The sequence below is a fragment of the Myotis yumanensis genome, unplaced genomic scaffold, assembly GCF_028538775.1.
Source record: "Myotis yumanensis isolate MYYU_CA2020_CCGP unplaced genomic scaffold, mMyoYum1.0.hap1 SCAF_3, whole genome shotgun sequence".
Classification (NCBI taxonomy): domain Eukaryota; kingdom Metazoa; phylum Chordata; class Mammalia; order Chiroptera; family Vespertilionidae; genus Myotis; species Myotis yumanensis.
This window is the reverse complement of record NW_027223754.1, coordinates 136064744-136189466: the sequence shown is the minus strand read 5'-3', so window position 1 is coordinate 136189466 and position 124723 is coordinate 136064744. Positions and strand designations below refer to the sequence as shown.

The window sequence follows — 124723 nt, the reverse complement described above, 5'->3', positions numbered from 1 at the left end:
TGAATGTTAGGAAATTGAGTTTCTGTTTCTAGCAAAGAAACCAAATGGTTGTGTGACCTTAAATAAATAATTAAGCAGTATTTAATTTCATATGTTCCCATTTCTAAATTACATTTACAATTCTGTTTTCATGAAATCTGTATGAAGTAAATGTTCGTGAGCACAGGAAGGCCTAAAAGTATATTACTACTATTTCAATGTCTAATCTGGAAGCATTTTGTCCCATTTTCACAGTATCAGAAGCCAAACTCAAAAATGCCAGCTGCACTGTGTCCCAAGATAGGACCTTTAAGCTAGTTTTCAAATTCTTTAATAACATCTTTCAAAATGACAAAACAATAATAATTTTGTAATCATTACTCTAAACATAGATTCCATCCTTAGTCAAATTGTGAATGTGTAAGTTAATAATCCAAGCATATTTTTTCCTATTACACTCTACATAAATTATTAATGTTTCTCAATTTCAGTAATTATTTGGACAGCAGAATACTACAAACTGGATGAAAGAAGGTGAAGAGATCAGCCAAAAAAACATACTTGCATAACCCATAGACACAGACAACAATGTGGTGATGGCTGGAGGGCAGTAGGGTGGAGGCAGGCAAAGCTGGGATGGGGACCATCTATAATAGAGTCAATAATAAAAATGAAGACAATAAACAAGCTCTTAAACTAGTTTAATTAAGAGCAAAGAAAAATTCTCTCCTTTCCCACTGGACCAGTGGCTTCTGATTTCTAGAACAGTACATATTCCACAATTGGTAAAACCTCTAGGAACACCAAAGAGTTGTTGTCCTGACTTACGGGACGGCTTACTTATTAGGCCACTAATGTGGAAACATTTCTATCAAATCAAAGAATGTGGATAAGGCTTTAGAGTTGATGATAGAGTATATACCCTGTAAAGAATATATAATTTTCTGATATATAAATTCTGATAATTCATATTGCAGATTTCATCTCAAAAAAATGTTAAAGGGCTAGAATGGGCATGTTGTAAGCCCTCATCTCTAATTTTTTATTAACTTTTTAATTAAAGTATTCCAAAAATAAAGTTGCTTGGAAATGGAGGTAAGAATTTAATAAACAATTTTAGCTGCAGTTTGTCACTTTTTACTAAAGGATACAGTTTTTGTGAATGTTTACAATCAAAGATGAGACATTGATACTACACCAAATTGTATATTGATTGGAACAAAAGAAATCTGGACCACTCTTCTCATTATGCAAGCATAAAATGCAAGTCATATAAATACTATGCTAATGTTTTAAATGAATTCAGATGTTAATCTACATCAAAATCTACTGCCATGGTAATCAACTCAAGCAGAATTTTTGGAAGATTTTCTCCTAAGGATGGCAGGAGTGGGTGGATGATATTGCAGATCCACGTTACTTTCTTCACTGATGTGAACAGATCATTTGAGGGCTACTTAGGTGTAAATTCAAGAAACAACATTTTTCAACCCAAGTCATCTCCTTCTACTAGTTGCCCTATTTCTGTTATATTAATATTATATACTAGAGTCCCTATGCATGAAATTCGTGCAAGAGTAGGCCTTCGCAGCCCCAGCTGCCTCAGCCCTCCCAGCCCTGACTTTGTCCAGGTCATCCGGAAGGTCGTCCGGAATGTTGTCTGGACGGTCGTTCCACTGTTCGGACGTTGGGCTTAGGACGGACTGGTTAAAGTGTCCTTTAGTGCTCATTTTATGATTATACCATCTAAGCACCTCTGCTTTTTGTGTGATTTCATCAGTTTAGGATTAGTCATTTGGCTGCCTCTGCTTTGTAGGTGATGTGCCTGAGAGCTCAGTTAGTCCCTTCCTGTGGTTGTGCCTCTATCCCAGAGGAGGTTGAACATAAGGAATTTGGTCTATTCTGCCACAGAATCATCATTTGAGTGTCATTGTATATCAGAGGTTCAGTGACAGAGCTAGCTCTCTGAGATAATAGTTTTCTTAAACCTATATTACTATACTGCATTACTACATTGAGGACCAGAGCAATCACAGATGCCTGTGCACAATAACAGGAGTTACAAAGAATTGGCAGCATGGAGATATATACTGTATCAAAAGAGTAGTTTCCATATACTCAATCATTTTTGCATTTAATGCTATTGGAAATGCACAGGCTGTCACAAGGTTTTTTTGATTATACCATGAACTGAGTATGGTTAAATTAAACTATGCTGCCAGGAAACAATAATCTCATGATAGCTGGGTTAAATCACCAAAGAATATTAGAACAATAATTACAAAAAGTGCTTTTTAAAGAAATTCTTCTCTATCTTATTTTACCAATCTTAGGCAAGGGTTGTATATCTACTGTAATCTCCTTGGTTCAGAGTTTTGGGGCAAAGTGAGTGCTTCTTGAAATTGTCTGCTTCTGAAGACCTTTCTGACTAAGCCTCAGTTTAAGGTCTTGAGAGGAAAATCTCCGATTTGGGTTGGTAGTTTGCTTTCACTGTGACACATAGCCCATAAAAGAAATATAAATGGTGTCCCAGTAATATTGTAAAGTAATTCCATGTTGATATATGTATATATGCTAATAGCATGATACATAAACTAGAGACCCGGTGCACAAAAATTTGTCCCTCAGCCCGGCCTGTGCCCTCTCACAGTCTGAGACCCCTCAGGGGATGACCACCTGCTGGCTTAGGCCCACTCCCTGGGGGATTGGTCCTAAGATGGCAATCAGACATCCCTCTGGCAGCCCGGCAGCCCTCGGGGGATGTCCACTTGCCAGTGGGGAGCAGGCCTAAACTGCAGTCAGACATCCTTAGCGCTGCTGAGGAGGCAGGAGAGGCTCCCACCGCCACCGCTGTACTGGCAGCCATCAGCATGGCTTGTGGCTGAGCAGAGCTCCTCCCATGTGAGAACGCCCTGACCACCAGAGGGCAGCTCCCGCATTGAGCGTCTGCCCCCTGGTGGTCAGTGTGTGTCATAGTGACCAGTCATTCCCAGTGGTTCTGCTGTTAGGGTCAGTTTGCACATTACCCTTTTACTATATAGGATAGAGGCCTGGTGCATGGGTGGGGGCCGGCTGGTTTGCCCTGAAGGGTGTCCCGGATCAGGGTGGGGGTCCCGCTTGGATGCCTGGCCAGCCAGCCTGGATGAGGGGATGATGGCTGTTTGCAGCTGGTCACACCCCCTTCAGGGTGGGGGTCCCCACTAAGGTGCCTGGCCAGCCTGGGTGAGGGGCTGAGGGCCATTTTCAGGCTGGCAGGTGACTGAAGCTCCCAGCCTCTCCTTTTTTTTCTTTTTATTCTAGGATTTATTTACCTTCTATGGTTGTCACTGGAACTGAGAGCTGGCTTTAGCTCTGAGGCTTGGCTCCAGCTCTGAGACCTCAGCTGCTGAAAGCAGGTATCTGGGTTTGTTTGGCTTCTATAATTGAAACACTGTTGCAGCTCCAGCTCTGTGGTCAGGCTGGCTGATAGCAGGTTTCTGGGGTTTTTTTAGCTTCTATAATTGCAACATTGTTTCTTAGAGTGCAGCTCAGAGGCTGGTAGCGGCAGGCGGGGAACCTTGGCTTCCTTCATCACTGGAGCAAGCAAGCCTCCTGTTCGCTTCAGCTAACTGGCTGCCGGCTGCCACTTGGTTGGCAGTTAATTTGCATATCTCCCTGATTAGCTAATGGGAAGCGTGTCAGAGGTACGGTTAATTACCATATTTGTCTATTATTAGATAGGCTATATATATGCTAATCCCCAGGACCTCAGAATATGACTTTATTTGGAGATAGGGTCTTTACAGCAGTGATCAAGTTAAAATGAGATAATTAGGGTGATTACTAATCCTATCTAATAATAGATAAACATGGTAATTGACCGTACCTTCGCTACGCCCCCATTGGCTAATCAGCGCAATATGCAAATTAACTGCCAACAAAGATGGCAGCTAATTTGCATACTGCAGGCAGGGTGGGACAGCCTGCAATTCAAGAGTTCTGGGGGTCCCCTGCCCAGGCCTGAAGCCTCTGGTGGAGGCGTCAGGCCTGGGCAAGGGGGCTATCTTGCGATCGGAGGGTGATAGGGGTCAATGCCTCTGGCCGAGGTATTAGACCTGGGCGAGGGCAGAGCCGGTGATCGGGGGGATATGGGGGTCCCTTGCCCAGACCTGATGCCTGGGCCAGAGGTGTCAGGCTTGGGTTGGGGGTGGAGCTGGTGATCGGGGGGATATGGGGGTCCTCTTCCCAGGACGGAAGCCTGTGCCAGAGGCGTCAGGCCTGGGTGGGGGGTGGAGACAGCAATCAGAGGGGTCTGGGGGTCCCCTGCCCAGGTCTGATGCCTCTGGCCGAGGCATCAGGCCTGGGCGAGGGGCCGATCTGGTGATCGGAGGGAGATGGGGGTCCCCTGCCCAGGCCTGACGCCTGGGCCAGAGGCGTCAGGCCTGGGGGGGTGCAGGGGGGCAAGCCGGTGATTGGTGTGAACTACAGAGGAAACACCTTTTCTGACCACTCATTGGCTAAGCTCCCTGTATGCCACTGGTAATATTCTTAGTAACTTGGGTAATAAGAATCCAAAAAGGTGATCTAGGGTTTTTCACCACACTCCTGGTGAAAAAAAACAAAGGTCTGCTGCTGGAGGGGCTAAGAAATATCATATCCTGTCCTAGCCGGTTTGGCTCAGTGGATAATGCCTTGGCCTGCCCACCGTAGGGTCTGGGTTCAATTCTGACCAAGGGCATGTGCCTAGGTTGCAGCCTCCTCCCTGGCTGGGGCCCAGGTCAGGGCTCATGCAGAAGGCAACCACTTAAAGTGTTCCTCTCACTTTGATGTTTCTCTCTGTCTTTCCCTTTCTCTTCCACAGTCTCTAAAAATCAATGGAAACATATCCTCAGGTGAGGATAAAAAAATAATAAAGAAATTATTATTATATGAAAGACAGATCTTGAAAATGCCTAAAGAAAGTTGTCATTTTTTCATGGTGAAGGGACTGGAGTCCGTGTTGATGAAAAAACCTTGCTGGCTGCGGTGACTGGCAGTGGCTGCAGCAGCGCGGTGATGGGGCTGGCGCCTTCCCCTGATCAGCCCGGTCACCTCCCACAAAGGGAGGCCAGACTTCGGCTTAGGCCCTATTCCCAAGGGGAGCAGGGAGCGGGCCTAAGCTGTCACTAGGACATCCGCTGAGGGCTCCCAGTATATAAGAGGGGGCAGGCTCGGCTGAGGGACACCCCCCCCCCCAGTGCACAAATTTCGTGCACTGGGCCCCTAGTATAATATAACTGTAGTATTATAAAAAGGGAAATTTGGACACAGAGACACTCACCCAGGGAGACCACCATATAAAGATAAGAGGTATGCTACCACAAGCCAAGAACTACCAGATCTAGAAGGTCGACATGGAACAGATCTTTCCCTCGTGCCTTCAGAGGAAGCATTGCCCTTCCTTGATTATAGACTTCCAGCCTCTACCCCTGTGATAGCCAATTCTGTCTTTCAGAAGGTTGATCAGATTGCTGGTTCAACCATAGCCAGTTTACATTGGGACAATTATCCATCTGAAGGTTTGGTGGGGAGAGATGTCAACTTAGAAGCATCACCTATAACTGGGATGGTAAAAGCTGCTCATTTAGCATGTAGCATGCAAGGCATGGCTGTTGGCTTTTGGTCTGCCTATGTGCTCCTACCTTAATAACCATGGTTCCCTTGCAAGTTTGAAATAGCTTTCACTAAGTCCCTGGTGCCTTTCCCACTATTAGTCAAAATATCTGAAGTTACAAATTCTTTAGCTTCCATAACACTTTAGTCACGAACAATTCTGAAAGCATATCTACCATCTTTTTATCTCTTGTCTTTTGCCACAGTACAGGTTTCATTCCATCAGTACTATTAATTCTGCTACCTGGTGAAGCATCATGACCTCCATCTTGTATAAAAACTGCTGTTTGAAATTCTCTGCTATTGTTAGATAGTCCCTTGTTCTGTAAACTCTGTCATTTTTAGACAGTTTCTTATTCTGTAGAATAACTGTTTTAGTTTGAATAATAGAAAAAGATAAAACTTAACTGTCTGACCTTGCAAGCTTTCTATCTAACGTAATGGACTAATACTGATAATAATTCCCATATTCTTATGCCAAATGTTCATACTTTCTGTATCCAAGATTACAAACTGTAACAATAGCTCACAGAGAGCCCTTTGTAAAATGTGCAGAAAAAGAAGCTCAAAAGGTATAAATACAGAAAACTTCCTGTGTGACTTCACTCAGAGATTTGGAAAAAATACCTCCCTCTGGGCCACACACAATAAACGACTCCTAATTAATTGGCTCATTAAGGCGTCTTGTATCTCACTCCCTGATTTATGATTCAACACCGGGAAGAACAAATATTGTATAATGGGTCTGCTTTAATGGCTAAATTTTCAGTATTACAACAAAAGAGAATGCCTTTGTAATTTTCAAAATAAAATCCATCTATAAACCATAGTAAATCAAAATTAACTAAAAAGATGCCTATCAGACCTGGGCACACTTTCCTGAGTTACTGCTATAGTGACATGTTTCCAATTCATCCGGAAGAGGGAATCAAGTTGCAAGAGTAAGGTTTGACCTATGTTAAATAATGATAAGTAAAAGAGATAATAAAAGTATTTCATAAATGTAAAAGTTGCTGATAGAGAAATCTTGAGCATTGCCTAAAAGTACACAAGGATTGCACAGTAGGTACAAATCATAGCGAGAAGCAAACACAGTATTGACAGAAGCTTCAACCAGTTTGGCAACCACTGCCACATCTTGCAAACATATAAAATATTCCTGTTACCAAACTGGGAGTTATGCAAACAGAGGCAATCAACAGGTTCCAGTGAGTTAATACTCCTAGTGTATCATTTGTCTTTCCTGAACAAAAGAGAGAAGGGTTGACAAAGTGGGAGATTGTTGAAGAGATGCATTCAAAGAGGAGAAAGCTTCTTTCATGTTGCATCTCATGGAAGAGGCTCCCTAAATACCCTACTTTTAAAAAATATATATACTGCCCTGGTCAGTGTGGTTCTATGGTTAGAGTGTTGGCCCATGCATGGAAGGTCTCAGGTTTGATTCCCAGCCCTGTGAGAGAGGCAACCAATCTCTCTCTCTCTCTCTCTTCCTCCCACTTCCCTTCTTTCCACTCTAAAAAAAAATCAATGGAAAAAATATTCTTGGGGTGACAATTAACATATACATTTTTTCCTATACATACATACCTATGATAAAGTTTCATTTATAAAACGTGTGGTTGCCTTAATAAATTCATGAGAATATTTAGATTTTTAAAAATTAGGTATTTATCGCTTACAATAAGCAGTCAATCCTATAAATATTTTCATTGTCTTTTAGTTTAGGGCCTTGGCAAAATGGAATCATCTCTGCTCTGGTGTGCTGACAGATTGTGACGCAAGTTATTTGTAGTTTCTTAACAAAATAATAGCTTTTCTCTAGATAGCTTGTAACCCTTTCAGCTCATCTTGAAAAAAGATACAATAGCCTCTCCCCCCCCTCCTCCCATGCCCTGGCTTTATCTGGGTGGATATGTGCCAAGACCCCCGCAGTGGATGCCTGGAAAGGTAGATAGTACTGAACCCTATATATGTTTTTTCTATACATACATACCAATTGCAAAGTTTTATTTATAAATTAGGCACAGTGAGAAATTAATAATAATAAAATAGAACAGTAGTCCAGGGGTCCCAGGTTGCGAGAGGGCGCAGGCCAGGCCGAGGGACCCCACTGGTGCAGGAATTCATGCACCGAGCCTCTAGTATGTTAATAAAAGTGAAATGTGGTCTCTCTCTCTCTCAAAATATCTTATTGTACCATACTCACCCTTCTTTATGTGATGTGAAATGATCAAATGCCAAACCTATTCCTGAATCTCTGCCGCCATACCTACTTGCAATAAATAGCTTGGTGTCACTCGTTTGAGGAGGTCCCTTGCTGAAGTCTTTCGCATAGGCTCAATGCTTACAGGGGTGGGGTGGGGGGGGGGGGGGGGACATGTTGCAGTGAATTGAAAAACATTTTCTGTTCATGTCTTCCACCCATAAATTTAATGCCTTTTCCATCTTAACTAAGCACTTCTCATGCACCGTGGCCATAACTTTTACAGTTTGAGGTGCAACAGCAAAACTAGCACAAACTTATTTTTTCATCTTCACACATTCACGGGTAGAAGATTCAATCTTAACGTGGATTTTAGCAACATCGGCATACTGTTTTTTCCCCTTTACTTACTAAGTTGAAAACTTTTACCTCTCACTTAAAGGATATACTTTACAGCTTCTGGACATATGGGAATAGCCATCATCACTACTCTTGCACTTTGGGGCCATTATTAAGTAAAGGTTACTTGAACACCAGCACTGCCATATCAGGAGAGTCGATTTGATAACGTAGGTGGCTACTATGGGACAAATGGGCTGGAGGATACTCAGTGTGGAGACACTGGACAATGGGATGATCAGGCCCTCACGGGGGGACTGAGCAGGACTCACCAGATTTCATCATGCAACTCAGAAGAGCATGCACTTTAAAATGTATTATTTCTGCAATTTTCCTTTTAATGTTATTTTGGACTGCGGTTGGCCACAGGTAACTAAAGCTGTGGAAAGCAAAATTGCAGATAAGGGGGGACTACTGTACATGAAGTCTCCCTGTGAACTATTTATGCAATGTAGTATCATTGGGGGCACAGCAACAAATCATCTACATATTGTATGAGGATGTACTCCAAGGAAAAATCAAGTCCTTTTGTTCAGATTGACTTGTTGAGGTTGAAATATGAGGGGGATTCTGTAAATCCCTGAAGTATAACTATCCATATATGCTGTTAGTTCCACAAAATAGCAAATATTAACTACCTTTATCTATATGTCTACTAAGAAATACTACATATGAATTGCTCACTGTGAAATTCACTTTTTTTTTAGGGGATAAAGGACAGGGCAAATCTGTGTTCAAAACTACCAGGAATCTAGGGATCACAATTCTATTGCTCAGCTTGAGATCTGGAACGAATAGGGGTACCCTTTCTGATAAGCTTCTTATGTGGAAGTATCACAAGGAATATAGAGTTTATTCTAATAAAGACTCAATAATGGTTTTATTCCTGAGATTTCTTCAGGTTTGAGTACATATTGGGATAACCTCGGTGGGGGGTGGGGGGTGAGGTAATAAGGATTCATTTGAACCTTAGTAGATCAGTTCCAAATATTCTACTCAGGTCAGTAGAATCTGCAGCCCAGTGAATAGAAGGAATCTGACTGATCTCACATTGCATCAGGAGAGGACAGTACTTTCAAAAGAACTGCTATAATTTGGGTTGCTCTGATGTGGTGCCTTCTGGAAAATATTAAACTTCGCAATGCTGTTACAGAGCAAGTCTCAACTAACTTAGCTGGAACAAAGATACACAATTGAAATTGATAAAAGTTACAAGACCAGTGAGATCATATGTCTTTTGGACGTATATTCCCCAAGTATTTTATTAGTACGCTAGGGAACAGGTGGAGATAAAGTGGTGAGATTTCAGGTGAAAAATGTAGCATCTGCACACACTAGAAATTGGAAAGCCTGCCCTACAAATAGATATAAAGTAGCATCTGCATCCATTAGAAATTGGAAGACATGCCCTATAAATAGATATAATTTGATTTCATAGGTTCCTTTCTCAGTTTCAGCAGCTAACCATTTTTTCAGTACCCAATCTCTTTACAGATGTCACATTTCCTAAACCGTTAAATATATACCTACCATATGATGGAACGATTCCATTCCTAAGTATTTACCCAAGACAATTAAGACCTATATACAGATGTTTATAGTAGCTTTATTTGTAAGAGCCCTCAACTGGAAACAACCCCAATCAATAGGTGAATAGATAAACAACTGCTGGTATATCCACATAATGGAATACTCAGCAACAAACAGGAACAAACTATTCACAAATGCAACAACATGGATGGATCTCAAAATAATTACGCTGACTGAAAGAAGCCAGGTCAAAAAATAAAAAATGAGTACATGGTATATTATTCCAATTTTATAAAATTTTTGGAAACATAAACTATCTATAGTAACAGAAAGCAGATCGGGGGTTCCTGGGACCAGTTTGAGAGCCAACTAAGAGGTTTAATTACTAAGGGCCTAGAGGAAACTTTTGGAGATGATGGTAATGAATTTGTGATTATAGAGGTGGTTTCATCATTGTGTACATGTACCCAAACTCACCAAATTATACACTTTAAATATGGTCAATCTATTATACCTCAAGAAATCCATCTGTAAAAACCTGGGTCACTAGGCCCACGAGATGTGCATGTCTGATGCAGGACTCTCTATCGGTTCCATGGGTGATTCAATCAGGTGTCCTCCACAGGAATTGTCCAAATACAGAAAGATACCAAAATATTGATGCTCCATATTTTAATATAAGTACTTCCCCTTATCAAAGTCCTAGGGGGAAAATTAACTCCATATATTAAATACCTTTCAAGTTAGTATTCAAAGGCCAAAAAAACAAAACCCAGAATCAAATTCTCTTGCCCTCATAAGGTAAAAGTCCAATGCAATTAAAGTCCTTCCCAGTTTATTTTGTTCATTCACAACCAGAAATGTTCTTAATGGCCTAGATGGATTTTTATAGCAGCTGCAGCCTGTGTGTCTTTCTTGGGAATAGATGTGAATCATTCAGCTCCTTAAAAGTTAAATTAACTCCACATTAAGTCTATGGTGTGTCTCAATTTTTCAAAGGTCCAGAGAATTAATAGAACACCCAAATTCACCATAACACTTGCCTAACCTCCACAAAATTTAACAAGCAGTAATCCTGAACAAAATTATGTTCCCAGAAAATTGCCAAAGGCAATACATAGCAGAAACCCTATCGTAGAAACTCATGAATCTGTAGGAAGGATAGCTGTCAAGGCTTTCTCCTCCTCCGAATGCCAATCAGTATATGCCAGAATCCATGACCTGCACACTAAAACTTAACTGGAAAAAAAATTCTCATCAAGAAGTTAAATTTGCCCTAGCCGGTTTGGCTCAGTGGATAGAGCATTGGCCTGCAGACTGAAGGGTCCCAGGTTCGATTCCGGTCAAGGGCACATACCCGGGTTTCAGGCTCGATCCCCAGTAGGAGCATGCAGGAGGCAGCCGAACAATGATTCTCTCTCATCATTGATGTTTCTCTCTCTCTCTCTGAAATAAATAAAAATATGTTAAAAAAAAAAAGTTAAATTTATCACCATGCATTTAGCCTGGCAAACTATCTTCTCAGTGTCATTTGAGACACTAATGCTATCTTGCAAAGGATAGATATGCAGCGATGCAGTACCAATCACAATCTCTCTAGTATATTCAAAATCTCTTTATAGTCAAATTTCCTGTTTTACATTGCATTTTAATGACTGGCATGAGCAATTTAAACCTGAACTTCTCTAGAAGTCCGTTTGGCATACAAGTCTTCGGCCTTGAAATTTAAAGCAGCAAATATTGATAGTCATTAATGTTTAGCATATCTACAGTATATTTTCTTCTGACATTAAATCCTTTCCTCAAATGAGTTGCTTTCCCATGTCTCTGCAGCCTCTAATGAATTAAAATGTGGGTCAAGGTCAAGCCTGCGCCCTGGAAGCTGCCTATTCATGCCAATAGCTGTTAATGCCAGTAAAGCCAGGGTAGCTCACCAAGTGTCATCTTAGTGGGCACTGGCTGCAGCCATCCAGGAAGCCAGCATATGTGTGAGCCACAGTGACACGCTCTGAGTTTGCTGAAGCTTGTGTCTCTACACTCCCACGCCCCAACCCTGCTTCTTTGTTGAGGTCTGTGTACTTCTCTGTTTAAGGCCCAGTATTTCACCGTCTCCAGAAATAACCAATTTTCTGTGGACAAAGCTACCTTACATTTCGTGTTAAAATCCCATGTGCCCTAAGGCTGAAAGCCTCTTGCCAAAACCACAGCCACTAAAAGCCTACTGCAGTAATAAAAATAAAATTAATGGCCCAGTATAAGCCTCTACAAACTGCCAAGATCAAAACTCCCTGAATACACATTAAAGTCTGAAACAAGCTCTTGGCCACCCAATGTTTCTCCACTTGTATATTGTGTTTCCTCAAATGTCATTCCTGCTTTACTTCTCGCTGTACTCGAGTATACAGCACAAATTGGGAGGTTTAGATGTTTCCTTCTACAAAACACGAGGTCTCTGCCCTGCTCTGCCTCCATCTCCATACCCTCCTACCATCAATACAGCCTGTTCTTTACAATTTTCTGTAGAAAAATAGTAATCAAGAGCACATGCACTGTACAGACAGGCCAGGTTCTCCTCCCAAACTCAAGTCACTACCTCCCTGGGCAGAAAAGTAAGGAGAGTAGACACCATGTTAGGCTGAGGGTGCCCCACCATAAGAAAGGAAACAGAAATGGGAAGTTGAGTGTGATTCCCCAATCCGTAATAATATACATGTAACCTAACTACTCTATAGACTTTTAAATTCACTGTAAGTTTTATTCCCTTTGTAAGTTCCTTCATGCTGTCACCTCTAATTCTCTTCTCATTCTGGAAGACTTTTCTCACATGCCATCTCACCCATGAAACTTTCCCTGATGTCTTTGAAGAGAGGTTTCAATGAGATGAAACCTCTCTTCTGAGGCCTGGGTCCAATGCTTTGCAAAGTATGGTCTAAAGACTAACCACAACAGAATGTGTTAATAGCTGTTAAAATACGCATTACTGAGCGCATCAGTGCTATCCAAATCTTGGGGTAGGGCCCTCGAATGTGCATTGTGAGCTCTCTAGGTGAGTCTCTGGTGCACTCAAGTCTGTGTCTTCGTTTTTCACCTGATCATTTCTGATTACTTTTTGTCCTATAACCTTACTTGGCATTTGCTCTATACAGCGGTTCTCAACCTGTGGGTCGCGACTCCTTTGGGGGTTGAACGACCCTTTCACAGGGGTTACCTAAATACATCCTGCCTATCAGATATTTACATTACGATTCATAACAGTAGCAAAATTACAGTTATGAAGTAACAATGAACATAATTTTATGGTTGGGGGTCACCACAATATGAGGAACTGTATTAAAGGGTCGTGGCATTAGGAAGGTTGAGAACCACTGCAGATCCTTGGAGGAAGGAATCTTTTTTTAAGAGTAACTCCTTAACCTGGACCTTGCATATATAACAACTGCTCAACAAAAAAATTGTTAAAATGAACTTAATATTTACTCTCAAAAGGACTAGATCTCTTATGTTTTGTCCTACCCTGATAAAGTGTCTAGAAGTAAAACACAAGCAAATCATTATAAAGGAATTAAAATATTTTACTCTGCTTCACAATGTACTGTCTTCACCAATGTAGCCAAATGTAGGTTTTCTGAGTTATTTTCCAAGCAATATTATGCACTGAAAATTTCTAAGCATTGTTTCTCACTGCAATAAAGACTGCCTTTCTTTAGTAAGTTGCTTCCTCAGGATCTATTACACTTTTAAATGCAGTGATCAGTAGAATGCAAGGACTCCTCAAACCTTATTGCAATTTCAGGCTGTCTCTCTTATTATTTTATAGGCTTTATTATGCAATGTTTTACAAATATCATTTACAATGATGACAGTGAAGGCTTTCTCATTTTGCAGATTGCAAGGAGGCAGGCAGAGCAGTACTTCAGCAGTGTCTCGGTTCACAAGTATACACAGAGATAACACAGTCATGTTCCAGTGACAATGTCTTACACAATAACATGATCTGGAAAGCTTAATTACTGGTGTGACACTGCCGAGTTCCCAAGATCTTACACTAATAAGCTATGTACTCCCACTTTGAAAATATTTATAAATATCAGGCTTTCTGCACTTTTACACCAAACCCTGCTTTATGAAGACCCCATAGTTGAATGGTGGGGACAGAAGATATCGTGCAGCGTGTTCTCAGGTTTCTAGAAAGCCCACTCCCCTATAACATGTGCTTAGTTTAAAAGTAAGTAAGTAAGTAAGTAAATAAATAAATAAAAACGTTCAAGGAGAATCACTGCCTCCATTATTAAAATGAATTTTAAAACCGTAACAGTTTACTAAATTGAAAATTTTCATTGAAATGCTCCATTGAAAGCTCTGCTCCATTTTAAAAACATTTTTATTTCATCTGAATTTATGTGGTACAAAAGTCCTGTCACCCAAATAGCAGGTTCTTTCAGTCATTCAAGCCACCCTTTCTTCAGGGGCAAATAAATAGGAAGCAAATGACATTATGCAGAGTATATGTAGAAAATTTTCCTTCATATAAATGAACAAAAGTTTTTGGACATTCTGTATCGCTTAGCAATCCTGTTTATATTGACAAACCTAGTGAATTGTTAGGAGGTGCATTACATATACAAAAGAACTCAAGAGGCAGCAGATATTTTAAACCTTGATTTAATATAAAGTGTCCGATTTAATTGTTTTCTTGTATTTTTTTTAGAAGATACTCCATCTGTAAATTTAAGTTTGGTTGGCCCTTTTTAGTCTTTTTGCTCAATATTTTAAACATTTCCATTTTCTTCTTTTTGTAGAGTCTTTGAGCTTCTTCTCTCTCTTGCTTTCTCCTCTCAAATTCCTGAAATTAACATATGTAATTTTCATCAGTTAAAATCAGTAAATATAGTTCCGAAATTGTGTTGAAACAGGTATCACCATGCTAAAACTTTAGGTCTGTCTATTTTATTTTCAAAATATTAAGTGTCTCTTTTATTTTCAAATGTTAAATGTTAAGGCAAAGAGTATGCACTATAATACATGCTATTACATAAAGTTATTAAACAATTTTAATTATCAGTATGCAAATAAAGTCGGAGCACAGAAGGCATATTTATGAAATGATTTCATCATTTAACTAGACCCATTGAAGAATTAAAAGTGACTTTAGTCATGTAACACTAAAACCTTCATTTCCAGAATATCTCATATTCTTTTTAATTTGCCACCTGACAGATTTAATTCCAGGAAAATTTTTGGCTACATACCATATATGTGTAAAACACTGTGCTAGGCATTATGATTTTTAACCATTTAAGAATGATCATGCTCATTTCATCTGCTAAGAGAAAGACTCAAGTTCATTTGAGTTTAAGGAAAATAATTCCGTTATATAGTGTATAGATCCAAAAGTACTACTTGAAATGTACTATAACATTTACTAAATCAAATATAAAAGTTAAACAAAAGTTCTTCAATAATGCAATATATCAGTGATGGCAAACCTATGACACGCGTGTCAGAGGTGACACGTGAACTCATTTTTTTGGTTGATTTTTCTTTGTTAAATGGCATTTAAATATATAAAATAAATATCAAAAATATAAATCTTTGTTTTACTATGGTTTCAAATATCAAAAAATTTCTATATGTGACACGGCACCAGAGTTAAGTTAGGGTTTTTCAAAACGCTGACACGTTTGCCATCACTGCAATATATGGATTGTTTTTCAATTTCCCCTGTAACACATATAGCCCCCAAATGACACAGCCTTATATTTGTATGGTCACTTATATTTAACCAAGTACTTTCACATACATCATAGTACATTTCATTCTTTAAAAATGTTATCTAGGTTTTTTATCTTCATCTTACAGACAAGGAGCTGATGCTCAGTGATATGGAAAGTGATTTGCCCCAAATCCCAAATAACTGATACAGTCAAGTCTCATATCCAGATCTTGTGAATTCAAAGTCTAAGCAATTCTCCATTATGCTACACCATTGTCACTTAAACTTGTTCTTATATGGTATGGTACCTCATTTATTTTAAAAAGCACATAAAGATCTAGAACGTATTTGTGGGAATTTAGGTATGTGGAGTTTCACTAAACAAAGTAAAAAGAAAGTAGTCTTACTATCAATTATAGGTTCTTATTTAATCTTCTTAATTTTGATTTCTCCTAAGTAATGATGCTGGGTATTAACATTCGAAATCGAAGAGACTGTCAATTTTCATAACTATAAAGTCCTAGCATTTATCTATGTAAAGAAAATTTTAGGACATTAAATGTTTTACAGTACAATGGTCCTTATTGGTATACTATTTCCAAAGGTGGCAGATATCAGATGCTTGGTTAGGAAAAAGCAGAAAGTAACAAGCTATGAAACAAAGGTCCACTATTTCCATGGCAAAATATTTCTGCTTCATCCTAGTCTGCCGCCAGTTTACAAATAATCATACAATTTTAGATGTGAAACTTCCAGAAATTCCCAAATTCTAAAGCTAAAACACAGAAAAAATTCTAAATCAGTGCAATCACTGATATGCTATCCTTTTTAAAGTGCTAAATTAATAAAGCTTCAATACAAAAACTCTGAGTTAATCACAGATTAAACAAAATGAAGATTTTGTTAAAGTTGTAGATAATTTTGTTTTCCTCATTAGAAAGTCTATTCTAATTTTGGGTTTCTGAATGATTACAGAGAGTGGTACCATTTTGCTAAGTTAATGTAATAGACTTTTTTATTTTATTTCTGAGAGAGGGTGGGAGAGAAGGTGGGAAGGAGGGACACTGATATGTTGTTCCACTTATTTATGCATTCAGTGGTTGTTTGTTGTATGCGCTGACTGGGGATCGAAGCTGCAACCTTCGTGTATCGGGAAGATGCTCCAACCAACTGAACTACCTGGCCAGGGCTCTAGTAGGCTTTTTAATTAGTAAGACTAACTCTTTATAGTAAAGAAATATTGTATTCACCTCCCCTCTGGCTTTTACTTGCTTCAATGTAAAATTATGCAAGTAATCTATAATTTCCTTAGGTCAGTGGTTCTCAAATGTTATTATTCATAAGAACCTCTTGAAGTACTTGTTAAAAGTGCCAGTTCCTAGACCAAACTCTTAGTAAACATTATCCCAGAAGTTCATTCATTAACCTGTAAGCAATATCTTTAAAATTCTATTTCTGACCACCTCTCAAGGATAATATAAATAATCAAGGAATCTGAATATGTTAAAATTCTCCAACTCTGATCATACCATTCATTTATTCAACAAATGTTTACAGAGGGCATAGTATGTACCCCACACTAAGAAACACAGATTATATATACATTTAGCATAAATAGGAATCTGAATATTTTTGAAGATCTTACTTGTTTCTTAGCAGCACGCTTAGCTTGTACCCGTTCATATTCTTCTTGTGCTTTTTGATTTGATGTTTTCTTCTTATTTTTCTTTGGAATAGTAATGAAGCTTTATAAGGTAAAGAAAAATAAGTTGTAAAGATTAAAAACAATATAACTGAAATTATGACAAGTATGTCTAATACAGTACTTGTATATTAAAATCTCACTAATGCAAATTAATAGAAGGGGAAGAGATAAGAGGAAAGAGGACATTAATCTTATTAATAAAATATACAAATAACATTATTAAAAATATAGTTATAACTTTCAAGATAGATTACAAGGGGTAACTGGAGAATCTTGGAGAAATATTTCAACCAGGGAAAATACAGAAAGATTTGAAAGATCCTAGAATGTAAAAAAACAAACAAATAAAAAACCCCCCCCCACACACATTAAAAAACAAAACCAAAAACAAAACAGGAAACCAACATATGAATGGCAGGAATGACAGACTGAAGAAGGCATTAAATTGAAGGACATAATGGAAATTGTAGGTGGATATGAACTTGAATCCCAAAGTTCTTTGACCACTTCATCTCCATTCCACTTCACCTACTTGTTCATAAATGACCCCAACTCCACTTAGAACTATTCTATCTTTTGTTTTTTTCCTCACTTGAGGACATTTTTTCCACTGTTTTTCAGAGATAGACGGAGGGAAGGAGGGAGGAAGAAGGGAGGGAGAGAGAGGGAGGGAGGGAGGGCGGGAGAGAGAGAGAGAAAGAGATCGGCTATCTCCCGTAGGCACCCCTGGGTCGGGCAGTGAACCACAAAGTGCCCTCGACTGGGAATGGAACTTATAACCCTTATGTGCGTGGGCTGACACTCCAAACACTGGGACACACAGGCCAGGGTGAACTATTCTATCTTGAAGTACTTCTCATGTCTCTGAAGGTGTCCCACACTGTCACAGATAATTCAACCACTTAGATCCAGACTCCATCCATTTCCTCAGGCTATCAGATTCATTAATAATCTTCCTTTTTCCTGTTTCTCAACTTGTCACTATACCAACTTCATAAACACAGTATAAAAATTTCAGTAGCTACCTTCTTAAAGTAAACAAATGCACTAATTATCCATCACCAAACTCTAGATCCTCTTCTAACTACCAATCTCTTATTCCTCATCCTTTCATGGTTACGTATCTAGAAAGAATAGTGAATAGACTAAAATAGGCACTTCATATTCACTTAACTCTGTAATCTGATTTCTGCTCTCACATTGTAATCACACTACCCATGCCAAAACAGTCATGACCTTCTAGCCAAATATGATGATCAAGTCAATGGGCACTTTTCAGTTTCATTTAACTGACCATTCACTACTTTTGAAAACTCCATTCCATTAGTTTTGGTGACATCTTTTCACCCTTACCCTTTCTAACTGCTCCTTCTCAGTGTGCTGTGCTAGAGCCTCTTTCTCTTTCTAATCCCAGGTTTCCCACTAAGTGTTTCCCTCTTTGGTCTCCATTTTCTTCTTTGATAAGTCATATCCATGACCATGGCTTTGGATGCTACACGTAAAGGTAAAAATTTCACCAGGGTTATCTATTGAAAATCTTCTTTACAAGGTCACTAATAATTGCCTAGAGCACAAACTCAAAAGACCTGCTCTCAGTCTTGTTTTCTTGGATGTTACAGTATTTGAGTTGATCAATCCCTACTCTGCACAAGTTTCCTATATTGACATAGCTGTCACTGTATTCCCCCTTTCTCCAATTAAGGCAGTTCTATTGAACTTCTTCAGTGACAACTTTTCCCTGTTTCCACTTGAAAATAAGAAACCTCTAAAAATATTATTTTAACCAAGGAATTTTGTGTCATGATTAAACCCCCCTCACTTCAATTATCACTGGAAATGATTCATTCCTCCATTTCTAGAGCTATTTTTTGCCAAGCTTTACACCCATAGATGAACAAACCTACTGAAAATCTGAATTTTTAGTGTCTCTGTCTTCATCCCCAACTACACTCTTTCCTGGGGTCCAAGTTCCTATTATGTTTAGCACAAATAGCTCCAATTTTAAAAGACAGAATTTTAGTGAAGTTAAAGGTTATGGTCCCAAGTAACACCTAGCTTCACTGCAAGTTTAGATTTTGGCATGTTTTTTTAACTTGAGATATGTGCAGAGAAAGCTTTATAAGTTAGCATTTATAAGACCAAAGTGTATGGTGCTATGCTGTTTCTTTTCTTTTTTATTCTACTTTATTTTTTTTGTTGTCTGAAGTTTTACATGTCTCCTTTTCCCCCATCTGACCCCCCCCCCTCCCCCCCGCAGCCATTCCCACCCCAGGCAAGCCTCCACCTCCCCAGTGTCTGTGTCCATTGGTTATGCTAATATGCATGCATACAAGTCCTTTGGTTGCTCTCTAACCCCTCACTTGTCTCTGGATCTATTCTTGTTCTCTGTTTCTTTTTTAATTGATTCTAAATCCACATCCTCTGGGGGGAAGAATCTAGATTAATAATAGTAGTAGCAGCAGTAGTAGCTAACACTCTTAGGTGGTACTTCTCACGTACCGTACACTTTTTAAAGTACTTTGTAACAAATCAACTCATTTAATATTTATAATGTCACGATAGGTCAGGAGACCCCAGAGTCTGAGAATAATTCATTCTGGAGAGGTACAACATGGCAACTCTGAATTAAATACTTATTATCATAATCTCCATTTTAGAAAAGTCCAGCTCAAGTCCATTCATGCTGTTAAGCACCAAGCTATACCTCTCAAAAAATTAGTTTAAAAAAACAACAACACACATCCTATCTAATAATAGACAAACATGGTAATTGACCATACCTTCGCTACACCTCCCATTGGCTAATCAGCAAGATATGCAAATTAACCCAACCAAGATGGCGACTGGCAGCCATGCAGCTGAAGCGAGCCGGAGGCTTGCTTGCTCCAGTGATGAAGGAAGCCAAGGTTCCCCGCCTACCGAGGTGCCTCTGAGCTCCGAAAGCAACAAAGTTTCAATTATAGAAGCTAAACAAACCCCAGATACCTGCTTTCAGCCGGTGGTGGCCACGGAGCTGGAGCCGGCTCTCAGCTCCAGTAACAGCAACAAAGTTTCAATTATAGAAGGATAAATAAATACCAGAATAAAAAAAAAATAAAGAAAAAAAGAAGAGGCTGGGAGCTTCAGTTGCCAGCCAGCCTGAAAATGGCCCTCAGTCCCTCACCCAGGCTGGCCAGGCACCCCAGTGGGGACCCCCACCCTGAAGGGGGTGTGACCAGCTGCAAACAGCCATCAGCCCCTCACTCAGGCTGGCCAGGCACCCAAGCGGGACCCCCACCCTGATCCAGGACACCCTTCAGGGCAAACCAGCCGGCCCCTACCCATGCACCAGGCCTCTATCCTATATAGTAAAAGGGGAATATGCAAACTGACCCTAACAGCAGAAAGACTGGGAATGACTGGTCACTATGACACACACTGACCACCAGGGGGCAGACGCTCAATGCAGGAGCTGCCCTCTGGTGGTCAGGGCACTCCCACATGGGGGAGCTCTGCTCAGCCACAAGCCAGGCTGATGGCAGCCTCTACTGCCTCCTCAGCAGCACTAAGGATGTCTGACTGCAGCTTAGGTCTGCTCCCTGTTGACAAGTGGACATCCTCTGAGGGCTGCCGGGCTGCCAGAGGGATGTCTGATTGCCAACTTAGGCTCAATCCCCCAGGGAGCAGGCCTAAGCCAGCACGTGGTCATCCCCTGAGGGGTCCCAGACTGCGAGAGGGCACAGGCCGGGCTGAGGGACCTCCCCGCCTCCCGCCCAGTGCACAAATTTTTATACACCGGGCCTCTAGTATATTAATAACAGGCATTAACCACAGTCCAAGTAAGTTAAATGTACTTCAAAGGCTGAAATCGAAAACCCAGATATTTTAATACCCATTCCATTACTTCTCCAATTAAGCTAACCTAATCTAATTCAGTCATTTAAAAAAAAAAAAAAAAGCCTCCATGAAAAATTATTGCCTAATTACACTGTGACTTCTAAAATGCCTCAAATAACAATTCCAATTTCTATATAAATTGTCTAATTTCATAAAACACTACTTAAACTTAAAACAAAGGATTTCAAAATAAGAAAATACATACTTTACCCTTTCTTCTTTACATGGCTCTTCTGGCTGAGGCTGGTCAATGCTACAATGTTCTTCAGACAAAGCCTGGTCATCGTTACATTGTTCTGTTGGCAAAGCCTCATTAACTTGTTCTTCTGACTTGTTCTTCTGAACTTTTCTAGTCTGCTTCCTGAGTCTTTCCTCTTCAGCTAAGTAAAGATGTTTCAGATGATCGGGATATCGATCTCTGAACTGGGATTCCTGTGAGGATTGAGCCTTGTTTTTCCGCCATAGCAATTTCTTGTAATTTTGCTGAATCTTCAATTTTCTTCGAAATGCAAAGCCTTGTCCTACATTGAAGAACATAAATCGTTAATTACTTTCTCAGAAAATAAGTGGCATGAAAAAATGTAGCTGTGACATTCAGATGCGAGAATTACTTTGTTTTGCTTTGAAAGGTCATTTCAAGAAAACAAGTTTTAAACCAATGGCGTGAACAGCATGTTGATTCTTTGCCAAAGACCAGGCAAACTTAGTAATGCAAACACTTCAAGTAAGACCCTCAAATATGGTAAAATGGCTAGAGCGTTGCAGGACTCCAGTTTATTGTGCTCACAAATCAAAACAAATTCCTTAATCCATCCAAAAGACTTCATCTAGGTCTTTAATACTTAAACATACAGCTCACAGCTATTATTTTGCCTTAGAGAAACTACTGTACGACTTATTTTTTAAAAAATATATTTTATTGATTTTTTTTTTACAGAGGGGAAGGGAGAGGGATAGAGAGTTAGAAACATCGATGAGAGAGAAACACAGATCAGCTGCCTCCTGCACACCCCCCACTGGGGATGTGCCCGAAACCAAAGTACATGCCCTTGACTGGAATCGAACCTGAGACCTTTCAGTCCGCAGGCCGACGCTCTATCCACTGAGCCAAACCGGTTAGGGCTGTACGACTTACTTTTAAAAGTAACTCAACACAAGAGAGAGAAGATGGTGCATGACTTTCTGAACAGCTACCCGAACTTAAGATGTATGCATTCCAAACGAGATCTGCGGGAACTTACAGACAACAAGACACAATGACAAACACAAACCAAAGCCAAGCAAAGGAAAGGAAGATCGGTAAAAGAAGACTGGAGGGCTCTGGGTTACTTGCAATCAGCAAGGGCGCGGGGCAGATTTCTGGCCCCATCCTTCTGTCTGTCCTTCCCCGTAATACATGCACCAAGGTATACACATGATACATCCACAAGTGGAACCGTGGATGCTCTCTGCTTACGCTTTCGTGGGTAAATACAGAGGGAGAGTTCGGAACAAGAATGGAAACAAGTGGGGGAAGATGATTACGGACGGCCACCAACACCGCCCCGTCTTCCCACCCGAAGCTGAGACGCCCACGGCCTCGGCCGGCTCCGGAATGACTCCCTCCGCCCCGGGAGGGCCCGACCCAGCGCCCTAAACCTTGCTTCCCCGCGTCGGCGGGTCGCGCACTCTAGGAGTTCAAAGGCCTGGGACCAGGAAGGCTGCCTTCTTACCCTCGCGAACGCTCCCCACGAAGGCCTGCAGGTGGTTAGGTCGCCACGTCCTCTGTTTCACATTCTTATTCTTGAATCCGACCGGAGAAAACCCTTCGCCAGGCGCCCCAAAACCCCCCGTCCGCCGCCCGGGTGCCGGCCTCGAGGGCGCCATGGCATACCCAGCGCGTCGCCGGGAAACTCACAACGGACGCAGTCAAAGTACGTCACCAGGCGGAAGCAATCCATCGCCCACCTGCAGTGTGATCGGAGCTCTACTGATCCGGCCTGGGCGGCTTTCCGCGGAGCCCCCGCCTCGCGCCGCGGTGGGCGCCACCTACAGCCCGGGCGGGGGAGCGCCATGGCGGCTTCCAGCCCGCTCCCGGCGGCCCAGGACTTGCCCACGTTGCGTGCCAAGTTGCAGGGGCTGCTGCGGTTCCTGAGGCAAGCCCTGTCCATTGCCAACGCGCACACAGTGGACTTCTACACGGAGTCCGTGTGGGCGCAACTGGTCGACGTGCCTCCGGAGACTGTGCTGGAGGTGCTGAGGGCCACGGCCACGGCGGAGGACCGGCCCTCGGAGGCGCGCCCCCCGGCGGAGGCCGAGGGAGGAGCAGGTGAACGGCGGCGGGAGGGGCGGGCTGGGAGTTGGCGGAGAGGAGGTTCCGCCCCGCGAAGCGTGCCCTCCGGCGGCAGCGGGGCGGAATCGCGGGGACCGGGGGCCTTCCTGGGGGGCCGCCGAGGTGGGTGGGGGTAGGTTAGTGCAGGGGTCGGGCGGGGACGCGGTCCCGGGGTCTCACTTTCGTCCCCGGGTGCCTGTGTAGTTCCACAATTTAAAGGGACTAGAGCCCGGCAGGGGGTCCATTCATTCAGTCACTCAGCAATGGTTGCTGAGCGGGAGGAAACCGGGAACAGGGTGCTCACCGTGCCTGTCGGTTCCCTGTGGAAACGCGGCAGCAGGACATCAACACTTAATAGTAATACATCAAGATAAGTTCACATGATGATGATGGGCGAGAAGACAATGAAAACAGTTGGAGGGGGGGAGTAAGAGATCAATCGAAGGACTTGTATGCATGCATATAAGCATAACCAATGGACACAGACACTGCGGGGGGGGGGGGGGTGAGGACACGTGCCGGGGGGTAGGGGAGGCCAGGGGGAGGTCAATGGGGGGAATAAGGAGACATATGTACTACTATTTGTAATACTTTAAACGAGAAAATAAAATAAAATTTAAAAAAAGAAAATGGAAAGGCACCTTGACAACAGTGGTGGCGGAGGCTGCTCTAGGCGGCCGGGAGCGGCAGGGGGCGCCGGCGCGCCGGGAGCCGGGGAGGGGGTTCCCAGGTTCGGGCGGAGGCTGGCAGGGGAGGGGTTCCCTGGTTTGGTGTTCGAGGCAGGCAGGAGCCAGACTGCCTGGGGAGCTTATTGGGTCTGAAGCTGATAGGAAACGTTGGAGCCGTCTAGTCAATATAGTGGCCTGAGTTCCCTTTCAAAAGATAACTCTTGATGGTTATTTGCAGAACAGACTAGAGGGGCAGAAGCCGGGAGGCCCGTTAGAAGCCCATTTCAACAGTACAAGAAAGAGATGATTATGTCGGGGCCTAGGGTGGTAGCAGCGAAGATCTGGAATATTTACTAGTTCATTTGAAAATTGTTTATAAAGTATCTAGGACGTGCCATGAACTTTGGTAGGCTGTGGGGTTGGGTGTTTTTTTTACCCTCAAGAAACTTAGATCCAACCAAGGCTAGTATATTTTGGAAGTAGCATGACGAGAGGGCCCGAACAGGCTCCTGGGTTCTCTCCTACTTTGCTTCCAGCTGTTCCCAACCTTGCCCTTGCGAGTGAACCTTATGCGCTGGGCATTCTCTGAATGCAAAGCTCCACTAGAGGAGCCTCCTATAATGGGACGTGGTAAATATAGGTTTCTTTCTAAGTCACTGTTTATTGTTGAGAAAGTTAGGCATGTCCTCAGTTTGCTCTCCTAATATCCACTATTTATGATAATGTGGCAACTTACACTTCAAAAGGGCAGAGACCATGTCTTCCCTATAAACATGTATTCCCAGTAACTAGACAAATACCTGGTATGCATTGCTCAATGAATATTTGTTACTTGAATGAATTAATGAATGACTCATGGTAGCTTAGCTTCCCCCCAAGAGAAAAGAAACTACCTTTAAATGTAAAGCCCAAGACTTTTCTATGGCTTTAACTTTGTCTTCATGCAATGAAAGAATTAGGTTGTCTTACATATTCCAATCATGACAGTAGGATTAATTAATATTTATTATTTAGTCTGCAGTGTACTAAGTGTTTTCTTGCACGTTTTCTCTTTTAATCTTCACATCAGCCTTGCGGGATGGGTTCTGTTTCTCCCAAGTTATGAAACTGCGACTTGAGGAGTTACTTTGTCAAGGGCACAGCTCTTCATGAGGTTTCAAACTTCTGACTCCAGAGTCTGAGCTCTTTGCCACCATGATAAAATTATACTCAATTATTTAGGGATGAATTCCAAAGGCCATTATTATTAAAACTAATACTTTTTGTGACATTAATACTTTTCTTAATTTTAGCTATGTTTTTATTGTTTCCCCTTTCAAACATGGAAGAATTTTTTTGTTCACTGCTGTATACTTATTGCCTGGAACAATGCCTGGTCAGATTAGGTGGTTAGTAAATATTTGGCAAGTAAGTAAATGAATGAATAAATGACACCACTTATTTAGGCTAGGGATAAAATTCTAACATCTTTTGGAAAAACCTTACAATCAATTTTGTATCTATCCAACAAAAGATGGAATCTGGACTCAGTTGTTCACCTTTGAAACGTCTTTGGCCCTGGAAACAAAATATTTAATTTTTACAGATGGCCAGTTGCCTATAGTGTTAAAAAGAATGAATTTTTACAATTTATGCTTGTAAGGAATATTAATTTCTGTTTCTGTGGAGATTATTTGAAGATGGGCATTTTCTCCATTCCTATTTGCAGTTTGTTGTTTGTTTGTGTCAGAGAAGAGCAGTGGAATCCTTTGACCAGATTTGTACTTAAGAATTGTTAGCTCCTATGTATAACTTAACAGTTAAAATTTTAGGCTTTTGTGTCTGATAGGGTTCAAACTCCAGTTCTACCACTTACCTGCTGTGTGACCTTGGAGAAGTTCATTCATTCAGCAATGAGTGTCTACTGTGGGCCAGCACTATCTGGGAGCTGGGGAAATAGCAGTAAAGAAAACAAACAAAAATCCTCACCTTCATCTTGCCTGCATTCTAGAGGGAAGAGTTAGACCCCTCCCCCGGAATCCCCAAAAAAAGTGCCACAGAGAAAAATTAAGTAGAGAGAGTAGGTAAGGGTAAGTGCAGGAGGAAAGTATGTTTGCAATTTTAAATAGATTGTTTCAGCAAGACCTTACGGAGATGACACTGGGAAAAAATCTAAATAAGGGAAACAATGAGTCATGAAGCTACCTGGAGGGAAAGCACTCCAGATAATGAGATCGGGGAGCGCGAAGGCCCTGGGGTGGGAGCCTGAGTGGTGTGTTTGAGGAGCAGCAAGGAGGCTGGAACAGATTTCCATCAGGGACTCACAAGAAGTATGGTTTTCTGCTGGTTTTGTATGAGGAGTTACAAATAAACACAATTCCCGGAGCTGCAACGCGTTAATGCACGGTGTATGGAAGTACACTAACAGATGTTTGGCACAATCATTTGGTGTTTTATGAGAACAAGTTGTTTCTGAAAATCCTCAGTGTAGCCATTTCAGTAGATCTTGCCAGGTGATCTTTGGGCCCAGGCAGAGTCCTGAAAGTTTCTTCTCCTTTGTTCAACTAAAAAGACCTAGCAAAAAAAAAAAACCAACTTGATTCTTCAAAATAAAAAAGGAAGATGTTTAAAATAGCTATATTTCAAAGACATAAATTATGGGTGTTATAGATTGAATTGTGTCCTTTCAAAATTTGTATGTTGAAGCTCTAATCACCAGTGTGACTGTACTTGGAGATGGGCCCTTAAGGAGGTAAATAATGTTTAATGAGGTCCTGTGGGTGAATCCAATAGGAAGAGGACGAGACACCAGGAGGGCATACACTGGCAAAAACTATGTGAGGATATAGGGAGAAGGCAGCCATCTAAAAGCCAAGAAGAGAGGCTTCACCAGAAATCTACTCTGGCAGCGTTTTGATCTTGGACTTTCAGGTTCCAGAACTGTGAGGAAGAAAATATATTGGTTGTTTAAGCCACCTAGTCTGTGACAGCCTGAGCAACAGTTCAGTAGGCTTTGCAGACACTACCTGGATTCAAGTCCTGGATCCCAAACTTATTAGCTTTGTTAACTTGGGCTTTAATTCTCTGTGCCTCAGTTCCTCATCTGTAAAATGGGGATAATAGGTACTTGATGGAGTACTATGAGAGTTAAATGAATTAATACATAGAAAGGGTTGAGAATATGCCTAACAAAGAGCAGCACTTACTCCATTCATGTATTTGACTAATGTTTATTGAGCACCATCTACCTGCCAGGTCCTGTTCTAGGCCCTACAATTATGGTGTTGAACACAACAAAGTCCCTGTCCACTTGGAGCTGATGTTTAGTGAGGGTAGATACGTAGTGAACTCTGTACATAATATCAGGTAGCAGTAAATATAGTGAAGAAAAGCATGACAGGCATGGGGAAGTGAAAGATGATGGTGAGGTGGAGAGAAATGCTACTTTAGGTACAGTGATCATGATCAGGAAGTCTCATCTATCAAGACAGAATTTGAACAGAGACTTGAAGAAAGTGAGAGAGCCAGTCATGCAGTTGTCTGAAGGAAGAGTTTCGGCCCTAGTGAAGAGCAGGTGCCCAAGCTGGGGCAGGCTGGGTATGCTGGAAACACAGCAGAGCTGTCAGGTTAGACTGGTAAGAGATGAGGTTTGAGAGGTGAGCTGGGGCAACTTCATGCAGGACGTGTGGGCCATACTGAGGGCTTGGCTTTTACTCTGAGTAGCATGGAAAGCTCTTCAAGGATTTTGTGTGGTGGTGTGATATGTGATTTATCTTTCAAAGGGATGACTTTGACTTCCGTGTGGAGCAAAGGCTATTGAAGGTAAGGCAGGAAGCAAGAAAACAAGATAGATAGAGGCGATTAAAATAGTCCAAGGAGACTTCGGGTAATGGCAGCTCCAAGAGGTCAGGCGATTTCTCTACTAGATAACAATGATAAACTGTGGCCAGGTTCCTTTTGGTGAGCATCTGTATAATTAATTTACTATATTTTAACTGAACAATACAGAAAGTATATGCCCATGATAGATTTTTACTTTGTGGAGCTTTCTCTTACATTGTTTTTCTTTCATTTAATAGATTAAATTTCTTTTTGGCCATCCTTGGTTGTGGTGATGGTGGTGACTGTGGGGTATTGAAATGGCACTCACCTGTAATTTGGAACACATGGAGCCAGAAAGCATGTTGGAAATAGAAAGGGAGAATAGAGAAAGAATTAGTGACATCTGTTTTGTTCTGTTGTATTTAACCTTTATACATTCACTTTCCTCGTGTAATTTATCCTGAACTCTGTTTTTTCCTTTTTTAGTTTTTTTGGGTCTTTTCAGGAAATAAGATCATACCACAACAAGAATCATTAAAAAGTTCAGTAAAACAAAATTCATGGAGAGTACTCTAATCTATGGCATTTTCCCCCCTCATTCTAGTTAAATGATACTTTTGTTTAGCCAATCAGAATAAATTTGAATACCTACTATTTGTTTAGCTATCCATTTATATTGTTTGTTTAAATTATGTCACATCATTAACATTTCACTGGAAGCTTGCAGTTATAGTAATCTAGCTTCATGGTTTATCATAATTTAGATTTCTTCCCTGATTTATAAAGAAAGAAAAAAAAAACTTGCCTACATTGCTTCATGACTACTAGTGTTTATGTTTCTTTTATTTTTCTCATCTCATCACCTCAATGACTCCTCTATAAATGGTATTAACATCCTTCCTATTACTCATGCTTATTTCTTTCTCCATTTCTCTTGGATCTGCTGCTTCTTATTTCCACAACAAATAGTTTGGCCCCTCCTTTCTTAATTTTGCAACAGAATTTTAGCAATAACTCAGAGCTCTTATTCTTGCCTCCAGACACTATTTTTCAATTGCTTTTTCATTCAAACTGATCTACAGTTGTCTTTCAAAATCATAGCTCTGAAATTGTCATTCCTCTGCTCAAAAACCATCATATAGGGCTCCATTTTGTACAAATTAAAGTTCTTTACCTTCTGCCCTTATTTACTATCGCCTCTCTACCTGGAACCTCCCACTGTTAATGAAAACAAATAGGAGGCAACATATAAGGGATATGCATCTTGTGGTTATCATGTATAGATTTGAATCCTTGTTCAGATGCTTTAGTGCTATGTAATCTTGTGTAAATTAGTTAAGCTTTTGAGCCTCAGTTTTTTTATTTAAAAAATAGGAATCAATTCTGGCCTGAATAGGTTGTATAAAAGTAAATGAGATAGATGTTAAAACCTACTCATATAAATGAGTCAGCATAATAAATATTACTCACCTTCTTTATATTCTGCTCCCCTCGGGTAGAGGCAGAAGCCCAGAGTCAGAGACCTGCTTCTTCCCATCTCTAACTCTGATCAGCTGCATATCTTGCACAGGACATTTAGCTGTAGGCCTCAGTTTTCTCATTTAAGAAGTAACTGCCTAGGGCAGTGGTTCTCAACCCCTTTGGCAGTCGAACGACCCTAAGACCATCCTGCATATCAGATATTTACATTACAATTCATAACAGTAGCAACATTACAGTTATGAAGTAGCAATGAAAATAGTTTTATGGTTGGGTCACAACATGAGGAACTGTATTTAAAGGGCCAGAAGGTTGAGAACCACTGGCCTAGGGTGTTCATCAATAGCTGACGTGGAAAAATAGCCAACCTCAGTCTCGCATGGTTTATAAACATATCTTGCATGACCAATAAGTGTTTACATTTTTTAATATTTTAGGAAGCATTTCAAAATTCACATACACAAATCTGGTTTTACAGCTTCTCTTGGAAAAAAATTAAAAATCTGACTACTTGTTGTATAGCTCCCTTTACTGGGTGTATCCTCTTCCCCTCCCTAACTTCACAAACTGAAATAATCTTCCTGCCCCACAAAGACTGTGGCTCTTGGTGTGTGGGCTTTAGTCAGTTTCCTTGTACCCCTTGAAAATGAATTTGGGGGGTTGCTTCACATTTTCAATAAGAATGAAAATAGTTATGGATCATTTGACGAAAAGATATCTAGGGTTGCTTCTGGTGCTCAAATCCTATGGAAATATAATGATTTAAAGTTTTCAATCTCCATACCTTAATAATCCCTACTGTTAAAGTTGTAATCATGTTGAGGGCCTGGATCAACTGGTATCTTGGGATGAAAAGCCTATGACAAGTTGTTATTGGGTCCACCAAGTTAATAAAGGATTGAACTTCTTACATGATAGAACTCTAGATAAACTTTAATCAGGGAGGGAGGTGGCTGAAATAATTTAATGTCAGTTCTCAATTTTTAAAATGTGTCTCCAACTAGAGTTGAAGAGAGGGAATATGAGGGAGTAGTATAGCATTATCAATGTTGTTTTTTTTTTAACCATTCTCTTTCTATCCATATACCTTATACTTCAGCTGCCTTGTTTCCTGATATACCATGTATTTTTTCCCTCTGTGATTGGGTATATGCTGTACTCTTTGCCTGAACTCTCGCACCCCATCTATTTAATACACATTCGTTTATTTCTCATCTTCTTTCAAAGCCCAGGTCAAATTACACTAAATTAATAACCAAACTAGTCATCTATATATTCTTTTATTCCTTCCTTTATTAGAGCACTTAGCACATTTTGTTATAATGACTTGTTAGCTTTGACTCTCCTAGTCTGAGTTCTGGTACCTAGTATATAATAAGTGCCATATAGTGGGCGCTCATTAAATGTTTGTTGAATTTAATATGGCTAAGTAGAGAGTATATGGGCCTTCCAGGAAAGTAGAACAGTGTAAGCAAAAGAGTGAAGAGATTTGGGGATAGTAAGGATCGCAGAGCAAAGTATTCATCTATAACAATAAAAGCATAATATGCTAATTAGACTGGATGACCTCCCGGTCGAAGCTGGGGCTGCGAGGGAAGCCCTAGCGGCCAGAGGGAAGGAAGGTCTACTCTTGCATGAATTTCGTGCATCGGGCCTCTAGTACATTTATAAATAGCTAAAAATAAGGTTAGAAAAAATATTATAGTCAATTTCTGGAGACGGGTCTGGTAAATTGTTTGGAATCATCCTTTCTTGGGGACATGGGTTAAGATCCTTTTGTGCTAGTCTAGAGATGAACACTGTTTCTGGGGCAAGATGGAAATGGAAAGGAAGTGATGGTGATTACCAGATGGAAAGGAGTGTGGGAGGAGGTAGAAAAGGGTGAAGGGGGAATAAATGGTGATGGAAGTGATGCTGTTATAATAACCTGGTTATTATTTAACAGGAAAGGAGGAAAGAGGAGTCCAAATAATAAAGGCATGCCATTTTATACAGATTTGCCAAAAAAATTGCATTTAACACTCTCTATTCAAGTCTGTTCCCACTGATTGATGGGGGAAGGGACTGGACAAATGCCATTTAGACACATGCTCAGTAAGGTCTGAGTGATGTGGAGAGGTACCTACCTGTCTGCCAGTCATATCTGGGAACAAATAAGTGGCCACAATGGCATGGCCCCTGCAAACATGCAAAATCTAAATATACTAGAGGCCTGGTGCATGGATTTGTGCACCAGTGGGATCCCTCCAAGGGGTCCCAGATTGTGAGAGGGCGCAGGCCAGGCCAAGGGACCCCACCGATGCACGATCGGGGCCAGGAAGGGACCGCGGGAGGGCTCCAGGGTGTGTCTGGACCATCTAGCCCAGTCCCGATTTGCTGGACCCCAGCAGCAAGCTAACCTACCGGTCAGAGTGTCCACCCCCTGGTGGTCAGTGCACGTCATAATTACCGGTCAAATGGTCACTTAGGCTTTTATATATATAGATAAACTTCTAGACAAAGAAGCCTCTCTCCCTTCTTCTCTAGCCCTTGGCTTCAGGGCACCAGGCTCCTGTGACTCCTGTTGCAGGGACATGCTCCCCTGAACCTACATGGCACTTGGGACTTTACATGGACTAATGGGCTTTAATTAGCTTAGATACTAAGCCACATCTGGCTACAACATAAAATGAAAACTCTGGACACTGGCCTTCCTTCTGGCTCTGCTAGAACCCCAACTGCACCTTTCCCAGACGGACTTAAAGGGCAGGGGACTCTGGAACCTGAGAAATATAACTTCACACAAATAAAATCTTTTTCCACATACCATCCTCCTGTGCGAATCTTAGAAAATTCATTTTCTGAAGTTATTGCAAGAACCTCGCTCACAGAAGCAACAGAGAAATTCTCCTTCCGGTAATAGAAGGAGACTTAATTTGGGGTGGTGAACACACAATACAATATAAAGATGATGTATTATAGAATTGTATACCTGAAACCTATATCATTTTAATAACCAATGTCACCCAATCAATTCAATTAAAAATAAGTAAATAAAAGGAAGTGATAGTTTAAAAAGATACTGTACAAAGAAAATTGGTAAGTCTTGGTGAATGATATTTATATAGAGTTCATAGAAATGGAGGAATCAGAGATAATTCCAAGATTTTCACTCTGGGAAGGTCTTAAAGAATAATAATGAATAATACTATTAGCAAAATTAGGAAAACCAGTAGAGGAGCTGTTTGGGGAAATAATGCATTCTGTTTTAGATATATTGAATTTGAGATAACCCAAGTAGTGCATCTATGCTCACAAGTGGACATGAAACTATATACAGCTATAGGTAATTCATAGGCCTCTAGCTTTTACACCTCAGGACAAGAGATTGAAAGCATTATTGGTCACAGAGCTCTTTGAATTTATCTTGATTTTAGACCAGCACCTTTGCTCATTCTGCATTTTCTTCTTGTAACTTTTTGTTCCTTATTATGGTATATTTACATATTTCTAAACATTTATTTAACTCATCTTAATCAAGTGCTGAAATCAGTCCTCTGTGAGGGGAATCAGCACCAATTGTCAATTACTGAAGCTTAATTCTTCCCTCTTATTTGATTATTTAAATAAAATGGCAAAACTTAAACTTTAGGCTAACATTTTATGTTTATTCTCTGTACAGCAGCCACCAAAGAATAAAATTGATTTGCTTTTTATGAATTATGTACATTACTAATATTAAGCAAGTAAAGAACAAGATCTGCTGGAGATACAGTAGGAACTAGATAGAGAAAAATATATATTTAACGCAAATTCCTTTTGCATGTTTCTTTACTTGGCAAATGTTATAACTGAATTTATGAGACAGTAGACTAGACATGTATGTATTTTATATTAATGTTGAAATGTAAACAATGGAGTTTAGAATAAGAATAACAGAAGAAATTAAATTCAAGTTAATAAAATGCACAAAAAGTACAATTTTAAGGGAAAGTTGTGACAATTTCACTCTCTCAAAATCCTTCTTTAGTAATTTAATTACAATTACAGTTTACTTGGGACAAAAAGTCTTTTATGTGTCTTGCCTCAATAATAAAAATCTGAAAAATCTCTTTTATTCTTGAAAGCCTGGAAGTGTAGGCCCATGTCAATGTATAGAAAAGAAATACTGGTCTTCTCAGTAAGAGATCAATGGCAGAGTTAGTTCCTAAAATACTGGCATTTGTTGAGGCACCGTGGGGAGTAGAGCCTACAGTGCGGTTGACAGTTGAAGTAAGAAAGGAAATGTCTGTGGTAGGAACAAGAGAAGAACAAGAGATTGATTTTAGAGCACTTAATGCACTGAAGTGCATTCATTTTTAAAAATAGCCTTTACAATTATAACATAAATTTTTTGAAGTTTTGCAATCTGGAATTTATTTATTTGCTAACAATCACATTGATTTATTAAATTTAAATTAACTTTTTATTTCATTTATTAAATACTTCTATTTTAAATTGAGTTTTGAAGTTATTGAATTTCTAGAAATCTATTGCTTGGTTTTGGTTATCTTCTGAAAATAGAAACTTTTGATTATCCTATATCTTATATAATAAAAGCCTAATATGTTAAGTGTCCGGTTATCCAGTCATCTGTTCAACCAATCGAAGCATAATATGCTAATGATATGCTAAGGCTGCTCAACCACTCCCTATGACGTGCACTGAACACCAGGGGGCAGACGCTCTGACTGGTAGGTTAGCTTGCTGCTTGGGTTCGGCCAATTAGGACTGAGCAAGACGGGCCGGACATGTCCAGGAGCCCTCCCGTGGTCCCTCCCTGGCTGGCCAACCTCCCACATCCCTCCCTGGCCCCGATCGTGCACCAGTGGGGTCCCTCGGCCTGGCCTGCACCCTCTCACAATCTGGGACCCCTTGGGGGATATCAGAGCTGGTTTCGGCCTGATCCTGAAGGCCAGGCTGAGGGACCCCACTGGTGCATGAATTCGTGCACTGGGCCTCTAGTTTTATAGATAAATCAAGTCTTAGAACAAATAAATAGTTCATGGCCACACAGAGATAGACAGTCTGAGAACCAGAATTCAGACCTAGTTCTTTTTTTTAAACATGTTTGTTTCTTGTTTTTGTTTTTGTATTGATTTCAGAGAGAGGAAGGAAGAGAGGGATAGAAATATCAATGATGAGAGAGAATCATTGATTGGCTGCCTCCTGCAATGTTTCCTATTTGGGATCTAGCCAGCAACCCAGGCATGTGCCCTGACTGGGAATCTAACTGTGACCTCCTGGTTCATAGTTGGACATTCAGCCACTGAGCCACACTGGCCAGGCTCAAAACTAGTTTTTGCTCATTCCTTTGTTCATTCATTGAGAACTTAACCAAGCGCCAGGCATTATTCTAGGTTCTAGAAATATGGCAGTAAATAAAAATCTGTGTTCTCTTGGATTTTACTTGCAATGTCAAATGATGTAAGTGCTATAAAAATTAATAAAGAATCAGAGTAATAAGAGTTGAGTGAGGTGCAGTTTTAAAAATAGGATTGTCAGAGAAGTTTTCACTGAAATGGTAACATTTGAGCAAAGACCTGAAGGAAGTGAGAAAGTCAGCCATAAAAATATCTGATAGAAGATGGTCTCAGACACCAGTTAAAAACAAGTGCAAAGACCTGAGTAAGCACATCCCATGTGGCATCTCAATAAAATTACAACTGGGTAATACTGATCCCCTTGGAATTGGGATCCACACTTTGAACACTTGTTGTCGAAATACTTTGTAAATGATAAGACACAATGTCCCATAGATGAATCACAAATTGTAACAAATTTAACTTTATTCAGGTTCAGTTATTATGTTGTACATAGTGGGCGCCTCTGAATTGTTTCCTTTTTAAAAATTGATTTTTAGAGAGAGAGAGACAGAGACATCAAATTGTTGTTCCACTTATTTATACATTCATTGGTTGATTCTTGTATGTGCCCTGACTGGGGATCAAGCCTTGATGTATCAGGATGAGGCTCTAACCAACCGAGCTACCCGACCAGGGCTCACTTGTTTATTTTAATGAAGTTTATTTTTCGTTTACCAAATCAACTTATAAATTGCTGGGAGTTTTGTATGTTTTTTTCTTTTCCTTCAAATTAAACTATAGAAAGGATCTGTTAGAGTTAAAATACTGTGGTTAGGTTTTTCCTATTTTTATATTTAATTTTATTTTTGTAAGTAACAGCTAAATGTGAATAATGCTTCTGAAATGCTTACATGTGCTTTATACATCCAATCTCATGTTAATATTGGCACAATAAGGACATGCATGTCAATTCTTTGTTAGTAATATCTTATTCTTTCTAAGAGGTTTTCATGTGGAAATAACATATTTTTTCATTTTGTATGCAACCATAAATTACACTCAACTAGCATTGGCAAAGTTTTTTAGCACATAATTGGATGATATAAATTGATTTATTTTAAAAAGCAACAGTATATATTCTGTTTTCTTTCTTACATAAATGATAGAATTATAGGTATATTAAAGCACTCATAAAATTTAATACATCCCATCTATATTTTCATAGTTTAACAAGTCAGACTTTAACTTTGCATTGAAGTCTCCTAAGCAAGTATAAAGGACTGAAGCCTCAAGTCAACAGAAGCCAAAGCCTTAAACTATGTTATTAAATTTGCATTGAATATACTAGTAAGTTTCCATTCTAGAAAACATAATTCAACCCAGCCAACACTTACTGAGCATTATTCTATCGTAGTTTTATCGGTAAGGAAAAATATCACCTATGAAGCTATTGCTGTGGCACTGGTGAGAGTTAATGGAGTTTAAATAACAGCATGATAGTGGTGGCGGGGGGTCCCCAGATTTTCAGCGTCAGCACTGGGTGAGGGATAACACTGTTAATTAGATAGGAAACAGGAGAAAGGAAAGGTTTGGTGAACATGAGAACGTTTGTTCAGTTTTGAACTTTTGGAATTGCAGATATCTGTAGGACATTTATGTAGAAACTAGAGGCCCGGTGCATGAGTTCATGCGCTCGGGGGTGGGGGAGTGGGAGGTGGGGTCCGTCAGCCCAGCCTGCACCTTCTCGCAGTCCGGGAGCCCTCGGGGATGTCTGACTGACGGCTTAGAGGGAGTGGGCCTAAGCCGTCAGTTGGACATCCTTAGCACTGCCGTGGAGGCAGGAAAGGCTCCCGCCACTACTGCTGCACTCACCAGCATTGACGTCTGCCTTCTGGTGGTCAGTACGAGTCATAGTGACCGTTCATTCGCCGTTCGGTCTGTTTGCATATTAGGCTTTTATTATATAGGATGAATACAGAACATTTTCATGTCCTTGTGAAGATTGTTAAGAGGGCACTACTGATTTCTTCTTGAAATTCTGGGCATGGGACTGTTCTAGTCTGTGTTATAATAGCAGTAGTAACCTTTGCCCTAATCCCTTGTAACACAGTTAAAGCCCAGAATTAATACATGGTTGCATTTTATATTTCATCACATTCTAAATTTCCTAAATCACTCTTTTCTTCACTTTGCAATTATAAACATTAGGGCTGAGGTGAGGTTTCATGCTGCTCTCACAGGCTCTGCTAGTGAAGTCCTAGTGGCCTCAGTAATCACTGCCACCACAGAATCTGAGAACTCATTCTGCCCAGGGTACCTGGTGATGCTACAGTAATAAATGTACTGAGGAATTGTTTTCATTCATTCATCCATTTATTTCCTATTAACTGAGTACCTGCTACATGCAAGGTATGTTGCTTTTCAACTGGACACAAAGCAGTACCATTGTCTTGTTTCTACAAATAGATACCACAACAAAACCTTATCATAAAAACTTTTATTTCCTTTTCAGAGACTTGTCAGTTGTTTTAAATGTAGAAATTACTTTTTTAATTTCTTGAAACCTTAAGACCACTTCTGGTAAAGAGGGAGGTGTTGAGGGGAGTAAAGAAAGTGAAAGAATTAAGAAGATAAACAAAGTGAGTATGAACTAGTTTAAGATATTACATGTATTGATCTATGCCAGAGGCAATTCTTGCTAGACCTGATTCTGACATTCCAATCTGTCTAGCACTTTTCTTAACTGCTCTTTTGCCTGATTTCATTTGTTGTCCAGTGGACTTACTGTTATGGCATGCTGATTAAATGTGGGAATTAAAAGCAAGGTCGAACACTGCCTTGGTTCACACCTTGCCACTTCGTGTTTCTGTGAACCTGGATACATTGCAGCCTCTCTAAGTCTCAATTTCTTCCTCTATAAATGGGAATAATAGCACTATGTAGCTAGCTTATCAGACTATTCCATTTAATGTAAGCTGTTTAGCATGGTACCTGGCATATAGTATATGTGTAATAAATGTTAGCAATAAAGCAATAATAGTGATGAGTTTTTGTGTATCCTAAGAGCACTCTGACTTCCTTAAAGTGCTAGGTAGTATTCAAGTAAAAGAATACATTTAGTTTTGACATTTTTTATTTATTAAATATAAATATTATATATTCATTGATTGTTTCTATTTTATTTTTAATTTTGAAACATTATTATTCATTTCTTTACCTTAACTTTTTTAAAAATATATTTTTATTGATTTCAAAGAGGAAGGGAAAGAGAGAGAGAGAGAGAGAGAGAGATACATCATTGATGAGAAAGAATCATTGATCGGCTGCCTCCTGCACACCCCCCACTGGGGATTGAGTCTGCAACCTGGGCATATGCCCTTGACCAGAATCGAACCCAGGACCCTTCAGTCTGCAGGCCGATGCTCTGTCCACTGAGCTAAATCAGCTAGGGCTTTACCTTTACATTTTTATAATCCAACGTGTATATATAACTTCTCTGTCTTTCCTTATACATTGATCTCTGCTGTTAAAAAAACAATACTTAGAGATTTCCTGATCTCATATTGTAGACAGTAACTTCCCTGCCTGTTTGCTCCCCTTGCTTCCTCATGCCCTATTAACTTATCTTATAAGAAACCTCTGTAGAACAGTGAGATAGGGTGTATAAAAACTAATAAAGCCAGTGCATGTAATAAAGCAAAACACGTATGTCCAGTAGAGGGAGATGTTGGCAAAATAATCAAGCCACATAATATGCAGGTGCAGTGGGCACCAAATTTGAAAACAAAGCTTTCCCTGTGTAAAAACTTTAACTAATTAAGAATTAACTAAATATAAATTCAGAAGCGCTGTGGATTCTGTTTTGCTAGCTGTCAAACCCAAACTCATTATACAATTACCTAGAGAAGCACTATGAGGAATATGTACACTGTTACCACTCCATATAGTTTTGCTCACGTACTGTTTCGGAGATGGAAGTAATGACAAGAATATTGACACACCTCTCTCTCTCTCTTTCTCTCTCTCTCTCTCTCTCTCTCTCTCTCTCTCTCTCTGTAGAAGTTACAGGCTGATTACTTGAAAACAAAGAAAGTACAGAATCTATATATATTTCTCTAATTCAAAAATATTTTTTCATTGAGTTCTAGATTTTTCTGAATAAACGGGTGTCACTCTTAGTAACCTAAACTGATGGATTGAATAAAAACACTATTCTTTTTATAAAAGTAAACATTATTGAAAAGATAATATCTTTGTAATTTAGATCTCCAAAATTCTGAATCACTGGGAGGCCTATAATTAAAAGCAAATTAACAACATTTAATTAAGCTTGAATTGGAATTTTTTCAAGTATTTTGAGTAGGATAGTTAAGTTGATTTGAACCTTTACTCTTCCAACAGAAACATCACATTTCTTACTGTTGGCAACATTGTCCAATAACTGACTACTATAATAGTCCCTCTGCACTTTGAGATTTAATACTCTTATTCTATCACACTCTAAGAAATTGCTGCCCTGGAACTTGGGGATGTTGAGACGGCCCTTAAACCTGAGAGTCTCACTTAATAGTTGACTGAGTTTTCCCCTCTGTATCATGCCTAAATATTTTGATGTAGATTTTATTACTTTTGGCTGCATTAGTAATTTCAGTTTGTAAAATGTCCAAAGAACTTTATATCATATACAAAATATATGTTAAATAAATCACTATAGTAATTTTACAGTTTAAATTCCCACTTAATTGATTCAGAAATGGAAGTTATATATCTCTGCCAATTTTATTTTTATTAATTAAATTGGTAAATGTTACCACCAACAACTTAGTAGATAATAACTTTAAAAAGATACTATCTTACCCTGCCGGCATGACTCAGGGGTTGAGCATTGATCTATGAACCAGGAGGTCACAGTTCGATTCCCAGTCAGGGCGCATGCCTGGATTGCGGGCTTGATCCCCAATCGGGGGTGTGCAGGAGGCAGCTGATCAGTGATTCTCTCTCATCATTGATGTTTCTATCTCTCCCTCTCCCTTCCTCTCTGAAATCAATCAAAATATATTTTTTTAAAAAACTCTTTAAAAAAATAAGTAACAAAAATAAAAAAGATACTATCTTAAGCATACAGTTTTTGTTTTGAATTCTGCAAACTTTCATCAATTTTCTTGCTCTTAATTTTTGCTAAGAAGCATCATTCTTTGTAAGTGGATTTATATAATTTTATAAGGAACTATGGAGGATCAGCTATCATAGAATAGACTTCATAATATGTAGTATGGTTTTTCTGGTAGGACCAAAGTTGTTCCCTGGATTGCACATGCTTTTATAACCAGAAGTTTTTAAATACTTCATTTAACCACTGGATGTGTGGCTTTTTTGAATTATTAAAAATAATTTTCAGTAAATGGACTTCATTGGACTTCTTCATTCAAAGAGTTTCTTTGAACCACTATAGACACATTTGAATGCCTTTTTTAACCTTTCGTTAATAAATAAATTAACATGTATTAAAAATGACCATAGGAAAGTGGGATTGAGTAAATACAAAGTAGATCTATCAGTGTGTTTATGCATATTCATTAGAATAGGTAATATTATGCTGCAGTAATAAGCCTCGAATCTCAGTGACTAAAAACAACCAAGTTTACTTTTCTCATTCTGCATGTCCGTTGTAGTTTGACAGCAGTGACGTCTTTGTTGTAGTTACGTGGGGACTCAGGCTGAGGCAGGTTCCACCTTGACACTTCCTTCAGCTACTACAGTTCTGGGGAAAGGATGTGCAGTGAATCTTCTAATACTCTCAAAACTTCTGTCTATAAATGACACAGTTCCCCTGGGCGAGGTGTGGCCACACCTGAGTTCAATAAGCTGCGTGATCCTCACACAGAATGGGCCACTGGATGTTGCAGGCAGTACAGCAGTTCACCAGACTCTTCTAAATGAGTGAGCATTTGCAAACTGTCGATAACCTCAGAGTGTCTGGTTTCAACTGCGCATGGGAAGAAAATGGAATGTTTTCACCTGATCATCATCTCATTAGTTTTAGAACTCATTCTGGGTTCAGGGCACTGAACACATACCCCCTCCCCACACCCCCCCCCCCCCACACACACACACACACATACAATTCTACATGATTTAAATTATTTAGGAACTGTTTTACAGAAATATTTATACCACAGGGGATATTGGCATTATTCCACATGCAGTGTGGACAGGGAATGACAGTGTTGTGGGGACTAACCTTTAAATTCACATTTGTAGGTCGGCCAGGACCATTAATAAATTTCATGACTACATTATAGTTTAGCAGGATTTAAACTTCTTTTTCTTTTTTTCTGTCTCATGGAACAAAAAAAAAGGCCACATTTTAATTTGGAATTTAAATATATTAATTGTGTACTGTGTTAGGAGAAAACTGAGTGCTATAATAGCTAACAGTTTAAATAACAAATAAAATTGAACCATTAAAGTTATTGCAAAATTCACACTAAAATGAAAGTATTGTAATTTGTTGTAAAGATCCACTGTTTTCTTCATTTATTTTTTTTAATCTCACACAATTAGCTTTTATTTAATTATTGCTAACATTTCCTGGCTTTTTAATTTTTTTTTTTAGGTATTACTGGTTTTTCCAAAATATTTTGTGAAACTTCCCAGAAGCTAGTTAGTGTGGAAGCCTTTGCTCTGGCTGCGAAATATTATTCTATACAAAACTTGGGAATATGTACTCCTTTTGAGCAATTGCTTGTAGCCCTTCGAGGAAATAAAGAAGAGAAAACTGGTAGGTGTGTGTGTGTGTGTGTACACGTGTGTGTATGTATGATTTTAGGCACTTAGAAGCAGTATATTGTTCATATATGTATGTCTTTCCAATATGGTCTTAATTTAGTGTTCAACCTTGTATCATGAACCCACATAGGCTTATGCCAACTGGGTCTTCTCATGCAACATATTAAACAGAACTTAATTACGGATCTCCACATTTTTTCTATATGATAGTTCAGTTATCAGTCTTTTTCTTTATAGTTAATTGTTTTATGTATCAAGGAGCATTTTAATAATGTTCTATCAGTCTTATTTATTTTATTAATTCAAATTTGAATCATAGACCTATAGAGACCTATTATATACTAGTAGATACCACAATAGGATCTATATTATTTTCATAGTTACTTACAGAAAACATGAATGTCAACTGATGGTCCTTATTAACTTTTGTTTCTTTAATAGCAGTGTTTTAATTTTGTTGTATTTTTACTCAGGTGACAATGTGAAGCCAGATGAGTTTATGAATTTGAAAAAATCTCACGAAGTTCAGGCAATGTCAGAGCTGATCAGCAGTATTGCTGATTACTGTGGGATAAAACAGGTAAGAGTATTTCCCTTTATTTTCAGGTGTTAAGATTATTGCCTCTCTCTCTTTTTTTTGTATCACTCAAATTCTTTTTTCTACTATTACTATCTAGTCTTTAAAATGCCATTAAATAATTGCTGACATGAGATATGTCAGAGCCTTTAAAAATGTGCTCTCATTTCCCAAATGCACTCTAATTATAACAAATCTCTACTAAATATAAGGTATCACTATGCATGTTTTGCCACAAATTTCACTCTTTTCAGAGTGGATAGAAGTTAAAGATGATTCCCTTTGACATGTTATAACTCCAACTTGAGGCAACAATATGATGATGACATTTTGCAAAATTATTCTCAGGACCTGGCCAAGCTGTGATATGGGGCACCTACCTCATTATAGTAACACAAAGAAACTGTATTTTAGAACTTGGATTCTTTTACACTGTCAGAATTACAATGCATTCCTGTTGTGAGAAATCTCTTTTGTGTAACAGATCTTTGAAAACAGATGTTAAAATAAAATCAAAGATTGCCTGGACCTATAAAAATAGTAAGTTATTTTTCCCCCTGGCTTATAAAAATAGTAAGTTATTTTTCTTATCCCTATGAGAACATCTATGGGGGTAATGGACAATTTTCCGTCCTTCAATTTTTATTAGGTGTTAGGATCTTTTCCATGGATTCTTCCAGACTTGAGGAGAGCCTGAGGATGGTTAGAAAATGTTCACAGTGTGGGCTAGATGTGCACAGCCACTTGTGACAGTGTAGCTCTGTAGGGTGGAGGCTAGAAGCAAGAGCTAAGCAATAGTTTTTAATCTTTTCTTAAGTGTATCATACCTAAGCAACACCTTTCAGGATTAGTAACAGGCTCACCATGGCGGTGATACTCATCTGGACCAGAAGGTGCAAGTACACAGTGAAACTTAAAATATTGCCATACAGATCAAATGGGTGAATATTAGAAACATAAAATTGAATGGGAAAAAATAAGCAATTTACAGAAGGCCACATATTTTATGGTACCATTTTTAGAAGCTCTAAAGAAAAATAATGGTATATTCCTAAGGCAAAAAATTATAAGAAAAAAAGCAATGGAATCATAATAATTTGAGAATAGTTAATTACCTCTGGTAGGGAAGCAGGGAAATGGGTTATAGATGGAAAACCATACACAATTAAGGCAGCAGAAATACTAATGTTCTAGTTTTTAGGATGGCTGATAGGTTCGTGGGTATAGCCGGTGCTGTTGGACACCTAACCTAATACTCTTGGGCCTTCCCATTGCATGGTGTGCCAGCCTTCTTCCTACCTGGCAATGTCTGCATTTCTTTCCCTGTGGGTTTTCTCTGGCTGCTGAAACAAGGCGCTGCTTGCATACAGGTTTTGGGAATTAATTCCTCTCTGTGGCAAGCCTTGAACCACTGATCGGTACAAGTTGATATCAAATACATCAACTCCCTGACATTTCAGGTGGATGATTCTGAGTGTGCCTTCTACACTAGCTCTCAGAATTTCCCAGTGCAATTAAACCCAAGTTGCCCTAAAAGTATCTTGATTAATAATACACCTTTTATTGGGCTGCCTTCCTTTCTCTTTTTCTCTTCTCTACTTCCCTACCCTTCTTTCACCTCCAAAATAAATCTCTGGTATAGAATCTGCTCTGTTGTAACACAAAAGCTAAGATGAAGGGTATTTATTGTGCTTCATAACTTTACATTTTGACTATTTATTCTTTTATTTATGTGAAATATTGCATAATAATAAATAACTTTAATAAAGCAGATTTATTTTATTTCTAAATAGCAGGAAAAAATTTGAAATAGCTTAATATATATGTTAGACCTGCTTTAACAGAATTTTTTCAAAGCAAAGGAGATTGTTCCTAGTGGATGAAATCTCCTAAAGTAAAGACTTTTACAAGGTCTTTGTCTTAAATCATTTAATAGCAATATTTGATTCTCATAATAGTTCAGTTTAAAACATTTTATATATGTACTACTTTACTTTTAAAATGCAGATTTCATGATGGTCGATGGAAATCCAGAATCAGAAACACTTTCCTTTACTAGTGGCCCTAGAGAGCTCTCATTAACTGTGATGGAGAAGATGTGGGGAGAGGCAGATTTTACAGAAAATATCAAGCACTTAGTTTGGAACATGTTAAGTTTGAGATGCTTATTAGACACTCAAGTGGAAAAATTAGGTAAACTGATGGATATATGATTATGAAATTCATCAGAGAATTCCATATTGGTCTTATAAATTTATTTAAAATTTGAAATTTGAAAGTCTTTAGCTTAGAATGGTAATTAGATCTTCAGGTTAGTCAACAAAATATAACTCGTCTATCTGAAGTATAATGACCACTGTGTGTAACAATGTTTTTGTGAGAAAGGATCCTAAACAGAATTAGAAGACTCGGAAGGTCAGTCACAGCAGGCATTGGACTAGAGTCTCGTCTGTCTTCTAACCTGTAAGGTGATCCAGGATGGAAAATACTATTGTGAGTAAAGAGTAAGAAATCAGGATGGTGGAAATTTTGCAATTGAGACCAGATAGTGTGAAGGCAAAATGTTTTATGGCTTATACAACTTGTAATTGCACAGAGTTTTCCATTCTATTGCTAACACTGCATATGTTACTAAGTCAGTTTGGAAAGGGATAGAAGTCAGCTTGGGTCAATAAGATGTAAATGTAGGCTGACAAATTTTCTAGGAAAAGTTACTCATTACTGAAAAGGTTTTTAGGTATTATATTGTGAAGACATGATTCTAAGAATTTCTACAGCCATCAAGGGGAATTAAAAATAAGCTAGCAAAAGTTTATTTTGCTCTTTAAATTCTACATGCAAGTGAAATAATGGTATTTGTCTCTCTCTGATTTATTCCTCTTAGTATAATACACTTTAGTTCCATTCATGCTGTCACAAATAATAAGATTTCATTCTTTTTTATGACTGACTTAACATTCCATTGTATATATGTATCATAGCTTTTTTTATCCACTTGTTTGTTGATAGGCACTTGGGTTACTTCCATATCTTGGCTATTGTAAACAACACTACCATGAACGTAGGGGTACATATTTTCTAAAGTTGAATGTCGTTGAATTTCTGAATGGTTCAACTCTTCTACTGAAAGATTTCCTAAAATGAAGTGAATTTTCTTCATTGTTCAAAACTTGATGTTCTGTTACTTGCAGCCAGAATTTTCCTCATTTACAAGTGGAATTATTATAAACATACTAGAGGCACGGTGCATCCGTGCACCAGTGGGGTCCCGTGGCCTGGCCTGTGGGGATCCGGCCGAAACCAGCTCTCCGACATCCCCCAAGGGGTCCTGGATTGCAAGAGGGCAATTCTCGGGTGACTCACCCTGGAATTGGGCTCCCTCCTCTCTGGTTCCTGGTGCGTCACCCGAGAACTGCAGCTGCCAAGTCACCACAGCTCAGCAGCTCCTGTGTTGAGTGTTTGCCCCCTGGTGGTCAGTGCACGTCATAGCTACTGGTCAGAGTGTCTGCCCCCTGTTGGTCATTGCGCATCATAGCTACCGGTCGGATGGTTGCTTAGGCTTTTATATATATACATTTGAAAACAAACTCAATTACCTGTTGGTAAGAAAATATCTAAATTGATGGGAACAAGTATGCTGATGTTTACATCAACTACTGGTTGCTAGCATTAAATTTGTCATTGATATCAGTGAGTGTGTTTTATAGAATCAAAGGAAAGTTTTGCTTTCTCTGAAGATTCAGATATAAGGGAATTGATTAATAGAGTTTCTACTGTACAGCTCTTATATTCATGAGTATAGGTATGGTAACTTCAATTAGATTATACTTCCTTAAGTCAAGATATATTATGCTTCTGTGTTTCCCAGAGATTAACATTAAAAACTGGTATAGGGAAGTATTTGTAAGCTAGTTACTTATTTAGGGGACATTATTTATTGGAGTCTTACCTATGAAATACTTGAATTACAAGACCCCTGAAATTTTTGAGGATTTAATTAATGATATGCATTACTACAAATATAGGCATGTTTCCTTGAGTGGCTCATACTTACGACAGAGTTTAATTGATTTTAGTTAGGAATTAAAGATAGTTGTAATAATATTAGATAATTTCTTATGATAGTATTTCTGTAATTGTCCATTTATTTCTTATGAAGAGGCATGGCAATATAATAGTAATCTTGGTAACTTTTTACTTATTTTATCATTTTTAGTTTAAGTAATATATTCTCCAATTCTAGGTGTTCAGTTTGATACATTTGGTAATTGTATGCAGTTGTGTAACCATCACCATAATAAAAAATATTTCTGTCGTGATAAAAAGTTTCCTCCATGCCCTTTTGCAAGTTATTTTCTCCTCTATTCTCAGGGAATTACTGATTTGCTTATAGTTTTGACTGTTCTAGAACATTGTACAAATGACATTTTGTGTTTGACATCTTTATGACATAGCTTTTGAACATCCTCAGTGTTGTTATATTTACTCTTTGTTTCTCTTTTTTGCTGGGTAGTAGACCACAGTATGTTTATAAATGTTTTTTCATTTACCAGTTCATGACCATTTGAGTTGTTACCTTTATATGGCTGCTATTACTATCCACTTACAAGACTTTGTGTGGACATGTTTTTATTTCTCTTGAATAATTAGTCCAGAATGGGATTTGTAGATTATATAATAAGTGTATGTTTTAACTTTATGTTAAACTACCCCTGTCTTCCAAAGTGCCTGTACAATTTTACGTTTGTGCATTTCTCATTATGATTTTAGTTTGCATTTCCCTGATGACAAGTGATATTATGCATCTTTTAATATTGGCTGTTTATATGACACTAGAGGCCCGGTGCATGAAAATTCATGCACTGGAGGGGGGTCCTTCAGCCTGTCCTGCCTCCTCTCATAGTCCGGGTGCCCTCAGGGGCAGGAGGTGACCCAGCAATCAGAGGAAAGTGACGCCCCCATCACACCTCTGCTGCTGCCACTGCCAGCAGCGCAAGCCTCGGCCGGCCCTGGTTACCTGAGCCTCGGGCAGCCTGGGCAGCCGCCATCCAAGGCTTGCCTGCGCCTCAGGCTGGACCTGGGTGGCTGGGCAGCCGAAATATGAGGCTTGCCTGCACCTCGGGCGTCAGCTGGGTAGCTGCCATCTGAGGTTTGCCTGTGCGTCGGGCCAGCCCTGAGTGGCTCGGGGGCTGAGGGGACTGGGGGACTCCAGAGGCAGGCACACCGTGATGGGGCTGAGGGTACTGGGTGCCGCCATCTTTGAGGGCGTGGCAGTCAATTAGCATATTTCCTCCTTATTGGCTGTGGGTTCCACCATCTTTGTGATGGTGTGAGGGTCAATTAGCATATTCCCTCTTTATTAGATAGGATATTGTGAAGTGTGTTCAAATTATTTGCCCATTTTTAATTGGTTGCTTGTCTTATTACTGAGTTATAAGAGTTCTTTATATATTCTGGACATGAACCATATGTCAAATAAATGATTTGCAAATACACTATTCAATAGTTCTTTTCCTTTTTAACTATTTTAAATAGCAAAAGTTTTCATTTTTAATGAGGTTTATTTTTTCAATTATTTGTAGTTCATGCTTTTAATGTTCTACATAAGTAATCTTTGCCTCTCCTAATGTCACAAAGAGTTTTTTATGTTTTCTTTAAGAAGCTGTTAGTTTTTACTATTACATTTAGATATGTGATCCACTTTTAATTAATTTTGTTTTTGGAATGACATAAGCAAAGTTCATTTTTTCATACAGACATCCAGTTATAACAGCACCATTTGTTGAAAAGACTCCTGTCTTCATCAAATTACCTTAGCAGTTTTTTTGAAAAATCAGTTGTCTATATTAGTATTAGTATGTTTCTGAACTCTATTTTTTTCATTGGTTTATATGTCTATTTTTATACTAGCATTATACTGTTTTGATTACTCTAGTTTTATATTGATTCCAAAATTGTGTAAATCCTCCAACCTTATTCTTTTTCAAAAGTGTTGTGATTATTCTAGGACCTGTGCCTTTTCATATAAATTGTAATATCTGTTTGTCAATTTCTTTTTAAAAATCTGCTGCAATTTTATTAGGATTGCATTGAATCTATGTCAGTTTGGGAAATTGCCATCTTAAAATTGAGTCTCATGTTTTGTCAATATGGTATATCATTATTTAATCTTTTAAATTTTTTTCTATGCAGTGTTTTGTAGTTTTCAATATATAGGGATCTTACACAACCTTTGTTACATTTATTACTAGGTATTATATTATGCTATTTTAATTCAAATATTTTATAATTTATTACTGTATTGTATATATTCTAGTGGTTTAGTATTAATTTCTAATGATCCTGTATTCTGACACATTGCTAAATTCACTTTTTGTGTTAGCTTTTTTGGTATATTATTCAGTATTTTCTGAGACACAGTCATATTATCTATGAAGAAGAGTTTTATTTCCAATATTTATGACTTTTGCATCTTTTTCTTGATATTACACTGTCTAGAATTTCTTTTAAAAACTTAAATAAAAGTGATGTGTGGTTGATTTTTAGTAGGAATCAAAATTAAAATAAAAAACGTAACAGGTTGTATAAAGTATACAACCATTTGTTTACTTTAATTCACTCTGTTTTTCTTTAGGTAATTGACCTGGGTTCTGGAAAAGGCTACCTAAGTTCCTATTTGTCCCTGAAGTATGGCTTAAAAGTTTACGGAATCGATTCCTCAAATACCAATACTCATGGAGCTCAGGAGAGAAACAGGAAGCTGAAGAAACATTGGAAAGTCTATCATACTCGGTCAAACTTAGATGTCAATGACCTGGCATTAAAAATGACAAAAGAAAAGAAAATGCAAGATCAAGTTAAAAATAAAGCAGATATTGAGGGAGTATGTAAGAACAGTCCTGCAAATCAAGAAATGATGTCTACATCAGATTTTTTGCCAGGCTTTTCGAGCTCTGTTATTTCTAACATCAGAAAACAAATGGAAAACCTACATGTTCATTCACATCGAGAAGATAATTTGTGTTTTGAGAATGCCTTTTCTCTTATAGACTTTTTGCCTGTTAATGCCATTGAACCTACTTCTTCCTCCCAAATACTCAAGAGAAAAGTGTCTGAAGCAAATAGAGAGAGAAGAAAAACAACATCCAAGTCAAATGAATCAAATATATACTCACCTTTAACATCTTTTATTACTGCTGATTCAGAACTACATGATATTATTAAAGATCTGGAGGTAATTTCACATTTGAATTCCTTAATTTGATTTACAAAACTGCTCTAGGACATAGAATTAAATTTTAATAGTAGCTTACTTAACCTACATATCTTATTTGGTTACATTAATCTAAAGAACTAAAATTATGTATAGACTTTTATGATTCTCACAGCTATCAAAATCTGATAAGAGTACAAAATATGACATTTACAGTTTGCCAAAATAGAGTGCCTTTCACTCATTTTAAGCCACCTAAATCAAACAGAAGTACTAGCACAAAAGCTAGTAAGCTAAGTTCTCGTTATGTAATTTAGGGATTAAAATTCCAATTCAAGAAAATTTGTACATTTTAATTAATATTTGAAGTAAAGAGATATCTTCAGCAATGTTATCTATCTATATATATAAAGAGCCAGGGGCCATTGCAACCGAACGGACAACTGAACAGGCTGCGTGGGGCAACCAGGCCGGCAGGGGGGTTATTGAGAGATGACCAAGCGACTGAACAAGCAGGCTGCATGGGGTGACCAGGCCAGCAGGGGGTTATTGAGGGATGACCAAATGACTGAACACCAGGCTGTGTGGGGCAACCAGGCCAGGAGGGGGGTTAGTGAGGGGCGACCAAATGACTGAACAAGCAGGGTGTGTGAGGCAACCAGGCCGTTGGCGGGCAGGGAGGGGGCTACCAGATGACCGAACAGCAAGGTGTGTGGGGTGACCAGGCCAGCAGGGGGGGCAGTGAGGGGCGACCAAATGACTGAAGAGCAGGCTGTGTGAGGCGACCAGGCTGGCAGAGGGGGGCTGTAGGGGCAACAAGGCCAGCAGTAGGGGCAGTTAGGAGTGCCCAGGCTGGCAGGGGGTTCCATGAGGGGCGACCAAGCCAGCAGTGGGGGGGCAGTAAGGGGCAACCATGCTGGCGGGGGGGGGGGGGGGGGAGTTAGGAGCAGCCAGGCCGGTGGGGGGAAGCAGTTGGGAGTGACCAGGTTGGCAGGGGGCGCAGTTGGGGATGAGCAGGCTGGCAGGTATAGGCAGTTAGGGGTGATCAGGCTGGCAGGCGGGCGGGTGAGTAGTTAGGAGCCAGTGGTCCCAGATTGTGAGAGGGATGCCCCAGATTGGAGAGGGTGCAGACTGGGCTCAGGGCCCCCCCGCCCCCCCGATGCACAAATTTCATGCGCTGGGCCTCTAGTATATATATAAAACCCTAATATACAAATACACCGAACAACAGAACAACCAATTGCTATGACGTGCTGCTGACCACCAGGGGGCACAGGTAGACAATGGTGGGCGTTGGCAGCAGGTGGAAGAGTGCAGAACATGGTGGGCATTGGCTGTGGCAGGATGGTGGAGCAGGTGAGCGGGGGCACCAGACCAAGGTGGGGTGCTGGTTGCTGTCATCAGGGAGAGCCGCTGGTGGTTACTAAAAATTCTTTGCTCCTTCTTGCATGCTGTGGTCCTGCTGGGCACTTGCACCTGCTGCCGGCGCCAGCCCTGCTCACACCCGCTGCCATTGCTGGAGCTGCTGCTCGCACCCGCTGCTAGCACATGGCACCAACCCCAGTCACTCGGAGCTGTCAGTGGGTGTGAGTGGCGGCTACCAGCCCTGATCACCCCTCAGGGCTTCTCCACCTCCCCCTGCTCTTGAGCGGCAATTGAGGCTGGCAGCCGCTGCTCGCACCCACTGCCGATGCCAGTCCTGCTTGCACCCACAGCTGGCGCTGGCATCGATTACTCTGTGCCATCAGCAGGTACAAGCAGGGCTGCGCCGTCAGTGCGTGGGAACGGCAGCAGTGGGCAGGAGCAGGGCTGCCCACAGACAGGAGACTGGGGGCCATGGCGGGAGGGGCCGGTTGGGGGCACGAAGGATGGGCTGAGACCTGCCCCTGTGCCCACTGCAGCCTCGTGGCCCACAATTCCTTTCAAGGTGCACAAATTCGTGCACTGGGCCCCTAGTACTTACTGTTAGCCTTGGTAACCAAATATGCAGTTTTTTGAGCAAATGTTAGCTTCTGAGTATTCTTAAAGAATTTCAACTTATTTCTAAACTATAAGTTTGTCAAATGTAATTCAAAGAGAATACTTCTTAAACAAAGGCACCATTGTATGTTAAGACAATTTTGTAGAGGAGCTTCTAGAAATCATTCAGCCTAACTCATTGTTTAAAAAAAAAACAAGGTAGCCTTTGAAGCTATAATATTCTACTTATTAAATTTTTCAGTTTTTAAAATTAATTTTATTGGGGTGATTAATAAGATTATATAGGTTTCACGTGTGCATTCTATGATACATTATCTATATATTGTATTATATGTCCACCACACAAAGTCAAATCTTCTTTTGTCACCATATATTTGACCCCCTTATACTTTACTAACCTCCCACCCCCCTTCCCTCTGGTAACTACCATACTGTTGTCTAGGTCTCTGAGTTTTTGTTTGTTTTTTCTGTTTATTCATTTGTTGCTTTCAGTCTTACATCCCACATATGAGTAAAATCATGAGTGACTTTTTCTGACTTACTTCGCTTCGCCTGATATTCTCAAGATCCACCCATGATACAAATGACAGCATTTCATCTGAGTAGTGTTCCATTGTTTATATGTACCACATTTTTATCCAATCATCTACCAAAGGACACTTCAGTTGTTTTCCATGTCTTGGGCGCCGTGAATAATACTGCAGTTAACATATATCTTCTGCATATATCTTTTTTTTTCTTTTAAATTTCTATGCGCCCAGGAGGCTGGCCCCTCAACTTAAATATCCTGCTCAGAGTCTTGGCCCTCCCGGCTGTGGGCGGGTGCGAGACTGGGTCCTGGAGCCCTTGTCGAGAGCAGTGGAACCCAGGGACCAGAGGTGGGATGCCCCTGAGCCGGCAGCTGCCAACAGCAGCAAAAGGTGAAAAGGAGATGGGAGTCAGATTCACATCCCAGTCCCAGAGATACCAAGGGAGAGAAGGTGCTTTGGGCCCATTGACAGACTGAAGGTTGGCTAAGCTGAGGTGCATACATGTGGAAGAAGTGGAGGTCCAGTGTCAGGGGCAGAGGCTGTAGCCCAGGTGCCTGCCCCAGTGCCAGCTAACCCGAGATAGGAGAGGAGGTTGGCAGTTGTGCCTCTGAGGGACCCAGGCCTGGCCCTCCTGTGGAGTGAGGTGGTATGGGGGGAAGCAGGCACTATAGTCTGAGTACTTGCTGAGGGGTAAGTTTCTGAGCCTTTTGCATGGGTACATGCCCTCCCCACCCCCCCACCCCCACCCCCCAGCTCTTCAAAGGTTGATATGGAAGGCATCTTGCAGCCACTGGTCTCGGGCATTGTGTGTCTGGGGCACAGTGAGGGGAGGTGTGTCTGGAGGCAGGCTGGCATCAGGAGGTTCGTCGTCATCAGATAGGCCAGCATCAGGTGGGTAGGAGCTGTCTGAATGCAGGGAAGATGACAGGTCCTGGCACAGGCACTTGTAGTCCTGGATTGACTCATACAGGCCCCACAGCTGGCACAGCTGCCGCAGCCCCACCATCTCTTTGCGCAGCGCAGCTAATGTCGAGTCGAGGTTGACAGGGCGCCGCGGGCCAGGGGGACCGGCCGCAGGTCCAGCGTGGGCAGCGCCCGTGGCGCCGCGGGGCTCTTCAGGGACGCGGGACGCACGGCTCACGCATGGCTCAGCTCGTCGTGGATGCGGCTGCGCTGGCTGTGCTCCAGGTCCCGCCACGAGCCCCCGCTCGCGTTCAGGAGCCCGCTGAGGCCGCGCGGCAGCGGCGGGAGTTCGGCCAAGGCGCAGCCCGTGCCGCCCGGTGCCTGGGCCGAAGGCAGCCCATTCATGGCCTGGCCTACGCGGACTCGGATGCGGACTCCTTCCCTCCAATGCTCCGCTCGGGCTGCCGCCCTCGGGGCCCGCACCCGGGGCCTCACCGGCCGAACCTCTTCTGCATATATCTTTATGAATAAATGTTTTCAAGTTTTTTGGGTAGATACCCAAAAGAGGGGCCACACGATCATATGGTAACTCTATTTTCTTTTAATTTTTAAGGGAGCTTCTGTGCTGTTTTTCATAGTGGCTGTACCTTTCCAGCAGCAGTGAACGGGGGCTCCTTTTTCTCCACAACTTCTCTGACACTTGTTGTTACTTGTCTTATTGATAATAGCAATTCTAACAGGTGTCAAGTGGTATCTCAATGTAGTTTTGATTTGCATTTGTATGCCTGCTTAGGAGATGTGTCTGTTCAAGTCCCCTGTCCATTTTTTTTTACCTGTGAACATGTTTTTATTTCTCTTGGATAATTAGCCCAGAGTTGGATTTGTAGGTCATATTGTTAGTAAGTGTATGTTTTCACTTTATGGTAAGCTGCCAATGTTTTCCAAAGTGCTTGTACCATTATTATCCTCATTTTACAGATGAGGAAATTAAGGCACTGAAGAATTAAAAGAAAATTGGTATTTGATCAAGATTCCGTGAGTACATGCAGCTGTAACCATTCAGTATGTGTATGCATTAAAATTAGGCTTTGAAACAGTTCATAGGAGAATATTCACGTAAAACTGATGTTATAAAATTTAGAACAAAAATTGTTATATTGAATTTAAAATTATTATATTTGATACAAGGAATGAACTAAATAAACTTTTTTGGTGTTGAAGTAGAAATGTTAATTTGGCACCTTTTATTTGTTTTTTATTACAGTTTTTTTAATAAGTTTTAATGGTTAATTTGTGAAGAAGTGAATTTAAAAAAAATATTAGTAAGGTATAAATGTGTCTCAAATCACAAGTTTGTCATAGTCATGCATGCTCCATTTGATTAGTCCAATCTTTACTTTGGCTAGTTGTGAAACAGAAAAGAGAAAATTCAAATGGGTAAGTAACCAAAAACAGTAGAAAAATCAACTCAAAAGTATTTAGTTGTGATAAATGATCACAGTCATTTTGTCCACAAAGGGAATCATTATTTGTTATAAAAATAAATTAAAACCACTGTATATTCTAGGTAGAATTTGGTCATTTTTAAAAGCTCCATATATTCTAATGAACATTTAAAATCTTCACCTGAGATGTCTTTTTAGCCTTCCTTTTAATTGCCAAAATTTGTTTTTCTTCTCATTTTTAAAGGATTGCTTGATGGTAGGCCTACATACTTGTGGTGATCTTGCTCCAAATACTCTACGAATATTTACTTCCAATTCTGAAATCAAGGGAGTTTGCAGTGTGGGTTGTTGCTACCACCTCTTATCTGAAGAATTTGAAAACCCACATAAAGGTACGAAGTTCTCCATATCTTATAATTTCATTCATTTCAGCATAATTGCTGCTTTCTAGCTCTCTATCTTTTTTGTTGACATTGTTGTCATTTTGAATTAACACTTAAAATAATATCTGATATTCTTGCAATTTTAATATTATTATATCAATTGAAACTTGATGCACTATCACCTTATGCATTTTGTTATACTTCCTTTGCTCATTAAATGGTCTTAAGTGTATGCTGAAAACTGCAAATATTTGAAATTTTAATGTGGTATATATTTTACAGAACTTCTATTTAAAACTACTTGTAAGATATACATTTACTAAAATAGTAAAACTAAATTATTTTTTCATGAATATAGAGTTGCAAGGTTTTCTTTCATTTTCAAAACTTTTTCAGTTTTGTGAGGAATATTGATATTTCTCAAAAAATTTTTCTTGCTATATTTTTAAGAATTAACATATTACGATTTTAAAAGCTGCAAAACTGTGCAATGGCATTACAATAATGGTATTCAAACTGTGCTCCCTGGGCTGAGATGCTGCCTGATGAGCAAAGTACATAGCAGGATTTAAAACACCACATATAGCCCTGACAGGTTTGGCTCAGTGGATAGAGCGTGGGCCTGCGGACTGAAGGGTCCCAGGTTTGATTCCAGTAAAGGGCATGTGCCTTGGTTGCTGGCACATCCCCAGTAGTGGGTGTGCAGGAGGCAGCTGATCGATGTTTCTCTCTCATCGATGCTTCTAACTCTCTATCCTTTCCCTTCCTCTCTGTAAAAAAAATCAATAAAATATATTTAAAAAATAAAAATAAATAAAGCACCACATATACCTTCATCCATAGCAGCTCTTTTTATATGTTATATCTCTTAATAAGATATGGTTTCAAAACTTCTGGTTCAGATCAGATGTTTATTTAGTTTATTAACATTAACAGTTTTCTTTTCTATTAGTTTAATGAAGTCTTTATCAACATCCAGTGTCCCTTGCTAAGAATTCTTAAGCTAGGAAGTTGTGTGCATATGGATGGTATTATTTGTTCTTTTCTCAGTTTTAAAATCTAGATGAATAGGAAATTTCTAATTTTTATTTAGTTGTGTATAAGAGGTAAAAATTATCATTATATAATTCTACTGAAATTTGACTGGGTGAGACAGAGGTCATCCATTAGACCTGGCAAAGGTTTTTATAAAAAAGAGTTCATCGAATTTGATTTTTTTATGTCAGAGTTTTTAAAAGTATCTTTTATAAAAGGTGTATAGAAGAAAAATTTTGAATATATAGAGATATATCAATTGAGAGATAAAAAATTGGCAAAAAGTTAATAGTTTAATTTAGATGGAGCATATATGTTTTTCTTGCCATTCTTCTAATTTTATTCAGAGTACAAAAATCTTCAAGATAAAAATTTGGAGAAAATAGTGAACCTAAAAAAAGAAAAAAATATAGTTATAATAAAATATTTACCCAAATATCTATACTATATTACAATCTTTTTGTGCATCTTTTCTAAAAGAAAGAAAAAAACTCTTTAATACAATCAGAATTTTACAGCTTTTAAAATATTAAGTGTATAGTGTTTTCCTGGATCAACAATAGCATAAGATTCTATGAAAGGGAGGTATGGTTCTTAGTTCAAAAATTTCCTCTTCTGTAGATGCAATGAAATGAGTTTTTAAAAATTTATTTTTGTTGAAAGTATTACAGATGTACCATTTCCCCGCCCCCTCACCCCCCCTCACCCCATTGACCCTCTCCACTCCCCCACCCCCTCCCCAGGTCTTCACTGCACCATTGTCTGTGTCCATGGGTTATGCATATATGCATATAAATTCTCTGGTTAATCTCTTCGCACCCCTGCCTTCCCTCTGAAATATGTCAGTCTGTTCCATGCTTCAATGTTTCTGGTTCTATTTTGTTCATCAGTTTGTTTTGTTTATTAGATTCCACATATAAGGGGGATCATGTGATACTTGTCTTTCTCTGTCTGGCTTATTTCACTTAGCATAATCGTCTCCAGGTCACACCGTGCTGTCTCAAAGGGTAAGAGGTTCTTCTTTTTTACAGCTGCATAGTATTCCATTGCGTATATGTACCACAGTTTTGTTTTTTTATCCATTCATCTACTGATGGACATGCGGCCTGTTTCTACATCTTAGCTATAGTAAATGACACTGCTAGGGTTTCTTTAATAATAAGCTCTATTGGGAGTGGGTGTAGACAGTTGGTGTGTCTTTCAATTCAGAGGTATTGTCCTTCAGTATATTAACTTCAGCTGCCTGCTTCCTTCTTTCCTCTTTATCATCATGCTCCCAAAGATGCCTTCCCCTTCCAAAGGCCTCCTCTCTTCTTTAGGCAGTACCTTCTTAAGACTATCATCTCTGATCCTGTTGGACCCTTGAGGCCATTGCACTTTATCTTCAGGTCACAGACCCACTTTCAGTATTTCCCACCATTTTGAACAAGTGACTAGGAATAGGGAAAAAAATCACTGTTGCTACACTGGCAGCTGCATTTTATACAGTAGAAGATAATAAGCACTGTGCTTAGCACTTTATATATATATAAAAGGCTAATATGCTAAGTGTCTGACCAGCTGCTATGATGTGCACTGACCACCTGGCCTGTGCCCTCTAGCAATCCGGGACTCCTTAGGGGATGTCGGAAAGCTGCAGGCCAGGCCGAGGGACCCCATCAGTACACGAATCCGTGCACCAAGCCTCTAATATAATAACAAATAATAATACAAGAATAAACTGTGTTTTACCTACTCACAACTGTAAACCTATTTTTGCCCACCCCTCTATACTATATAGTACTAGTATTCCTTACTAAAATAGAAATCCACCACTATACAGTTTGATCATTATATTTTAACTAACTTACAAGGCCAGATGTTTGTATGCACACGTTAGCATATTTCCTGTCATATATCCAGCGCTAGGTGCCATGGAGTTATATCTCTGAGTGATCAAGTATGTCATGTGTCTCTCCCTTCACATCTTACACACCTAGCCCTCACCCTCACTTTGTTTGCACAGCTGTTTTTGAGTTTGAATTGGGGCAGTGTTGCCCTTTGGGATGTAAATTTGAGTTATTAATAGTCCAACATAGTATACTAGAAAAGTCTGGTATGTATACTGCAACTTTTTATGATGATATGTACTATGTAAACATTATGCGTTTTACATGAATATGTTTACCCAATACACTGTGGTAGACCATAGAGGTGGTCTTTCATGAATGTCAATTTTCAAAAGTACCTCAAAGCTCTCTGAGCCACTATGAATACCAAAGTTAGACCATATGTTTTAAAAACTGCCTTTAAATATTTATATATTATGGGCCAGTAGTTCCTAGGAGAACAAGAAATACCAGAAACAGTTTTATTGCAGTGCTTTATAGAATATATATATTTGTTTAAGCTTGACATGTTTCATTGTTTTGTCTTAATATTGATTATTATCATAATTAATTCTTCAATACTTATTTCTTCCCCTAGAAGTCGGAGAGAGAATTTCTTTTGGTGGTTTTTCCCAGAAAGGTGGAAACATGCTGTAGGAAACACTACTGGTTACCTGTCCAGATCCACATACCTCTTCCTCCTCACTAACTGATTTTGTTCAGGCGTAGGTTATTAGGAAAATTGAGCCCTTCTGTAGCCTCACAAGCTGGTGAATATGAATCTAAATTATTACTGTAATTCCATGTGTATAGTAATGGATAAGAGACACAGTTCTCAACAGTGAGGTGTGAGGAGCATGTCTTCTAGGAGGTTTCCTGGAATGTTTGTTTGTTGTTCTTAAAATTGAACAGAAGACAAGAACATCACTTTCTTTCTCTGCCTCTGGACTTGGTCATCCATATGTGTTTGTTCAGCCTACTATGTATTCTGTCAGAAATTGGTATTAGTGCTCTGAGTCCTGCAAGCCCAGTCTGAGGGATGAAAGATAATTTTACTTTTCCTGGATCATTTCAGAGGCTTAGGAGTGCAGGAGAGGAAAGAAAGAGCTTGGACCCCATAAAGTCACACCAGCGGGTATCACTGAGCTTCTTCCTTGGCCTTAATAGGAGCCCCTTCTAGGAGCAAACGTTGTCATGGAATAGATTTGTGCTTTGTCTTTCCCCAGGAAGCCTTCTAGTATTATTAGTGCCCTCCAGAAAACTGCAGAACATTAGAGTCAAATATAAATGGTGTAACCTCTGAAAGCCTTTAGTCTACTTTCATGTTTGTTCCCAGCTTTGATGTGTTACAGGACATGAATATGATTCTCCCAGAGATCCCTCCATTTACTTTTTTTTTTTTTTTTTTAAATCAGGGGAGGGCTGCAGATCATCTTTTAATGGCACCTTTCAATCTGGTCCTGCCGTTTTTATATCAAACACATTTGTCAAGGATATATGATATCTATTCTATTGTAGATTGTACCTCAATTTATGTTACCAGTAGGAATTTACTGGAGGAGACTAGATATGTATATAGTCGCTGTCTTTGTGGATTAACAGTTGGTTTCATCACTGTAAATGTAGAGGCACTTCATCTGGAAATGTGTCTGGAGGTTGAATAAAAATATGTTGAGCACTAGAGACCTGATGCACGAAATTCATGCAAGGGTCTTGGCCCCAGCCCCTGCCCACCGCCGCTGCTGCCACGGCCAGCGGGCCTCTACTGCCTCTGCCTTGGCCCTTACCCACTGCGGCTTTGTCCAGAAGGAAGGACGTTCAGTCTAATTAGCATATTATGCTTTTATCATTATAGATATTATTTGAAAATTTAAAATATCCTATATAATAAAAGCCCAATATGCAAATTGACCAAATGGTGGAACGACCGGTGGAACAACCAGTTGCTATGATGCACACTGACCACCATGGGGCAGACGCTCAATGCAGGAGCTTCTCCCAGCCCACAGGCCCCAGGCCAGCCAAGGCGGTGCCAGCGGGCACCCCCCCCCCTCGATTGCCCCACAGAGGGAGGCAACCAGCAGTGGCGTCAGGGGGCGGGGCTGGCTGGTGAGCAGGCTGGCGCTGCCCCCTGATCACTCCGTCAGTTGCCTCCTGCAGAGGGAGACAACCAGCAGCAGAGGCAAGGCGATCGGGGGGTGGGGCCGGCAAGTGGGCATTGCCAGGCCAGCCAAGGCGGGTGACAGCGGGGGGCCTCCCAATCGCCCCACCAGTTGCCCCACAGATTGGTCATGATTGCTGGCCAGGCCTAGGGACCCTATCTGTGCATGAATTTCGTGCATCAGGCCTCTAGTTATTTAAAAATAAGCTTCTTTTAATTTTGAGATCCTTCAGTATGTAGTATTAACAAGTCATAAGACAGTACTAGCTAGTTAATATCATCATTTAAGCAGGTATTGTATCATCCAGAAAGGTGTGACTCATTTCTTAATCAAGTTAGTAGGAGTGAATTAATCCCATTGCAAAAATTCAGTTGCTATCTTTTCAGTAAAGATTTGACAGTACTTTCTATATCATATAATATGTATTTTATTAAATCTTTCTGTTTGCTATAGCTGTTTAATGCTAGAAGTTTAGAGGATGTAGAGCAGTGGTTCTCAACCTTCCTAATGCTGCGAACCTTTAATACAGTTCCTCATGTTGTGGTGACCCCCAATTTCATTGTTACAGATTGAACATAATTAAAGCATAGTGATTAATCACAAAAACAATATGTAATTATATGTGTGTTTTCTGATGGTCTTAAGTGAGCCCTGTGAAAGGGTCGTTCGACCCCCAAAGGGGTCGCGACCCACAGGTTGAGAACCGCTGATGTAGAGGAATAAAGCATGATTTCTCTTTTCAAAAAAGCATGTATTTCACTTCCATTTTTAGTGTGGTGGGAGATGTGACTTTTTTCTGAGGAACCCTCTTATTACAATTCAGCTAGATCTCAGCTAAATTAAAACATGTATTTTTTAAGCATTGCTGAATGTACACAAAAATGGGGGGGAGGATTCTTTGTGGATCAAGAAAAGTCACAATAAGAGTTAAAAGGAGAGAAGGAAGGAGAGGAGTTGAAACCAGATCAGGGAGCTGTGAGCCATAAAGGTGCAGACAGGTGTCCTGAGGCAAACGCTTATCACACTGGAATCTAGACACTAATATTGGGGTTCTGCATGGTGGGGAAGCTGAGCCTGAAAAGTCTATACTAAGCTATGGCATTGAATGAGATAAAGCAGTCTTCATTCAGCTCCCTGTAGAAGCAAATTCAAATCCTTGTGGGGGAATACTCCCAAATTCAGGCCCTTGGAATTTCTACAGATTAAAATCTACCAAGTATAAGTTCAAAACTAAATATAAAAAGTGTGGCAAAAGTAGGTTTACAGTTGTTGTAAAGGAAAATCCTATCTAATAAAAGAGAAACATGGTAATTAGCCATACGGCCGCTACCCTTCCCATTGGCTAATCACTGAGATATGCAAATTAACTGCCAGCCAAGATGGCGGCCGGCAGCCAGGCAGCTGACTCGAACAGGGAGGCTTGGTTGCTCTAGTGACGGAGGAAGCCAGGTTCCCCGCCGGCCTTGCCGGCCTCTCAGCTGCTCTCTAAGAAACATTGTAACAAATATAGAAGCTAAACAAAACCCCAGAAACCAGCTTTCAGTCAGCCAGGCTTCAGCCAGCAGGACCACAACATTGTTTCAAATACAGAAGGTAAACAAAGGCCAGAAACCTGCTTTCAGCAGCGGAGGTCTCATAGCTGGAGCTGAGCCTCAGAGCTAAAGCTGGCCCAAAATTTAAAAAAAAAAAGGAAAAAAGAACAGGTTGGGAGCTAAGTCACCCGCCAGCCTGAAAACGGCCCTCAGCCCTTCACCCAGACTGGCCAGGCACCCCAGTAGGGACCCCCACCCTGAAGGGGGTGTCACCCGCAGCAAACAGCCATCATTCCCTCACCCAGGCTGGCCAGGCACCCCAGTGGGGACCCCCACCCTGAAGGGGGTGTGACCAGCTGCAAATAGCCATCATCCCCTCACCCAGGCTGTCCAGGCACCCCAGCGGGACCCCCACCCTGATCCAGGACACCCTTCAGGGCAAACCAGCCAGTCCCCATCCATGCACCAGGCCTCTATCCTATATAGTAAAAGGGTAATATGCCTCCCATCACTGGGATCAGCGGAGCCGCGAGGCCTCCTGAACCCGGGATCCGCGGAGCCACGAGGCCTCACGCCCTGGGATCAGCGGAGCTGTGAGGCCTCCTGGCACCTGGATCAGCGGAGCAACGAGGCCTCCCAGCACCGGGATCAGCGTGACAGGGGGCAGCAACCAAACCCCCTGATCACCCTGCGGCTCTGTGTGTGACAGGGTGCGGCGCCCCAACCCCCTCCCCCCCCACGGGCCCTGCTCTGTGTGTGACGGGTAGAGCCATAATCTCCCCATCGGCCCTGCCCTGAGTGTGACAGGGGGGAGTGCCCAACCCCCTGATCGGCCCTGCTCTGTGAGTGACAGGGGGGAGCTCCCCAACCCCCTGATCGGTCCTGCTCTGTGTGTGACAGGATACGGAGCCCCAACCCCCCTGATGGGCCCTGCTCTGTGTATGACAGGGAGCAGCACCCCAACCCCCTGATCGGCCCTGCTCTGTGCGTGACAGGAGGTGGTGCCCCAACCTCCCAATCGGCCCTACCCTGAGCATCACTAGGGGTGGCATCGCAACCTCCCGATCCGCCCTGCTCTGTGCATGACAGGGGGCGACACCCCAACTCCCCAATCGGCCCTGCTCTGAGCCCGACCAGGGGCTGCACCTAGGGATTGGACCTGCCCTCTGCCACCTGGGAGCAGGCCTAAGCCAGCAGGTCGTTATATCCCGAGGGGTCCCAGACTGCGAGGGGGCACAGGCCGGGCTGAGGGACCCCCTCTCCCTCCCCGAGTGCACAAATTTTTGTGCACCAGGCCTCTAGTAATACAATAATTAATAAATACTATAAGAATAAACTCTGTTTCACATACAATTGTAAACCTATTTTTGCCCCACCTTGTATACATTACATATAATGTATACTGTATATGTATCCTATATTTTATCCCTCCTCCCCATTCAACTAAAAATACTGATTATTGTTAAATTTTCTTTCCTGAAAGCACTGACATACTGGAAAGATCCATAGTATTTATCAAAACAGTATATAGGAGAATGCAAGAGCCCACAAGGAAGATGGAAACACTGAAGCTACAAAGGTTATCTGTGTATCATGGCAAACTTGAACTTTGTTTTTATAGCCCTACAAAGGGTAGGTAGGGTACAGATGATAAAGCCTATACTTACACATGCAGAAGGGGGTCTCATATAACAAATATATATAACAAATGCTCAACAAAGAAATAACACAAAAGTATAGATTATGAAAAAAACGGATTCAGCACTGGTTAAAACTAAAGAAATAAGGCACTTGATAAGACATCTTGAGATGAAATAATTATGTTGACAAAGGAATTTGGGAATTCTCGGGGTACTGGGCTGGCTTTGCCCTTCTTAGCAAAGAGAAGCAGCAGAAGGTTAGAGAAGAAGGTTTACATTCCAGAGACTACGGTAGCAAGATGATGAGAGCACACTATCCTGGCGAGACAGAGGTCTTATTTAATTTTAAATCGACACAAACTCACATTTCTTTGTGATCATAAATTATAATTCCTCTTTGGTATTCCTTGAAAGAAACAAAAAGCTTCCAAATATTTACCTGTTAACTATGAAGTTCTTATTTCTCTCCCAAGCAGGTAATGTTTAACCACAACACATATAATTGCCAGAAGATTGTAAAATGTTTGTGGAAGAAATTATATTCTCTTGAATATAGTAGTAGTTTCACATTTTTTAAAACTCAGATCTATAATAAGAAATACATTTTACACATTGTCTAGTATGTAAATTATATTAATAAATAAATAATAAATAAATAGATAAAACTGGTACTGAAATTTTACAAAAAATACTCTTTTTTTGTTGTTGTTAATATTTGTTCTTTGAAAAGTACTGGCTCTTACAACACAATGCATGCCAATATTTTTATTCCATTTCTTTCTATTAAATTTTATAAAATGTTGGTCAAAATCCACTAAATTGACTTCATGTCCCATTAATGGTTATAGCCAGTGGTGTTATGGTAAATGTTTAATGGTTGGCTCTGCCCCAGAATAAAAGCCCGAAAATCAATGTTTCCTGATTTTCATGGTGTAAATACACCCAGCGTGACCAATTTCAAGCTACCAGCCTGATGTCACTGAAGGCTGCACTGGGAAAGGATGACACAGTCAGCTCTCCCCAGAGCCACCTCAGCCAGCTTTATCACACCACTGGCTGTAACCCACAGTTTAAAACAAATATAAGTTTACGTTTGTTTTAAGTTAAGTGAATATGCTCATTTAAGCTGTAAGTCACCTTATCTGTTAACTGTCCCAAAGAGTGTCTGGTATGTAGCAGATGCTGAATATATATTTGTTAAAAGAATGAATTGCTTTGTTTTGACAAATATAAAAGAATATTTATGTCTCCCTAAGTTTGTTTCTTTTCAGTTCAATTTTTACATAAGAACTTCAATTTCTCAACTGATTATCACAGGGAATTTTTCAGATTCATAAACTTCAGAGTTGGGAGAGAAAATATTTTTCTTCATTTGTATGTATTATGATGCCTACTACATCATTTGGTATTACTTGAAATTTTTTCTAAGAATTATAGCACAAATTTTGAGAAAATGGAAAAATCAACAATAAATTACAATTACATTTTAAAATCTTTAAATAAAAGAAAACTTTAAAACCAAATGGATGATAAATGATTGATTGTATCTGAAATTAATTCTTGTCAGAGAACTTTCTTTTAGCCTTTCTATAAGTCATTCATATTTGATCCAGGATCTGGATATTGGGGCCTAGAAACTCCTTAGCAGCTCCTATTAACTTAAAACTAATCTTAAATTAAAATGAAGACTAAAATTATGAGAACAGAATAGCTGATTTAGGAACAACAACATTGGGCATTGAGACTATCAACAAACATTTATTCAATATAAAATGTGCTGAAATTTGGGAAACACTCAAGAAACTGCATACCCACCAACTGCCCTGCCCACTTTGCTAGATACCAGGGGTTTCTAGATAAAATGATTTGAAGCAATTTACAACAATGTTTACATTGTTTACAACAGTGTCTTCTCATTGAAGACATATAACAGGTCAGTTGTAATGCTGTGTGATAGGTGCTATCTATAATAATAAAAGGGTAATATATTAATTAGACCAGATGTCTTCTGGACTTCATTCCAGATATCCTTCCTGACGAAGCGGGGGCTGGAGGGAGGTCAGCTGGGGTCCCAGGTGCTTGCAGGCGGCCTGGGGGAAGCCATCTGGGGTCCTGGGTGCCTGTGGTTGGCCTGGGAGAAGCCAGCCCAGGTCCCAGGTGCCTGTCGGCAGCCGGAGGAGGGAAACCCAGGTGCCGGGTCCCGGGTGCAAGAGGGAATCCATTGCCCTCAGCCAGGGGAAGGAAGGCCTACTCTTGCATGAATTTTCATGCATTGGGCCTCTAGTATTAAATAAGTTATTTGGAAGCATAGAGATAGTGATACCTAAATGCTCAAGGGAATGGAGTCTAAGAACACCACATAGAAGAAGAAACTCTTTGACTAAAATTTTACTTCTGTCTCTGTAGTGCTGTAGCCTTGGATGAATTAGTTAATCTTTGTGGATCACCTGTAAATTAGTGAAAAGAAAGGGGTTAAATTAGATGGTCTTGGAGGTCTCTGATGACTAATCATATGATCCTGTGACTTGAATGTAACTTTTTGAAACATGCCTTTTATTTCAGCTGAACCTCACCTCTATTTATCATGATGTCTAGTTTCAGTTTTAATCTTTTTAAAAAATTATATTGGGTTTGCATAAACAAATACTCTGGTTTTCTGCTATGGTTCTGTACTTGAATGATAATGTGAAGTTTTTGAAAATCATTTTTTTAAATCTATGCCAGTGTTATAATGGCCATAAATTTTATTTTTCTCAAAGTTTTATAAGTTTACTTTTTAAGAAGTAAAATTATGTAATAATGATTCACAGTAAATGCATATTTAAGTTTTCATTTACTTAACTATTAACAGTTTATTAGTTTGTTCAGTAATTCAGCCACAGGCTATCGGGAGCTATCTCAGCTTGACTAAGGTATTGGTCTTGTAATATTAGAGCAGATAAGTAGACAATACTGTTAGCCTTATATGTTTAACTGTTTATAAACTTTTGTTACATATCACTTTACTTCTCACCATTTAACTTGGATTATGTCTTAGAAAAATTCTTGCCAATTAATATGGGATGAACACAGAGATTTCTAGATGTACTTGGCAGTCTGCACAATTACCTCACACAAACAGCTGTATCTGATCTTCAGTCAGTTGTGTGTTTTCTAGAGTGTTGGCACTGATTTTACTTATATCATAGGGCATCTTTTGCTTCCTAGAAGTAGAAGGACATAGAGTTTTAATACATTTTCCCATTTCTTTTGAACCTCATTATTTTTTGTGACTAATATAAAGTGGTTCTTGAAGCTCATGCAGATTGCATATATATATTCAGCATTATAAAAAGTTCTCTGTGTTTATGATAAATGAAAGAAGTCAAGAATGTAATTAAATCTAAAATAGAAAATTAATATATCCACTTAAAAGAAGTAGTAAAGAGAAATAGTGTATGCTTCAGAGATAAAATCAAAGCTGATAGAAATTCTTACTGGAAAGTTGACTATCAAATATAAAACAGACTTTTCAAAAACTTAATAAATTTACTTATTTTTTTAAGTATAGTTGGTATGCAATATTATATTAGTTTGGGGTGTATAATACTTGATTTGACATTTATGTACCTGGAAATGCAGTCACCACACTAAGTACAGTAATAATCTGTCACCATGCTAACTTATCACAATACTAGAGGCCCGGTGCACAAAAATTTGTGCACTCGGGCGGGGGGGGGGGGGGGGAGGGGAGTCCCCCAGCCCGGCCTGTGCCCTCTCGCAGTCTGGGACCCCTCAGGAGATAACGACCTGCTGGCTTAGGCCTGCTTCCGGGTGGCAGAGGGCAGGCCCAATCCCTAAGTGCAGCCCCTGGTCAGGCTCAGAGCAGGGCCCATTAGGGAGTTGGGGTGCCACCCCGTCATGCACAGAGCAGGGTGGATCGGAAGGTTGCAATGCCACCCCCAGTCACGCTCGGGATAGGGCCGATTGGGGGGTTGCGGCGCCACCCCATGTCACGCAGAGAGCAGGGCCGATCAGGGGTTGGGGCGCTGCCCCCTGTCACTCACAGAGCAGGGCCCATCAGGGGGGTTGGGGCTCCGTACCCTGTCACACACAGAGCAGGGTTGATCAGGGGGTGGGGAGCTCCCCCCTGTCACACACAGAGCAGGGTGGATCAGGGGGTTGGGGCGCTGCACCCTGTCACACTCAGGGCAGGGCCAATGGGGAAGTTATGGCTCTACCCTGTCACACACAGAGCAAGGCCCGTGGAGGGAGGTTGGGGTGCCACCCTCTATCACCCACAGAGCAGGGCCGATCAGGGGGTTGGGGTGCTGCCACTGTCACACTTGGGGCAGGGCCGATGGAGAGGTTATGGCTCTACCCTGTCACACACAGAGCAGGACCCGTGGGGGGAGAGGGGGCGGTTGGGGTGCCGCACCCTGTCACACACAGAGCAGGGCAGATCAGGGGGTTGGTGCGCCACACACTGTCACACACAGAGCTGCAGGGCGATCAGGGGGTTTGGGCTCTGCCCCCTGTCATGCTGATCCCAGTGCCGGGAGGCATATTACCCATTTACTATATAGAATAGAGGCCTGGTGCACGGGTGGGGGCTGGCTGGTTTGCCCTGAAGGGTGTCCTGGATCAGGGTGGGGGTCCCCACTGGGGTGCCTGGCTAGTCTGGGTGAGGGGCTGAGGGCTGTTTTCCGGAAGCGAGTGACTGAAGCTTCCAACCGCTCCTTGTTTTCTTTTTTTTTTTTTTATTCTGGGCCAGCTTTAACTCTGAGGCCTGGGTGCCTGGCCAGTCTGGGTTAGGGGCTGAGGGCTGTTTTCCGGAAGCGCGTGACTGAAGCTCCCAACCGCTCCTTTTTTTCTTTTTTCTTTTTTTATTCTGGGCCAGCTTTAGCTCTGAGGCCTCGCTGCTGAAAACATCGATACAATGTTGCAGTCCGGGGTTGACTGACAGCCGGTTTCTGGGGTTTTGTTTAGCTTCTTATTTGCAACAGAGTACATAGTTGCTTAGAGTTGCAGCTGAGAGGCCGGCAAGTTAGGCGGGGAACGTTGGAGTCCGCAGTCACTGGAGCAAGCAAGCCTCCCTGCTCGCTTCAGTGCCTGGCTGCCGGCCGCCATCTTGGCTGACAGTTAATTTGCATATACTCACTGATTAGCCAATGAAAAGGGTAGCGGTCTTACGCTAATTACCATGTTTCTCTTTTATTAGTGTAGATTATTGACTATACTATTCACCATTTTCACTCCATTCTCCTCCCCTCTGGCAACCATTGTTTGATTTCTGTTTATATGAGTCTGGTTTTGTTTTGTTCATTTGTTTTGCTTCTTTAGACTCCACATGCGAGTGAAACCATACAGTGTTTGTCTTTCTCTGACTTATTTAATTTAGCCTAATACCTTAAGGTCCATCCATGTTGTCACAAATGTCAAGATTTCATTATTTTTTATTGCTGAGGAATATTTCATTGTATATGTATACTGTATCTTCTTTATCCATTCCTCTTTTGATGGACACCTAAGTTGCTTCCATATGTTGGCAGTTGTAAATAATGCTGCAACAAACATAAGGTGCATAAATGTTTTCAAATTAGTGCTTTCATTTTTTTCAGATAAATACTCAGAAGTGTAATTGCTGATCATATATTATTTTAGTTTTTTGAGCAATTTCTATACTGTTCTCCATAGTGCCTGCATAAGTTTGCAGTTCCACCAAGAGTGCATAAGGATTCCCTTTTTTCCTCATCCTCACCAACACATGCTATTTGTTGACTTTTGATAATAGCCATTCTTAGGAATATGAGGTGGTATTTCAATGTGGTTTTGATTTGCATTTCCCTGGTGCTTAGTGATGTTGAGCATCTTTTCATATGTCTGTTGGCCATCTGTATGTCTTCTTTAGGAGAAATGTCCTCTGGCCCTTTTTTCAAAACAGGATTAAAAAGAACTAACTTACATTTTACTAGTTTAATAAACAAATTTGGATTTGTATACTTTGGAGCAAATGATCTTGAAAAATATTTTGTTATAAATATGTATTCTCACATTTTCTCCCCATGATAGACAAATTTTAAGCAAGTTGTCCAGTTTTTTCTCTTTCATCAGTCTGGCACAGTGAATAAATTTTTCATGGGAAACAACGTGATTTATAATATTAATGTCAACACTGTCTCATTGACTTAATATTTCAGATGTTCCATTTCAAGACTAGACTCTTGATAAAAGATTATACGGAATCTATAAGAACAAGCAGAGGAAACTTGTCTTGCAGAGTGAGAAGTGCCATTGGGAAGCTGCTATCATAGTGTTTGTCAGGCCAACAGTGTTTTCTCTCAGCACCAAACTTTGCCATTATTATAGCCATGCATGAAAATACCAAGAAAGTAGTATCTAGACTGATTGCATTAAGAAACAGTGTTTTATGCCCAGCTGGCATGGCTCAGTGGTTGAGCATTGACCTATGAACCAGGAGGTCACCTTTCTATTCCTGGTCAGGGCATATGCCTCGGTTGTGAGCTTCATCCCCAGTGTGGGGTGTGCAGGAGGCAACCAGTCAGTGACTCTCTCATCACTGATGCTTCTCTCTCTCTGTCCCTCTTCCTTCCTCTCTGAAATTAATAAAAATATATTTTAAAAAAGAAACCATGTTTTATTATAGACATGACTCTGTTAAAGTAATATATATATTTTTAACTGAGTGTTCAGGGGTTTTTTGTGTATAAGATACTTTACATATTCCCTTGAGATTACATAGCTATACTTTTAACCAAAGGATAAGTGAAGTACCAATATATTGATGATATAATAGAACTAGAAGTGTAAGAAAAATGAGACACTCTCTAGCTCCTTAGGGAGCTTATGATATAGTGAGGAATTCAGAGGGAATTACATAGAACTTTCATGTATGTTTGAGAGTGATATATTCATGCCCCTATGGATCTTAATCAGCGAGGAACATTAACTATTGAAAAAAATGAATGAAAGAAGTAATGAATGATGAGCATCTAAACCAAGTGCTATTAAAACTAGAAGAGGGAGTAATTTTTCATGAAGGAAAGCTTTCAAAAAATGGTGACATTTGGTCTTCATTTAGAAAGATGGATGAGATAGGGAAAGAGGTTTTGAGAACGTTGTGGAGAAAGGCATAGAGGCAGAAACTATGTTGTATGTTCTGAGTAAGGCAATTCCATATGGATATATGGCAGAGAGCAAGGTGGGAGTGAAGGTGAAGTTATGAAAATATGAAAAATAAATAATAACAATAAATTTTCTTTAAAAATAAAATATAGCATGAAAGAAAAAAAAATTAGGGCCAGATTGTGAGAGCTCTGAATGGTATGCTGAGACCTTTGAATATTATTCAGTAAGAGACAAAGTATACTTCGTTCCATAAAAATATCTTTTATGTATTTGTTTAATGCAAAAGAGTTGCATAAATTCATCTACATTTTTTAGCATGGAGCTAGATCAGAGACAGGGAGACTAGTTAGGAAGCAGCTGTGAATGTCAAAGCAAGGATACATTAGATAAGAATCATAGAAGTCAATAACTGCCAGGACTTTTCAAACTGACTTGGTGACAGATGATGGGGAAATGGGTGGGGGGAGGGGCAATGAGGGGTAAAGATAATGGCAAGGTTTTAGCTTGGTTGATTATATAATGACATATTATTGGGGAAAGATCAGATTTGTGGGCTCAGGAAATTAGTTTGGTTTTGCATATATTTAATTTTAGAAATGTTAAGCAAATAGTTTAAAATTTTTATTTAGAAATTCAGAAAGAAGATACTGGAGATATGTAGAGATTAAATTTAAAGGAGTAGATGTTAATTGCTCAAGAAAAGAATTTAAAGAGTGGAAACAGAAAACTTGCCATAATGTAATATTGAGTACACTAACGTTTGAAGAGTGGGCAGAAGAAAGGGCCTTTGAAAAGAAGAACCTGTTATCAAAACCAAAAGAGAAACAAGTTTTAACAGAGAATTTTAATACTATGAAATTTATGGACCGGTCAAATAAAATGATGGCCAAGATTGATTATTTTTGTTGACTTCAGAGATGGCATTCTAAAGAGTGGAAAGCCAGAACAGATTGTATTAGTTTAGTCATTCTCTATTCATTAAATAAACAGTTTCTTTTATCCTACTAAGTACCAGGTAATGTAAAACTCATAGAAAAATAACTTCATAGTGCAGAAGTAGAAGTAAATATTAATTTTTTAGAATCACAGTCATTATAACATTATTCAAGCACTTATTATGTACTTGGCACTGTTTTAAACCCTTACCTACATTTTTATTTAATATCAAAACTGTTGCAGTAGTTTTCCTCTCTGCATATAGGGAAACTGAGTTAAGAAGAGAGTAACTTTCCCAAGATGACACAAAACTGGTAAGTATGGTAGCCAGTTAAAATAATAAAAACACACATTGATCAAAGCTGCTATGAAGGGAGAATCGAAGATGGCGGCATAGGTAAAACACCGGAGACTGCCGCCGTGGACAACCACTTCAAAAATACAACTAAAAGTCGGAGCGGACATCAACCAGAACCACGGGAAAGCTGGCTGAGGAGAGTCTCTTCAACTAGAAGCAAAAACAACAGCATTCCGACGCTCAGCGGAGGCGCAGTGTGGAAAATTTAAAGGTACGGCAGTGCGGTGGTGAGGGTGCGCGCGCAAAGCGGGCTGGCGGCTGAGGGCGCGATTGTCGTTTTCAATCAGGAGCGAATCTCAGACTCTGGGCTACAGATCCGGGCGAGTCTCTAGGGACCCAGACTCAAACGGGAGAAGCGGGACTGTCTGGCTACGGCCCCTCCGAGGTTTGCAGCGATTGCTGGGACAGAGAGGCAGAGCCCCTGGGGACGGACTGAGAGCGGCCATAGCTGCTCCCTCTCCCCCGCCCTGTTGAGCCCGCCCCGCCCAAACCCTGCGCACAACCATTTGCCGACCGCCTCAGGCAAGGGCTGGACTAGCACCTCCCCTGAGGACTGAAGTTTTCCCACAGCTGATTTCCACAGCCAGTCGGCCTGATGGTCAAATCCCTCTAGTGTTAACTACAACAATTAAGGCTTCGCTAGAACAAGACTGCGCACAGAGACCACAAGGGGGTGCACCAAGAAAGCATAAAAGATGCGGAGACAAAAAAAACATGACAGAAATGGAGGATATGGAGCTAAGAATCGCAATTTTGAGGGCTTGCCATAAATTTGTGCAGAGCCTCACGAAAACTAATGAGACCCTCGATGCTACGATAAAGAAATTAGAAAGTAAGCATACACGGACTGAAATAAAGAATATTATACCCAATAGCAGACCAGAGGAGTGCAAGAATCAAACCAAAGATTCGACAAAAAACACCCAATTGGAAAAGCATAATGAAAAAAGAATCCGAAAGTGTGAAGATAGTGTAAGGAGCCTCTGGGACAGCTTTAAGCGGACTAATATCAGAGTCATTGGAGTCCCAGAAGATGAGAGACAGCAAGATATTGAAAACCTATTTCAAGAAATAATGGCAGAAAACTTCCCCACCTAGTGAAAGAAATGGACTTACAGGTCCAAGAAGCGAAGAGAACCCCAAACAAAAGGAATCCAAAGAGGACCACACCAAGACACATCATCATTAAAATGCCAAGAGCAAAAGACAAAGAGAAAATCTTAAAAGCAGCAAGAGAAAGAGGCTCAATTACCTACAAGGGAATACCCATACGACTGTCAGCTGATTTCTCAACAGAAACTTTGCAGGCCAGAAGGGAATGGCAAGAAATATTCAAAGTGCTGAATACCAAGAACCTACAACCAAGATTACTTTATCCAGCAAAGCTATCATTCAGAATTGAAGGTCAGATAAAGAGCTTCACAGATAAGGAAAAACTAAAGGAGTTCATCACCGCCAAACCAGTATTATATGAAATGCTGAAAGGTATCCTTTAAGAAGAGGAAGAAGAAAAAGGTAAAGATACAAATTATGAACAACAAATATGCATCTATCAACAAATGAATCTAAGAATCAAGTGAATAAATAACCTGATGTACAGAATGAACTGGTGACTATAATGAATCAGGGACATAGAAAGGGAATGGACTGACTATTCTTGGGGGGGAAAGGGGAATGGGAGATTTGGGAAGAGACTGGACAAAAATCATGCACCTATGGATGAACTCAGTGGGTGGGGAGTGAGGGTGGAGGGTGGGGTGGGAGCTGGAAGGAGGGGAGTTATGGGGGGAAAAAAGAGGAACAAATGTAATAATCTGAACAATAAAGATAAAAAAAAATGGGGGAATTTATCAGCTAAAAAAAAAAAAAAAAAAAGCTGCTATGAAGCAGTGCTAATGGATAGGCTAAAAACATAACATAGCAATGCTAATGAAGAAAAGCTTGGGTAGTGGGGAGGCCAAGTTAAAAAATTAATTGTGAAACTTCCATGAGAATATTGGATATAAGTTTTGCTAGTTTGCTATGACAAGTAATTCTTGAGGTTAAGTTACTTGTTTTATAAACATCTATATTCATTATCACCTATTTTAGCACATATCTTACTTTTTTCTACAATAGTAGTTCATTCATTCAAAAATATATATTGAATTTGAGATAGCACCAGTGAACAAAAGAAACAAAAATCCCTGTGTACAGAGAGCTTACATTATATTTTAATGGAGACCAGGGCAATTGTGTGGGTTGGGAGGAGGGTAGACACAATAAACAACAAATAACTTAAGTAAATAAATTAAATAGGGAGACAGAGGTAGCCTCATTAAAAATGGTGAGATTTCAGCAAAGAGTTGAAAAAGGTAAGTGAGTTACAAAGTGGATAGCTGGGGGAAAATCATTCCATACAAGAAGACAATCTGGTGTGTTTGAGGAATAACAAGAAGCTAGAGTGGAGATGAGGGAATAGTAGGAGAGGAGAGGAGATAAGAGAGGTCAGAGCTTTGGGTGGAGGGTTGTGTAGAGCTGTGTCGGACACTACAAGTCTTTTACTTTAAGAGAAATGGGAATCAGGGAGTTAAACAAGCAGATGGTACACATCAATTCGAATAATTTGAATTTTGTTTACGAATGGATTATTTACAAAGATACGGGTGAAGAGGAGGGGAAATAGTGTAGAAATTGGGGGCTTACCATGCCCGTGTAAGGGGAGAAAGAAGTAACTGAAACCTTAAAGGAGAATGACTTAAGAATTGGCTGGCTTTAGAGGTGACCTTCAATCAGCGGGGGCTGCCTCTCAGAGAGGCAGCCAAAAGTATGAATATTCTGGCCTTAGTCTTTTCTGTCTCCAGTCGTCCACCTAGACTCACCATTGGTCAAACACAGTCAACAGCTAGATGGTATAGGAACCAGTTGACAAAGTCCGTATGAGTCAGCATCCAGAGGGGTGCCTCAAATGTATCTATATCATTTGTTGTGACTTGTCTTCCACCTTTCCTCAAATTTCAAAATTTCAAATTTCAGAATTCAGTCTGTCATTATCAAAATTGCATATATTCTGCAACCTCTACTCTGAAATTTCCTTTATTCTCTTTCTAATAAAAAACCTAACTTTTTCCTAAAGAAGTACACTTCCCATACACCTCAAACAGTGGATTTTTCTGTTTCACACATCTTGTGGGAGATAATTAGCTTCCTTAATGCTACTTCTACACTGTGTATCATCTACTGCTATTTGAGAAATCACCCCAAAATTAAATGGCTTAAAGCCTCATAATTTTTATTATTTCTCACAGTTTCTGTGGGTCAAGAATTTGGGAGTAACTTGGGTGTGAGTTTCTTATATTATATTCTTTTTCCTAGAAACAATATACCCCTTTCAATGGAATGAATTTTCTAGAAATACTGTTGCACTTGTAATCTAATATTAAGTAGTAATCTTTTTAAAAGTTTTCTTTAGATTATTACTGAGGTAGGATTGTTCTACCTTTTTCAAGCAAGTAGACGTGCTTTTTCCCTAGCAGTATAAGGTGAATTGCAGAGCAGTGATGGTACACTAATTATATCTTTCATTACAAATTCATTGTATATTTTTAAGTGGGATTCTCGTCACATTTGTGCAGTAAGTTGACTTTAGTCTCCTCTTTCCCAGTGTTACAAGTTCATTTTTTAGGCACTTGGTTGAGATATTACAAGTTAGAAAATTGCTAGGATTATCATTTTAAATTATAAGATGAGCTAGTATTATGTTTTTTGGTATTAACTAATTCTTTTAAAACCTAGTTTGTTTCTTTGAGTTTTTTGGGTTTTTTTCTTTCATTAGATCTTCCCTTAATCTCATGGTTTGCTTCTTCAGTTAAGTCTCTGCTCAAATATCACATCCTCAAAGAAGACTTCTGCATAATTAGGACAGAACTATCCAACTGTGGATACTTTGTGAGTGTTCCTGAGACACGGCTTCCTGCATCCCCTGGGTTTTGCTTCAACATAATCATCATATTCTGATTATTCCAGTTTGACATACAAATTTTGCCATATTCCAAGAGTGCTGAGCTATAAAAAGTTTGGAAAGCATTACATTAAGATAAAGATTTAGATGTGAAGTTGTTCAGACTCAAAGTAACAGTGACAGAGGGATATTTACTTTTCAATCCAGAAGTAGGTGATTGGAGCGGAGCTCTGTAACAGAAAGTCTTCCAAGAACCCAGAATCCTTTTATTTTGTTGCACCATCCTGTGCTGCTTTTGTTTACATGGTCCTAGGTGGCTTGCCCCTCCCTTTGAGCATCTGACCTAGAATTTGCACACATCATTTCTGCCCACATTCAGTTCTGCAAAACTTAGTCTTGTAGCTATCCTAATGGCTGCACTTGAGTCTGGGAATTGCAGTCTCTAATCTGAACAGCTAAAAATTGAGTGCTATCTTAATACAAGGGACAAAGAGAGAATGGATGGAGAGGAGGAAGAACTCCATCTTTGTAACGCTTGACCCTTTACAGTAAAGATCTAGGTGTTTCTATCTATTTGTAAGAAGGAAATTAAACTACTTATAGTAGCCCTTTCATTGAGAAATAATTGTCTGAGTTAAATCATAAAGCCTTTTCAAGCGTCTGTTTCAAGTCATCTTGGAAACAGAGGAAGTGGTCCAGGGTCCCTAGGACCTGGATAGGTTTCAAGGGCTCCATGAGTCCTGTGTAACTGTAAGTGAAGCTGTTTATATATCTTGGAGGTTAAGAGCATGGCCTCTGAAATCAGACTTCCTGGAATTAAATTCAAGCTGTGCCATGTGCTAGATTTGCAGTTTAGGCAAGCAATTCACTTAACCTTTCTGTGCTCAGTTTCCCTATCTGAAACATGAGAATAAGAGTATACCTACGTCATAGAATTGCTATGGGGACCAGTTAATACATTTAAAACACTTATAATAGTGCTAATAATATTAAATGCTATGTAAATAGTAGCATTATTATTTCCATTCCCGGGAGGTCCATATCTTCTATCTGAATATTAGTAGGGTCTATTATAAATCTTAAGTTATTACCTGAAAGAAAACATTTTCAGGGGCTTATGATCTCTGTGAAATTTAAACTTTCTCTATTTTAATCTAAAATCATCTGATCCTACATAGCACAAAAGTTTATTTAATGGAATTTACCTCCATATTTTCTTTTAGAGTTTTCTTGTTTTCAAGTTTTTAGTTCAGTTTTACTTTTTAATCTAATAGAATAATTTCACTTATCACAATTTTCTTTTGTCACAGTTTTGATAAAATTTAAGCTCTTATTTTTCAGGCTTTAATTTAAAATAGAAATTGGTTTGTTTTCTTTTTCAAAATCTTTGTAATAGTTCTACATAAGGTGTTTAAGCATCAGCAAGTTGAATATGTAACTGCATCAGTTGGACAAGCAATGAATGTTGATTTTTGTTATTGTTACTTGAACCATAAATGCAATTGAGCCAGATTGAATCACAGTTGAAAATATTTCCGCCTCTTAATATGATGAAAAAAGAAAAGCCTTTACAGCTGTTCTTTTTTTGAAAAGTGAACAGTGGCTGAAAAAAAATGATACTTCAACATTGTTAGGAGTGAATTAATATTGTCCTGTAATAAACTGCCAAATGTCATATTTGATAGATCATTTTTCTAGAAAGTCAGGTCAGCATTAAATGTCCAGTATCTCATTAATCATCTACTATACACTGAACATGAAAAGTATTTCTATTTTAAACTGCTTTTGCCAGATCTTACAGAAATAATTTTGGTTGGTTTTAAATTGTTGGCGCTTAAACACCAACAGCTGTTGTTGAGAAAATACCATTTTCATTACATTAATATGCTTTCAATTAAGAAACTGGAATGAACTGTTAAACATTACCACTTTCATGTTGAACTACTGTTTGACTCTCTCAGTGATTGATTTGCTTTCTCAATAGATTATTTACTTTAACTGAAAGAGGAAGAATTTTATTGAAATAATCCATATTTTCCCCATCTGCAGAATGTACCCAAGAAAAGTGGGGATTTCCAATGTGCCACTATTTAAAGGAAGAGAGATGGTCGTGTGGTCGCAATGCCAGAATGTCAGCATGTTTGGTATGATTGCATTTTTTTCTGGACTAAGAACTTTATCCAGATGTTGCAGAATGTATTGTTTTTGGCTAATACCATGCATTAAATGCCACATTTTGCAGAGCATCATCATTGATGCATTTCAAATTATGGGAAAAAGGACTTTCTCTTCCAACATTATCACTCTACATGCAGTATGGTAACAGTTTATAGTTATACTATAATCTACATTATGATACTTAATTTTAAATATAATTACTTCAGTTGTTATATAAAATGTACTGGCTACCAAGTCTTTTTTTTTTTAAGATTTTTTATTGATTTTTAGAGAGAGAGGAAGGTGAGAGGGAGAGAGAGAAACTTGGATGTGAGAGCAACATTGATTGGCTCCCTCCTGCATGCACCTACTGAAGATCGAGCCTGCAACCTGGGCTTGTGCCTTTACCTGGAATTGAACAAACAACCTTTCAATGCACAGACAGCACCCAACCAATTGAGCCACATCAGCCAGGGCAACCAAGTCTTACACAGAGAATTAGTTCAGTGCTCTATCCACAGCTCTGTGGTGTGTTTGTGTTTATAGAAGATAATTTGGTCTCCTAATTTTTATAGAATAGGAAAAATATTATTAAGCTACCTGGAATATGAAATAACTATCTAGTTAAATAAAACCTTTATTGTGCTTGATTTGTCTAATGTCCGTAGACCTAGAACACTTTATCCCATGGTCTTCTCTGGTTTTGGTGCTATAATGGTTTACAAAGGAACAGCTGCATGTCAAACAGTGCATTATTTTTTCATCAGAAATTTAAAAGATGGTTGATTAAATAATGTGTTTAATGTTCAACACCAAGATAAATTAATATTATAGGACCATTATATTTATGCTAATAACATTGCAACATAAAAAAATATATACCAGTGTTCTAAATCATGTATCATAGAATTATTTTAGAAATCTACTTATGCTCAAATAATAATTTATTTTTATATGTCCTCTTAATATTCTTTTTTGCAACCTTATTTTGTTCTCTACTTATATCTATAAATGATACATGTTCAAGGTCTTGTTAGAATGGCAGGTCATTCTTAGAATGACTTGGTTCTAAGAATGCTGGCAGGCAGGATTCTACCTCATGCCATCAGGTAAGAAATGAAAATAGTCTTTCAATATAGGGAGTCTGACTATTCTAACAGAAAAGGCCTAAAGATATTGGCATCAGGGATTTCTCAGTGAAACAGGACCGATTTCACCTTTATGGTGAGGCCCACAATTAATAGTCCTCCCTCATAAGCACAGTGCTTCTACTCAGGTCTGTGATACCCCCATTTGAATTGTCAGTAGACGGCTAAAAATCTAAGAAAGTCTAACATGAAAGAATCAAGATCCAATAAACAAATAGAAAAAAAAGCAAGGAGGTAATGGACACTATCCAAAAGAAAATAGCTACTAACATCCCAAAGAAAGATAAAAGAATGTATCCACAAAACAGGAATGTACACTATAAGCATAAACATTCAAAGAACTAAAAAGAAGCGTTTTTGAAACGTAAATTCCAAAATATAGAATTTGTAGACCGTGGGAGGCCTCTCTCTAAATTTCATTCCAGTTCCTGCCCACCTGGACTTCTTTTTTTGATGCTAGAGTCATTTTGGAAAGCATAAGGAATATTTCTTGTGGTGCATCTTGTTTCATTGCCTTTTGCTCTACAACTGATCGGCTCCACAAATATTCAAAGCTTAAGGGGCTTTTTTTATGTTGTAGTTGTTTTTTAAATACCTTTCTGGTGATGCCTTCAGATACATTGTTAAGGGCACTAACCAGAAATAAACTTTTAATTAGATTAGTGCAATCTTGTAAACATACTTTAAGCCTAACAAAACTGCAAAATATTTTTTGTATGAAGTGAATACTTGCTATATTGTCTTCATTATCTTTATTTATTGGCCAAGGGTAATATTAATATTTGTAAGACACTTCTTATTACCTATGTGATTATCTTTTATTATGTAATCAAAGTTTATAATTTGTATTTCTAAAATAAACTCATCAGCAACACATACCGAAAGTAGCCTTGTGTTATGTGATATTTTATTGACATCAAATAACTTATTGTTAAAAACTATTTTGTATTCAGTTCAGCCTTTTAGCAAGAGCCATAACGAAAATCTAATTTGAAATTGATACAACTACTATAAATGAAAACTCATTGTTTTCTTCAATAATAAACCTGTTTTGGGTCTATTTCTCTTTAATAGAAAAATTATATAATTATCTCCTCTATTCATAAAACTCTGGAACTAGATATTCAGTGAAGGTACCCTTCAAGTCAATGGGAAAATTACATATTTTCTAAAATAATTTCTGTAAAACAAATTTTCATACAATGAACTCTTCTTCCCAGTGAATCTACATGGTATGAAGTATGAGAAGTAAATTAGAGTTCACAGAGCAAGTTTTATGTCCCCGCTCAGCTGCTAACTAGCTATGTTACTTTACCTCGTCAGTGACCTTGTGCATCTGCGAAAATTGCACTTAACAAGATATTTTGTAAATTATTCTTCAGTTTTATAATTATATGATGATTCAGCTATATCTAAAAAGTATTATTTATCAAAACAGAATACTGAAGCAAATATGGGTATTTTAAATTTGAATAGAAAGTATATGCAGATCCATTATGTTTTTGGTACTTTTCTTTATGTTTGAAATATTTTCTAATTAAAATGTCAGTTAAAATATTTTAATCTAAATTATTTATAAAACTATGTGAGTGTGGAAATGTATGTCTCTAAAAAATGAAAGTTTCAGCAGGCTCTATTCCACATTTAAATTCTAATAAATCTTTCATATATATCTTTTATATATTGGGTTAAGAGTATTTTTTAGAAATATTAGGAAATTTTTGTAAAAAATATTTTGGATCTTAAGAAGATACAAATTTAAAATCAGCTACATATAAAATTATAAAAATATGTATTAACTTTCTCTTCTACTTGGCACTTGATCATGTATGAATTTGAGTTGAATTTGCAGACCAAAAAATATATGTACTTTTCTAAACTTAATGTTTACTTATAATCTGTTCATTTTTTTAATGAGAGATGTATTCTATGTTTACAAAAAATTAGAAGAAAACAGCTTAAAAGTAGTATATAAATGTCTATGTATATGCATAAGAATAGCTCTGGATTTATCTGATTGTTTTAGCTACCCTAAAAGTGAGCCAAGAATATGTCATTTCATTTCTTTCCTGTTTTCTAATTCCTTCTAAAATTCAAGGATTATATACAGTAGGGGTGTGTGTTTGTGTATGTGACACACGTATATTATAAATCAGCCCTAAATTATATAAGTAAACTAGTTAACATTCCTTAATGATGTTAACACTTTTAAGTGTATAAACATACATGTTATCACTTAATTAATCTTTTTAAATGTCACTTTTACAAGCCCTTATACAGTATGTTTATAAGTCTTATATGATAAGACTAAATATATCAGCCGTCTTAGTCTTATTTTTTTTTTTTCTTCTTAAAGGCACTGGAGCGGGTTGCAGTTGGCCAAGGGGTAAGTTATCTGGTGTTTATATGATTCAGCTGATGAACACCATAGTTTTCTCTCAAGTGCTCCTCATACTTGACCTGCTGATGAACTTAAAACCTGATGGATTTTCATAAATATCACCTCTTTTTTGTCACCTCCTCAATTTTATATTTATACTTCTTTTTATAAGTTTACATTAAAACATAAGTGAACTTTCAGAAAAAGTAAATTGAACTTTTAGGAAGACTTCCACATTGTACTCTTGTACTGTCTTATTGCTTCATAATGTACTAACCAGTCTTTAAATATTTCTAAAGAATGCTATCACTGACTATCAGGCTTTTAATAGGCTCAGTTTAAGCAAGAAAACCAAGGAATAGTATTAAATTTATTTTCTGACTGTAATCCAAAATACATATTACAATTAGTTGTTTTTAACTTTTTTCTTTATTGTCTTGATTATTCATTAATTGCAACAGCCAAATAGGTTTACACACAAATACGGAAGTTAAATGTATCACCAAAATATCCATATAACTTCCTAATCCTCCACCTTAAATTCATGAAACATGCTAGGAACTTTTAAACTTTTCACAAAATTTTTCTTGTTGGACTTAAATTTTAGAAACCTCTCTTTGCTTCTCTTCAAGAATCATGTCAATTTAAATTTTTTAAATAGTAAGCTTAAAATAATAGCAACAAGTATCATTTACTAAGTGCTTACCCTAGACCAGGCACAATACTAAAAACTTTGTTTTAAATGTCAGCATCTAAAAATTGATGAAAATTGAATTTTTGAAGGCATTAGAGCATATTGTTTGGGCTTGTGCTTTAATCTTCAACTACTAGTTTGCATTTTCTCTTCAATAGTTACTTGTTTAGTGACCTTGGACACATGTCATAATTTCTCTGTTGCTTAATTTTTTATCTGTAAAATAGGAATAATAACAGTAATAATGGGAATAGAAATAATACCTCCTTCATAGAGTTGTGAGAATTAAACGAATGAAAAATGTAAAATATTTACAACAATGTATAGCACATGGTAAATACTCAATAAATGTTAACTGCTGTTGCTCTTATGGATAATTAATAATTATGGTTATGAAAATAATATTTAAATCTAACACAAAGGTTACAAAGCATTATTCAAAGTTTTCTTTATCAACTAAAGCATACTATATGCATAGTATTATGAGATAGGTACTATTATTATCCTGTGATACATTTGAGGAAACTGTTAAGTAGTGAACACTGAGATTTGAATCTCTGACTTTGAAGCCCAAGCCCTTAACTCCTCTACTGCATATCAACTTAGTGGTTCCCTAGGAGCCTGGAAGATGAAAGTGCCTTTATCATAATAATGCCCCAAAGCACTTGTATGATGTTTTTCAATTTCCCAAATACTTGTTCATGTTTACAATCAATCTTATGAGTTGGGTATTATACCAAACTTACATAACATGATACCCAGCAGAATTTTAATAATGTATTCCAGCTCCCTTAGTTAATTGCAGAGTCCCAACTTCCAGTTTAGTACCTTTCCCACAAGACCTGTAAAATGCATGTCATACACACACACACACACACACACACACACACACTCTAATGGTGCACTCTTTCTGCTCCCTCCCATTTTAACATGCATTAAAGCGTAAAGTTGATTTATCACTTGTGAAGGAAAGAAAGTAAAATCTGAGCCACATCCAGTTTATTCCTGGAATAGTCAGGCCTAGGCTGCTTAAATGTTGACAATATTGACTCCCTTCCCACCTACCCCCTTCTGTATTTACCAGGATAGATAGTCCTAGTTATTCCAAGAATGCACATTTGAAGGCACTTCATTACTCTCTTCCCTTCCTCTTACGAAACAGCTGTAAAGTTCTTATTTACTCAGAGTAACTTGGGAATGATGATTTATTCCATCCTGTTTGTATTTTTCTATGTGTCCCATTTCTTTGTGTTCTCTTATTAAAATGCATTTCTTGGTCTTACTTATAGTTTTTCTACAATTGATTTTTAATAACAATGTAAATATACACTTATTTCTCAGTTATCTTGATATAATTTTATATAATTTTCAAAAGCATGGCAAAGGAGAGCTTTAACTATTTTAGGAGTTTTATATAAAAGTCACATAAAATTAAAGTCCCCATCTCTTACACCTAATCAAATTAAGAACTTTGTAAGCCACTTATAATACTAATATTTCACTTTGTGTAATAATATATTTCCCAAAATGCCTTGAATTTTAATAGAACAATATAAGAGTAGGTGTCAATAGATGAAAAGTGATTTCAGCATTTTTGTGAGAGAACTGAAGGATATTTAGGGGGAGGAGAACTGAGGCACAGATGATAAAGTAGAAATTTTGTGTACTGCAGAAATAAATTACTCAAAATTAAAAATATATCCAAAGATTGGAAATTTTGAATAAAATGTTTTGAAGTATGAATGTTTGGAATATGAAATGTTTCAGGAAAGGAAAGTGGAAGTCTCAAGGAGTTGCATTTGGAAAAAAAAATTATATAAGAAATGTGCGTTTTAAAGGTTATAAATTTTTGTGTGGGCACTCAAGTGTGTGTGTATGTCTGCTTTTAGTGAGTTATTGCAAGAATCGAGACAGGGGCTGGTATTCCTAATGCCATTCTTACTAGAATCACCCTCCACACTACTCCCACCATCCAGAAAAGATACATATGTTCATTCAAAGTGCTCTATTAGGATCCTACAAGACATTCTTCAATGACTTAAGAAGGTAGTACCATCAGGCGAAGACCCAAGATATAATGGTGGACCTTCAATTCTCAATTTGTGGTGTTTTGAGTCTCAGCATCTGGGGCTCACTGTGTAGGAACTTGACATTAGATAGGGGAGAGAGACAACAAGTAGATTTTCTTCCTGAGCACACAGGCGCAATTTACTTTGTGCTAAACTCCATCTTAATCCAAACATTCCAGTTAAAACAGATGAAAATTATAATGTTTGGTCTTTCATGAAAAATAGGAGTTACAAAAGGATAACAGTGAATATATACATTTCACTAAACTCTTATCTTTAAAACTGTAACAAGTTATTGGACAGTTTTTAGATTTTATCTTATTTGAGTTCTCAAAAGCAGTTAATATTGTTGACTTCCCTCCATTTTTGCTTCTTTTTCTTTTTTTCTAATAGTAACTTTGCATGGAAGCTGATATTATTTTGAGTTTGATTTTTCTCTACTCAATATTAGAGATCTTTGGAGATGTGAATGGAGTTTAATGAATTAGATCTTTGGAGATGTGAATGGAGTTTAATGAATTTCGTAGTTTCTTGGATTAAAAGTACCTATTGCATTGCTACCGTAAAATACCCTTTTATCTGTGCACTCTTTCTCTGTGTTGACACTTGAACAATATAGGTTTGAACTCTATGGATCCACTTTTATGTGAATTTTTTTTTCAATAAATTCCTGTACTGTTTTCTAGCCATGGTTGGGAGTCCATGGATGTGGAGGGCCAACCGTGTGCATTGATCTCTGCCATTTTATATAAGGGACTTAAGCATCCACAGATTTTGGTATCCGCAGGGGGTCCTGGAACCAACCCCCCTCATATTACTGAGGGATAGCTTAAGTTTTGGGAAACTTAAAAGTTATACACAGATTTTTGACTGTGTGGAGGTCATCGCCCCTAACCCTAATGTTTTCAAGGGTCAACTATATAATACTGTTTTTACCTCCTCCTTCTGTGAAACTATCATGCTTCATTGGGGCCCTTGTCTTCATCCATTCCTTTTTTCCTTTGGGGAAACCTTTGCACCTTCATGGACACCTCCTACCTCCTTTTCCCCAGGAAATGAGACCTTGCCAAGACTTCAATCTCTGATACTATGTTGATTCCAAGATTCTTTTTTTCAAGCCTTCAAGTAGCCAATGCTATGATCATTCAGGCCTCAGACATATTTTTAATGTGACCTTACTTAGGGTAGTACCATCTCTTTCTGGGTGTTGATCCTAGATAATATCATCTCTAATCCACCACCATTAGGACAAAGCCACATTCTCTTTCACATATATTCTGTCTTACTGCTGTCTTACACAGATTTGGCTGATTATGAAAGTTTATTTCTACATATTTAACTGATACACACTCCATTTGGAATGTTAGCTCATTTTTCTTTGGTAACATTTTAACTTAGAATGGAAAAATTATAAAAAATTGTATCTTAGGTTTCACATCAGGTTTTTAACATTCACTTATGGCCCCAACTCTCTTATATTGATTTGATTTCTGTTATTTGTTTCTTGTGTTTATATATGTCTACATTTTTTTCAGCTGCCTACTGAATCACTCTTCTATCGCGCTGTCCTTCAGGATATTATTAAAGATTGTTATGGCATCACCAAATGGTATGAGGATTTTATTTTAATAAGAATAACTTCTATATTGTATGTGAAGTGGCTTTTAGTTTGCAGGTAAATTTATTCAGGGTCACTTTATTGGTAGGAAAAGCTTTTAATTTGAGCATAATTTCAGTAAGTAACAAAGAAGTATGCAATAACTGTATCTGGGTTAATCATTAAAGTGAAGGCTCAAATGATTCCTTTTTGTTGTGAAAGAGTATTATAATAATAAAGTAATCTATGCAAAATGTACTTTAGAATTTTAGTAGTATTGAAATGTTATATATAAGTAATTTGGTGAATATATTACTGGAGCAGGAGTTATATTTAAAATGTTATACAACTGCCGTAACTGGTTTGGCTCAGTGGATAGAGCATTGGCCTGCGGACTGAAGGGTCCCAGGTTCGATTCCAGTCAAGGGCATGTACCTTGGTTGCAGGCACATCCCCAGTAGGGGGTGTGCAGGAGGCAGCTGATCGATATTTCTCTCTCATTGATTTTCTAACTCTATCCCTCTCCCTTCCTCTCTATAAAAAATCAATAAAATATATTTAAAAAAATAAAATGTTACACAACTAATACTGCATTAACCACTTAACCAATTAGAACAGATGTTGGTTATAAACATTTTGGCCATTCGTGTCTCTACTGGTAGAACAGTAGCTCTACATATGCTTTTGTTACTGTTTCTGATTTCCCCAAATAATGCCTTGCTTATGCAAAAGCAAGGGGTCGGAGAATTTTTCCATAATATTGATGTAATAACTGCTGTACTCAAGAATACATTTGTAATCCTAGCAAGTTTTAGGAATGTCTTCTTTTTAATTATAATTTTAGGATTTTTATAGCCAACTGATTTTAATAGGATTATTCTTCAAATTACGATAAGGAAACTTTCAGGTTCTCAAAAACTAATTTACACATATTAATGAAGATAGAAGCTACTTTAGATTAGCTATTATTTCTCTGTGAAAGGAAATCATTTTTTACTGAAAGATTTTACGACACAAATATCTGCATATACTGTTGGTTTCAACTGTCTTTTCTATGTAGATAACTCCCAAATTTGTATCCTAATCTCCATTCTCTTTTCCATCTACTAGAGGCCCAGTGCACGAGATTCGTGCACTAGTGGGGGTGTCCCTCAGCCCGGCCTGTGCCCTCTTGCAGTCCAGGACCCCTCAGGCGATGTCCACCTGCCGGCATAGGGCACTCAGACATCCCTCTCACAGTCAGGGACTCTTGCAGTCCAGGACTCCTCACTCCTTACTGTTTGCCTGCAGTGGAGGTGAGAGAGGCTTTAGCCACCGCAGCTGCGCTCGCCAGCTGTGAACCCAGTTTCTGGCTGAGTGGCGCTCCCCCTGTGGGAGCACACTAACCACCAGGGGGCAGCTCCTGCATTGAGTGCCTGCCCCCTGGTGGTCAGTGTGCATCATAGCGACTGGTCATTCTGCCGTTTGGTCGATTTGCATATCAGGGTTTTATTATATAGGATTTACCAATCTTTAAAATGTCTATAAGCGAATTTCTTGTTTTCCTGAGAACTAGCTCTGTCTCTTGACCCCACCCCATGATGCAAACCTTGTTGAAAAATGTCTCAAAGTTTTGCAAATCATGTCCACTCAAATATTGATTATCTGCTTTCTTTTAAGACCTCAAATCTGTTCACTAATTTGTTTATTAATGACCAGTTAAAATCATCTACATTCTTTTCTAAACCTTTATTCTTACTTAAAAATTTAAATCTCTTCAACCTTCCACATTCCTGCTTTCCTTTACTAATCAGAAGATGGGTGGTATTTGTTAGGACAACTTTCATCCCAGAGTTTCATTGATTTCACCCACATTTGGCCATGATAATTGCTTTTCTCCAAACTCTCTTTCTCATTATCTTCCATTAAGCTGCATTCCTCTAAGTTTCTTTGCCTACTCTAAACATTTATCTATTTTCTTTAAGGGTCTTTCTCCTTAATCATCCCCTAAGTATATCTAGGTATTCTCTAATGTTTTGTACAAAGCTTCCATCTCTTATCTCTTTATATTTCCTCTCAGTAATTACCCTCACAACAAATACCTTGAATCTTGTATCCAGCTCCACCTCTTTTGAGAACTTCAAATCTACATTCCTCAATTTTATCTCAACAGCTTCTCTTAAGTACCTCATGAATACATCAGATTCAGCCATATCCAAAAACCAAAGTCAACTTTCAACCAATTCTATTCCTCTTTTCCACTTTCTTTTTTTTAATGTTTTTATTGATTTCAGAGAGGAAGGGAGAGGGAGAGAGAGAGAGACATCAATGATGAAAGAATCATTGATTGGCTGCCTCCTGCATGCCCCACACTGGGGATCGAGCCCACAACCTGGGTATGTGCTCTGACCTGGAATCCAACCCTGATCCCCTGGTTTCTAGGTCAATGTTCAACCACTGAGCCACACCAGCTGGGCTTTTCCACTGTCTTGACTTTTTTCATTTCTGAGAACAGTATGACCATTATCCACGTTTAGAAATCTTAAAATGATATCTGATTCTATTCTTTTATATATATATGTATATATATATATATATATATATATATATGTATATTCTTATTTGATATCAGAGAGGAAGGGAGAGAGAGAGATAGAAACAGCAATGATGAGAACCATTGATTGGCTGCCTCCTGCATCGCCCCTACTGGGGATCGAGCCTGCAACCCAGGCATGTACCTTGACCAGGACTCAAACCGTGACCTCCTAGTTCATAGGTTGAAGCTCAATCACTGAGACACGCCAGCCGGACTGATTCTGTTCTTTTCTCACCATGGAATCACACCTTCTAATTATTTGTCGAGACTTTCTCATGTTATTTTTTTTAGCCTAGTAGTTGTTTATTGTGTGACAGGCAGCCTATTAGGTTCTGGATATATAGGATATAGTGTCCACATAGCAGTACTTCATATTCTAGGATGACACGTGCAAAAAGTAAAGAAAATTATAGAAACCTACTTCCAATAACAGTCGGCTAGATAATTAGGGTCAAACCTCCTTGTGAGAAAAACTAAAAACACTGGATATATGCATACATGCCCCTGTGTGTATGGTGTGTGTGTACATGTGTTAGTGTGTTTAAATTTGTTTTTAATTGATTTGAGAACATTAGAGACTGATCAAGGAAGTTTAAATTAAGGGCAAATATCTAGGAGAAGATGGTAACCAAGAGAAATGAGCTCAGCTTTTAGGACTGCATTTTCCCAGAAGCATCTCTGAATTCTTGAGTAAGCAGCTGTTTGCCAGTCAACAGAGTGGGCAGAGAAGGTCATTACAGCTTTCAGTAGAATAACAGTTCCAGTGAGAGAAAAGTTAAGAGTTCATGGCCTACCTAGGATGAAGACCGTGTAGGCCAGGTAAAGCATTCACATTTGTTAGGTCTCTGGAGGTTCACACTGTATGAGTAAGGGTGAACTAGACATAAATAGTCCTAAAATGGACTAGAGCCCCACTTGGAATTAAACTGTAATTAAAGTATTTTATTTTAGTTCTTTTTTTATTTTTCAATCCCAGTTCACATTCAATATTATTTTACATTTATTTCAAGTGTACAACATAGTGGATAATTATTTATGTAGTTTACAAAGTGATCCCCCCAATAACTCTAGTACCCACCTGGAACTATACATAGTTATTACAGTATTATTGACTATATACCCATGACTATTTTGTAATTATCAATTTGTACTTTTTAATTCCTTAACCATTTTCACCCAGCCCCCAAAGTCCCTTTCCCATCTGGAGATATCAGCTTGTTCTCTGTATCTATGAGTCTGTTTCTGTTTTTATTTGTTTGCTTTCTTGTTTTGTTATTTAGATTCCACATATAAGTGAAATCATATGGCATTTGACTTACTCTGTCTGATTTTTTTCACTTAGTGTAATACCTTCTAGATCTATCCATGTTGTTGCAAATGGTAAGATTTCATTCTTTGTATGACCAAGTAATATTCCATTGTATATATGTACCACATCTTCATTATCCATTTGTCTATTGATGGGCGCTTAGGTTGCTTGCATATTTTGGCTATTGTAAATAACACTGTAATGAGCATAGGGATACATATATCTTTTCGATTAGTGTTTTGAATTTATTGGGATAAATAACCAGAAGGAATTGCTGAGTGATAGGTAGTTCTATTTTTAAATTTTAAGGACCCTACATACTGTTTAGTGGCTGCATCAGTCTGCATTCCCACCAATAGTGCACAAGGTTCCCTTTACTCCACATCCTCGCCAACACTTGTTTGTTGATTTATTGATTATAGCCATTCTGATTGGTATGAGGTGATATCTCATTGTGATTTTAGTTTACATTTCTCTGGTGACTAGTGATACTGAACATATTTTCATATGTCTATTGGCCATTTGAATATTATCATTGAAGAAATGTCTATTTAGGTCCTCTGCCCATTTTTAAATTGGATTGCTTATTTTTTTAGTGTTAAGTTACATGCGTTATTTATAAATTTTGGATATTAAACTCTTATCAGAGCTGTCATTGGCAAATATTTTCTCCCAATTGGTAGGCTGTGTTTTGTTTTGTTGATGGTTTCCTTTGCTGTGCAAAAACTTTTTAGTATGATGTATACAAGAATAAATGCAAAATGGATTAAAAACTGTGTCCTGGCTGGGTGGCTCAGTTAGTTGGAGCACTGTCCCATGCACCAAAACGTTGCAGGTTCGATTCCTAGTCAAGACACATACCTACACTAGTGGCCCGGTGCACAAAATTCGTGCGGGCGTGGGGGAGGGGGGGTTGTCCCTCAGCCCGGTCTGCACCCTCTCCAATCTGGGACCCCTCGAAGGATGTCCTACTGCCGGTTTACAGGGATCGGGCCTAAACCTGCAGTCGGACATCCCTCTCATAATCTGGGACTGCTGGCTCCTAACCACTCACCTGCCTGACTGCCTGCCTGATTGCCCCTAACCACTCTGCCTGCTGGCCTGCTCGCCCCCAACTGACCCCCAGTGCCAGCCTGCTCACCCCCAAATGCCCCCCCGCCAGCCTGATCACCCCAACTGCCTCCCGTGCCAGTGTGCTTGCCCCCAGTTGCCCCCCATGCTGGTCTGCTTGCCCCCACCTTCCCTCCACACTGGCCTGCTCGCCCCCAACTGCCCCCCTGCTGGCCTGCTCACTCTAAATTGCCCTTCCTCCCCCGCTGTCCTGATCACCTCCAGCTGACTCCCACTGATGGCCTGCTCACCCCAAACTGGCCCCCCTGCTGGTCTGCTTACCTCCAATGGCCCTGCACCCAATCAGCCTGATCACCCACAATTGCTGTCCCATCCTGGCCTGATCACCACAACTGCCCTCCCCTCTTGACCTCTAACTACCTCTACCTCGGCCCCCGCACCATGGCTTTGTCCAGAAGAACGTCTGGAAGGTCTCCTGGAAGGTCTCCCAGACTAATTAGCATATTACCCTTTTATTAGTATAGACAGAGGCCTGGTGCACGGGTGGGGGCCAACTGGTTTGCCCTGAAAGGTGTCCCGGATCAGGATGGGGGTTCCCTTGAGGCGTGGCCAGCCTGGGTGAGGGGCTGATGGCTGTTTTCAGGCTGGCCATGCCACCTGGCAACCCAAGCTCCCAGCCTCTCCTTTTTTTCATTTTCTTTTTTTTTCAGCACCTCCTTAAGCAGAGGCCAGGGTGGGCTGGAAGCAGGTATCTAGGATTTATTTATCTTCTATAATTAAAACTTTGTAGCCTTGAGCAGAGCCCAGGGCCAGCCAGGAAGTTTGGCTTCCTCCATCGCCGGGGGCAACTCAAGCCTCCTGTTCGGCCGCCGTCATCTTAGTTGGGTTAATTTGCATACTCCTGATTGGCTGGTGGTTGTAGCGGAGTGGCAGAGTGATGGTTAATTTGCATGTTTCTCTTTTATTAGTGTACATTGCTGGTTTGATCCCCAGTCAAGTGTGCACAGGAGGCAACTGATTGAGGCTTCTCTCTCACATCGATTTTTCTAGCATTCTGGAGATTAGTGGTCCGAAATCAGTTTCACTGGGCTAAAATCAGGTGTCAGCAGGACTGTATTTTTTCTGGAGGCTCTAACTCAGTGGTTCTCAACCTTCTGGCCCTTTAAATACAGTTCCTCATGTTGTGACCCAACCATAAAATTATTTTCGTTGCTACTTCATAACTGTAATGTTGCTACTGTTATGAATAGTAATGTAAATATCTGATATGCAGGATGGTCTTAGGCGACCCCTGTTAAAGGGTCGTTCGACCACCAAAGGGGTCATGACCCACAGGTCGAGAACCACTGCTCTAACGGATAACCCATTTATTTGCCTTTGACAGCTTCTAAAAGCAGCCTACATACAGGGGTGGGCAAATAGATTTACAGTTGTGAGTACATGAAACACCAGACTTTATTCTCATATTATTATTTATTAAATATTGTAGTATTTTCCATAGGAACAACTGTAAACCTACTTTTGCCCCACCCGGTATTTTGGCTCTTGGCTCCTTCATCATCAAAGGTAGCAATGGAGCCTCTTCAAATCTGACTCTAACCTCCTCTTCTTCCTCCCTTTTCCACTTTAAAGTATTCTTGAGATTATGTTGCGGCCATCCAGGGTGCTCTGTTTATCTTTAGGTCAGCAGACTGGAAAAAACTTCATCTGCAACCTTAATTCCTCCTCTTCATGTAACATAATACATGCATAGGTTCTGAGGATTAGAATGTGGACATCTTTTGGGTAGAGTACTATTCTCCCCACCACATACAAAATAAGTACATTTGATTCCTACTTTATAACAAACACAGAAACAAATTAAGCCCAGCCGGTGTGCTCAGTGGTTGAGCATTAACCTGTGAACCAGAAGGTCACAGTTTGATTCCCAATCAGGGCACATGCTCAGGTTTCAGGCTCAATTTTCAGTAGGGAGTATGCAGGAGGCAGTCGATCAATGATTCTCTCTCATTATTGATATTTCTATCTCTCCCTCTCTCTTCCTCTCTGAAGTCAATAAAAATATATTTGAAAAATCAATTCATAGTAGATTAAAAACTTAACTATGAAAGGCAATACTATAGTACTTTTAGAATATTGAAGATTATCTTTATAACCTTGAAATAGGGGAATGATTTCTTTAAATATACACAAGCAAATCTTAAAAGATTAAAAATTCAACCACATTAAAATTAAGAATTTCTGTTTTTTGAAGATACCATAAAAAGAGTGAAAAGAAAAGGAATCAGAGGTAGAAACTAATTATAAGTTCTATAACTGACAAAAGATTAATATCCAAAATAGGTAAAGAATTCCTGAAAATCTGTGAGAGAAAAAAATAACCTTTGTAAAAGAAAGATAGTCTAAAGACTTGATTAGTTACTTCACATAGAGGACTCTCAAATGGCCAATGAACATAAGATAAGATGCTCAATCTTGATTAGTAATCAGAGGAACATCAAATGATACAGCAATGGGATATTATTTTTATAACCATTACATTAGCAAAAATTTAAAGTTTTATAATATCAAATGTCAGCAAGCATGTACAACAACTAGAACTGTCCACATTGCTGGTGGGAGAAAAAATATCAATCCTTGGAAAACAAGTTAACATTATCTAGTAAAGTTGACAATCTACACTAATAAAAGAGAAACATGGTAATTAGCGTACGACCGCTACCCTTTTCATTGGCTAACCAGTGAGTATATGCAAATTAACTGTCAGCCAAGATGGCGGCCAGCAGCCAGGCAGCTGGAAGTGAACATGAGGCTTGCTAGCTTCAGTGACTGCGGACTCCAATGTTCCCGCCTCACTTGCCGGCCTCTGAGCTACAACTCTCAGCAACTATGTACTATGTTGCAAATAAGAAGATAAACAAAACCCCAGAAACCAGCTTTCATTCAGCCGGGCTTTAGCAACATTGTATCGATGTTTTCAGCAGCGAGGCCTCAGAGCTAAAGCTGGCCCAGAATTAAAAAAAAAAAAAGAAAACAAGGAGCGGTTGGAAGCTTCAGTCACTTACTTCCGGAAAACAGCCCTCAGCCCCTCACCCAGCCTGGCCAGACACCCCAGTGGGACCCCCACCCTGATCCAGGACACCCTTCAGGGCAAACCAGCCAGCTCCCACCCATGCACCAGGCCTCTATCCTATATAGTAAAAGGGTAATATGCCTCCCAGCACCGGGATCAGCGGAGCAGCGAGGCCTCCTGGCACCGGGATCAGCATGACAGGGGGCAGCACCAAAACCCCCTGATCGCCCTGCGGCTCTGTGTGTGACAGGGTGCAGTGCACCAACCCCCCCAACCCCCACAGGCCCTGCTCTGTGTGTGACAGGGTAGAGCCATAACCTCTCCATCGGCCCTGCCCTGAGTGTGACAGGGTGCAGCGCCCCAACCCCCTGATCCGCCCTGCTTTGTGGGTGATAGAGGGTGGTGCCCCAACCCCCCTCCACAGGCCTTGCTCTGTGTGTGACAGGGTAGAGCCATAACCTCCCCATTGGCCCTGCCCTGAGTGTGACAGGGTGCAGCGCCCCAACCCCCTGATCCGCCCTGCTCTGTGTGTGATAGGGGGCAGTGCCCCAACTCCCCTATCGGCCCTACTCTGTGAGTGACAGCGGGGAGCTCCCCAACCCCCTGATCGGCCCTGCTCTGTGCGTGACAGGGTATGGATCCCCAACACCCCTGATGGGCCCTGCTCTGTGCGTGACAGGGGGCAGCGCCCCAATCCCCTGATTGGCCCTGCTCTGTGCATGACAGGGGATGGCGCCGCAACCTCCCCATCCACCCTGCCTTGAGTGTGACAGGGGGCGGTGCCCCAACCCCCCAATCGGCCCTACCCTGATCGTGACTGAGGGTGGCATCGCAACCTCCAGATCTGCCCTGCTCTGTGCATGACGGGGCAGCACCCCAACTCCCCAATCGGCCCTGCTCTGTGCCTGACCAAGGGCTGCACTTAGGGATTGCACCTGCCCTCTGCCACCCGGAAGCAGGCCTAAGCCAGCAGGTCGTTATCTCCTGAGGGGTCCCAGACTGTGAGAGGGCACAGGCTGGGCTGGGGGACCCCCCCCCCCAGTGCACAAATTTTTGTGCACCGGGCCTCTAGTCCTATATAATAAAAGGCTAATATGCAAATTGTTCCCTCGGGAGTTCAACCAACCGGAAGTTCAACAGCTCGTTATGATGTGTGCTGACCACCAGAGGGCGGCGTGGAATGAAGGAAGGCCCCAGCCGGCAGCTGGCAGCCAGGGGAAGGAAGGCCCCGATTGGCCCTGATCACTGGCCAGGCCAGTGATCACTGGACCCTACCCATGCATGAATTTTGTGCACCGGGCCTCTAGTGTATATATAACTTGTCTCAGCAATTCCACACCTATGTATATATCCTAGAGAAACTCTTAACATGTGCTCTTAGAAATTTATACAAGAATAGTCAATAGCAGCAATGTTTATAAGAACAGAAATCTAGGAACAAAGAGTTCATTAATAGGAGAATGGATAAATTATAATGGAATTCTATGCCACAGTAAAAATGTATGAATTACAACTACATGTATCATCATGGATCAATGTTGTGAATATAAGTCACAGAAAAATTCCTGCAGGATGGTTCCATTTATATAACTCAGTAACAAGCATAATTGTATATCTAGGAGTATAAATATATGGCAAAAAAAGTCAAGAAAAAAAACACATGATAATGGTAAACACAAGCAAGTTTCAGTGCTTAATTTCCTATGGGGAAATGAGTAAACAGAGAAATAGGATGGGGAAGATGAGGGGTTTTAATACACTGTTAATATTCTATTTCTCAAGTTTGATGTTGACTATAGGGTTCATTCTATAGACAGTCTTTATATTTTATATATATCTTATAAATACTTATTTGTGTTTAGTAGCAATCTCTCATCGGCTACAATATACATTAATGATCTATATATTGTACTCTGTGTAGTTATTATAGTCACCTCATGAGAGTATTAAGAAAAATTAAGGTAAAAGAGGTCAAAGGCTTGCCCAAAGTCTCATACAGCCTGAAAGAACCAGGGTTAGAACTGAATTCCTAGTCTGTAAGTGTTTTCAGTATACCATGTTTTTTTTCATTTAAATTTGGGGGGGAGGGGTGTTAAAATATGAGTTGAGTTGCATGGCTCCTTGTATTAGCATTGTAAATCAAGGTTAACTTGATTGGAATCTCTAGCCAGCAAGAGTGCTAAGAAAATATGATCACTTATTTAACTTATTTTTCATTTTGTTTTGTTTTCTTTATTAACCAAAATAAATTGTCCTCTGGTGATAAACTGTTTTAGAATATCTTAATTATTTTTCTAAAAGTTTCTTTAAGTGTAATTGTTTATATAGCCTAAGATTAGAAGTAAACTTTTTTTGTGGACTTAAATATAAAAGCATTTTTATTCTATTAATTGTAATTGTCATTTAGCATCCAATATTTATGTTAAAAATCAGTTATTTATAGAGAATTCTTTTTTATATAAATAGCTCTTATCTGGAAACTTTCTAAGTGGAATAAAATGCCAAAGAAGGAATTTCATGGGGTAAAAGTCACTTAAAACTCTTGGAAAGAGGACAGGGAAAATATGTATACTTTACTCACTTTATTATTCTCTTTCATAATGAATACTGTAAATAGTTATATAAGAAATATATACTTTTGATGCCTATACTTATGAATAACTTAGTTTAATTTTTATTTTGCTATATTCAAATAAGAAAGTGAAAAACCAGATAATGAAAACTGGCTCACAAAATTAAAGCTAATAATTTAATTCATAATATGTGTTCACATTGGAATTAGCAAGTCTGTATTCTTTAAATTGAAGAATACAGTAGTCTATAAAGGTTTTTGGAGCTCCCTTAAATGATTGCCATTTTCAGCAAAATTTTGATATTTTAAGTCTTTTAATATCTACTAGCATATAAAAGACACAAAATAAATAGTTCCATCAAGATTTTGTGATGCTGGAGCAAATGAATTTTAGTACTTTCTGCCCTACACGTGCTTGTTTCCAGTTATTTAGTATACATCAGCTTCACCTCTTCCTAAAATGTTCTGCACTAATGTCGCCTCTTTGGAAAGTTGCACAAGTGAACCATGTTCTTACAGTTGTATTTTTAGAAAAGAATGTGGGTGGTGTAGGATTCACTGGAGTAGAATTTTAATCAGATCTAGTGCATTCACATTTATTAAAAGAAAGAATAGTAATTCCTTTTTAGCATGCTGGCCATGCTTTAATCTGACAGAGGGCCCCTTTTAATCTGTTCTCCCAGTCCCATCATTTGTCTTTCAGAATTAGTCATGTCACTTTTCTACCTTCAGATGTTTGAGAATTCCTTTTTTTTTATACTTAAAAACTAAAATGTCCTTATTATGCTATCAAGGTCATTTCTAATCTGTCACTAATACTGTCCTTTCCGTCCTAATTCATCACCCATTCTTCCTCCTCTGCACCTCAAGCACCCATCCATGCACACTGGCCTGGATTATGCCTCATTGCCCATGCAGTTAATTTTGCACCTTGTATGCTTCCTTGGAGCACCTTTGTCTACTGGGAATATCCTTCTCCCCATTTCTGCCACTCTTTCCTCCGTGATCTCTGGTGGGTAAAACACTAGGCCAGTGGTTCTCAACCTTCCTAATGCCGAGACCCTTTCATACAGTTCCTCATGTTGTGGTGACCCCCAACCATAAAATTATTTTTGTTGCTACTTCGTAACTGTAATGTTGCTACTGTTATGAATCGTAATGTAAATATCTGATGGTCTTAGGCGACCCCTGTGAAAGGGCAGGGCCGTTCGACCACCAAAGGGGTCGCGACCCACAGGTTGAGAACCGCTGCTCTAGTAAAATATATAAATAAATATTCAAAGCCCAAGGCAGATGTGAAGAGAACGAGATGGCAGTATCCAGAGCAAATTTCCTTTCTGGTCCCAGTTCTGCCACACCGTGCAGGGTAGTTAGGTAAGACTCAGCCTCTCTTGGCTGCAGGTTCCTCATCTCTGAAAAGCAGAGATTGAACTTGTTATCTTTCATGTGCTTTCTAGTTTTAGAAATGCTTTTGAAAGAGGATAAATCAGACTTTGATTATTCTGTAATAGTGTTCTCTAGATTATTGTCCTGAAAAGCAGTGATTCTATAAAAATAGTTTGAGAGAAAAGAATTTCTTAATCAAGTAAATGCTTTAATGTACTATTACCTTCTTTAAAATTACCAGTGCCCATTCATATTTTAAAGACACTGAATAATTTGGTGAGAGACAGCATAGTTTAACAGTTAAGAACATACACACAAGCTCTACTGCCTGGTTTTAAATCCCAGGCCTCACTAGGTTATAGCATGTGACTGTGGGCACATTACTTAACATCTTTTTATCTGTTTTATCATCTTTAAATTGGGAACAATAACAATACCTACCTCAAAGGAATATTGTGAAAAATAAGTTAATATCCTTAAAGTATTTAAAACTATTCCTAGAACATAGTGATTGCTATTTATTATGAAAAGAAATCTATTAAACTTTATTGAAACCAATATTTATTAATACTATATTTCTTCTCTTAAAACTCTGTTCACAATTAATATTTGTAGCACTAAGTGTTTTATGGGGAACACTCTAAGAAACACAGAAATATCTTGAAAATAATTATTCTAACTTCTTTTAAGATCTCATTTGTGATTTATGTAATAATATTTCTGTCAACTCCAAATGAAATGACAATAACAAAGTTAAATTCTTGTATTTTCTTTATTATCACATATATTGTTGACAGCCAACTATAAACTTCTATGAAAGATTCTTCTGAAATATGAATACTTTCTAATATTTAATCTTTTCTGTTAGGTATGGTCCAGTCATTCTTTAAATCCACAACAGGAACATGGTGCAACTTCTTTTCCCTTTGGTGACTGGTCTTTGCTCTCCTTTTATTTTTTTATATCATGTCCAGTTGACAACAAAATTTTCTATACCAGTAAGTCTCTGAGTATGTGTTTGTTTGTTTTCAATCCTCACACGAGGACATTTTTTCCATTAATTTCTAGAGAAAGTGAAAGGGAGGGAGGAGGTGGAAGGGGGGAGGAGAGAGAAAGAGAGAGAGAGAGAGAAAGAGAGAGAGAGACAGACAGACATTGACATGAGAGAGGCATATTGATTGCCCCCGTGAGGCTGGGGAACCTGCAACCCAGGTACCTACCCCCGACCAGGAATCAAACCCACAAGCCTTCCGTCCTTGGGCTGATGCTCTAATCACTGAGAAAACCAGCCAGGGCTCTGAGTGTTTTTTAAAAATTATTTTAATTGAATTATTATTATGTAAATACTTATACATGTAGACAACATAAATTATAAGTTTTTATTTTAAATTATCAATCATGAGGGGTAAAATTTTAATGGACTGAGTCTCCTATTGAGATGGATGCTTCAGAGGACCTTCTGAGCCCTACTTCATAACAATGCAAGAGAGTACTATGGGTGAGAGGAATGCCTTTCCCCTGTCAGGCTAATGCAGGCAAAGGGCTCTTTGTGAAAGGGGATGTGTGAAACAGAATCTAGAACACAGGTACCCACCCAAACAGTTTTAGGAGTATGGATGTAAGAAGGTGGAGGATCTGGAAATTGACTCCTTTAAAATTGTTTCCAACTATATACTTCTTAAAAGTCTTTGCAGATCTCTCTCACAGCTATGTGAAGACCACTGTTGTATATCACTACAGTTAACCAGTTACATTCCTTACAGTGTCACTGCATATCTGTACAAGCAATAAGGGAAACCTCTTATACAAGCAATAAGTAAAACCAAAACTTATTATATCCTTAGTTATAGGAGTTCTGTTCAGTTAGTCTTCAGGTGGTTCTCCAGGTAGATTGCTCGATAATTTAGTTGTCATTTTGATGTGATCCTGGAAGGAGGTGAGCAGCTCGCCATCTTGACTGGAATCCTCCACAATCAAAAACTAAAACTTTTAACAAGTCAGAATACTTATTTAAAAAATAAAATGCCAACACAGTGATATTACCAAAATAAATACTACTGTACTTAACATGTACCACTTTGCATTTACAATTATCTTCCACATACATTATCTCATTTACATCTTCCCATCGTCCTATGAAGTAGATGTTGCCTCCATTCCACCTGTTTTCACAGTGAGGAAATTGAGGCTCTGAGAAGTGACTTGTTTACAGAAGGTGGAATTAAGATCTTTTCACTCCTAGTGTATTTTTTTTCAACACCATTTTTTTCTTTTTTAAATTGATTTCGGAAAGGAAGGGAGTGGGAGAGAGAGATGGAAACATCAATGATGAGAGAGAACCATTAACTGGCTGCCTCCTGCCTGCCCCACACTGGGGATCAAGCCCACAACCCGGACATGTGTCCTGACCGGTAATCAAACTGTGACCTCCTGGTTTATAGGTCGACACTCAACCACTGAGCAACCTGGCTGGGCTATAACACCATTTCAGAGAGTATTCTTGAGTCTTTACTGTCCATGAGGCAAAACTTTGGACTGTAGTCTGAATCTTTCTGTTAACCCTGCTGCCATTGTCATATTCTTTGGGTAATCTATTTTGTGTTAAGCACTACCTCTATGCTCTTAGGCACTCTCAGGCCTTGCAGATAATCTGTCAAATAATCCATGGATTCTGTCATCAAGGAGTTCACTCACAGTAGAGAAAAGAGTTATGCATATTAAAAAGGTAACTATTGGACATCACTGGAGAATCAAAATAGTACTTGATACTCAAAATAATACTCTTTCTCAGGAGAATAGTAAGCAGTACTTGGACATAGTCCAACAGTCTTATCACAGCAATAAGCTCCCATTATTTGGCATAAGGCCCATGCTTTCTGGGCCTAGTAATCAAGGGACTCTAATGAGTAAGATAATTCTTATAGAAAATTCATAATATACAGTGGCAACATAGAGAGGAATCATGTATTGTAAAATTTACCTTTGAAAATTCCTTACATGGTTTTCAATATATAACCCAGAGCAGTGACTGATATATGTAAAGTGTTCAAGTGTATATTAATTGCCTGTATGCAGTATGAGATACATACATAAAAATTTTTACAATGATTTTAATTATATTATTGAATTTGTATAGGACTCAACTCCCTATCCTTTGGCCATGTGATATCCACCATGTATAGTAGATAGTTTTATGGTATGGAATTAGAGAGAGCTTGTGTTTTGGAGTATTTTGTTTGCTTGCTTTTTTTAGACAGAAACTTGAGCATTTTCATATGATAAGTGTAAAGACTCAGTGAGTAAAGAGAAGTGGAAAATACAAAGCAGGAGGCAGAAAAAGATGGCCTCCAGAGGACCTTAGGAATTTTCTGACAGAAAACAATTATATTAACTGGATTCAACCTTTGGATCGTTTACTTAACCTCTCTGTGCTTTGGTTTCACCATCTCTAAAATGGGGATAATACGTTGACCTACCACACAGGGTCATTTTAAGGATTAAATTAGTAAATACAGCAAAGAGACCCTGACACATACTAAACGTGAAATAAATGTTCGCTGTTATTTGTTTTGTTTACATTGCACTTTTTCTTATATATTTGATCAGTGGTTCTTTATATATTTTAAATTATACTTTCTTATTTGTATAGTTAAGCTTGCCTATACTTTTGTCCACTTGATTAATAAATAGATCTACTTACAGTAGTAATGTATTGTCCTATTATAGTCTAACTAGATGTTGTTGGTTCTGTAAAACATCTTAAAAGTCTTTCTAAGATGTTATATTAAATGACATCTTTTTCTAGCCATACAGTTAATCAACTCAATATTCTGTGATACATAAGATGTACATATCTATTATATATATGATATCTGTTATACACCAAAAAAAAAATGTAAATATGTGTAGGATTTGAGAATTACATGAAAACTTATAAAATATATAATTTCTGCTTTCTGGAACCTATACCTATTTAAATGACTATTATTTCGAAGTAGTCTTTTGAGCATGGAAGTAAATAAAAATGGTCCTCTAAACAATAGTATAGCGATATAGGCAGGAATGAAGGGGACAGGCTTCAGTCTTACCGTGGAAGTAACTGTGATGATCAGGACCTGAGGTAATAATAAGTGGAATTGAGGTGGCTGTCTAGAACCAGAGCTGAAGTAATATATTTAAGGTGTATTTCAATGGAAGAATTGATAGAACTTCATGTTTAATTGATCATAGGGATTAATATACTGTCAAATGTAAATGAGCTTTTATTCATTGTTTTTGATATATGGATGTGGTTAATTTTTTATTCCCTTGATTTTTACATTATTCCTAAACTACAACCAAATTTGTGAGATATAATAGTCTAGCATTAAATTGATTAAATTTTAAACCATCTCATGATATTTTGTTTAAACCTTAATGAAAATCAGCAGGGCATAAGTGAGATCAAGTCAGACCCAACTCAGTGTTTTGGTGCTTGATCAATGGCTGGCACTGAAGATTTCTTTGCATAGCGATTGAATTATCACCACTGCTAGCAGAAGGTGCAATGAAATGCGCACTGTAATGTTGAGCCCATAAGATTAAAATGTGTTTTGTAGCACAGTGGAAAATTTTGAAAGGCCTATAGTTCCCTTTAAAATTAAGGCTTTTTAATACTATAAATTTACATCTTTCTCATAGTATTGTCTTCATAATGTTGTCTTTCACTGGTGTATGTTGAAGGCATTCTCAAAAGGGAATCTCAAATACTGTGTAATATGTAAGTTTAAAATGTTCACAATAATATTACTACATTTTTATCACATCTGGATCTTGTGCCATATACACAGAAGATATTTTTAAATATTTTGTGATTCAATTTTGTTTTGCAGTGATCGATATGTTGGTAAAATTTATTCCAAATCCTCTTCCTTTCTGGATTATGTCAGAAAGTCTCTAAAGAAGCTTGGATTAGATGAGTCCAAGGTCAGTATATGGTTACCTATTGTTTTCATAAAAACCGGAGAATTTCTATGGGGTAATGAATTGAGATAATACAAAATCATTTGCCTTCTATTTTTCTCTTATTTAGTGAAAACGTTCTAAATTATATTGGAACCAAACCTCCATTACCTTTATTTCAGTTTACCTTTCCTGTCAGTGTGGATAGTTTGCAATCCTACACCTTCAGAGATTCCCCTTTTAGGTTTATTCAAGGAAAAACATGCCAATTCTCAAATCAAAATGGAAATTGTAAGTAAAGCAAGAGACAATGGCTTTAATTTTGAACTGCTTATATTTAAGGATTATATAGCCAATTACAACTAAAAATCTTAAATTCAAAAAGCCTTTAGAAAAAGCTAATAATTGAGAACATATTGTTGAAGACAAAGAGTTAAGCCAATTGACTACTAGTAATAAATATTCTAACACAGAAAAAAAATTCTCAACATGATTTAAATCATTTATCTAAAATATTAAGTTTATATTTAAACTTATATTAAGTTTAGCTTAGGATCGCTCTGGTATTTTGATTGATTATAAGTTGAAATAAAGAATAAAATATGGTTAGAGGAATGAACTATGTTTCTTGAAAGAGAAAATTTATACAGATATGGTTATTTCAAAGCTAAAGGTTATTTTTAGTTATTATAACAACTAGAGGCCTGGTGCACAAAAATGTGTGCACTCGGGGGGGGCGGTCCCTCTGATCGGCCTGTGTCCTCTCGCAGTCTAGAACCCCTTGGATGTCCACCTGCTGGCTTAGGCCTGCTCCCCAGGGGATTGGGGCCTAAGCTGGCAGTCAGATATCCCTCTGGCAGCCCAGAAGCCCTCAGGGGATGTCCACTTGCCAACGGGGAGCAGGCCTAAGCTGCAGTCGAACTTCCTTAGCGCTGCTGAGGCGGGAGAGGCTCCCGCCACCACCGCTGTGCTGGCTTGTGGCTGAGCAGATCTCCCCCTGTGGGAGTGCACTGACCACCAGGGGGCATCTCCTGCATTGAGCATCTGCCCCCTGGTGGTCAGTGTGTGTCATAGTGACCAGTCATTCTCAGTCATTCTGCTGTTAGGGTCAATTTGCATATTACCCTTTTATTGTATAGGATTATCCATTTACTCTCCAGTTGCTTTATTACTTAAAGCAAGCAGACTGGTACAAAACAGTTTCCTCCCCCTATAAAATTACTATTTAAAAAAGTATTTCTAACTCATAGGATTTAAGAAAGATTAAATGAGGTAATATACATAAAAGACTGAGTGAACACAATGTTTGTTCATAGTAAATACTAACTAAAGAGTACTAGTTTTTATTCTGATCTTTGTATATTTACTACTTATCATGGCACCATTAATATGACTCCTATGAGATTTTTATTAAGTCACCAAAATGAAGATCCTTCTAGTCTTGAATAAATTAACAAGAATAGACATTTTTATTATAGTTAATTTATTTCTAGGTTTTGTAAAATATATTTTTAATCAGATTGATCTTCCTTCCAATTAGTATAAATTAGTGCATATCTTTATTGCTGTCTCAATTTCATGTCTTGCATTTAATATCAAGATCACAAACCTACACATTATTTTCACAAATAAAGAGCTAAGTTTTTATTTAAACTAAAAATATATTATCCTTTGCCAAAAACCAAACAGTAAAAATCCAGAAAGAATGTTACTTATCCTTTCAGATGGCTTTCTCGTCCCAGATTTATCTTTAAAAATAATCCTGGTAAATGTTCCTTAATATGTTTATTTTGTTACTGATAAGAATATTAATAATAGTTCATGTTTACTAAGTACTTACTATGTGATAGTTATGCTAAGGACATTTCAACTTTAACTCATTTATTCTTCACAAAACACTTAGGATCAATACTATTATATTTCCCAATGCAATGATCTAGAAAGAAAGGCTCAGAAAAAGGCAAATCGGTTTCCCAGGGGCAAAGAGCTGGCAAGTGGTAGCGCTGGAACTTAAACACAGATTCAACATCGAAACTTCGACATTAACCACCACACTACTGAGAAGTGAAATTGGAAACAAAAGTGAGAGAGACTAATGTAGATGAGTGTCACCATGTAAAATTAGTCTTAAATGATTAACTTTATTAGTTAATAAAGACAAAAATAGTGCCTCACTAATTTTCTCATTATACTATTGAAACTCATTGAAAACAAATATGTTGAATAAAATTGGTTAGAAAAAGAAAAGCAACAGGAAAGTATAAAACAATATAAGGTGTTTAAAAGGATGTGCTGATGAGAGGAAGTAAATAGCTGAGTTTATGTAATTTGGGCTCTGTTTTTTTGGGTATTTGGGGGGGTTGGGTTTTTTTTGGCCTGTTTTCATTTTAAGCAACAGGATTTAAGACACTTGTGTTCATCAGGCCAGAGTGGATGGGAATAGAATAAGTAATTAAAACTAGACTTATATTTCCAATCCAATACAAAATCCCATTTTTTCCCCACATTATGAAGTATCAGTGTTAAAATGAAAGTTTTAACCACAAGCACAATAAAGAAGACACTTGTATATATGTATAGTTTTATTTTTTAAATAAAATTAATTTTCTAAAAAAAATTAATTTTCACCTGGGATTCTGACTACTAAAAAGTATCAAAACCACTTAACTTTAAAATAGTAATTATGCCAAAATATTTAAAAGATCTTTGACTAAATTTATAATCATTTGTTAACAAACTGTGTAATTGAAAGTGTGGTGGTTCATTGATGTGTTTCTGAACTTTTAAAGTACAGTACATTTCTTCATATTTAAAACTATGTAAGCAAATGAAGTTCCTAGAAAACCTCCTAACATGATCTGAATACATTTTTAGTCTCAAGAAATCATGTTAAAAGTGGAAGTACACAGAGAACTTTCACAGACAAATCATCATTCCAGAGACCAGAGCTGCCTGTGCTGGGTACAAAAGTGGCTCTGAACAGCTTAAAAGATTAAGTTCTGTAGTCAGTTGTGAAAGACAGCTTTGGACATTTTCTCTTAGAACAGGATTTCTGAATCTCAGGAATACTGACATTTGGATAATCCTTTGTTGTGGGGGGTGCCCTGTGCATTGTAGGATATTTACCCACTAGATGTCAGCAGTAGCATCCTAGTGCTAATAATCCAAATAATAATAATAATAATAATAATAATTAATTTTTAAAAAAGCCTCCAGACATTGCCAAAAATGCCCCTAATGGGCAAAATCAGCTCGGTTGAGATCCATGTTTGAGCATTTGTCATCTGGGTAATTCCATTTGCAGTCATCTAACAGCTCCATTATAAACTCCATGTTTAAAAAAAAAAATGCCATGTTACACCAAGAAGCTTGGAGAGGCAAAGGGGGGAAGAAGCAGTGATTTTGAAGACTTTTTATTCAAAATTATACCCTCCTGGATCTTTATTTATAGCCCTAATTACCTAAGGATGATATTATTTCAGCCCCACATAATATATAAGCCTATTTAAGAAAAGAGTTTAGATTTACACTAAAGGTAAGCCCAACTCTATACTACTGAAAACAAATTGTGGCAGAAAACCAACTCTTTATATCAGCAGGTGTACTGTTTATTAGATGGATTTCTTAAAATGAAATGTTACAGTAAAATTCTTGTAAAGTTCAGTTATCATTTTAAAACATTTTAATAGAACTTTAAAAATGTTTAAAATAACAAGATCCTAGTGACAGACTTTATCTAGACCTAAAAAAAAAAAGTCACTCTCTATCTTCTGTCCCAAACTTTATCTCATCAAATTTCAGAAAACCTCCAAAATCATTTTTAAGGATTTATGTTTTCCTCATGATCCATAGCACTTTATCTTCTTTTGTATTACTTTTCTGTCTTTCCGTCTCCTTCCCCATGTGCAAGCGCGCGCACACACACACGTAGGATTTTAAAAGCATCAGAACAAGTATTGTTTGCTAAACAAAAAATGAACTATAGTATTGTCCGTAAGAAGAGGGGAATAAAAGGTGCTTATGTTCTAGAGCTTGTGTGTGTGTGTATGTGTGTGGGTGGGTGTGTGAGTGAGAGAGAGAGAGAGAGAGAGAGAGAGATACACATGTAACAAATACTCAAATAAATGAAGAAGTAATTTCAAGTATTGAATTGATGGAAGGGGGTTATGCTGTTGAATGGACAAAGTTGAAACCCACCAAGCTAGAACTTTAGTGGAAGTAGATAGAGGATAATTAAAAAAAAAATCTTCAGGTATTTTTCCAAAGCAGGTCAGCAAAAGTAAAACTTTTGAGACCGAAATCATTAATTATTCATCAACAAACATTTATTTTGGAGAATAATATGCCAAGAAGAATGAAAACTGGAACTACAAAGATAATTAAAACCTAACCCCTGAAAAAAGAAAATGAATAATTGTAGCATGAACTTGAAATAAAGTACAGTGGAGGCATAGGAGAAAGGAGTGACTTACTCTACCTGTGAAGATTTTACAAACAACTTTGGTGCCTTAGCTTGGTCTTGAAGGATGCATAGGAGTTGGCTTAGCAAACAAGGTGGGACGGTTGGGAGTAAGAAATTCATTTCAGGTGTCGGGGGAGGGGAAGGACTTCTGCAAAACCACAGAGATGTGAAAAACATGCTTCTGGACTTAGCGTTGCTGGAGCATAAAGCACGTAAGGGAGGCAGTGGTGAGAGATAAGGTTAAAGATAGGGCACATGTGGAGGCCAACTAAATCTTTGTAAGTTAAATCAGAGGTTGATCAGGACTAATCATAGTAGTTTAAATACAGGTGGGAGGGCAGGAATCGTTCCACAGTTGGCCAACCACAGATGTAAGGAGCTCATAAACTTTTTCTTGTGGTAATGTATTCTGTAATGATCTAGGTCGAATGAAACCCTCTAACCCAAAGGAAACAGTGGATTCCTGATACAGATTAAATTTGTGGAAAACCTGTCATCTTTGCTAATATGAGAAAAACATGTGCATTATTCCTATAAATAAGTTCCTGATGCTTTTTGCAACCACCAAGGTAATAATTGACTCACAGGAAAACCATTCATGGATGTTACAACCATTGAGTAAAAGATTTGGGAGGAATAGGATATTTACAGTCTCAAAGTACTTCCCACAGATGATTTATTAATTACAAAAGTGAATAAGCCTGGTCAACATGCTATACCAAGTGATCAAAGTTAGCATCACCATTAATGGAACAAAATGTCATCATCTGACTCTGTCTTTTACAGCATGTACTTAAAAGCATCAATCCCAGATGTGGCATTGCATTTGGTTGTCATGTCTCCGGTCGCATTTAATCTGGAACAGTTCCTCAACTCTTTTTTTGTCTTTCATGACATTGACATGTTCCCTCCCAATGCATCTCTATATCATATATTCAAGCCCCATCTCTATATCAATTCAAATCACTACCTACAGTAGTTCATCCCTGTAGGGATGCATGATCAGAACTATGATTAAATAATTTGCTTTTATCGAGATTTTAAGAAGAAAGGCAGTTATTTGATTGCAAGGAATAAAGATTTACTCAGCTTTGTTTCAATAATTGATGGGAGGTTATTCCAGGAATATGTATACTTACAAAAAAACAAAAACAAAAAACTAGTCTCTCATCTTCGTAAGAACCCAGAAAGATACAGCCTCGCCTCATTAGGATGTAGTTTGTTAGTGGGAGCAGGATTCAAAACATGGTGACTGAGTTACTGTTACTTTTTTTTTTTTTTTTAGCAATAATTCATGTTTTCTAATCCTTCACCATTATAGGATTCACTCCTGAACTACCAACTATTTCACTCTTTGTCCTAGATCATTTTTCTCTACAGATTTTTGCTTAACAATGGGTTGTTTATTCATGATTATGCTTCTCACCTTCAACAAACTTTGTACATGACTTTTAGTCTCCTTACCCTGCCTCATGTTGACCAGGCTTATTCACTTTTGTAAATAATAAATCATCTGTGGGAGGTACTTTGAGACAGAAAAAGAAGGTCTAGTTGACTAATTTGGTCTCTTTCATAACTGTTTGCATAGACTTTTTATTCCCCACCATTTCATCAGCTGGGCCACCAGAGGACTATGCAATTTTTGCTCTGCACAAAGGCATCTAGCTAAGAGCAAAGTAGAGCTAAAATTACCGCCCATCTTCCTTTTATGATAGGTGTGTTGGCATCTACCCCAAGCAAGGTGATGGAGTATTTTTTTTTTAATTTTTCACAAAGACACATATCAACAAGCAGCAGCAGCCCTGTCATAAGTCACAAGTACCCTAAATCCAGTAAGGTGAGAAGTAGGAGAGAGGAAATGTGTGCCTGCGGGAGACCTCTTCATAAGCTGCAGCCCATGACCCTTTCCCTCAAGCAGGGATTGGTCAGGAAGACGTTAAAATGAGGCTTACTGTTAGTTAATTCTGAGTATTAACTTACTTGGTATGAGGCTATTTTTGGATATTCTATAAGACAATATTAAGAAGCTTTTTATGTTATCTGGATTCTGTTATACAACAATCTACATAAATTATATTTAATTTTTCATAATAGGATGATCTCCAAAGAACATTAATTTTCTTTTTTGCCTTAGCTATCAGGAGACCCAAAGATCAGTTTACCTTTGATTTCAGCAACTATCCTTAGCTAGGTTATTTTGGTATTATTGTTATTTCTCTTGAATTATATGCCCTTAAAAATTTATCCCTTCTTTACTGGCCCTACTATTGATATGTTTTTGTTTTCATATTATAAACCACCTCAAATCGTTCTTGAAAATAAGCATATCATTAATAATGTTTCTTTTAACTTATGATTATGTAGATATGGAGCAATTAAATTTGGTGGGAAAACAAGTATTAACAATTAAACTTCTTTGAAATTGTGATCAAAAAGAATATGTCAAAGCTGTATGCAAAGATGAAGTCTAAGGACATTTTAATGCCAAATTAACACAAGATAAAAGGATGTTTTCATTAAGCAATAGAACATTCTTATGTAATATAAGTCTAATTCTACATAATAGCCATATTGTCTATAAAAATCATCTTTTTAAATATATTTTTATTGATTTCAGAGAGGGAGAGACATAGAAACATCAACGATGAGAGAAAACCATTGATCGGCTGCCTCCTACACGACCCACAATGGGGATCAAGCCCACAACCCGGGCATGTGCCCTGACTGGGAATCAAACCTTGACCTTTTGGTTCATAGGTTGATGCTCAACCACTGAGCCGTGCCCGGCTGGACTAAAAATCATCTTTATTCTCCCAGCTAAGCACAGAGAAGCATTAAGTATAGAAATGTCTCCCTGACAACCAATAGCTCTAGGGAGTAATAGAAGATATAATCACTGAAATAATAGGAAAACCCATTATACCTTTTATTTTTTATTTAAGGAAGAAAAATAAGAGTTGCTTAATTATTTTATTAATGCTGTTAATATAGGAAAAAACATTAATTTCGAAATTGCATTATTTTAGTTTATTAGAATTGTTAGTTTACAAAAACTGCAAATATTTAATTCAAATGAAAATGTATGCAATATATGCTGTATCAATAATTAATTTTAGAATAGATTTTAGCTGAATTTTATATGTAGATTGTGCTATTCAAATTTTATTTTCATCAGCTAGTAATTAAACAGGTATACATTAGAAAATATGTAGAGTACTTTATGTATTACATTTTCCTTTCTTTATAAGAAAACCTGCATCTTATTGTCCATAATTTCAAGCTTAGAGAGATTAGTTATACACATAATTACATCATTTCTAAAATAAGAGTAACCACCCTGGCTGAGTAGCTCAGTTGGTCAGAGTGTCATCCCTATTCAACAAGGTTGTGGGTTCAATCACTGCCAGGGTACATATAAGAATCAATTGATATTTCTCTCTCTCTCTCTCTCTCTCTCTCTCACTCCTACCTCTCTTTCTCTATCCCACTCCTTCCCTCCCTCCCTTACTCTCTCTCTAAAAATCAATAAATAAATTTAAAAAGTAAAAATAAGCATCACCTCCGTGTGTGTGCTTCAGAACATTCTCATTGACACTAATTTTTTGAGTGATCACATGGATAACTTCCTCTGTCTACCAACCTAAGACTATCAGGCCCACTTCAGCCTCTTTGCCACTCCCTAGACTGGACAGCTAATAGACCTTAAACCCACATTCACCTACCTTAGTTCTTGAGCTAATTATGACCTTCCAAGGGTATATCAGCATCTTCAATCCCTCCATCCAATGTTGACAAGTAGGTCACTTGCTAACTCATCTTCTGATCACATAGGAAATGGGGGGTTCTTTGAATAACTGTATATCTCATCTATTCACCCATTTCATGTTAAGTTGAAATGTGGTCCACCTTTGCTTATCTGGACCCCCTTATGTAAAGCTATAAAAAGACAATTTTAATAAATACATGGAGAAAAGACAAGTCTCCCATGGAAAATAATTCCTTAAGTATGGGCTGCACATAGTGACTTTTTTCCAAAGCATACAGTATAGAAAGGGGAGTAAAGAGGAACTTTACAGTGAAGAAATGTGACAAACATTATCTCAGCCAGGTAATCAAGGTCAACATCAACAGTGATGGGTCATATTGATAGTATGTGCCTTTGATATAATATAGGAACATTGAACTTCTTTGGTCTTTCTCTCAAAAACCCATAGCCCTAGTCTAATTATGAGCAAAACATCTGACAAATCACAGTAAAGGAACATTCTGCAAAATGCCTGACAAGTACTCCTCAAAACTGCCCAGGTCATCAAAATCAAGACAAGTCTGAAAAATTCTCACATTCAGTAGAACTAAATGCAATGTGGTGTCCTGGATGGGGTCCTGGAACAGAAAAAGGACATTAAATAAAAATTAAGGAAATCTGAATAAAATATGGATCTTAGCTAATAATAATGTATCAATATTGGTTCATTTATTATAACAGATAATCATATTGTAATGATTAATAGGGGCAAGTAGATATATGGAAACTGTTATCTTCGATATTTCTGTAAATCTAAGTTTAAAAATATAGTTTATTTTACAAAGAACAATATGAGAAAAACTAGTTTTTTTGAGCCTTTGCTTTGTGTCAGACATTGTGCTATAAAGCTTGGTTTATGTTAGCTCACTGAAGACTAAGGATGATCTTATGAAAGGAATAGTTACCCTAGTTTTATAGGTGAGGAAATCAAAACATAGGTTAAATGGATTTCCTAAGGCCAAAATCTAGGAAATTTGGGATGGAGGGATTCCGTTTCAGACTGTCTAACTCTAGACCCCATGCTGTTTTTTGCCATTTTTATATAACTTGTTAATAGACATCGAGCAAAAGAAGAATGTTTAATAGTTTTCCAGAACTAGTGGTCATCAGACAAATAAGCCTATGAGGAAGAAGAAAGAGGAAATTTGTGCTTACCAGCAGACAAAATAAATGCACATCTAAAACAATTTAGGTCTGAAATAAAAGCAGAAGAATTTAAGGAATCCTGAATCTCATTGAAGAAAAAGAAATGCTTATATCCAGAACTTTGACTCTTGAAACTTATCCAGACAGGATGAAATTGGTCAAGCGTTTGAAATGTGTTGAATAATAGCATATACTTTTTAACACATAGGCTATCTTTAAGATATAATAACTGTCCAAAAATTATAAGAACTGTGGAGGGAAAATCTATAACACCTGAACATCGCTACACATTTACTCTATCACCCTAGTTTTTCTTGAGGACTAGATATCTCTCTGAACCCAAACTACACCCCACTGAGTTAGTGCCCTATTACACAGCTTAATTATATTACTCCCTTTTTCTGGAGTCTAGGGGATGGGCAGCAGGGAGCAATGGATTTCATGACCAGTACTCCCAGTACCATTCAATGTACACTTAAGTTTCCACATATGTCTACCTAAGTACGATCTACACCAAGCAGTACCTCAATTGGGATACCTTCCTTTATCTCTAGGATGCCGGGCCTACCAAGCTCTCAGTGGCTTTAACACTCAGTAATGTTATCTTTAAAATTAGACCATGGCCTGGCTTGTGTGGCTCTGTTGTTGAGTGTCAACCTATGAACAGGAGGTCATGGTTTGATTCCTAAGTTGTGGGCTCAGTCCCCGGGGGGGGGTGTACAGAAGTCAGCTAATCAATGATTCTCTCTCATCATTGATGTTTCTATCTCTCCTATCCCTTCTTCTCTGAAATCAATACAAATATATTTAAAAATAAAAAATGAAATGAGACCATGAATATATATATATATATGTCAGAAGCCTGTTGCACGAAGATTCGCACAATAGGCCTTCCTTCCCCTGGCTGCCAGTACAGGTTTTCCTCCGGCACCCGGGACCCAGGCCTTTGGTCCAGCCACAGTGAGGCTTGGCTTCTCCGCTGAGGCTGCAGCAGAGAAGCCAAGCCTCTTCAGTCTTCAGTCTTCAGTCTTCACTCTGGCTGGAGCCTTCAGTCTTCGCTCTGCACCTGCATATGCAAATTAACTGCCATCTTTGTTGGCAGTTAATTTGCATATCTCGCTGATTAGCCAGTGGGAGGTGTAGCGAAGGTATGGTCAATTACCCTGTTTGTCTATTATTAGATTACATATATATTACAGATTGATATTAGGATTAAATGAGATAGCATCTTTATTTTTAAATTTTCATATAATCTCTGTGATTTGATCAGTCTGGTAGTTGAGCATTTGATTGACAAAGCTGATTAAAGCATGAAATCATACCTTATACATTGAATATTTTACTTCAAGACATATTAATATCTTTTACTTTCACTCACCAAATGTTTGGTGTAAGAACAAGGCCATTTGTTTTGCTTTGTGAAACAGGTTTGCATATAGTTTCACTATTTGAAATTTTACCTGAAAATTTTGCATCAAACATATCTATAATGTATAATTTATAACGTCCAGTTTTGTTTCACATTAAGTGAAGCAAGAGACTTCCATTTTTTAGAGAGTAAGGTGAGATTCTCACTTTTTTTCTTCAGAATCCACAAAAGCAACAAATAGAGAAACAGAAACACAAATTTCTTTGACAAAATCAGACAGCATGTTAAATCTCAAGCCATGGGGTTTGTGAAGTGCAATGAAGGTAAAGAGGGATGCATAAGGATGCCAAGAGAACATGCCTAGGGTTACAGATCAACAACAAAACCAACATAATACAGTTCTCTGAAGTAGCATATCCTGAGTAGCAAAATCAACAATTCTTGGTTTAGGTGGTGCTTCCAGTCTGGCATAAATGAGAAACAGAATATTGGAGAACCCAGGAATCACACTGAAACACCATGTTTGTAGGGAGCAGTGTGCTGGTGAGGCAGGATCAAACAAAGATTGTGTGTTGTCCCATAACCGCTGATCTCAGATGGCCAGAGCAAAGTAAACACTGAAGACTAACTTACACACACCATTTTGGGAGATGAGAATTTTTTCTGGCTTGAAGTGCAGGCCTGGATCCAATCCAATATACTCTAGTGCAGAAACTTGGTTCAGGGGTATGCATTTGAGTCCAAGATGGGCAAAGTTTTAAAAGGATCTTTATTGGAAAGCTACACTAAAAATTGGATGAGGCAAAGCCTCACTTTTTTCACTGTTACACTTTTGTATTTTTTAAATTCAAAAGAAATTTAGTACAATAAGAAAAGGAATAGAGGCTTTGCAAAAATAACAAATTTATTTATACATTTGCAAAGAAATGAGTACAAAGCTTTTCAGATTTTTTACTCTTTTTGTCCATTCTTCATTTGTTTTGACAACAGTTTCCTCTGGTGACTCTCTTTTATCATGCCTTTCACAGAGGCACTCAACTTATAGAAATAACTTTTTGCATTCATATTTCATTGATTACATAATATTTATATTATTTTATTACAATAATATAACTAGCATAACAAGTGTAGAAACAAATACAGTTGACTCAGTAAGCATAAAGCTCAACTGGTGGAAACTGAAACATGTAGGTGATCTAGAAAGTGCCCTAACCACAAAGGTTCACTGGACTATGGGTATCATATGTTTTAGAGAAAGAAAAATCAAAAAGTAATGCTTGTTCATAGATTAATTTAGTTGATTTTAGAGGAAATAACAAATATGAATTTATGTCATTATTGTGTTTCTATTATTTTGCATTATTTCCTCTAGAATGTGTAGTTTTAGACAGTGTTTTAAATTTTAATTTTATTCAAAAAATGTTTATTGAGCTCCTACTATGTGCCCCTAGCATAAAAACAAGTCAGAGTAAATATTTCATCACTACTGGTTGAAATTAAACAATATTAATAGGATGTTATTTGTAATTTTATTTGTGACATGCTAATTAACCTATATTGATACAGCAGAGTTAAGTAAAAAGAATTTAGATTTATATTGACTTGCTTCATGAATATCCTCAGAGCTCTTCAGACACCTTTACATTTGTTATGTTTATTTTACTTTTGGGTGTGTTTGATAAGAAAAAAATGTTAGTTATTGTTAAATGTATTGTTGTTGTTTTATCTTGAAGCTGCCGGAAAAAATGATAATGGACTACTATGAGAAGTATAAGCCTAGAATGAATGAGCTGGAAGCTTTTAATATGGTAAATCTTAGAATTAAACATATTAAATTGGGTTTGTTGCTAGACTTGAATAGGATCCTATTAAATTTTATTATGGGCCCAAACAATCTATGTTGTTTTTCTCTTATTATAGAAAAACCGTTTGGGATCACTTCCTATTTCAGAACTATATTAGGTGTCAGTAATGTAATAAAGAGAACACATGGTAGATTTCTCTTAAAGTGTATTATAAATGCACAGAAAGAAGTTTCCGAGTTCTTTGAACACATATTGCTCTCAATTCTGTTATTTCACAAGCATTCCTTTTAATGAATTTCATTCTTAGTGCCCATTTAAAAGCTTTCCATCACATATGTATGATGGCTTTTGGATTCTACCTCAAAGTCACTTAAAGGACATTCTTTTCCTATTATTAAAGAAAACTTTTGATCTCTGCAGTATTCATTTTCTGTAGATGTACAATGGGTATTGAAGATTTGGCCATATACAAACTTCTATAGATACATTTTTTTAAACATAATATTAAGTTAGTCGGCTAGTCATTTTTTTTTCCTTTTAAGTAACACCATCTTATCTTATTCTTTCCTTTAGTTGAAAGTTGTTCTGGCTCCTTGTATAGAAACATTGATTCTTCTGGATCGACTTTGCTACTTGAAAGAGCAGGTAAGTTGTGTTATTTTTAAATGCATAATAAATATATTTATTAAATCCAGTAATTTGGATCACTTATATGTAGGATAAATTTCTTTCACATAAAACTTAAGCTTAAAACATAAGATAATCTTTCCCATCATATTTTCAAAGTTTAAATATTCACTCCATCTTTTTAAAACATAAACATGTGCATAACAGATGTTTTCAGCAATGCTACCATAATAAAGCTTACATTCTTTTAATTGTATGGTAATTACTATACAGTAGGCAGTGAGCACAAGTTATCATATATGCCATATTGTACAGCTAACAGTAATAAAGACCAGACATAAAAGATATCAGATATATGTTACATTTTGTAAGAATTTGCCTTTTATTTCCCTTTTGAATTTTGGGGCAAATGCACTCTGCAGTCAGAAACTTCTTTCTGATCAATGAAGACTGCGTCTGTTTTTTTGTGGTGTTTTTTCCAATCTTATTTATCTTTGTTGAATAACTAAAAATATTGTCCTTTTGGCTATCTTAGGGAAAATGTTTTTTGCAGATTTTACTCAGCTTTGATCAAAATAAAGTTTTGTGAACTGTTTAAATTAAACCCATTTGTGGACTCAGGCTGTGTTTCCACTATATAAACCCTTTATTTTAACAATTCTGTTTTATCATATGGGGAGCTTTGCTTTCTTCTTTTCAACAGGCTACTTAGGACAAATGGATTTTAATAAATGTTTGCTTTTGTTCTAATTTGTATTTATATGAAGAAAGGCAGTTTTTGAGTATTTAGAAAATGATGTGTTTTCCTAAGCTACTAACTCAAAAAGTACTCAAAGCTTTGAATCAGTCCTACTTTACTCATCATTTCCCTTTTCAAAACAATTTTTATTGACTTAAGTATAATAGGCAATAAAAATGGTATGCACCAAGATTAATAGACTGGTAATGAGATAATAGAAATCATATAAATATTAATTTGTTAATATATTTAATAATACCTTATAAAATTAATGCATATTTATTTTGGAATTTAAAATGAACAATATAAAAAAGAAAATTAAAAGTAGCAATAATGCAACCTTTAAGCACTAACTATTAAATTTTTGGTTTGTTTTTTAGTGGTTCTCTCTAATATATATATATATATGTATATATATTGGAATATATATGTGCACATTGTTTATACTTTATTTAAAATTGAAATCAAATTATAAATGCTATTTGCATCTAATTTGTTTCATTTATTTAATTTAAAAATGCTCCATCTCATTAAATTTACTACAGAAGCTGAATAATGTTTCATCATATAATAATTTAAGTAATACCCAATTGTTATTGGCAAGTTTCAGTTTTTCACAATCACAGCAAAGAGTAACCTTGTAGTTCACTCTCTATGTACATCTTTAATTGTTTTCTCAGCGTAAATTCCTGAAAGTAAAATTGTGAATGTTAACTTTTTTGAACAAAGAATCGTTTTATTTTATATGGTTTGTTTTTACATAGTTTTTAATATTACATTATATAGCCTAACCGATCTCTCGTTTTTACCTTCAACAAATGGTTTTATTTCTAAATCACTTATCAATTTGCAGGAAGATATTGCATGGTCAGCGCTTGTGAAGTTGTTTGATCCTGTGAAATCTCCCAGATGTTATGCTGTTATTGCTCTGAAGCAGCAGCAATGATGTCAATAGAAGCAAGGTATTAGATGTATCTGTTTGTGGAACCTATTCCTAATTTTTCTTTTCTAAACATTTATGTCATGTTATGTAAATATTTTTAAAACATTGCCTTCCTTGTATTTGAAATAAACAATAAAATAATAGCTAACAACAGAACACCATAATTCATTTTCTCATTGTCAAAGCATACATTTAATAAAAATAACACAATAATACATGAAAATATTATAAAAGGATTGATCTACATTCCTGATTTAGCACATCAATAGGACATTGTATTTTGAGCTTTGTTTTCTTTTTTGTTGTTTTTTTAATCCTCACCCAAGGACATTTTCATTGAATTGAGAGAGAGAGAGAGAGAGAGAAACATCGATGTGAGAGAAAAACATCAATTGGTTGCCTCCCATACTCAACCTGACTAGGGATCAAACCCGCAATCTAGGTGTGTGCCCTGGCCTGGGATCAAACCCAAAAGCATTTTGGTGTATGGGATGATGCTCCAACCAAGTTACATGACCTGGCTGAGCCTTGTTTTCTGTTCAATATTTGAGACCTTTGATATTTACTGTATATCACATTTTGCCTTTAATTTATCTTAAAAAAGAGGAAAGGTATAGGTGTAGGTATAGTAAAATTAGTTGTACTGAATATTATTTGCCTTTTTCTTCACCTTTTGGAAAGATATTTCATGTTATCAGAAGGTAAAAATCCACATTTAAAGGAAAGTAATGCCCAGAAACCAGGCCAGACATAGAAAGTGCCTGATATAAATTATATATATCCTATCTAATAAAAGAGAAACATGGTAATTAGCCGTACCTCCGCTACCCTTCCCATTGGCTAATCAGGGCGATATGCAAATTAACTGCCAGCCAAGATGGCGGCCGGCAGCCAGGCAGCTGGAAGCGAACATGAGGCTTGCTTGCTTCAGTGAAGGAGGACTCCAACGTTCCTTGCCTGCCTTGCCGGCCTCTGAGCTGGCAGTTTGAAACATTGTAACAAATATAGAAGCTAAACAAAACCCCAGAAACCAGCTTTCAGCCGGCCAGGATCTCAGAGCTGGAGATGATACAGTGTTTTGATTATAGAACCGAAACAAACCAGATACCTGCTTTCAGCAGCAGAGGCCTTGGCCCAGAATTAAAAAAAGAAAAAGAAAAAAAGGAGCGGTTGGGAGCTTCAGTCACCCACCAGCCTGAAAACAGCCCTCAGCCCCTCACCCAGACTGGCCAGGCACCCCAGTGGGGACCCCCACCCTGAAGGGGGTGTGACCAGCTGCAAACAGCCATCATCCCCTCATCCAGGCTGGCCAGGCACCCCAGTGGGGACCCCCACCCTGATCCAGGACACCCTTCAGGGCAAACCAGCCAGCCCCTACCCATGCACCAGGCCTCTATCCTATATAGTAAAAGGGTAATATGCCTCCCAGCACCGGCATCAGCGGAGCCGCGAGGCCTCCCAGCACCGGGATCAGCATGACAGGAGGCAGCGCCCAAACCCCCTGATCGCCCTGTGGCTCTGTGTGTGACAGGGGACGGGGCCACAACCTCCCTATCCGCCCTGCTCTGTTCGTGACGGGGAAGGCGCCCCAACCCCCTTATCAGCTCTGCTCTGTGCCTGATAGGGGGGAGCTCCCCAACCCCCTGATCGCCCTGCGGCTCTGTGTGTGACAGGGTGCGGCGCCCCAATCCGCCCCCCCCATGGGCCCTGCTCTGTGTGTGATGGGGTAGAGCCATAACCTCCCCATCTGCCCTGAGTGTGAGAGTGGTGGCGCCCCAACCCCCTGATCAGCCATGCTCTGTGGGTGATAGAGGGTGGTGCCCCAACCCCTGATCCGCCCTGCTCTGTGTGTGACTGGGGGTGGTGCCCCAACTCCCCTATCAGCCCTACTCTGTGCGTGACAGGGGGGAGCTCCCCAACCCCCTGATGGGCCCTGCTCTGTGCGTGACAGGGGGCAGCGCCCCAACCCCCTGATTGGCTCTGCTCTGTGCGTGACAGGGGGTGGCGCCGCAACCTCCCTATCGACCCTGCCTTGAGTGTGACAGGGGGCGGTGCCCCAACCCCCCAATCTGCCCTACCCTGAGCATGACTGAGGGTGGCATCGCAACCTCCCGATCCACCCTGCTCTGTGCATGACAGGGGACGGCGCCCCAACTCCCCAATCGGCCCTGCTCTGAGCCCAACCAGGGGCTGCACCTAGGGATTGGGCCTGCCCTCTGCCACCCAGGAGCAGGCCTAAGCCAGCATGTCGTTATCTCCCGAGGGGTCCCAGACTGCGAGAGGGCACAGGCCGGGCTGAGGGACCCCCCCCCCTCCCCGAGTGCACAAATTTTTGTGCACCGGGCCTCTAGTATATATATATATATGTATATATATATATATATATTTGTGTTTTAATCTAAGTTACATGATGGAATATTCTATGCCCGTAAAGGAATATGCATCTTATAGTGAGATATTTATTTTTAAGGATTCTTAAGGTTGTTTATCTTAAAATAAAGGGCTGTGTTGGCACTTAATGAAATTACTTTGTGCTCTGTAAAATGCCACTTAGTAAAGCAAGAGTGAGTGAGAGAAGGCCACCACTGTGCCCAGTGTGGTACATGTTTTTTTTTATTATCAGAAAACTGGAGGTTTCTAAACACTCAGAAGAGGTGAACAGCTGGAGAGAGTCTTCCTTGTTGCTTAGCTAGAGACTGTATAAAATTCTCCTAACCAGAGAAATAACTGCTTTCTTAAATATTGAACTCTATCCACAGATGAGAAGAATGTTTTGCTTTGAATTTCAATATCAATGAAACTACACAGAACTTCCCTATGTTTTAAAATATTTTTGCAATTTTTAATTAATGTTTTTTAATTTTATTAATCAGAGGCACATGTATGATTCAGGCATCTAATCAACATGAGATGGCCTATATGATCACACTGAGATAATAACATAGCAAAAAGCAAAGAAATATAATACTTTGATGGGATTGTAATGTGTGTAGATTTTCATCTCATTAAAACTGCTCTTTGAGAACTCATTTTCAGTTGAGCTAGAGAATGTGGTGCATTGGTGGGAGCATCAGTTCTGACAGTTCCTTTCTGGGTGAGCTAATATCTCAGAACCTCTATTGTAAAGTGGAGTTTCATATAAAATTTATTTTATGAATGCCTACTATATATCAGAGATTATGGTATGCCCCTGTCCTCAAAGAGACCCCAGTGCCATGAGAAAGAAAGACAATAAAATTACTAATTACAGGAGTTAGAGGTTTGGGGGAGAGTCAGAGAACAGAATTCTTCAGGGATCCTTCAAATTGATTGACTTAGGGCAGTGGTTCTCAACCTTCCTAATGCCGCAACCCTTTAATACAGTTCCTCATGTTGTGGTGACCCCAAACCATAAAATTATTTTCGTTGCTACTTCATAACTGTAATTTTGCTACTGTTATGAATCATAATGTAAATATCTAATATGCAGGATGTATTTTCATTGTTACAAATTGAACATAATTAAAGCATAGTGATTAATCACAAAAACAATATGTAATTATGTATGTGTTTTCCAATGGTGTTAGGCGACCCCTATGAAAGGGTCGTTCGACCCCCAAAAGGGTCGTGACCCACAAGTTGGTGACCCACAGGTTGAGAACCCCTGACTTAGGGGAAGAATGGTGCAGTAATATTAGTACCATGGTTTAGATTCGTGTGAATTAAATTGTTTTGTGGACTTGGGTCAGTTACTTTATTCAGTCTACCTCAGTTTTCTCATCTCTAAAAGGCACATAATAATAGAACCTATATTAAAAAGGGTGTTATGAGGATTAAAAGAATTAAAAATATGTTATTAAACTCCCTTAAAATATTGTTAGATAACTGGTTAATAATGCAAAACTATAGTTTATTAGAACTTTCTGCAATGATAGAGGACACTGTCCTGACAATATTTTTTTAAATATATTTTTATTGAATTCAGAGAGGAATGGAGAGGGAAAGAGAGATTGAAACATCAGTAATGAGAAAGAATCACTGATCAGCTGCCTCCAGCACGTCCCCTACTGGGGACGCAACCCAGGCATGTGCCCTTGACCAGAATCAAACCTGGGACCCTTCAGTCCCCAGGCTGATGCTCTATCCACTGTGCTAAACCAGCTAGGGCTGCGTGACAATTTTGACAGTTTCTGAAGGGGCAAGTCTGAGGAGGGTATTCATAGAACTTGGAAGTCTGGGCTCAAGTGGTTTAGGTGGAGAACAGACTGGGATTTGGAAAAGTTCATGACACAATAGTTTTATGATTAGTATCTATAGCAAGGCGAGAGTCTGAAGCAAGTCTTGATAAGCAAACTGTTGCTTAGTAAGTGAACTCTTTGCCAAGGTGAGCAGATTGTTTGTCTGAGATAAATGAATATATGGGAATTTCCTGAAACAAATAATGAAGTTATTTAGTAGTTTACAGCTTTATCTTTTTTGGGCAAAGATTTCCTGTAACAAACAAATGGATCACGTTGACACATGTGGTCTCAATTCTTAGACCCCATTGCTCTCTTCTATTGATGCAGGTACTTACAGTTCTCAATGTAAAAGCACTTAATTTCAGACACTGTGCATAATATAAAAGCAATAGCTGTATTTGTTAAGTGCCCTACAAGGATAGAAATGGAAAATTAACCATATTTATAACATTGACACTGTAGGAAAAAAATATGTTCTAAATCAAACAATGTGGACTTGATTGTTGGATGAAAAGCATTGACTTACGTATAATATTACTTGCTGAAATAATCTGTTAAGATTGATGTTTATTCCTAGGGTAATTTCTAACTTAGCATATACTCCACATCTATAAGTATAAATGCAGAGACTTGTACAAAAGGCTTTTCCACACTACAGGCATTCAAAAATGGTTCTTTGATTTGTGGGTTTAGCCACTATACATAATTATTATTATTCATATTTATTATTACCCCTTTTCAACCATACATAGTTATTCTAGAGTCTTTGTCATGAGGTATGAAGTTCAATCCTTTCCTATATGGCTATGAGCTAAATTGATTATTTTTTGTTTTGTTTTGTTTTTCCCCTAGGTTTCTGCTGCTCTTCTACATTCTTTAAAGTTTTTTTTTCAAAACACATCTAAATATTTTGTTTAAATCTCAACTTTACTTCATTGTTCTAAAGTCATTTAAAAACACCGTTACCATTAATTAAAAAATGACCTGGCATTTAGTGAAGCTGAAAAACAAGTTCCTGTCATAGATAAGCATGGTACTCAGAACCTCCTACAGCAACATCAGAATTACAACAAGATTACAAAACAACCATCATTCAGGACACCTGAAATCTAGCTGAACATAAGTCCTATAAATAAGGGTATTAAGAAGAAGCCACATCCAGACTGATAGGAGGGGAGGAGATGCAGAACAAGCTGGTCCCACACCCACATGTGGCAGTTAAAAACCCCCACCCCAGGGCTCCAGTGCCAGGAAGAGAAGTTGTCATAACTCCAGGCTGTAAGAATCAGCATAAATTGTGGCTGAGTGAGATGATGGACTCCTAGAGCCCCAGACATTCCTCTTGAAGGACCAGCACATGGATTTACTCAGACGAAGTTGCTCTGAGCTCCAGTGCTGTGGCAGCAGCTCCAAAGGCACCAGGTACATATGAGGAGGAACCGAATTGTCTGGCTTCAGGATGAGGGCTTGCGTGGTAGCTTCATCTCAGACAGAAGTGCTGGCAGAGGCCATTATTTCCTTGCTGAGCCCCCTCCCCCCACACAGGGAGTCTGCATCAACCTGGTTCACATTGTTTGCCCCGCCCTATTGATTCCTTGAGACCCTACCCCACCCAACTTGTGTGCCCACCCATGCCATGTCCAGTGGCTTTTCCATATAAATGGCTCTCTTATCTCATGTTGCACACTTTTCCTAAAATCTCTCCCAAAAAGCAGCATCTGGCATCTGTGAAACCCCTACCTGGCACTAGTGGCAGCCAGCCTGTTTTCAGGTTGGCCTCTCTTAGGAACCTCCAAGCCCAGCACAAATAGCCTTCTGAAGGTTGCTCAGTAGCTCATTTTGGGTGGCCCCAGGCATGGCACAGGTGATAGCTGACCTTGCACCTCCCAGAAGGCCTCAGAGCCAGTGCACTCAGTGGACAGCTTCAGACCACACCGGATTACAATCTTACCACCTCCATGAGTGACACACTCAAGGAACAAACTCAGGGGGCACCATAGCCCCCCTGAATCAAGTCCTATTCCATGGGACAGCTACTCTGCTATATTAACAGATGGTCCTTACAGCTGATTCGCGTGGGGATCAATTTTTCCCAGTGACATGCCAACAGCAATCAAGACTCAACTACAACAGAATAGTGCACACAGCCACATGGGGTGCACCTGGAGCACCCAACTCAGGTGACCAGGGAGGCTGCACCACTGGGCCTTATAAGACACTATGTAAGACTACACTATCATGTCTGGGAGAGATAGTAGCTCTCTACCTAATACATAGAAACAAACACAGGGAAGCAGCCAAAATGAGGAAACAAAGAAACAGGTACCAAATGAAAGAACAGAAGAAATCTCCAGAAAAAGAACTAAATGAAATGGAGGCAAGCAAACTACCAGATACATAGTTAAAACAAAGGTTATAAGGATGCTTAGTATGAACAGCATTAAAAAAGACATCTATCTATAATAATAAAAGCATAATATGCTAATTAGACCTGCCGGCCAAACAGCAGAACGACCGTCCAGACGATCTTCTGGATGAAGCTGGGCACTGCAGCTGTGAGGGCTGAGCCCCTTGCACGAATTTCGTGCACCAGGCCTCTATCCTATATAATAAAAGGGTAATATGCAAACTGACCCTAACAGCAGAATGACTGGGAATGACTGGTCACTATGACACACACTGACCACCAGGGGGCAGACGCTCAATGCAGGAGCTTCCCCCTGGTGGTCAATGTGCTCCCACAGGGGGAGCTCTGCTCAGCCACAAGCCAGGCTGACGGCTGCCAGTACAGCGGTGGTGGTGGGAGCCTATCCCGCCTCCTCAGCAGCGCTAAGGATGTCCGACTGCAGCTTAGGCCTGCTCCCCGCTGGCAAGTGGACATCCCCCGAGGGCTGCCGGGCTGCCAGAGGGATTTGTGACAACCATCTTGGGCCCGATCCTCCAGAGAGTGGGTCCCAGCAGGTAGACATCCTCTGAGGGGTCCCAGACTGCAAGAGGGCATAGGCCGGGCTGAGGGACCCCCCTCCCCAAGTGCACAAATTTTTGTGCACCGGGCCTCTAGTATATATATAAAAGCCTAAGCCACTAGAATGACTGGTCGCTATGACACGCACTGACCACCAGGGGGCAGATGCTCAATGTAGGAGCTGCCCCCTGGTGGTCAGTGCGCTCCCACAGCCAACCTCCCCCTGCCAGCCAACCTCCCGCAGTTCTTCCCCCCGGCCAGCAGGCCGAGATCACCTGATTGGGGCTGGACCCAGGGCTGAGATGGGGAAACGGGGCTGGGTGACGGCAGATGTGGCTCCTTTTCTAGAGGGGACAAGGGCGGCCAACCTTCTGTGCCCTGTCCCTCCCCCTGGCCAGCAGACCCCAATCAGCCCACTGCCCGCTTGCCACAGTGGCAGCGTGGCAGTGAGGGAAGGAGGAAGGGGGTAGGTGGGGAACCACATGACGACAGAGTACTCATGATGGCAGCGTCAGCATCCAGCACCCATTTCTTCCGCACCCTGCCCAGCGACCATCACCTCCTCTCCGGCCTGACCCTGATTAGCCCTGATTGCCAGCCAGGCCTAGGGACCCCACCCATGCACAAATTTT

The 124723-nt window shown here is 38.9% G+C and overlaps 2 protein-coding genes and 1 pseudogene across 5 annotated transcripts; 1 reads left to right on the top strand and 2 right to left on the bottom strand.

Moving 5' to 3' along the window:
- Positions 1–14390: 14390 nt before the first annotated feature.
- Positions 14391–22930, bottom strand: CCDC59 (coiled-coil domain containing 59). The gene is made up of 4 exons (XM_070409640.1): positions 22749–22930; positions 21242–21557; positions 17101–17200; positions 14391–14585 (listed from the first exon to the last, which is right to left on the bottom strand). The coding sequence occupies exons 1-4, from the start codon at positions 22900–22902 to the stop codon at positions 14424–14426; spliced, it is 732 nt and encodes a 243-aa protein (XP_070265741.1). The 5' UTR covers positions 22903–22930; the 3' UTR covers positions 14391–14423.
- Positions 22931–23018: 88 nt separating this feature from the next.
- On the top strand, positions 23019–123738 carry METTL25 (methyltransferase like 25). 4 transcript variants are annotated; one of them, XM_070409636.1, is made up of 13 exons: positions 23021–23344; positions 41236–41400; positions 41882–41988; positions 48620–49219; positions 54301–54448; positions 77088–77182; positions 80700–80729; positions 85022–85095; positions 101941–102034; positions 114526–114600; positions 115171–115242; positions 116817–116925; positions 121979–123737. In XM_070409636.1, exons 1-12 carry the CDS (start codon positions 23089–23091, stop codon positions 116907–116909), a joined length of 1809 nt encoding a protein of 602 aa, XP_070265737.1. In that variant the 5' UTR covers positions 23021–23088; the 3' UTR covers positions 116910–116925; positions 121979–123737. The 4 variants fall into 4 exon arrangements, with proteins under 4 accessions (XP_070265739.1, XP_070265738.1, XP_070265737.1 ...); XM_070409638.1 differs by lacking the exon at positions 114526–114600 and having other exon boundaries at positions 23019–23344; positions 121979–123738; XM_070409637.1 differs by lacking the exon at positions 121979–123737 and having other exon boundaries at positions 23020–23344; positions 116817–117049.
- LOC139005342 (leucine repeat adapter protein 25 pseudogene) lies at positions 52466–53016 on the bottom strand (annotated as a pseudogene).
- Positions 123739–124723: the final 985 nt, after the last annotated feature.

Coding starts and splice junctions, on each gene's coding strand:
- CCDC59 (XM_070409640.1), bottom strand. CDS start 22,902: ATGGCGCCCTCGAGGCCGGCACCCGGGCGGCGGACGGGGGGTTTTGGG. Junction 17,201..21,241: donor TGTAAAGAAGAAAGGGTAAA/GTATGTATTTTC, acceptor TACCTTATAAAG/CTTCATTACTATTCCAAAGA. Junction 14,586..17,100: donor AGCGTGCTGCTAAGAAACAA/GTAAGATCTTCA, acceptor TGTTAATTTCAG/GAATTTGAGAGGAGAAAGCA.
- METTL25 (XM_070409636.1), top strand. CDS start 23,089: ATGGCGGCTTCCAGCCCGCTCCCGGCGGCCCAGGACTTGCCCACGTTG. Junction 23,345..41,235: donor GGAGGCCGAGGGAGGAGCAG/GTGAACGGCGGC, acceptor TTTTTTTTTTAG/GTATTACTGGTTTTTCCAAA. Junction 114,601..115,170: donor AGCTGGAAGCTTTTAATATG/GTAAATCTTAGA, acceptor TCTTTCCTTTAG/TTGAAAGTTGTTCTGGCTCC.